The sequence below is a fragment of the Motacilla alba genome, chromosome 2, assembly GCF_015832195.1.
Source record: "Motacilla alba alba isolate MOTALB_02 chromosome 2, Motacilla_alba_V1.0_pri, whole genome shotgun sequence".
NCBI classification, from domain to species: domain Eukaryota; kingdom Metazoa; phylum Chordata; class Aves; order Passeriformes; family Motacillidae; genus Motacilla; species Motacilla alba.
Genome location: NC_052017.1, coordinates 7,856,245 through 8,000,423, shown reverse-complemented (window position 1 = coordinate 8,000,423; position 144,179 = coordinate 7,856,245). Strand labels below are relative to the sequence as shown.

Genomic DNA, 144,179 nt, shown 5'->3' with positions numbered 1-144,179 from the left:
TTTTTTTTTTTTTTTAACTCAACACCTGTTTTCAAATTTCAACTGCAGAAAAGCTGTGTAAGCTGTGAGGAAGGTGCTATGGGGTTACTCCCAACATCGAGCTCCCCTAGTGGCTGCTTCCCTCCCTCCGTCCCCGTGGACAGAAACACCTCGGTTGGGATTTTCCCCATTCATGACCAGAAGGAAGTAACTGCAAAAGGGATGCGGATTACAATCCAAGAAGGAAAAAAGTTATACTCACTCCTACCTGGGACTTTTGGAATGAGAAACTGTTGGGTAATTCAAGGAGAAACTAAAAGAACTTAAAGAGAAATGTAAGGGTTTCTCTATAAACCTATAATCAGACACTACATATTGCCCCGATGAAGATATAAGGAAACCTGTGGGAAATTCTGCTTTAAAGTTTGGTTCAACAGCAAATACACAACAAAACCAAGATAACAATGTCTTATGAATCATTCTGCCTACAAAAATTTTTGCATGTATGATGAAAGGCTCTATTGACCATATCCAAGACAATGATTAGCATTAATTCACTAACAAATGGATATAAAAACTGCAAAATCAATGCACAGTTATTCTGGAAAGCAAAGATTTTCTACTTCTCCATACACACAAAATGCTTTTTTCTTGTTGCAGAAATGCTCACGTACTAATGCCAGACTAAGGGCGCAGCAAAGCAATACCAGGTTTCATCTGCATGGCTCCCTGAATTTTACTGTCCAAGCAAAATGTGTGGAAAACTACAAGCTTAATTTTTCTTGTTGGTGCCAGGGTTTGGAGGTGTTTGGAAGAAAACGCCAAAGAACAAGACTTGTTCTTCTTGTCATTATATAGTTGCCAGCTAGCCAGTAATTCTGAACTGAATTTTCTAAGTTGATTTTCAAAATAGGTATTGCAATACCAGGAGGGTGGGCAACAGGGATGTGCACCAATTCCTTTAATGAAGAAGGGTTAGCACTGCCATGAAGGAGGGTGGGGTATATAAAAGAATCAAACAAAACTTCAGGTGAAAATCCTGCCTGAGTGTCCTTCTATTTACACCAGTTTTACTCCAGTGTATCCTCTGTTTTCACTGCGGTTATTCATGATCTACTTCTCTGGCAATGATTGCTGTGATCCCAAATCTCTTGGAGAGTGCCACAGGTGCAAGGAGGCTACAAGAATGAAGTTTTCATGCTCTAAAAATGGATAATTTACTTTAAAAATTATATATTAAGCAAGAGGACAAATGTTGGCCATTAAGGATGATAAATAGCTAAGATCCAGTTAAAGGTGACACAGCATTTGCATGTGTAGTTTTCTGTACTTTGAGATTCATCAACTGAAATATATCAGTGCAAGGAACATCTGGAAACTTCAAACAGCCAATGAGCAACCTCTCTTGCACAGTCTGAACCCTTCCTTAGCTTTATGCAGAGCATGCAGCCACCAGCAAATCCAGATTTCATAAAAAATGAAGGTAAATAATGTCTGATTCTCCAAGAGCTTCTCTGGGGATTGGGTGCATCCATCACTGCTCCTCTGCAGCCCAGGCTGGATGGGGATGGTCCAGGACAGTGCTGGCAATGGCCCCATCCATGCCACCACAGTGGGAGCTTCCAGAGGGTTTGGCCAAGCCGCTGGAAGAGCCTGCGTGTCAGCAAGGAGTGCCGGGCCATGGGGCTGTGCTGGCTACTTGCACTGCGACTCAGTGGGGTCCGCAGTGGATGCTCCTGGGACTGGGGTGTGGATCAGGGTCTGGATGACCCAGGGACCCCAGTACTCCAGCAGGGCTTTGGGGGCTGCTGAGGAGCCTGGTGGCAGCTCCACAATGGACCTGGCGCTGTGGGCAGGGCAGCGGAGCGAGGCAGTTCCCCTCAGGGGCCTCGCTCAGGGGCCTCCCCGGCACCCTCACGCTGGGCAGCCCTGAGGGACCCCGGGGCCCGTGGGGATAGCAGCGGCTGTGGGCTCCGCACTCTCCAAAGAAGGCGTCGGTGCCAGCCGGGGGCTGCTGCTGCTTTGGGGCGTTTGCTGTGGCGGAGGTGTGGGGCGGGCAGGGCTCGGGGCTCCCCCGCAGCCCGGGGCCGGGGCTGGGCCGGCGGGCCGGGGGCAGGGGCGGGACCCCCGCCCCCCGTGCTGCTGGGAGCGCGGAGCGGGGACTCGGGGGCTGCTGTTTTCCCAGAAGCTGTGCCATTTAAATAATAATTAAAAAGAAAGGAGAAAAGCTGCTGGTGGGGAGGAGAGGCAGGGCGCATCCCGGAGGCTCGGCGGGGCGGGCGGGAGCGCCGGCCCGGTTCCCCCGGCTTCCCCCGGTGTCCCCCTCGCACCCCCGGCTCCCCCCGCCCGGCTCCCGGCGGGGCCGCCGCCAGCTCCAGCCTGCGCTGAAGCTGAGCAGAGCCTCCCCGCTCCCCCAGCTCTGCTTTCTTTCACATCTAATTTGATAGGAGGGGGATTTCGAGCTTCCCACAGTTACAACTTTTCTTGATTTCTCCCTTCCCCCCCCCCCCCCCCCCCCGCGCATTTATTACTTGCATTTAATTAATTCCTTCTTTGCGTTTCCTTCCCTGTTAATCTTTGGGTGACTGCTTTGTACATATGGCAATCTGATAATGAGGGAGTTTGTCCTTATTCTCTAGACTTCTTCACTGCGATGTCCACCCATCTAGTGCCTGGGATATCGATCTGCTTTCCATGGGGAGGGGGACAAGGTAAGAGGGGTGATAAAAGTTTTGCAGTATTCCACACCATTTAGAATAGCTTTTATTCCTTGGCGCTGTTTAATCAACTGTTATATCAAGTCATGCTGTTTAGGCAACCACATCAAAAGAACATACCCTCTTTTGTATAAATTATATATTCCTTGTATCTGTCTTCTCGCATGCACGCAGACGGGGAGATAAAACTTAAGTTTGTTTTTTAATAGCATGAAGCAGGTATTTAGCTGTTATACAACTTGTTTCTGCAACTAAGTTGGTTGATAACAACCTAGGAGCCAAGCTGCTGACTTTCTAACTTTTTACCCAATTCCAAGTCAAAACTCCCGAATTTAAAGGTCGGAAAGAGATATCGATGATTCACTGAAACTCCACGTAGAAAGATAAATAGCAGAAGAAAAGCATAGGCTAAAAAAGATGAAACAGCACCAGTTAGAGTCGGCATGAGACCACTTCGGACCACTTCTTTTGCCTATTTTCTAAGGTTTACCTGAAAAGACCACTTTGTCCCTTGAAAAGTCCGTGTGTCCTGTTTGTTGCAGTTTACGGATACACAACTTTTTTACCACTTAAAAACTGATTTTAAAATCCATTTTCAAGATTTAAGTTGATTACTACTCAGCTTAATGTCACAGACCGGAAAACTCCCATATAGTTGTTCACCCCAAAGAGCTCTTTTTATTTCTTTTTTTTCCCCTTTTTCTGTCTCTTTTTCTTTTTTAAACCCCACAACTTAAATAAAGTTTATTTTTTTGGATGTGTTTTGTTTTTCTGAGAAAGGGGACTTTTAATTACTTTAGCACACCGTCCTGGAATTTTTAAGAACTCCTAAAAAACTCCTGAAAGTTTCTAGATCCTAGACAAATTGTATTTTCTTAGGAGCAAAAGCAAATGAGCACTTTGCAGGCAGAGAAGTGTTTGTTCATATGGAGCTCTACTGTTCTGTCTAACCTGCTCTATCAGCCTCATCTCTGCAATTTTGCTCGTCTCTCAACACCTTTGTCTGATTAGTAGCTTTTGGAGATCGGGATAAAGACATCACTTGCCACGCTGCATGAGATAACAATTAATTTAACATTAAACTTATCCCCTTTCCATTCACTTTGCTTGGATCGATCTCTGTTAATTGTGTTTGCGGATGCTTTCAACACTATGCTTTTCTTAAAAACTTAATGACACCCTGCAAGGAGGTGTAAGAGTCTAAAACGCTCCTCTCCGACTTTGACCAAAGAAACAAAGAATATAGCCCCAGCGTGCTCAGGAGACCATCTATTTTTAATCAGTTGACTATTCGTGCACTTCCGAAGATACAGCGTTATTTTAAACTGGGTGATAGTCCTGATTTTATTAAAAATAAAAAAAAGTGCCACATTGCAGTTGTGTGATACGCAAGTCAGACACACTAACTTCATTTAACTGCCGCTTCGCATCAGACCTGTTTCTGCTGTTAAAGTGGTCATTTATCAGCTAAAAGGCGAGTGTGTTTAAAAATGTATGTCTTTGGGAGGGAGAGCAATCTCCCTTTTCAGGGGCAAGCAAACCTGTTACAAAGCCATTTAGGTGGGTGCTCTCTGAAATGGCATTATTCCCCCCCGGGGCGTTAATGTTACCCAAGTATGTTCCTATTTGCACAGCTCCCCGATAATTCGGCATTTTATTTAACCACAACTGCCCTTAGAAACTCGACTTGCACTGAAGCAGCCTTCTAATCTTAATTTTTTCCCCTCTTTCAGAGAGGCATCTGTTCCTCTTGCTGACAAATGTACCATTCTGCCAAGAAAGTTTTTGGAGGAAAAAAAAAAAAAAAAAAAAAAAAAAAAAACAGAAGAAGAAAAAAAAAAGAAAGAAAGAAAAAAAAAAAGAAAAAAAAAAAGAAAGCGTGTAATTGATGTTATCCCAAGAAAGCGCAATCTCCACCCCTCTCAGCTCCAAGCCCTTCAGGTAAAAGGAAAAAAAAAATCTTTCAAGAATTTGTTGCCTTCTTGAGGGTTAAACATCAGAAGACAAGCTTGTCTCCCCTTGGCCAATCAGCTCTCGGCCCTGGCAGCTATAATATAGAACTAAAGGCAGACTCCTCTCACAACCGTCTTGCTTTGCTACCATTAAAATCAGACCCTTTTTTTGTCTCTCGATTGCTGTCTCCCGACCAAACTCCGATGTGTTCCGTTATCAGCGACCTAAAGCCTGCCATTCCAGCACCTGTCTTGCTAGGGATCGGTGGATAGTATACGATTCAGAAAGCAGACAAGGACATAGGAGGAGAGAGAGCTCTAGAGAGACAGCCAGGGATAGGCACAGAGAGCTTTGAAGTAATTGGATTCAATGGACGAAATGCTGCTGTTGACAAGAATTCTCTTGGTGGGCTTCATCTGCGCTCTTTTAGTCTCCTCTGGGCTGACTTGTGGACCAGGCAGGGGCATTGGAAAAAGGAGACACCCCAAAAAGCTGACCCCTTTAGCCTATAAGCAGTTTATTCCCAATGTGGCAGAGAAGACCCTAGGGGCCAGTGGAAGATATGAAGGGAAGATCACAAGAAACTCCGAGAGATTTAAAGAACTAACCCCAAATTACAACCCTGACATTATTTTTAAGGATGAAGAGAACACGGGAGCTGACAGACTGATGACTCAGGTAGAGCCACAGAGATACCTGTATTTGTGTTTGTTAACCTCTCTGAGCAATCCTAAAGGACGCATCTGTCTTAGTATTTTTGAAAGCCCCCCCCTTTCCCTCTCCCCCTCCTCCCCCCCGCCCCTCCAAACTCGACTAGTTTCCCCATTGAATGTAAATACCATCTATCCGGCCAAGTTAGCCGGGGCTGGAGCTGGAGCTGTTTGGATATTTGGTGGGGGAATCTGTGTGATACTTACAGTCATTACCGTGCCATGGCGTTCCCTGTAACTTGGTTAGAGATTGCTGTTTGCATTTGTCCCCAAGGATGCACTTTGATCAAACGAATTGCATACAGCTCAGAGGACCCCAAGTGTATAGTGACCGCCAGGCCACCCACTCATTATTATAAACGTAGTCCGCGGTTGCTGCGCCTGCTGACTTGATTTTTTTCTCTATATATTTTATTTAATTTCTCTTTTTTTTCCATTTTCCTTTCATTTAACCTTCATTATTATTATTGTTCTCCTCGCGAGCATATTCTAAATTTAGTAGGCATGCAGTCGTGCACTCACAAAAGGCAGCTGAAGCCGGATCGACCATTCCTCGTCTGATTCCGTATTATATAGCTCGTATTGCAATACCATCATTTGCAATTGTGCCCATCAGAGCGTAAATATATTGATATTTCTTTAAGGATGCTCGCCGCCAATGCTCTGGTACTTCCATAGGGGAGGGACTTGCAACTTATCGGCATTGCATCACCTTCTGTTTTAAAAAATCTGATGGCACAAGGTTTACAACTGGGTAAATATTGGATTTCGGGTGGAATCGGATCGCGGAACTATTTTATGAACAAAAAGAAAGAAAGGGGGAAAAAGATAAAGGTGAGAGAGAGAGAGAAAGAGAACTGCTCCGAGTCACCTCGTAATTATAATTCATGCTCAACAGAGAGCTCGGTGAAGTCAATTGCTCTTCCAATCCCGGAGTTTCAGAAACTACATGCAATCTAGACACTGGAAATGGGTTTCCTCCAAATATAGGTCAACAGCGCTTTTTTAATATTAATACATTTAAGCCCCACCTTCAGTGCTAGAGCAGGACTCGCTTGGAAGGACTAGGCGGGGAGTGGACGCGGGGAAGGGGGGGTGGGGGGTGGAATTTCCCAAACTCTCCCCGTTCCTCGGCCTGATTTTCCGCACGTTGCCGGGTCTCCCGGGGCGAGGGACCGGCGGCCGCCACCATCTCCTCCCGACCACCTTAAATCGCACCGCACCTCGGAGCGCGGCGGCGCCTCCGCCCGCCGCCGCCGCCGCCCCGCGCAGGGGTGCGGAGCGGAGCGGAGCGGAGCGGCGGCCGGTCCCCGCTCGGGCGCGGCCCGCGCCCCTCCGCGCACCCGCGGTCCTCCGCCCCCGCTGCCTCCGGAGCCGCATCTCTCGCATTTTCAGCTCCACTTACTCCCCTCGCGTATCGATCGCGGCGGCTCGGGTTTCACCCTTCCCTCCGCAGCCCGGCGGCAGCGGCGGCGGCGGCGGCTCCGCGGGAGACGGGCTCCCGCCGGGGCTCGGCGCATCCCTCCCTGCGCGGCTGCGCCGGTGCGTGTGCGCGGCGGAGCGGAGCGGAGCGGAGCGGGGCGGCGGGCGCGGGGGGAGCCGGGCACGGTCGGGAGCGGCGGGCTGCGGGCCGGGGGCGGACTGCGGGCTGACCCCGGCCCCGCGGCTCTCCCGGGGCACGCCGCGCCGGCTACGCGGCTGGCCGCTCCCGCTGCATTAGCTGGCAGCGTCTGAACTCCTGACCTTCTGTCAACTTCCCTCAGACGAACGAAATGAAAACAAATACTTTCCCCCCCCCGCCTCCTTCAGCGCTTGTTCCCGTGCCTTAGACACAAAGGGGGGAGGTGGGCTGAGAGCGGCGGGGCCGGGGAGGCCGCAGGGCCGGGTACCCGGCGGCAAAGAGGGGAGCGAGGTCGGGGAGCGAGCGGGGCTCCGGCACCCCTGGGCCAGGCAGGGAGCGGGGAAGCGGAGCGGGGCCGGGCAGCGAGCGGACCGCTTGCCCTCGCACGGCCGGGACCTCGGCGACCCGGGGTGAGGTCCTGCCGCTGGCCTCCCTGCCTTGCTTTCCTCTCCTTCCCTGTCTCGTTCGGCCAGCAACCTCTCGTTAAATCCCAGCCTTTAAACGCTGGCTTCGGGAGCCCTTCAACCATGGAGAGATCTTTCATGGACAGAATCGTTAAACTTGCAGAGTGGTTGCCGCATGCATTAGTCGCCAGTTAATATTAACTCCAGAAGGGTGGGGGGGAACGCAAACAGAGGTAGGTAAGTCAGGTTCTCAACTTTGCAGGTGACACCAGCAGTTTGCTAAGGGCTCCCCCCTTCCTCCCTTTCCTCCCCCCCTCCCCACCCCCCCAACCCCGGCCATTGGCTGGATGGGGGAGAGAGATAAGGAGGCCAGGTCAGTATGATAAAGCTGGAATTTGTATGAAATAAAATAGCAATCTCGTGTAATGCAGGCACACAACCAGTGCGTGATGCGAGGAATTTAGAGATCAACTTGGCATTTAGGAAGCCCACCAGGTTGTTTACACTGACAGGTACCTGTTAAGTGTTTCCTTCAAGCAATTCATTTGTGAAGAGATTAGGAGCTGGCAGGAGAGGGCTTGTTGAACAACTTTGCCTCCACACAAAGCGTTAGTGGAGGCAGCCCTGCTGAGCTTCACGGTGGCTGAACAGAATTGGGCTTGATTTGTGGCACACGACCCGATGAATTAATAAATAGTCTGGGCTTCACGGCTTTTGACTCTGACAATCCAGCTCAGGGAGTATAAAAGGGAGAAAAGTTCTTTAGGAGGCCGTTTCTTCTTCTTTCTTTTGCCGGGAGCCGGGAAGTGGCGCTGGCAGGGCCGGAGCGGCCGGAGCCCCTCGGCGCTGCCCGCACCGGTGCCCGCATCCCTGCCCGCGCCCGCTCCTCCCGTGCGGGGCAAGGCATCGCTGTGTCGCGCAGGGCTGTCGCCTTATCAGCAGCTGAGACGTTTGATCTTTCTCCCCCTTTCCCCTGTAAATCAGTGATGGAGCGTATCTATCCCCTCAGGTGTGAGAGGGAGAGAGGGGAAAAAATAAAATAAATCAAACTCAACTTCCTTGTACTACTGCACTTTGCTGCCGGGAACGGTGCCGAAACCCAAACACCCGTCTCTCTCCATAAAACGGTAGGCCAGAGAGTCCAAAGTGAGCTCATGACGGAATTTTATATCTCTCGGGGACTTTTATATCTCTTTATATCAACCTGTGTGTTGCTGGAATCACTTTTATGGCTGTTGGTGAACACATGAGAACTTCCTTGCTAAGCAGCCTTGTCACGTCCCTAAAAGAAGCGTCGGAGTAATGGAGGGGCTTTGCGTTCCTGGGGGCTGTGAAAGGGGGACTTTGTGGTCTGTTATTGGCTGTGCTGCGAGCACACTGGGCAAAATGGTCCTGCAGAAGGCCAAGCATACCAGTCAGGCCAGCAAAAGTGTGGGAAGAGCATCTTACTGCATCCCGCCGTGGCTTCCAGCCACATCGGTATTTGCACCAAGAGATTAACGTCGGGTATATCCACGAGTTGTTTTCCTCTCAAAAAGGAGGAAGAAAGCTGGCAACGTGTGTGTTTCTAACTCTGTACCTTTAGTCAAGTGCTTTTCAATGCTTTCGGTGCTGATTTCCTGTTTCTGCCGGGCTGAGAGTCCTTTCCCTCTGTCGCCACTGTGTCTATTTCCCCCCCTGGCTAAGATGGGAATCTCCCCAAAACTGTCAGGGTTTCAGCTCACCTCTTTTCCTCACTTTCCCACATCCTGTGTCCCTCATTACTCGATCCCTACGTGCTCCCGGTGCTGCTGGGCCCAGTTCAGCCCAGGGAAGGCTGGTGGCTCTGGAGGGTCAATGAAAAGCCCTGCAGTACTTTCTCCACGGAGCTGGAAGGGTTTCACTCCACACAAAGGGGCTCCTAGCTTGCATAGCATCCCTGCTCCGCTTAACTTCCCTCCTTGGCCCTGCCTTGCTTTTCATCTTCCCACTAAGAGCTATATTATTGTATGGATTTGCTCGGCTTTGTAGGCGAGCGCCGATGTATGTTTGAAGCAGAGTGAATGCTCCCAGCCCATGCAGCTTTGAGGGCTCTAATGAGTGATGGGCGAAGGGAGAGAAGAAAAAAAAACACCCCTCCCTCCAGCACATAAAGGCTGTTAACATGTATTGATACCCTTTTCAACACAGAATTAAGCTGAAAAGACCCGCAGAGACATTCCGGGGGGGAATCCGTGACTTTGAGGTATATGGCGAGTGTTTGTTCTGGGCAGAAACTTTGCTCTCGGGAAGGGACAGGGCACTTAGCGGCAGGAATTTGCTCCGTGCAGGTGGCTTTGAATCGCCACGCTCACACCCCAGCGCCGGCAGAGGGGGGTCCCCCTGTCCCCGCAGCAGGTGCCAGGGCAGGGAAATGGTCCGGCCCTGTGGGTCTTCGTGGTGTTAGATCCTCTGTTCATCCCGTACTCCCAGGTTTCCCTCTCCCCCTCCTCAGCTACCTCTCCTTCCCTCCCTGGCAGCGGGGGAGAAGATGCTCGGCTCTGGCTGAGCCCATCCCGGGGCGCGTTTGGCGGGGAGGGCAGGAATGCCGCCTCTTTGGCGGGAGAGGGAGGCAGGATGCGGCCCAAGGGGGTATCGATAACGAAGGGGTTGTGTTCCCCGGGCTGCAGCACCCCCACACTGACCCTTTCCTGTCTGCCCGTATCCCCGCAGCGCTGCAAGGACAAGCTGAACGCTCTGGCGATCTCGGTGATGAACCAGTGGCCCGGGGTGAAGCTGCGGGTAACCGAGGGCTGGGACGAGGACGGCCACCACTCCGAGGAGTCCCTGCACTACGAGGGCCGCGCCGTGGACATCACCACCTCGGACCGGGACCGCAGCAAGTACGGCATGCTGGCCCGCCTGGCCGTCGAGGCTGGCTTCGACTGGGTCTACTACGAGTCCAAGGCACACATCCACTGCTCCGTCAAAGCAGGTAAGGCGGGCAGCCTGCTCAGGGACGTGTCGAGGTGGGGAGACACCCCCGGGGCCGCGACTCAGCGCCCTAGAGCCTTCTGTGACCTGTGTCTGCCGCCGGGCTCCCTCCTCTCGTCCCTGCAGGGTCCCCATCGCCCGGCCTGCCCCGTCGGGGCTCCCGCGGGGATGGGAGCAGAGCCCCGAGGGCGCAGCCTGCCTTCCCCCCGCCTCTTAGCGACCGCGTCGGAGCAGAGGTGGGGGAAAGGAAAGAGTGAGGGGGAAGGAAAAAACAAAACCCAGCCAGCTGCAGCAGTTTTTCACAGCACTTTTATTTGGGTGATTTGCTCGGCCAGGCTTCCCACGAGAGCTGCGTCGCAGCCACACACCCTTCTCCTCCCCCCGTGGGGTCTGATGCTTTCCCCATCCAGGGAGCATGATCAACACAAACACTCGTGGCCGTCTCCAGACGCCCCGCTGGCTGCGCCCCTTACTCGCGAGCGCTAATCTCCGAGTGGGAGCCGGCCAGAAAAATAAGTAAGTAACGTGGTCCCCAGCCTCCTTCAGCGGTAGCCACTAGGAAATTCCCAGATAGGGATACACATACACATAATTTTTTTTCCTCCCCTCCCCTGTGCTTACAACGCCACTCGCTGTCTCAACCCGGGAACAGCTCGCAAGAAATCCCCGACTCGCAGAGTTTCTTTTCTTGACACTTGACACGTTTTTTGGTGGAGCAAATCTGTCAGCGAGTGACAGTCCCCAGCTCCACCGCCTCCCTCCATCCAGCTGTATGACATAGAAAGCTCTTTTTAAGAGCATACTCTAGCCCAGCAACCTGCTGGATGTGTCAGGAGACACTTGGTTGCAAAACAAAATAATGGGCTTTCTTTAAATATAGCCGTTTGCTTCGAACCCAGCAGCCCCACGGCAGGGAAACAGCCCGGCCCTGCCATGCCCACCTGCAGGAGGGGTTCACATCCCCCACTCCGGCCTGGAGCTCCCCAGGGGCTGAGCACCTCTCCTGTCCCATGTGGGCTTTGTCCTGAGAGCCTGCTACTGCTTTTGTTCAGCTCCTGGGCTCTTTCTAGCCGAAAAGAGGCCCTGCAAAGCCGTCAGCTGTGTGGAGGTCTGAAACACCCCTTTCAATAGCCAAGATGGGCTTTGTAGCTCAAGGTGTCTGATTGTGGCGCGCGGTGACCTTAGCCCAGGAGCACCTCCTAATCCACCCCAGGGGTGTTTCACAGGAGAGGAGCCACCCCAAGCTGCTCATTGAGATTCGGCACACAGGGGACTCAGGGGCAATATTTGGAGGGTGTCAGGCAGGGTCGTGTGACTATATGAGGCAGGCTGAAGGGAGCAGGCTTGAATTCCACTCTCTCAGCCTGATCTTAAACTGTCCAAACCTCATTTCATGAGAGAGCATCTCATGAGAAGATTAAATCCCATAATGCCAGCAGGAAGATTCTTTATCTAGATCTCTGTTTGCAAAAAGTATGATCCAGGAGACTGGAATGCAAAGAAGAGTTCCCCCAAGGCCTGAATTATTGTCACCAGAACAGAGGAGGGAGAGGCAGGGGTGGTAAAAGGGACATTGATAATGCGCTACAGCAAGTATTTAGAGCAAGCTTCTACATTTAAAATTCAAATACAGATCTTGAGTGCCTTGGAAAAGTGGCTCTGCTGTGCAAATAGTGCTTGGAAGGTCCTGGGTTTTTGGAGAGTATGTGTGTGAATTGGCACATAGGGTTTCTGCACCTGAACAAATAGGGAGGGGGAGTAAAGGGGGGGAAGAAGCTGGGAAAAAAATGAAAGTGTCCTCTCTTCCAAGAGTGTCTGCATTTATTACATGAATCAGAATGACAATGCTGATCCTTTATTGGATTTTAATTAGAGAACCCAAACAAGCACTGCTCAAAGAAGCAGATTTTCACACCTCTGCCAATTCACTGGCATGTTTGTAGAGCTGCTACACTACTACATCTATTCATCAAGTCCCTGAATATGCAAACAAAGCTCTAGCCAGACCTTTACTGCCAGCTTGTAGGAAGGTGTAGTTTACTAGCAGAGGCCTCCACATAAAGCACATAGCTTGTTTGTTGCCATGTCCTCCCTGAAGAGGGAGGCCTTGGAGATCTTGCTGCTTCATTTCTGAAGGAGAAGTGATAAAGTCATTAGCAAATCAATAACGGTCTAATTTTCACCCTTCCTGTCCTTCCTGAGAAAGTCATTAGGAGACACTCCAAGGATTTGTTTAAATCATGGGAATTTCAGTAGCAGCTGCAGAGGCAAAATGTAAAATCTGTCCATCTTTAGGAGCTAAATCACCAGGTCTCTTGACTGGTATAGGGAGTAACTGGGAGAAAGCAGGGAAAGGCAAGAGAGGGATGGGGAATCTCAACACTTGCTACTGTGACATCTTATGGGGTATTACCCAATATTTAAGAAACCAGAGCAGTCAGGAACACTGCAAGTCCCTCTGTTAAGACAGAGATCAGCCCGGAGCACAGCAGACTTTTTTTCCCATCACCCCACAGGTGGCTGAGCTTCCAAAAAGTGATTTGCAAGAGAGACAGAGTGTCATTGCTGCTTTTGCTTTCTTTAAAAGAGATTGTTCCTCTCAGTAGCACAGGAAAGCAGCAACAACTGCTCTAAACTCTCAGTAACTCCCAAGAGCTGGAGGAGGTGGAGGAGGCATTTGTGAGCCTGGCACAGGTGTTGGGCTGCTCTGGGACCACACGCTCTGAGACAGGGAAGACAGGGTGCTGGATATGCTTCTGCAGGGGGGAGGGAGAGGTTTCTTTCTTTTTTGAGAGAGAATTGAAGCAGAGTGCTGGAGATGCCAGGCAGGGGTGCTGTGAGTGTGGGACGTGCCCCAGTAGCCACCATGCTGAGCAGCAAGCCTGGAGGCAGCGTGGGGGCTTGTGCAGCACGATGCAGGGGGATTTGGGAAATTTGGGTTGTTGCTTTGCAGTGGCAAAATTTGTGTGCACCCTGGGGCAAAGTCTCCTCCTGTTCTCTGCTGTTTGATACCCTAGATGTGCTCCTTGAGTAAGAGTGGAGTGGGAATCCCAAACATCGGGAGCACAGGCTTAGAGAAGAAACTTTATGCCAGCAAAACCATTCAGCTTTGAAAGCCTGCAAGTTATCTGGCATCAGGTGTCAGTGCAGGGTAAACAGTAGCCAAATGGGAAGTTCTTCCAGAAGAGATTTTGTTCTGGAACAGTTTTCTCAGTGGAAGTATTTTGGCTCATTTCCTTTATGAGACAAATCACTCTTGTTACTCCTAACTCAGAGGAGATTTTGCACAGGCTCAAATCTGGCAGGAAGGGGATTCTCACTTGACCTACTGAGTGCAAACGGGGCGTGCTCATAGACGAGGATGGAGGAATTTCAGAGGGGAGTCTGGCTGTGTTCTGTGCTTTCTTGGTGGGTTGGGGTGGCTGGGGAAGTGACAAATTCCTGCATGCCCCCATGCCCCGGCCTGGCATGTGCCTCCTCTAACCCCGCTCTGCCTCTCTTCTTGCACAGAAAACTCAGTGGCAGCCAAATCTGGGGGTTGCTTCCCTGGCTCGGCCACGGTGCACCTGGAGAAAGGTGGGACCAAGCTGGTGAAAGACCTGAGGCCTGGAGACAGGGTGCTGGTGGCGGACACGGAAGGCCGTCTGCTCTACAGCGACTTCCTCACCTTCCTCGACCGCGAGGACGGCTCCCACAAGCTCTTCTACGTCATCGAGACTCGGCAGCCCCGGGCCCGGCTGCTGCTGACGGCCGCCCACCTCCTCTTCGTGGCCCCCCAGCAGAACCAGTCTGAGGCGGGGACGGCCAGCAGCCGGGCGCTGTTCGCCAGCCGCGTGCGGCCGGGCCAGCGCGTCTTCGTGCTGGGCGAGGGCGGGCAGCAGCTGCTGCCGGCCGCCGTGCACCGCGTGTCGCTGCGGGAGGAGGCGTCGGGCGCCTACGCGCCGCTCACCGCCCAGGGCACCATCCTCATCGACCGCGTGCTGGCCTCGTGCTACGCCGTCATCGAGGAGCACAGCTGGGCGCACTGGGCCTTCGCTCCCTTCCGGCTGCTCCAGGCCGTGCTGGCTGCCCTCTGTCCCTCCGGGGCGGGGTCCCCGATGGGAGACCCCACGGCCCCCGGCATCCACTGGTACTCTCGGCTCCTCTACCGCATCGGCAGCTGGGTGCTGGATAGTGACTCTCTGCACCCGCTGGGCATGATGGTGTCATCCAGCTGAGGGGACCCCGCGCCATCCCGGGCACCCACCAGGCTCCAACGGAGAGACAGAGACACGGAGGTGGAGAGAGAGAGAAAGAGAGAGAGAGAGAGAGAGAGGGAAAGAAGTAAAAAAAAAAAAAAAATAGGAAAAAAAAAGGAAAGAAAACACTAAAAGAAAAAAAAAGAAAAAATTACATATTTTTAAAAGAGCACGGATTAAGACTTAAAAATAATAATAAAATAATAATAATTAAGTAGGACAGTCCAAAGTAGACTTAAAGGGAAACAAAGACCCCTGGAAGTTCTGTTCTGTTTAGTTTATAAATATATATATATTTTTATTTGTCCTTTTGTTTTGTTTGTTGGTTGTTGTTTTTGGTTTTTTTTTTCCTCCTCTCCTGGATATTTATTTCTTTGGTATTTTGAATAGATGTTTTAAATGATATGAACCGGACCTTCAAGAGCCTTAAATAGTTTCTTTGATAATTTATTATCATGTGAACTGTACTCACAGAGGAAAAAATTATTTTGTGAGGCCAAGCAAAACTGTGCAGAGTCTATTTTTCTACATGTCACGTGTGTCCTGACTTTCAGAAAGCAAAATTCTGTACTTTCCCATCTCTCCATTACATTGCTCCTTCATTTCAGCAAGTCTAAAAAACAAGCAAACAAACAAACAAACACACACAAAAAAGACAAACTTCATGGGGGTCCGTAAATTATATTTTTATACACAGAATTGTAAATTAGATTTTTTTGAGAGATCAATACTTAACTGAATCACATTTCGTTTTTTGAAATAGTGTAAAATATGAGAATATATTATTTTAATTTAAATAGTTGCAAATGTAACATCATTTCCTGTATTGTTTTCCATGTTTTGCTTTGTAAAAACATCATTTGGCCACGTTCATGGAAGTTCATGGAAGTCAAGACTGTTACACAAACTTTTTATTTGCAAAAACCGTAAGAAACTTTGTTATTTTTAACTTCAGAAAAAATTTATTAGAAAATAATATTTTTTAAAAAGCGCACATGGCGGCAATTCTGTGACGATGGAGATGGTAGTTTGTACAGAGGGGGGAAAAGGATGTTTTGCATTAATAAATTGAGAAATAACTGCTGTAAATTTACTAAAATGTATTTTTGAATATTTTGTAATAGTTTTAATAGTTTTATAGAAATAAAATGTGCCATGCACAGTTTGGTTAGTATATAATAATTAAGAGTTCCTGGTGCATCCCATTTTCTTTTCCTTTTTTTGCTTGTTGGTTTAGGAAACATGATACCTAAATGAGTGCCCGTTATTTTATTTAGATGTGTTGCTTATAACATTTAATTTTGGTACTTTAACTAAGGAAATGAATCCATCACATCTGTGCATAACCTGGAATCTCTTGTACTGACAGTAGAACCTCACTTATTTGCACGAGCAGACGGGTTTCCCTTTGCCAGAGCCCTGGCTCCCCACCCCTGCTCAGGCAATGCTCCTCTCTTCCAGCTCCAGCCCTGACTCCATGTCCACTTCCCATTCTGGAATGGAGACTGCAGATGGCTCTTAAAATTGATTTCTGAGGATGCTAAATCAAGTTTTCCCTTTGAAGTGCATTAGTGCGAAGGCAGATAGCTGCCTTCGCCTTGTGGCAACCCTGGGATTTCAGTGGGCTCCAATTTGGGTGCCCAGAAGATGGAAATCTGAGGGAGAGACATTGGCTTTGGTGAGTTAGAGGGATTCACGTGGCTGATGCTGGAAGAAGGACATGGCCACCAGATTTCCCTGGGTGCTTTGAGTAACGGCACAGAGCTTGGGGCCACTGGGAACAGAGCAAAACACCCTTTGCAAAACAAACAAAAGGATGAAGATTTGTTCATTTATCCTGAGAGACATTCCTTAGCTGTAACACAGGACTCCGTCCCGAGCCACCCGTGGGTGAATGTGCTGGAGATGTGTTTTAGGAGCTGAGTGGTGGGGCCAGCACTGCATCCCCTGCCTGGTCCCAGCCCCAGACCACCCTGAGGGGATCATCGTTGACAGGTGCTGATCAGTGAGGTTCTGCTGCACCGTGTGCTCCTCCATGGAGGGTTTCCAGGATCCCTTTAAAAACTTTGCAAAACATTGTGTGTGCATGTGTGTGCACGTCTGCGACGGGACCGTGCCGGAAGGGAGCTTGCCTTGAATGTCTTCTCACCTTTTCTTTGGTTTCCATTACTTGCCAGTCTAGGATGTTCATCCACCAGGCCTTTTGCTCCAGAGACACAGCCATGTTCTCTGCTGGGAAGGATGGCGGCTCCACAGCCTCCCAGAACGTCCCTGCCTGGGGCCATCTCCAGAGAGTGTCGACCACGCTGAAATCCCAGGAGCTTCTGGAGCGCAGTCAGGAGCTGGTGGCCTAGTTCCACGCAAAAGCACTGCTGTGTGAAGCCCTGACAGATGGATGTGGTTTCTCCTTCCTGTCAACCTCTAGTCCATCCCCACTTCCAACCTCCAAAGCTTGGACATGGCCAAGGTGATGAGATTTTGGAGTGACCACAGTGTGCTGCAGCACCAGGAGAGGAACCAAGCCACCCTCGTGTCTACCCAACGAGAGGCATCACGGGAGACTGTGGACTGCCTGGTGGGTGCTCAGGACCTGCTGCCCACCCTAGCTTGGACTCTGCCGCCTCCCTGTCTTTGGGGTGTGCTGAGGGCTGCAAACCCAGATTATTTGGGGCATGTGAGAATGTGATCGTGGAACAAATGAGTCTCTGCTGTAAGTCTGGCCTCAGTTTGGCAGCGTCTGGGTGTCTGAGCTCTCTTACCCTGTCTCTGAGAGGTGGTTGCCATTTTTTAAGGCCTCTACATTCAAAGAAACAACCGTGTTGGAAGGAAGGTGCCTTCTCCAGAGGTTGGGTGGTGGAGGTGTTTAGGGATGTCAATGATCAAACTTAAAGCCACTGGCTGGAGGGCTTCAATCTAAATTGCAACTGAGATGTTAAAGAGCCATCAGACCAGAGCCCACACTTGTGTCAGGGCAGGGCACATGCCTGGATGGGACCACACCAGACATTGCCTCATGTAATCTTCACCCAAAGGCTGAGATGAGCTCAGATCTTTGTGGTGTGAGAGAAGCTTAGATGCTCTCACACCAGGATCACCCTGTTTCACTGAGCAGAGAAATGCTGTGCCATGTTCTCCGTTGCACTTGTTCCAAGCAGCTTTATGTCTTCCTCTCACCGTGTCTGAATTCCACCTCTCCCTCTGGCGCCTCTCATCAGGATCATCCCTCCGTGGTGTGTTAGAAGTGTTTCCTTAGATGGGCCAATCCAACCCACAGCTACAGCTCTTGTATGAAGGATGTACTGTCATAACCTTGTGCAAAACATCTAGGAGATGTCACTGTCTATTTTCAGGGTCCGAGTACGGCAATAGTTTGTATAAAATGTACACATAGTGGTGGCTACAGAATAGTTTATGACTAAATACATATCTATTACTGTCAAAATAATGTATAAGAATGTACTTGAAGCTATTATCCTTGTGCTCTGTTGTCTGAATAATTAAAGAAATTACAGAGACTTCCTGAAATGTCTGATATGTGATGGCATTCCTATCGCACACCTCTGAGGATTTTACCCTGATGACATTGAAACGCAGAGTGGGGATCCTGTGGGATTTGGTACTGGACTATTCAAACACCCCAGGAACTGTGCTGGTGGGGCTTCATGTGGTGGCCACAACCTCCTTCTCCTCCCACCTACAGCCACGTAGACAGTCTGTCATTTACCTGTGAAATATTGCGTGGCTCTGCAAAGCCAACTCATTTGGAAGGGTTCTGTGGGGTGGCAGAGGTGCCCTGAAGGGCAGCCCACCAGCTGCCTGTCCTCTCCACCTCCCCCACTCAAGCCAATGTGAGAAATGACCCTAATGAGACTGGGACTAGTTTTTGTTTCTTTGACCAATAGCTCCAGCAGTGTCCTGGTGCTCAGACACCAGGTAAACCCTCCAAAGGGAAGCTGGGATGTGCCAGTAAAAGAGGATCGCATCCACAGTGCAACTAAAATCCCAGCCAAGACTGGGGCTAACCAGGTGTTCCCAGCCAGGGAGCTGTGCCGTGCCTCAGCCAGCAGCTCTTTGTGCCCTCGCATGGGAAAGTTTGCCTAGCTGGATTTGTAGACATATATGCACATATATGTTTACATAGATAATATTATTATCCTGATATTCGGAGCTCAGCACATCCCACCAGGATATAAATATGTTTACACTGGTCCTCCTGAGCATTTCCCACCATGCTGAGGCTGAGCAGGAGATGTAAATCAGCCCGGCTGGGTGATAATTGGGCAGCAGTTTTGCAGCCCCAGTACAGCATCTATTTCAATTACAGGGGGAAGGAAACCAGAAAGAGCATTTTATCTTACTCATTACTGCAAGCCATAAGGGACCACGAGATTTCTTAAGCTTTTGAAATTCTCTCTTCAGCAGTTTCTGCCTTAAAACTAGTTCAAACTTAACTGAAAAAAGGTCAATTTTCCGTGTACAGAGCCCTTCGGAGCTTTCAAAGGAGCAGTGTAAATGTGATCCTTGGCCCAGGAGGGCTGAAAGGGAAAAAAATCATCTTTAAAAAAAAGCATCTTTACAAGAAATGGAATTGCCTCTGATTTGATAGGGGCCCCACAGCCACTGTTTGGGCCAAGATTGTTAAATATAATTTTTAATGCTTTGCACTCGGGGTGTTTGGACTTACATATTTAAATAATTTTGGTTTTCAGGGATGAAAAGGAGTGAACAAATGCAGGAAATATGAGTTTAATGATCTTGTCCTGCTTCCAGTGAAATCAAGAGTGGCATCCAGAGGTGATTTGGGTGCACAAGCAATTGTGCACCTTAAAGCTGAGTGCAGGACCCTCTACAACTTTTTTCCTTTAATTTTTAAGGGAGAGCAAGACATCTCTTCGGACAAATATTACTGCAAATCAGGAATGAAGCCACAAGGTCAGGAAATCTGTTTGGGGTAAAAATATTTGTTTTGATGTCCTGTGACCTAAATGTGAAATAAATATTAGATTTGCTCAGTTTGGTGTGAACAAATGTCCGTTTGTATTACTGGGGAGGAGAGGTGACAAGGGATGCTCTGCAGGGTGTGACTGTGGAGGGCTCCTTGGCCACCAAACTCACATGTGGCTGCTGCCCGAGGGCAGGACAGGGGAGCAGGGATGGACAGGGAGCAGGGATGCTCTGAGAACACCATGTGCTTCATGCAGCTCTGCCCAGCTCACTGGACTCTGGGAAAGGCACAGGCACCCCTTCTTCCTCAGCCCATCTCTGGGGCTAAGCTTGCCTGGACCAGACCTCTGGGACATCAGGATGTCTCCCTTGGAAAGGGGATGCGCTCACAAGGAAACCATACTAGAGAATGCTGTATCATTCCAAGTTTTGAGACTTTTGATGGCATTCTCTGCAAGGGAGTGGATGATACATCTGTGCACAATTACAGCAGCTTCCTTTTGGTCTCATGACAGACAGACACTGTGTCACCTTTCACTGAGTGGAGGAAACTTATTTATAAGCAGGATACGGATCAGGCTTTGGCTAGTTTGAAGCCTTAAAGCATTTCATGGGCTTTTTTTTTTTTTTTTTTTTGAGCAGCTTAGGCTGTAAGCAGCCCCTGGTGGTCCCAGGTCTCACCTCAGCCCATACTGGGCCCGCTTAGAACAGTCTGCTGGAGGCCACCCTCTGTCAGGTTCCACATGTCTGCAAGGATGGAGGGGCTCCATCCCTCTGAGCAGCTGGCATTGTTAAACAAGCTAACAGGTTTCCTAAATACAGCAGCCTTGCATCCCATCTACCAAGAATCTTCCTTTATAGTCTCCTTGCATTCATTCTGTGAGGAAGGAGACCAAAGAGTTAAAACAAGATTAGTTGTAAGAAATCCCAGACTCAGAATCTGGGACATTCAGAGCTCTGTCAAGCTCTGCTGCTGCTCCTGCAGCCTGCCCTGAGCACAGAGCTGAAACCTCACTCACCCAGCTCACCTCTTCCTGGTAAGTCAGCCCCATCCTGTTTTCTAGAGCAGTAAAAGCTGGTTTTAATTATTAGACAGCAATGAATGCAAATAAATATTAGTCTCAGGATTGCTCATGAACAATTCTCTTGGAATAGTCACTGGTTGGGTGTAAGCTTTGTTGGCTTTGCCAAATGATGCCCTTTCTACTCAGCAAAGTTCTTCTGGAAACAGGAGTGTAATAAATGGACAGTATCAAACAAGTCTGTTCTGGCAGAGTATTTCTGTGAATAACTATTTTGTGTGAACACCAATGGAAGCTAAGGGGTTCACAGGCGTCAGAAAGCCCAACTGCCATTCAAATATTTGCAAATAATGAGTATGTGATCCCACAAATAACAACAAACCAACCTGCTTGCTTTCATTGAAGAAAATGATTATGAATCACTGTGTACTGTGGGCTCAATCCAACAACCACCAGCGTCAAAAGAAGATTTTCCACAACTTCAAACAAGCAGGGAGCTGAGCTGTGTTTGCTCAGCTTTACCTGGTGCATCCAACACTCTCAGAGTGCGCCATCAAATAATAGAATTTATCAGGCGAGTAAGAATTTCCTGGAGCAGCCAAGAGTGGGCACATTTCACCTCCTGACTGCATATGTGCAGCTCCCACTGATGTCAGCAAGGTTATGTATGGGCAAAATGAGGTCAGACTGTGTTGTCCTACTTTACGTGCCCTGTGGTATTACACTCAATTAAGTTTTGTCTCCCAGGACACAGCCTCTCTCCCACTTAAGTCACCAGGAACATTGTCACTGCACAACAGTGCAGGAGGAGGCACGAAATACCAGTCTTTGATCCAGAGTGCAATGAGCTTTAACCCATGTATTCAGGAGCTTTCAGGTGCACTTTGAAAAGGGTAGGTTAAATTCAGTAAAAAACAAATATATCCATGAAAATCCAACATGGGACATCTTCAGGAGAAGGTTACAGCTTTGCAAACTCACCCACAGCCTTGCAGAGTGTAGAAGACTCAGCAAGAGCTTCTTCCCAAGGCAGCAGGGCATCTTTCCAGCCCTCTGCCAAAAGCTCCCCACTGATCCTTGCAGAAAGATCCTGAATATCATGGGCAACACCTCTTAGGCAGCGCAGCAGAATCAGTCACATCTTCTGTGTGGGTGACCACGTGCTTTACTACTTTGAACATATTAACCACTGGTTATGAACTGAAACTATAAATAGCTGTAGGAAGGAGAAAACATTAAAAAAAAAATTCCTCATTGCAGACAAACAAGTTGCCAGAACAATGCTGGGCTTTGAGTGAGCCAGGTTTGGTCCTTGCCCCTTTGATAGGGTTTCTTCTCATTTCGAGCAAGTAGCTTGTTATCCTCCTGCCTTTACCAGAGATGGGCAGAAAAACATCTCTGAGGATACTTTCCCACAGGGTATGGGGTCAACATGATGAGAAACACAGTGAATCAGACATCACCTACTGCCCATGTGCCACTCCGAGGGATCTCCTCTGTGGGCACAAGGTGACATGCAGGGACTATCCAAAACCTTACACATAGTCAGACTATCTGAAAGCCCTCTTAATTTATACATTGGTAAAAAAATAATTTAATTTTTAGATGTCTCACAGCTGCCAGTGTTAGGCATCCTGATATATAAAATAAACGTGCTTCCTGCTGGATTTTTAATTCCATTCTACATACCTTTGGAAAAGAGGACAGATGGCTTTTTGCAGGATGTTAGGCTCTGCATTACACACGTACATCACAAGGAGGACCCACAAGGCTTCAGCCAGATCAAGGCTAAGAAATTATTTTGGCTTCTGGTTGTGTCTCCACCATGGAGAGGAGATCCCTGCTGGCTGGAGAGTCTGGCTGGACAAGATCTCTATGGACTAATGAGTGAGCTGAGCCACCAAGAGCTCACAGAGACAGCTGCAAATATCTGAATGTAGGTGTCCTAACCTTACTTCTGAGTTCTGCCTAAAATATCATGTCAGCCTTCTGCAGTGGTACCCCATGAAGTCCCAGGCTACTCTGGGAGCATCTCTGTCTCATCCAGTGGTCCTTGTGTGGGGTGCATATGGACTTTCCTGAGCTCTGCAGAGTGACCAAGCTCTGGGCCCAGACACTCGCCCCTCTCTCTGATCTGTGCCGGGGTAAGCCCATTGTAGTACAAACCCAGAGCTTTCTCTGGAGCTGGTTCTGCACTGAGGGATTAGAACTTCAGAGAGTCCACAAACCTCAGTGCCTCTCTTTCCAAGAGCAAGGCACGCTTGTTCAGCCTTGCCTGCGTAGGTATAAACACTGCGCACATACAGCCTAGTTAATTAAAACTATTCCCACTCAATTTTCCCCTGGGGGAAGGAAGGGAGAAGATAGATGCTCATGGGAGGGGTGCTCATCACATTGCTTAATGTGATCTAGAGTGGGACATGCAGTGCTGTGGGGATAAAAAGCTGTGGGGGGCAGAGGGAGCACCATGGAGAGCTGTCCCTGGAAAGAAATTTCCCTTAATGTGCGCAATGTGGAAGGGAAGGAGTGATGTGTTTCCAGGACACAGAGCAGGAGACCAAGACCTGCTCCCCAAGGCAAGGAGGCGTGGATGGAGGCTCGCCCTGATACTCACCCAGCGTAGGATTCTTGCTTGGGACTTTTGGGGATCTTGGGAACCTCCCACCTTCCAAAGCCCAGTTTTTGGGCAGCTCATGGAAAGGACAGCAGAAGTTCCCAGGGCCTGGGCACAACACAGCCTGGTCTGTGCTCAGGTGCTCGGTGTGAGTGACTCAGCACTGCCACCAGGAGCTGTCCTGGGCATCAGACACAGAACAGCCACAGCTCTCCCAGCCTCTGCTCCGAGTCACTCATGGACACACCAGGAGTCACTGGGGACACACCAGGAGTCACTCACAGACACACCAGGAGTCCCTGGGAACACACCAGGAGTCCCTGGGGCCTGCCTTAGTGGTGTGTGGATGTGCAAGGGTTCACAGGCAGCAAGTGGCCCAGTCTCTCTGTGACACGCAGTGTCATGGGTGCTGTCCTTGCCTCCTTGGCTCCCAAGCACAAGTACAGACACCCTCTGCACTGAGCACAGGATATTGGGCCACGCCCTCCTGAAGCATTTTAATTTCAAATCAGCTCTGGCTTTTGTCAGTGCTGAGCAGCATGGTGCTGAGCTGGTGGTGCCACCGTGGAAGGATGCAGCTGGTACCCACCAGGGCATGGGCTGATGCAGATGCCTCAGGTGCTCTGGTGCCTTCCAGCAGGTGCTGAACAACACCAGGTGCAGAAGAAAAGCTGTAGCTTTGTGGGGTCTGCTGGTTGCTGCCAAAGCTGACCGATGTGCACCACCAAGATTCTGGGCATGCCAAGTGTTCATGCCTTTCCCAAAACAGAATTAAACCAACTGCATTTAGAAACAGGCAGGATGCTGCCACTCAGGGGCAGGGGGATGTCTCTGTGCAGCCCCTGCCCCAACAGGGACTCATCACACCGACATCTGGAGAGCAGTGGTGCCATTCCTGAGGGAGATGTGCCATGGGTTCCTCACCTGGGGCTCAGGCTCTTGTGATCCTGTGACCAAAGAAGCTTGCAGGGTAGGACCAAAGTGTCCCACATGTTCAAAATGAGAGAAAAGTCAGATTTCATCCTATAGGTCCCCAAGGAGGGACTAAATTATTTCTTTACAAATGTAAAAAAAGGCCAAGTTAGGACTCCCCTTGGAGTTGCTCTTTGCACTTTGCCTGATCACAGGGTGTTCCTTTCTAGGGGTGTTTTTTTCTCTTAGCAAGGAAATGCCTGTACTTTGTTTATCAACTGAAGCAAGGAATGAAATACACCTAAATGTTTCTCCTCATTTGGGTGTAACTGAATATGCAGGAAAATTGGAATGTCTTCTTGTAGATTATACATCAGAGCTATTTTTTCCCTATTTATATGGATCTTGACAGAACAGAACTATTTATTGAGAGTTAAATCATGACATCTGCTATCAGGAATATCAAATCCAGTAGAAGATGTTTCGTATTAAAATAGAAACTCATGGCCAAATTTCCTCTTGATGAATGCAGACACAGCTTTATAAACTTCTTCAAAGTTTCATTCTTTACACCAGAATAAAATTCGGCTCAAGGAGGTTCTATTAACACTTATCCACATGTGCAAAAAGAGTCTGCTTTTAAAAGCGTCTCACAACAACAACAAAAAAAGGCAGAAACAAACCCTCAGACCTTTCAGGCTTTGTTGCATTAGGTGGAATCAAAGTGACCTCTAGTGATTCCCTGTTAACCTTGCAGCTTGGCAGCTGCCTGCACTGAGCTCAAGGGGTGAGAGGGGATGTGCGCTGCTCTCTCAGCTGGTAAAAATGCCATCGATACCTGATTGATGCAAAATCAAGGCAATTAACAGCCTTTACAATAGCAATTCCTACAATTCAAGTGTAGAATATTTTCCCAATCTCTACCGTTTCTTTTCATGCAAGCTGTGCATTGTTAAAAGGAGTGTCTTTATCAGCCTGTTAAAAATCAGCAACACAATGAATTTATTAGTGACTTATCGTCCATGTGTCTTCTGGCACTGCTGACGTGCTGTTCTTTAGGAATAGACAGGATAGGAAGTGCACTAGATTTGTGATTTAACTCATTTGTTCCTAGTTTTTGGACCAGTCACAGGCTGATCACAAAATTATTACCAGTTGTGTAGGGAGTGTGGAGCGTTGCTGTGGGGCTAAGCCATACCCATCCCCAGGTTCAACCAGAGAGATTAGCACCTCTGCAAGGTCATCTTTCCTCTCCCAGACTATTAAGGGTTTTTTTTTAAAGAGTATAGAGAGAGAGGATGTTGCAATTCATCAGCAGTGGGGGAAATGAAAATTGTGTATCAGCCAAATTATGTCGGTTTACCATGAAAATCAATACCAAAGGGGGTTGGAAATGGGATGTCATCATTCAGAGGCAATGCAGGAGAAGATCTGTCAGCAGCAAGATGGTTTTGTGCTCCGTCCCTGTATTCCCCAGGGATATTGAAGGGTTGGGGAAGGCAGAAAAAAATCATTGATTCCTCTGGCACAGGCGATTGGGATGGGCACAAAGGAGATGTTCAGGAGATGCTGAGCTCTGCTGGGACTCAGAATGTAGATATTTAAAAAACAGGCCTTTCATAGGTTAGATGTGTCAGTCTCTGAATCAGAGCTGGGTGCAAACCAGGACCCTATTCCTAACAGAAAAAATCCCACCCAGCTGCTTTGGTTTCCTTCATGTTTCAAAGAATTAATCTCTGACCTCGGATTCTTTCCTGTCCTTTCTCTATGTCCATTAAAGATCATGGGGTGTGACATCTGCAGGAGGAAGGATAGGAACATTACTTCTGTCTTGCTCTCTCTCCCTGCTGTCAGCTCTCCACGATGGCCATGCTGAGAGCAAAATGCTTTTAAAATCATTTCCAGGGCTGATTTTGCATTCCCTGTAATTTTCACGGGGGCTGTGCCACAGCCACTGCAATGGAATGAGCTCCCTTGTTGTGGTCAGTGCCAGGCTGATCACCCACTTACAATAAAGATCCTTTTTCCCCCTGGATTTGTCAGCACCTTCCACTCCCACCAGCCAGTACTATTTGGGACATTCCTCAGCCACACTTCGGAAGGACTTCACATGGAAATGAGGAGTTCTGCAATGGGTGTTGGTGTTTCCCAGCTCTCTGTCTCAGCCTGACCCTCTGCCTGCCCCACCAGCCCTGTCAGGGATGCTGGGGACCCTCCTGCCTCTCTGGGGCATCCATGGTGTAAAACCAGGCTCTGTTCCTAAGAACCTTCTGCTTTCTACCCCCAAAATGCAAGGTTGGAGCTGAGTGTTGGGTTATTGTCAGAGCATGATTTCACCTGCCACTGCTCAGGAGCATCTTCTGAGGTCAGCCTCCTCCATCCTGAGGCATGAAGCCACTTGAAGGAGTAAAATGATGCATGTGTTTGTCCAGGGCTAGAAATCAGCCAGAGAAAACCTATTTGTCTTCCTAAAATGAATCCAGCCACCAGAGAGTCACAGCCCGGGCTCTGCTCTGCCTGGGTAAACCTTCTGCAGAGCCATGACTGGGGGCCAAGCAACAGGTCCCATCCACATTTCTGTGTGAAGTCAAATATGGCTCAATCTCTGTTTGCTCTTAAGGCTTAGAGACTGCAGGGAAACATTTTTATTTGTTGTGAGCAGCAAAACCAACAAAAACAGGTGGATGAGAAAAAGCAGGAGGCTCAGCACTGGATGATCTGGTGCTAACTCTGAATTAGCTTTTAGGCCGAGGCATCTTTATTGGTGTTAAACCAAAACAGAATCCTTCTGTGCATCAGTTAATTTCTTTCATAAAGAAACATGCACATTTTATTAACCTCCTTATAAATTTCATTTTCATTTTGGATTAAATGATATAATTTTAATGAAAGGCAGCATCTAGAAAAATGCATTTTGTCTTGAAAGAATCACTTTCTGGTAAAGAACCATTTCCTATTTTTGAAAGCCAGGACTGTGATAATCCAAATACTTGCATAGCCTTTGGTTACCAACCCTGAAAGCTGTAAAAATATGATTTATTTTACACATGCATGCTGTGGGTTTATTTTTCCAGCTAAGGAATGAGAATACAGAAGCTAGTTTCACTTCTGTGGTCTAATAGGTCAGTGCAGATTTACCATTTTAAACATGTGCAGCCATAAATACAAAACAAAACAAATTGTTGCTGCTGCTGTGATCCAAACCCCAAATTAAAAACAAATACAAATTAGAAATCCCCCTTAGAAATCTCATCTGTCTAAAGCTGCTGAAATATTGTCTTGATGACAGAACTTCTCACATAACAACACTGCATAATAGGTTGACCATTTAGAGTATTTTCACTAAACCTTTGTTTGTTTTGAATATCCTCAGAGGCATTTTAAAATTTGACTCTGTCAGCATGTGTTTGCATGTCAATTCCAGATTGTGCTGGCTTTTTCAAGTTATCTTCCAGCCTTCATTGTCTGCAACAAAAATGTTAAACATGTGAACCTGAAATGTTAAAAATAAATTAAATAAGGAAATTTAAATAAAACTTGCTCTTCAATTTATCTCATGGTAAAGTTTGCACAGTTGAAATTGGGATCAGGAGATGATGCAGAAGTAGCTGAGTGGAACATTTAAATTCTTTGATGCTGGAAACCATAGAAAAGTGTAAACCAGCCAGCAGGGTACCAGCCCACCCAGCTCAGCCTGTCCACAGGAGAGTCTCACCCCAGTCCTCCATGGGCACTTGCCTGAAGAAGGAGAAACATAGTGGTGTTGAATATTTTACAGAAGGTTCACTGCAGCCTGAAGGAATGTTTTCCCAAGGGAAGGAGCTTTACAATCTGTTCCTTAGAAAATATCTTGCTGAATTCATTGGGACTGGAAGCAATGGTGGGGTGCAGGAACAGAGACTGCCCAGACAGCCTGGAGAAACCAGAGCTGCACAATGTGCTCCTGCAGATTCCTCACAACCCTCTCTGGAGATCTGGGGTTTCTGCCTTGGTACCCAAGAGTGGATTTACAGTAATTTTCCTTGTGATTTTCCATAAAGATTGGCTTCTTTGCTACTCAGGGCCTTGCCAGCTGCTCTCCAGGGTCTGCCTGCAGTCATGTGTCAGGTTCTGCCCTGTGCAAGGGTGCCTGAAGAGGACCAGCAATGAATTTTCAACACGACAAGAAATGTCAAGGAAGAAGCAGGAGAGAGGGGCAAGCCCTGGGCTGAGTCCCTTCAGCTCCTCCCCAGCATCTCCTGCAGGGGTTTCCAGATGGAGCCAACCTCCAGACTTCCCTCATGCCAGAGGCCAGTGAGTCAAAATATTATACCTACACAAGGTTCCCTGGTCCTGGTGGGTCTGCACAAGCTGCCAGGCACATTTTGGGTCCTAAAGCAAAAAAAAAAAAAAAAAAAAAAAAAAAAAAAAAAAAAAAAAAAAAAAAGAAAAAGTGTTTACCAAGAAAATCTCACAGTAATGGAAAGGACAATGCCTGAAAGCACAGTGAAGCCATTTGAAGGTGTTGAGATTAATGGCTCTTCTTGCTGTCTCTTCCTGGGCTGTATCTGTGGCTCAGCCAATTTTGTGATACCTGTAAAGTGTTGAAAATTCATTGCTGGTCCTCTTCAGGCACCCTTGCACAGGGCAGAACCTGACACATGACTGCAGGCAGACCCTGGAGAGCAGCTGGCAAGGCCCTGAGTAGCAAAGAAGCCAATCTTTATGGAAAATCACAAGGAAAATTCATGTAAACCAGGTTTTGTAACTTGACTTTGTATAGGAATAACCTAAAGACAGTTGAAATGTCCAAGTAAAGATGAAGCTGTGCAGGGAGAGCTTCATTCACCCTGCAGGGAGGAGCAAGTCAAAGATGACTGAAGTGCAGCTTGAAAAGCACTTTGCTGTGGTTTTTAGGAAAATGCTGGTACTGGAGATGGGAGGAAGAGAGAAATGGCTCATGGATACATATGGAAAATTACTGGATCCACCACAGAAATTCAGTTTGTTCCTTTAAGCCCTTAACCAAGAAACCTTGCTGCTCTGCACCCAGCACTTGAGATGACACATCCAGAGAGGATGATGTTACACAGGTCCATCAAATCAGCGTGTTGGCAGGGCAACTGTGAAAGCAGAAACTCTAATTTGTGGTAGGGAGCAGAGAGCAAGCACAAGCCAAATGTCTTGACCCTGGTATTGTACAAAAAACCAGAGCAGGTTTTAGATGAAAAAAGGATCAAAGTTTGAGAGCCAAACAGAGAATGGGATTTATAGTACCAGACTGGGTCAGTTAATGTAGAACTGTTCTTTGATAAAGTCAGCAATTTTATTTTATTTTTAGAGAGAACAATTGATCTAAGGAGAATCTGCAGTGATGTTACATTAGTATGTGCTGCCTCAGCCCGAGAGGATGGAAATAAGCAGGGCTGATGTGCAGGCTGAAGGCTTGGCAGTGAGGGGCTCTGAAGAGCTCCCAGTGAAAATGGAAGGAAGAGACAAATGGATTTCCTCACACATTGATTGTTTCACTTATCTGCTCTAATGTCCTGGCAGAAATTTAGGAGTGTGTGATGGTGGGTGACAAGAGCTGACACAGTCAATAAATGTGACCAAAATACTCACCAGGAAGCCAGAGACAACCTTGACCAAATAATAGAAATGATGAGAAAATGATAATCAGAGGTGCTCCTTGTGAGTAAAACCATAATTCCTGTTATAAATGGAAGGCAAGAAGGGAGACCAGAGTCCCTCAGGCATTGACCACATCCATGTAACCATCAGGAATGTAGCATGCCTGTGCAAAAATCCAGCATGATGCTAGGAGCTATCAGCTGAGGCATTTCCACCAGAGCTGGGGGGAAAACTTTGGGAAGAAGCACCTAGGGACAGCAAAAAAGGGGTTTTGAAGCTGAATTGTTTTGCTTAGAATTCAAGTGAGTCTGATGATGATGGAGATACAGGAAGAAAGTCAGGGGGTCGTGTGGTCTGAAAGAAGAAGGACTAGAGACCTGTGCTGGAAGATTGCTCATCCTTTATGTGCATTTACACTGGTCAGTCACACCACCCATGGAAAAACAAACATTCAGCAACACATCACATCTCTCCAGGAATTTCAACAGGTTTCACACGTATCTCTATAGCTAATTACTTGTGAATTAAAGCAGTGTTTAACTTGCACTTCTATGTCAGGAGAGGTTTCCAGGGCTGACCAGCCTGACCTGTGGGTGTTGGAGCAGCAGTCAGGAGATGGGCAGAGGACAGGGTGACACTGAAACACCCATCCCAACCCAGGCTCTGGTAAATCAGGCATATCCAGCCTGGGGGACACGGGTTTGGCAGGAAAGAGCTCCAGGACAGATGTGCACACCTGGGTGGGATGTCCGGGTGAGGGGCCTGGCAGCGCTCACTCTTGGCTGGGGCTATTTTTGGTGTTGGAGCTGGTGTGATGTGGGCAGGAAGTGAAGCTGTGACCTCAGCCAGTGTGGGCTGCTGAGACCAGCCTCAGGCAGCTCAGCTCCTGCCCAGGAGCATCACCCCAGCACCAAAGGGTGCACGGAGCAGCCCTGGGTGTAGGGTCCAATTTTGGGTGGTTCCTGCATGGACAAGAAAGAGTGCACAGCTCAGAGCCAGAGCCCACTTTCCTTCCCAGTATGGTAGAGGGACTTTTGCCTGGCCAAATTTGAAGCCCACACTGCCACCCTTGTCCACTTTGGTGCCCAATTCACTATTTCTCACAGCAAGTTTCCTTTGGTTCAAGAATCTGCTCTTTAATATATCCACAGTCATTACTGAACTAAAACCTTCCCTTTTCCAGCTTCATTCCAGGTAAGGAAACTGACAACTTACCTGATTCGGTTGTGAGTTGATTCACTTAATCTCCAGGCGCCCTTCATCTTGAAATTAATACCCTAAAACATGGCTTAGTAGCATTCAACCTTCTTCCTTTAATGATGTGTATAATGAAGCTCATTTAGAGAGCAGCCAGCAGTATGGAGACCACATTGCAGATATTGCCCCTCTTTCCTATCACAATCCAAATCCCCTTTTCCAGGTTAGTATGACAGTCAGGACTTCACTCAGCACCAGCTGACAACACTGGTCCTAAAATGTCTCACATGGCACAAGGACCTGGTAATTTTTGGTTCTGTGAAATATGAAGAAGAATCAGTCCCAGTGGACCCAGCTGGTGGGGTGTTATGGGTTTTGCTGCCCTCTGACTGCAGGTAAAGAAGTTTCAGTGGCAGCAGTCTCCTCCTGCTCCTCCCACCTCTCCCTGCAATAATCTTCTGCTCTCCCACCGAGGACCCTGGCATCCCTCAAGCGCTGCAACTGAGCAAGAAACTTGAGTTGAACTATTGTTTTCTACCTGATCTCCTGAATCTGGAGGAAAGGAGGCTCAGGACAAGGCTCAGGAGGCTCAGCTCTCTACAACCACCTGAAAGGAGGTCACAGCCAGGTGAGAGTCAGTCTTCTCCCAAGGAACGAGTGGTAGGACAAGGGGAAGTGGCCTCCAGTTCCACCAGAGGAGGTTTACATTGGATTTTAAGAAATAACTGCTTCACAGACAGGGCTGTCAAGCACTGGAACAGGCTGCCCATGGCAGTGGTGAAATCCCTGGAGGTATTTATAAGACATGTAGATGTGGCACTTGGGAACATGGTTTAGTGGTGGGCTTGGCAGTGCTGGGTTAACACCTGGACTCAGCAGCTTGGGGGTCTTTTCCAACCTGAGCCATTCTGAGGTTCCATGACACTTTGATTTACCCCCAGGAGGAGGGCTGGCATGGAACATGAGCGTGGCAGGAGTTGTGTCCTGCAAGGGGTGCCCTTCCCAGCAGCCCAGACTGCAGCAGGCTGCCTTTCCAGAGCTGCTCGTTGCCTGGCCTGTTCATTCTGCTCCCGTCTAAAGACTGTTGGGGATGCCAGCGGGGAAAAAAAAATAAAAAACCCTACCCAAACCACGGGTAATTAGTTCCTGTAAATGGGTTTCAGTCTGGTTGTGTCTCTGGCTCAGTCTGATGTAAGATTTTTTCATGCCCTTTCCAAAATCACATGTTAAAACTGGTTCTCTGAGAATATTCTGGGACATTTGGTGTAAACAATTCTGATGTAAAAAGTGCAACAACGTGTTCTTTGGGTTGTTTTTTTGTTTTTTTTTTTTTTTTTTTTTTTTTTTTTGTGTTTCCTTAGGGTGTTTCAAATCATGGCACAAGGACCATATTCCTGTGGGAAACACGATCTTGCTCTCCCGACCCTCTGCTCCCCTGGGAAGCTGGGCAGAGCCCAGCTGGGCAGCTCATGCACCACTACACACCTCCCAGCACACCAGGCACCTCTCCTGGCACTTCTGGGCTTGGCATGAGCAGCCAAAACCCCAGCACAACCAACACCTTGTTCAGCATCACTCCTCCTCAGTGCTTGTGCCCACCCCACTGCCCCGTGTGGGTCCATGTCCCTCCATCATCAAATCTTACTGCAGACAGGAGGGGGAAGGGGAAGGTAAGCACTACAAATGGATCTCTGACCCATAAAAGGGATTCGAGGTGAGCACAGGCTCCTCCTGGGATGGAGGGTTCCCTTCTGAGGTGGGGCAAGGCTCCCCCATGCCAATGGCTGTGCTGGAAGAGGCAGCACAGGTCAGGTAGAGGGTCAGGGAGGGGAGGTCCTGGGGGAAGAATTTCTCAGGGAATTGCATCATGGATTGCTGGCCTGGGGATGGGCAAAGGTGTGGCTGAAGGACGTGCACCAGACTTACTTAATTTTATGAGGCTGAGAAAGAAGAAAAGCCCTTGTACCTTCATGCCCAGCTTGAGTTCTGGTAACCAGGGCCGAAAATATCACAGATCTGGCAACACTTGCTCGCTGTCTGTCACACTGGCTCATCCTCCTTAAGATTCGCTCACCAACACAAGGCAACCTAAAAAAATCTGAGGACGCCTGTGACACTTGGCTTTCATGTATCTTGTCATGGGTAACCTCCACTCAGGAAGAAACCCCAATGTTTTGTAAATCAACACCACCTTAGTGGAGAAGGTTCCCATCCATCATGTGGCCCTCTCTGCACCTTTAAATCAAACCCAGGAGATTTCACTAGAACGTGCCAGCATTTTTTAAATTTGTTTTGATGTTTCTGATGTTTCAAAAATGCTTGCCTTCAATACCTTGACCCCATGGCCTGCAAGGCCTCCTCACCCTCTCTCAGGTCTCCTTCTGATCTTTGGGGTGACCATCACCTTCAGCTGAGGCCTCCCTCACCCTCCTGCCAAGCCCCTGTGGATGGAGATCCAGGCTCTGGTTTGTCTCTCCAAGGATCAGCTGCAGCAGCTGAATGCTCCCCAGTCCATGGGACCTGCTGGGATTCATCCTGGAGTTCTGAAGGAGCTGCCAGATGTTATGGCAGGACCCTTCACCTGCCAAAAGTCCTGGAAGTCTCTCCTGATGGGAGCTACTCAGATGTGTGAGGGAGGGGTGTGAGGGAGGACCCAGGGAGCTCCAGACTCTGAGTTCAACATCAGTTCCTGGAAAAGTTATGGGGAAGATTATACTGAATACTACTGGAAGGCTTTTAGGGAATGATACAATCCAGGCACCATCCCTGTGGGCTCACGTGGGCAAAGTCCTGTCCTCAGTGTTCATGTTTTAGCAGACACGCGAAGCTGGGAGAGCTGCTGGACCACGCTGGTGACCAGGAGCTTGTGAGGGACTGGTGGTGGGTAGGGAGACAGAGGCCTTTCCTGGCTGGGTATTTTCATTTGATGGGTGGGCTGGGTTTGCTTGCAGGATTTTTGGGTTCTTTAAGGGTATTTTTAGGCTTTTGGGGTATTTATGGATACTATTTTGATAAGACAAGTACTTCTGTGCTCAGTAAATCCCCTGCTTCACTTAAGTGCCGTGAGAGGAGGGGAAAGCGAGGATGCAGCAGCTGCCGGGTATGAGATGCTCAGAGGATGCTGCCTCTGGGGCTCAGCATCTCTTACAGGCTGCCTTGTGTGCCCACCCCATCTCCCTCTGAGGCCAAACCGAGGGGGAGAAGTCAAGAAGGCAGCACCTCTCAGCAGGAGGAGGCCAAACTGGTGACACCTTGCACTCACTGTTACAACCCACAGGACGTCGGGCACTACACGGGGTAAACTCTCATCTCAGAAGGCAGAGTCTCACCAGCAACAGCCACACGACAGAGCAGCAATGAAACAGAGACTGATGCAGAGCCTCACCGAGCTGCTCCCTCACTGCTGAGGCTCCAGCAAGCCCTGCTTGCACCACGGTGGCTCACGGCAGCCATCTGGTGACCACAGCCATCACCTTCTACCGACACAGGTGAGGGATGGCAATGACAGGGACAGGGCTGTCAAGCTGCCAACAGAGCCTCCTCCCACCCTCCTGAGCTGCCCTGAGATGGTACCTGCTTCCCTCGGGCAGCACAGCACAAACCTGGATGGGCTCTGGCACAATAACAATTAATTAGATTTCAGATACATCATTTTCAATGTATGCGAAGTGTTTGCATTGTCACCAAATCAGTGACAGAGCTAATGAAGCCAGGGAAATGCAGAGGCATTCAAGCCGTAGCCATCATACTTTTGTATTTGGCTTCATGTTTCTTGCATACTCAGAATATTTTGGATTTGGTTTGTGTGTGTGTGTTATTTTAACGCTCCAGCATGATCTGTGAGGATGCAGGTTTACAACTGGAGCACCACAAGTATTTCCCCCTTCCTTTTTCCTTTCCTTTCCTTTTTCCTTTCCTTTCCCTTTTTCCTTTTTCCTTTCCTTTCCTTTCCTTTCCTTTCCTTTCCTTTCCTTTCCTTTCCTTTCCTTTCCTTTCCTTTCCTTTCCTTTCCTTTCCTTTCCTTTCCTTTCCTTTCCCCCTCTCCAGCTTTCCAACAAATGCACTCATCGTATTTGTTCCTTGCAATTGATTGGACAAGAAAAAAAGCCAGGTGCTTTCAGATCTTAATGCACATCTCTGCAATAAGAAACACGAGGGCTCTTGCTTTGAAATAAAACCGGCTAAGAGACACTTGATCAATAATGCAGGGAATATCTTTGCTCTGGACTCATCCCTGCAAGAAGTTGTGTCAGAGTTCTGAACCTGGGAGCAGAAGGGCAGGAGGGATGTGCTGAGTCACTGAAGGGCATCACCCTGAGCAAGAAGAACCCTGTGCCAACATCCTGCCCCGGGGTTAAGCTGCCAAGATGTGCCACAAAAACTGTCAAGAAAGGATCCTGCCTGCTCCGGGACGGCCCCTTCATCAGCAGCATTCACAGTGTGAGGACCCATTTCACCTCCCTGAGAGGGGGTAATTATTTCTTGTCAGTTAGACTCAATCACTGAGCTCCACAGCTGGTGGCAGAGAACCATTTAGCCTCATTTACCACCCTGATAGCCTTTTAGCTCTTCCACATTTCACAGGGCTCTGCCATTTCGCCCATAAATTCTTCTTAAAAAAAAAAAATCATAAAAATTTATGAGGGGGGAAAAAAAGGGCATAAAATGGAGGCAGCTAAGAGAAAAGGTACTAAAATTTTCAAATGAAGATGAGGTTATGTACCCCCAGCTGTTTCAAGTGCAGTGATTGAGGGGCTGGCTGATGAGGGCTGATTAGATTCCTCCTGCCCCTCACCCCCATTAAAAGCAATGTGCATCCTCCCTCTGGATAGGGCTGATTAACAGGAGCACAGGGAAGACTCGGAAACAACCACATCTTCCCTGTTTTGATGCAACCCTTGAATTTTTCTGAACGCAAGCCCTCCGCAATAAGCCAGCACCTTTAAACAGTCTGAAAGGTTTAAAGCAGGAGGAGCTGTGGGTATCACTTGGCAGAGAGACCCTTCTGTGGCTGTATTTAAGATGGAAAATATACAGAGAAATTATCTTCTCATCAGTTAATTGGGATTTGGCTTCCAGGACTGGTTTTGCCACACAAAAGTCCAGGCTAGCAACAGAAAAGGACATATTTACAATGCCAGGGTTCTCAAACTGTATCCAGTCCCCATGACTCAGATTTTGCACCCAGCTACTCTTTGCAGAAGTGCCAGTTTCAATAATAATGTTAATAATGATAGCAATAATAATTTTTTTTTTAATAAGCAAATTATAAAAAGGCATGAAGAATTGACTGAGGGCTGAAAGAGCAGCCAGGCATCCCAAACCCCTGAACGTCTTTTGAGTCTTATCAAAATAAATGAAAGAGCTGCCTTCCACTTTTCTCCTTTGAAGTTTTTAGCTATTTCCCCATTTCTCAGGTCCTGCAGTGGGATCCATGGTGATGAAGGCTGTGGAAGGCACCTGACTGACTGCACAGACAAACACAGGAAAAAGTCTCCCAACCTCCCTCCCTCTCCTCTTACTGGCTTTGCTGCAAGTAAAGATTGCTGTAAATTGAAGTAAAGTGTGCTGCTGTAACAGGAACACCACACTTACAGAAGGCACAGCCTAATTTGAGACCCTAGGAAACAGGATTGGAAAAAGCTGTGGGGCTATTCAGTCCATCCTCACGCTGTCTAAAAATCTTTCTTATGAAAGGAGAATCCTCTCATCAGTATTTTAATGAAAAGATTGTTAATTAGGTAACAACCAGCGGCATACAGGACTAGAATTGGAAGAAACTGAAATGCTTAACTCCCATGTTCTCCCCACAGCATCCCCAAGGCCAACAGCATCTCCACAGAACAGTTTTCCTGGCCAGCATCTTTAATTTTTCACCAGTTGAAGGCACACATTCCCCTGGGATCTTTTCAGAACAGCACAGATGGGTGAAAATATTTAATGTATATTCAGCAGTTACCAGAATTGACATCTGAAACCAAGGAGCAGTGGCACCGTGTGACCAGTCAATTCTCATTGAACCCAACTAAGGATGTTTTCCTTAGCTTAAGCCCTGCTCTTTGAAAGGCTGAATGTGTAGAGCAAAAGCAGAGTAGAGCAAAAAATCTTTGATAGATGAACCATTCAAAAAAATCTTCCCAAAATAAATATTCACAGGGTGTTACTACTTAGGGCAGGAGGGAGGTGGTTGATGGGGTTGCAATTTTTGAAGTCCAGCACTAAATCTTCATACCACACATCCTCATGCTGATAACTCAATTCTGGAAGTGCCTGATGCATCCAGCCTCAAAAGGCAGGAGTCTTTTTCCTCATAGATCACCCCATCTATAGATCAGATACCTGCAATTAATTCACTGCTCTTCCTCTTTTCCTAGTGACTCTTACAGCAAAAATCCTTATTTATTAATACCAGAGTGCATAGCTTTGCACTTTGCAAGATTAAATTTAATCTCACCTCTATTATTCTAATTCTCCAGCTCATCCAATTCCTTTAAGATCCTCTGATCCTCCTCCTCAGCTGAGCCCTCCCTCATCTGTCTCCCAACACGCTTGTTGAGCACGCTCCAGCTCATCCTGCCCAAATCATTAAAATTAATTAAGGTCAATCAAGACCAATTTTTGAAGCACACAACTAGGCAGCTCAAGATTTGATTTTAAAGGTTTGTTCGCATCTCCCTTGGTCATTCCCTTTTCATCCCCTCAGTAACCATTTTTTAGCCACATTGACTTCATCCCTCTCTCCCTGGCTGTCAGCCTTCCAGCTCCCAAAGCACATCCCTGCATGAATCCTGCAATCCTACAAAATTACAAGTTCATCAGCAGGACATCTTAACTTCTAAAGACCAACAGACTTCTATGCCCAATCCTCACCTGCCCCCTTGTAAAGGGAGCTTGTTCCTCCCCTGTGCTGTGCAATGTTCAATGCACTCAGTTTAGGGCAGGAGTGGACTGGAGCCAATGCTCGGTGGTGCTTCAACTTCACTAAAACACAAATTCCTGCCCCAAGGCTACAGACTGCTAGGGGCAGGGAAAGGTGGTCCAAGGAAGTGAGGAGATAGGACTCATTGAGTTTGGGTTTTGAGGGATTTTGGTGAGGTTTACTTTGGTTTGGAGCCTTGTCCAAAGGAGATGTGGAAGAGGTGATGCTGCAGTCAGATATTTACAGTGTTCCTCTACTGTTAATACATGACAAAATCACAGGCTGAAAACAAAGCTGTAACTTTGCTCACAAAGATGGCTATTCTTATCTATTTATTCTGAATTCCCTATTTAAATCACTGAATCAGAGGCAATGTTTTAACCCTGATGAGCCTTCTGAGGGCACTGTGCTGCTGGCTGCTGTGTGCCCTCCATCAGGCTAACTTGGGGTGTCATTAGCCTGCCCACATAACGAGGTTCTCCTGAGATGCACCCCGGTGATTGTGTGGCAAGCTAGCAGTGCTTCCCTGGAAAGGTTTACACTGCATCACAGGTGTCACTTGCAGTGATGCCAGGATTTTTGCATTTCACTTTGTGAATAACGTTAACAGACTACTAAAAACCCCTATGAAGTGCAAGACAGCTGATTGTGACCTCTTCTCTTGATCTACAGCAGACCAGTGGAATTAGCCTCCATTTATGCTGATATAATTGTGTTCAGGAAGTAACTGATGGTTACCAAACTCAGCTTGCCAAGAGCTCCTCTTTATGGCATGAATTAAGCTAAGCAATATTTGAAAGTAGAGATCTTTCATTCGACATGTCAGTATGGCTAAAAAGCACCAGAAAAGCTTTAACACTCACAGGCTTTCCCCCTGTATGTATGTTATCTCTTTAAAAAGAGACCCCTCTTATCTTCCAGACCCTTTGAACCAGCCACACAAGCACAAGTTCTTTTTACCCTCAGCCACTTCTGTTTCCATCTGGGGCACCTTTGCACAGCTGGCAAAGAACCCAGGCTAGGCTGCTGATGTAAAAGTAAGCCCAGAGATGAGACCATAATAACAAAGGTAAAACAATCCAGTGTGTGAAGCCTTTTTTGACAAGTGTGAAGTTGTACATCAAGCAACAACAAGCAGGAAATTATAAAGATCAGGTTTTATTGACATATTTTAGGTACAATAAATATATTTACACGTTCACATTTCAAACATGGAAATACATGTAAAAAAATCTTGTACACGAGATCATCTTTGCGTTTCCATTTTTACATTCACCCACATAGGTACGAGACAAAGATCTCTTATGCACGTGGAGGATTTGGTATAGTCCAGTATTACACTCAAGCAATCAGCAGTGCACACCTGGTGCAGATGATGCTGCAGGAAACATGAGGCAGATGCACTCCCAGTGCAGTCAGTACGATACAGTTGGCTGCTGAATTTATATCCTCAACTGCCAATAAACAAACTCTGCAATCCAGATTAGAGCAGTACATTTGAAATGATTCTCAAAACACCCAGATACAGATAAATATGTATATATATATATATACATACACACTGCTTGGGACTTTACAGGTTAGGAAGGATCACATTCAGTAATAGTAATAGGAGGCAGAATCGTGTCGACAGTGTTGGTATTTCTAGGTGGCAATAACAAAAAGTGCTATTACTATCACTGAATTCAAGAACAGAGCTCCTGAAAAAGTGAAAAGGATAAAATAGTTGTTAATCCTGTTTAGCCTGGCTAAATGCTCAAGCATGTAAAGGAAATGTCTACATTCCCCAGCATGGGTAAAACTGCAAAGCAAAAGTGTTAAGTGATGCTTCTCCAGTGCTCTGGGACGGGCAGCATGGCCTAAGGGTGACACCTGTACCAAAACAACCTCAACTTCAGGGACCAGAGTCTGCAAAGGAAAGTATGGTAGGGTGGATTTCAGGACAGGACATCTAGGGTTCAAGTACCCTCAAAAGAGCTGGAAGAACAGGAAACAGAGCAAAAGATTGAATGCAACGCACTCAGGAAAAAAAGCAGAGACACGAAAGGGCAGGAACATAAAAAAAGATACAAATGGAAATGGAAAAATGGGGGCAAATGAGATGAAAATGAGAAAAAGCATAGCAGAGAGGCAAAGGGTACCACAGGAAAAAAGAAAGTTGACTTAATCCAAGGGCTCCTTTATAAATAAAATTACATGCAATGGTACAGAAGATCAGCTGTGAATAAATAAGGGTTAGCATCTGGTCTCTGCTGGATCTGTAAGTAAAAATGGCTGTTAATTAGAAGTTAACTGCTGAAAGAAGTTTCATCATCTGAAAAAGAAAACCTGCAAACAAATGGTTTTGTTATTCTCAAAATAGAGATAAAACTGTAAGGTTCCAATCTCAGCCTGACAGACACTAGGAAAAAAAATACCATGCATATTAAAATCCATTAGATGCACACAAAGAAAATCCTGAACAAACACAACATCAATACAGCAGTGTTTGAAACTGATCTTCCACGAGACTACACACAATATTGCAATACAGCTACATTTAACTGTACACAGGCTCTTTTACAAAAGTATTTTTAATCTGCAATACTGTTTAAAGTTTAGATGGCAAAAACCACTGAACACAAGTGCTGTTACATAAAATAAAGCCAGTGTAACCTGTTGAAAAAGTGTATCTATAAAGCCCATTTCCAGTTAGTTAGAAAAATCAGTGAACCAAGAAAGCAGAGAGCAACACAGGCACCTAAAAGACCCCGTGAGATCAACTTTCCCCTCGAGGTTTTCTTTAGTGCAGTAAGGACCACACTTTCCACCAAAGCACAGAAGTAGAAAAGGGAGTTTGTTTGTTTTTGAAATTAAAAAACCCAACCCTGCCAAAAGCAGCGTTATAAAGAACCAAATGATCCTTCCCAACCATATGACACCAGAAGCTGGCATACGCAAGGATCCAATATGAATCTGGTTTTGTACACAAGCCCCTGTGCTCATGTAAGTTATCTCCATGTTTAAAAATCAGGTTACAAAAAAACCTTACAGAAAATCCTTAGGATTTGATACTAATTTAAGATAAAATACTTTCAAGTATTATGGTTATGAATTAATTAGAGGACAAGGCATGATTTAAGGTAACATTGAAACAAAAGCTCTATGTTACCCTAAATGACCTTTATAATACACCTAACTTTCTGCAATCTGTTCAGGATTTGTTTCCTTCACATTTAATTTCTCATCTATCATGATGCTAAAAAAAAAACAAAAAAAAGCACAAAAAATGCATTAAAAAAAAGGTTTATGTCCCTCTGAACAAAAAATGCCTTTTTGACAGTGAACAGGTGACACAGATTTCTACCTTCAAGTACCTTGACTCGCATCACAGACAGTACTAAACAAAGGACAGGAAAAGAACAATACTATGGCAGAGAACAAGCCCTGGGTATCTCCCAAGCAGACCAAAAAAAACCAAAAACCAAAAAAAAACCCCAAAAACAACAACAACAACAAAAAAAAAAACAGGCCAAAAAAAAACTCTCAAAAGAACCCCAGAGCCTCCCACACCCCTCTCACCTCTCAGGTACAAGGGTGACACACCCACACACACATACAGCCACGCAGTTAATGAGTGCAAAAGGCAGGAAGTTCCTGCAGCAGCTTCCAGGGAAACTGCATCATTTCAAGCTACACAGATAAAAAATACTATGTTTTAAAAATATTAAAAATATAGCACCAAGTAAAAGGTTTTTTCTTATCCCCAGTAGCTGACGTTAAAAAAAAACCAAAACTTTGAGGACCTCCAAGGTTATTCTGAAATAACCTTCAGTTTTACCCTCATCTGTGTCCTTGCAGAGGAAACCTAACATTAGTGAATTAAAATGCTCAGTCTGCTTGGCATTTTAAAGGCTAGGAGGACTTTACAGAAAATCAGAAACCTGAAGCAAATCTTCAGATTGAAATGGGGGGGGGATAAACTAGATATCCAAGGATACCATGCAGAGGGGATGCCTGTATCCACTCCTCCTTCCCAAAGTCACATGGGGTATGTGTGGGCTGAGGACAGCATCCCTTGGGCTATGGAAATGCTACAGACCTGTCCTGGTCCCCCTGCCTGCACCCTGAGCGTGCCCAGCACCACACCACAGGCTGGTGTGGCACTGATAAGGTGTGGCACTGATAACACTGGGATGCACCACGTGCCACCAACCTGCCCGACGTGTGAAACCCAAACTGTGAAACCAAAACAGCCCCAGCTTTTGAGGACAGCATTACACCACAGACCTAATTTGTACCTGCAAACAGCACAATGGAACAAACCCAGAGAGACCCCGTGCCTTGGTCTGACAGTGTTTCCCCTCAGAAGTTAAAGGACAGAGTTGTTTTAGGGTTTTTTTTTAATTAAAAAAAAAAAGAAAAAAGTAGAACATTCAACTAAAATACCACAGATCATATAGGTACTTCAATATTTTAGTCAAGGCAAAATATGAATAGTTATAAAGTGAGTTTTCCAGTGGTACAAGATGGAAATGAAATAATTTGAAAAAAAAAGAAAGCTGACTTCATATAACCACCTACTGGAGTTGCCTATTTAAATAATTATAAAATTATGCTAATAAAAACTGAACAAATAATACACAGATCAGGATATATGTATTGACTTACTAGCATCTTTATAAAAATTTGAAGATATACACAAAAACACATCAACATTTATGGAACCATATCCATTTAAATTTAGATAAGACAACACAAAAAACTAACAAATAGCTAAGATGTGGTTGACTGTAAGCACTCTGAGTAGCATTTTAATTTTAAAAGGTCAATATTTACATACTACATTAAATGCCTTCTCTTTTTTTTTCCATTTTGCATCGTATTGTGAATTCACTACAAAGAAAGAACAAGATAATGGTTGCAACAGATCTTCCAAGAAAATTAACTTAAAATGCTCAGATTTAACTCTGTGCTGGAAGAGAACACATCAAGAACACGTCTGTCTAGCTCTACCTCTATTTCCTTTGGGTGTTTTTGGGAGGAGACAGCAAATGGACCTAAAGGAGCTGTATCACCCAAACCAATCAATGCCAAGAGATCCACTTTTAAGTTATGATTTGAGAAGTAGGAGAACACAAACATTTTAAAAATGACTCACCTAATTGCTACTTTTGCTACTGAGCTTTTTAGGACATTAGAGAGATATGGTGACAACACAGGGTGTATGTATGTATGTGTATAATAAAATAAATATAGACATACATACATATGGTAGGTTTACATGGAGGAAGGTACCCAGGTACTGCAGTAAGCAGCTGAATTAATCCCCAGCAATCCACCCATACCCTGTCTATGCACAAGCATAAATCTCCTGCAACTGCTGTTAAAGAGGATGCATCTACTCGTTAAACAGGCATTGCTCACGTCACTCCTTCATTTAAATAGATATGAGGCCATTCTGTGTCTTTATTCCAAAGCCACACATTTGTCTCAAAAAAAAAAGTGCATATTAAAAAACCCAACTGAATAAAAATTTTTAAAACTTAAGTTGGCTGAACCTCAGGCTCTTTGGGATGGATTCAAAACCCAAAGCAGGAGCGTTTCTACAAACTTCTTTGACTTTTGAATCAAACCCATATTCTTAGGCTCCAAGAAACCCTCTAACCCCAATAATGTTTGCTTCTGACAGGACAGCTGATCAACTGCAGATGTTCCTACTGCTGAACTCAGCTGCTGGCCTGTCTGGAGTTTGCATCTATCCCAGATTTCCAGACACGCACTACTGTAACTCCGCTCCGAGATGTCTCCTTGTCCTGCTCGCTGCAGAGAAGCTGCTCCCTAACAGTGGGATCAGCAACTGTTTAATGCCTTGCTTTAAAGATCAGCAGTTATTTCTTAAAAATAAAAGTGACATAACCTGAGGAGGCAGTGTAGGGGTCCCAGAGCTAATGGTGTGAGGAGTTAAACAGCCTGGGGCTGATCACTCTGCAGGTCTTTGGGGTTGGTCCCACTGGGCACTTCCTACCTGCAGCTCTGTCCTGGGCTTGGCTCTACCCTGAAGCACTAACAGCACTTCATGTACAGCAACTGTGGCTGCCATTAAAGATTATTCATGAATTATACAGGTGGGAGTAAACCCTGCCTCCATGAAAAGATTCTCATTCTGTTACTGTGTCTTGTCACTAAGTTTTAAATAGATTTAAAGAATATTTTATAAGCAGCATGTTATTCTACATTATTTCAATGAACAGAGAAAAGGTCTACCTAGAAGACTTTTAAACAGTACTTATTCCCTCATTATTTTTGGTAACTTTTACTTAATTGAAAATCTGGACCAAAAGTGGAAGAAAGCCAATTAGGTATCTGTGCCATTAAATCATCAAAAAAAGAAGATACTATTAAAAAAAGTACTATAAATTTGCTTAGCTGATCCCTTCTAGCTTGGCATGCCTATTTTGGACCCCATTTGCTCTTTTATTTCATACCCATAGTGTTCTTCTGCAGTCACTCAGGTAACAAACCTACATTTCTGCAAGTCCCCCCCTTCAAAAAGTAGGTGGAGTGCTTAAGAGTATTCCTAAAATAAAGCATGAAGCAAAACATCATGGTCTGAAAACTAAGGAAATGTTCATAAAAACTGGAATCCAATATAAAGATGACATTTTAATAAGTTTATTCAGAAGTAACTGAAAAAATTGCTACTTTGGCAACCCCGCCTGGATGGCTCTAACCAAAAGGAAATATTATGAATTTTACTTTGAATAAAATATAAGGCTCCTTAATGTTTTCATGGCATTTTTGGGAACTGACACATTTATCAGGAGATTCACAATGTCCTTATAGTCCTTTATGTACCAGGAACACCACATCAAAAGAAGTCCCTTCAGTTACGGGTTCAGCATTAACCACAAAATAAATCTCAAAGCAAAAAACCTGATCAAAATAACGCATGAGGCAACCATGAAACACTAGGCCAGAAGAACTATCAGGAATGCACCACTCTTCCTGCATAACATTTTTGAAGTGACCCACCAAATACTTCTTTTTCCTTGCATCTGGTAGAGTTATTTAAAACAACCTAATTACAACTCGGAGTTCACTACCCCACGATGCTACTGAAGGGCGAAGATCCTTGTTTTTAAAAACCAAGGGAAAATACAGCAGTGTTATTCCTTCTACACAGGGTTTTATGGAATTAAGTGGAGTTGGAAAGAGAAAATGGAAGTCTATGTTGGAATAGAAAAATGCACAGACTTATTTACAAAGATCAAAACTACAATTTTCCAGTGTCACCTCCAAAGCTTCTCAGCAAACTGCTATTCAGCGAAGCAGACCATGTTCAAATCTATGCAAGAATACCTTCTGTGCTCTCAGGTATACAATGCAACTAATTTGTTTAGAAAAATGAGTTTTCATTCAAATACCTTGCACTGAAGATAAGAGCAACCATTATCAAATATTCTTTGCTATTCTTTGAAAGTTTTTCAAATGTTTCGCTGTAACTGTTCTCTCTCAAGTCACTGTGGTCACACAGTAGGATCCTGGAGAACAGTGTCTACATGCATCAAAAGCATTTTGGAAAAAAAAAACCCTCTATAGTTCCATGTGGTTACAACAGAATGTGAAGAAACTGAACAGAAATTCCACCTTTGCAGATCCTCTCGAATTCACCTCTCCTATAGGTCACCTTGGTGCTTTCTGGAGTTCAACAGAGCAGTTACAGACTGAGCTGACAGGGTTCCCAACCCGATGGATTTTCCTCTGTGAGTCTGTAGCTCCACAGTACACTGAGGCTGGTGCAGGGGCTTCTCTGCAGACATCACTCCACAATCAGTGCCACGTTGATGTGGGACAGATCTATCATGTGCCTGTTAAAAGTTAAAATAAAGTTAAATGTGGTGCTCAGACTGATCTGGCATGGAGCTTCCATGAAGGTCACTAATCAACAGATGCTTGATTGCACTAAAGAAACACTGAGCCAGAGGAGACTGATTTTATCTCCTGAAAGTAGAGAAGGCACCATGGTGGCAGCAGTGCTTAATTATTTACCTGTGGAATTTCTGTTGAAATGCTAAAGCATGTGCTGGCTCCTTGAACTTTGCTATGGCTTTCCGTTGCTGAGGAAGCATCTGTAAACTCTGCAGAGACAAAAAGCCAAAACATCTTTTTAATATTCAAGTCAAGAACCACTTCACAACAGCCCCTTATTTTGCACGAAACTGAAAGAAATTTTGCTGTATTTTTTTATTCAGAAACATATTTCTGTTTTCTTTTTTTGTGCAATAAAAGAATAGACTGGAAAGAGACTTCTGAGACTGCAGTCAGGGTCCCAGCTGATGGTGTTTGAGTTGGTGCTTTAAGAACTGTACCACCTGGAAAACCCAGACTATCACTTGTTAAGCAAAGGTGACAATTCTTCACTTCAATCCATGCAGATGAGCCAAACTCCACAGCCAAAATCCCACCAAGTAAGAAGCATTCAACTGGTCAGGGCTCAGCTGCCCACACAAGCACCTGGAGTAATTTACCCATGTACATTAAGGGATCAGGGCTTTCCACAGGTTAAGCAGGGCAGAAACAGAAAAAAAAAGTAAGTTCTCTCAACTGCATTTCTTCACACTGGTTTTATAAAACAAGTGACCAGCTTTTGGCAGACACCACCACAAAACTCCACTGAGATGGGTGAGGTCACCACATTGAAGTCCTCCACACAACACACATCTATCCCCAGCCAAATCCATCTGACACGTGCCTCCCATACCAGAAGAGCAGCAGTTCACAAAACTTCAGCTATGACAAACCCCCTACACAGTACTGAGCTCTCCAAAAACTACAGCACACCTCAGGCAGGGAGGGCTCTGGAGAACTCATGTCCTTATTCCCTGCCTGCAGCAGGTCAGGCTGATCCCAGAGAGCAGTCCTGTGGCCTTGGTTAAGAGGTGTTATCACACTTATGAAGATTAAAGTTTATGCTTTGAGTCACCCCTTCACTTATAATAGAGTAATTTTCCAAAAGACACTTGAGAAATTCAAGAAGATGAAGCTTTACACATTAAATAGCTACATATCCAACAATCGGTGAGAACATCCAGCAAGTATTCAGCATCACAGAATACTCAGGATGGAAATATGATCCTGAAATCCTGCTGCTTGAGAACATAGGCCAGAGATTTCAGAGCAATGAGGTTAAAACAGATCTGAAAGCTTGAATCAAAATTTCACAGTATCACAGTAATTCCAACATCTCACAGAAAGTTCTGGATGTTTAATAGCCTATGATGCAGCACAATAAAGGCAGAATTGTTCTGATTCAGCTTCCAGTTGTTCTTACGGCTTTGGATGCAGAATAAAGAACTATTAACATTCTACTTTTCGCTGAGGTTCTACATAAAGGCAGTGCAGTTTTATACTGAGATTGATATATATATATATATATACACACACACACACAGACAAATGCATGTATATGGACACCTTAAAACTATTCTAGATTATGACCTCCTGATGGATAAGTATAACCAGAATTCTTTGCTCTTGCATTTTGCCTAGAACTCAGCTGCATCCCCCACACTTGGAGGATTCCAGCCCTCTGATGGTCAGTCTTCAGGATTTTAAACTTTACCACCAAAAATTCTGTATCACCATCAAAACTGTTAAAAAAGTACCACGGATCTTTGGAGAAAGCAAGGATTCCTTGGGAAACAACATACAAACCCACTCAATACATTTTGAGGGTGACACACTTTGGTATCTCTTAGTGAAAGAATTTTTAATCCCACTAATCTGTTCTTTGTTCATTCAATCTATTGGAGCATTTTAAGCAAGTTGTCATATGCCTAGATGAAATTTATTATTAAAATTGTCTACTTCTATCTTTTTTGAACACATAAGACTGTCTAGGTAAATGTGTATTTAACAAGAGCCATGGCACCTGATAAGTCATATTTCTTTGTATCTAAGCCTGACAATTCAGCTTTGCCACTTTCTGTAACTCACCTATCTGTAATTTTGAAGCAACTAATTTTGCACCTGTTTCTAACTGACAGGAAACTTTCCTCTCTCCAGGAAAATCATAGATGTTTAGTATTTCCACCAGCCTGTGATTTCAAAGTGAAAGCTGAGTAAAAGTTAAAGGATTCAGCAAATCTGATAAGCATCAGCAGGTTAATTTGCATTTTATAGTTTCTGGAAAGCTGCTATGATGAAAAGGTATAGCTAAGTCACTGCAACTTCTCCATTTCTGAGCTGGAAGAAATAGGATTTAGCTTAAAAAAAAAAAAACCACTCAGAGGATGATCTTTATTTCTTTTTAAATCAGAATGCTCTTGCCACAGTTAAGCACATTTTACCAACAAGAATGCAGTCATGCTGCAAAAAGCAGCGTTGAAAGACCCTGGATAAAGCTCAATTCACCTGCAGGTTTATCTGCAGAAGTAAGTGACAGAGATGCTGAAGTCTGTGCTCTCCTCCCTTACTGATCTCACTTTTTTATGATTTGTAGAACTTGCTCTTAAAACACATTTTCTTGACACCACTTTTCTTGCTAAAAAAAAAAAAGAAAGAACTATGAACTAACTAAGTCCTATCACTGAGGACTATGCTTTGAAGACTAAAAATTAAACACAGCCTTCAAATAAGATTTGGAAAGGAAAAACTTTAAGAGTTGCCAACAAAAGTATCTCTGAACTACAACTAAAAACAAACCAAAAATCTTTCCTGTTCAAAGAAGTTAACACTCTGAATAAGAGAAAAACCTGTTTGAATCACTGAAAGGATGAATATTTCAGTGAACAGTTCACCACGAGGAGCTGTACAAGAACCTAGGGATGCATCCTTCCAGCTGCACCCTGCATGTCCTGCTGCCAAGTGATCCTCCCCACAATGTCAGGTCTCACTCAATGACCACAGCAGATTTTCCCAATGCTTCATGCTCCAGACCCCTGTTGTGATCAACTGAAGAAGAGACTTTTCTGAAGAAGAGACTAAAACTGCTTTTGGTGTCTTTTCCCACAAGAACCGAGATATTGTTGCATTAATATTCTGGAGAGGCGCAAAAGTAAAATTTGATTTTGCAGTTTATACAAGCATGATGATGAATTATTAACAAGTTTCTCAATAATTAGCTTGTAAAAAATCGACCAAAGAAAGACATTCCAGTGTAACACACAGACTTATTAACAAAATTAGGCAAAGCATCTAAATATTATTATAGATAACTTATTTATACTTTCTTATGAATTAATAAGCTTATTAACTGACTAGTTTGGGTAATGTGTTCTTACACTGTATTACTGCTTTATTTTCCAAAGCAAAAAAAAAATCCCCAAAAGCAATCAAAACACTAAATGCATTTTAATACTCAACTGCTTTGGCAACAAGACATCAGTTCTTGGGTAATTTTACTGAAAAGCATCTTTATCAGATTTAATTTTACTGGTCAATACAACTATGGAAACAAAAAAACACCCATCTGGTCCTTCACTGAACTGCCTAAACATAGCCCATCCCCCAGCCTGGGGTAAGGCAGCATCTTCTGAATTGCTGCAGTTACACAAGCCTAGATTTAAGACTGAGAATTAAGGACTGCAAAACAAAGGATAAACTAATGTTGCACAAACAATACTGCTCCAGTTGGAAACTGTCTGAAAAAAAATTAATTTAATGGGTTTAATTCAAATTCTCAGCCTCTGCTGCACTCAGACTATGTCAGCAAAGATGATGCATAATCACTTCATGTTTGTTAAGGTACATGAGGTATGTACACCTTCCTTGGGTATAGATAAAAAACCCTTCTGATTCTGTTTTAACAAGAGACAATTACTAAGTTAACTTTGAAGATGTGACCACAGATTGAAACGCCATCATCTTTGCTGTGTTTTCAAACAAATCCTCATCTATCATGCCTTGCAAGTGTGAACATCATGCATCCAAATAACAAAGATTTATTTATGTTCTGAATTTGAGACAATACCTTCTTACTCACTAAATTACCTGAGCCCTGAGCTTTATGTTTTAAGAACATTGATGATAAGGCACACAACACATTTACCATAGGTGCAGGGCCTGAGCTGCTGCCATCCCATCCTGAGCAGACAGGCTGTGGGCTGGGTAGAGAAATTAAGAGTTTCACTTCATGAGAAACCTGAAGTAAAATTACTGCATTCTCATCCTACTGGATTATTTCTGTCTTTTTAAATTTGGGGTGATTTGTAGTTCAGAGCTGATCCTACATTTGGATGATGTTAACAGCTACAGTCAGAAGAAAACATTCCTTGTGTACCCTGTGGTATTTTATTATCCCAAAATATTCAAGGCATTATCTCAAAGACTTACTCCATCAGCTTCTGCTTTTGTTGATTCCAAACAAACAAGCTAGGAAAATACATCCAAAAATTAATTCATTTTGCAAATCTTAATCACATTTACCTTGCTAGTTTAACACACTTAAACTTCTTCATCCTTTTTGAATAATTTGGCAGCTGTCTTTTCTTTTTTTCAGTGATAACATTCAATAGCCCCTTTCCCCTTCTGAAAACACATTATTATTTGAAAACACAGAGGCACAAACACCACTGCTGATGGGCTCAGCCTCAGCCAATGGTGGGTCCATCCTGGAGTTGGTTGGCATTGGCTCAATCAGACACAGGGGAAGCTTCAGGCAGCTTCTCACAGAAGCCACTCCTGTAGCTCCCCAGTACAGTAACACAGCCATGCAAATCCAATCTACATTTCTCAAGAAGTAATTCAGTGTGTGGTTCTTAGACCTGAGGCAGCACCACACACTAATGCCAGCTGCTCTCTCCTTTTCTAAGAACAAACATTCCTACAGCAATCTTTGGTCTTATGATCGCCATTGTAAGGACAAACATGGTTCTATGTTTCCCAAAGCATATTTTTCCTATTTTTCCTCAATAGAATTTTGATCAGAGTTTGGTATTATTCTGTAACCTACAGATTTTGAAATGCCAGTGGTGGGAGGCAGGGGAGGATCACTTGATGTAATGGGGGGGCCCCCACTCTTCCTCCACAGGAGACTTCCCCACTGCCAACTGTGCAACACCAGACCCTCCTATCATGAGCCCCTAGACTGAAACACCACAATCCTCCCAAACGTCACAGCTCTGAGAAAACAACTTCATTCACATCTTCTCTTTAAGTTGACCTAGTCAGATGTTCACCAGAGGATGAAAACCTCTTCTGGGACCCACTCAGGTGGAAAGGATTGACAATACACACAATAACTTCCAAGGGATTTCAAATGACTGGTTACTTCACAGATTTGGCTGTACAGATCTACTGTGCAGCAGTTCCTGATAGCAGCCTGAGGTCACAGGTATTCTGAGCATGTTTGACTCTGGAGAACAGAGATTACATTCTGACATATCTCTAGCATTAAAAATAAAAAGCTAGTTTAGAGTGAGGAAGAGTATTTTACATGGAAGGGATTTAGGAAGCACAGAGCTCATACTGATCTTGACTGTTTTCTTTTTTTGCTTAGGAACTGCCATGGAAAGATGCAGATCTTAGGCTGAATGGAAAATTCAAGAAGCCCAGTGTTTCATAATCATACTTCTGATTGAGAGTTTGCTTACAAGCTGTTTTAAAACATACTATTTAACTTAAAAACTTAAAAAATAATCAGCAGCTCTGGATTTTTCTGCAACTGAACTACTACCAGTGACTAAAGCATGAATATCATAAAAGGACCATTCCCTCTGAAGATATTTCCTTAGGCCTGAAGATCTACACTGCCCTCAAATTTCTCCTCCATCCAAGCTCTGTAATTAAATTTGCACTTATTTGTACAGCACTGAAATAGCCAGCATGATCAGAGCAGCACATTCATCTCTAGTAAAGCTCCACTGCAAAACCAAGGGCCTTGAGACAAACAGGAGGACATCCTCATTCTGTAAGAGGCTGCAGAATGCAAACACCTTGGACACCAAAGCTCTCAGAGCTACACAGAGAGTAAGAAGCTGAAAGGGAGATAAGGGAGCACTGGGAGATGGAAACCAAGCAGGTAGGAATGAGACTGGAGCAAGCACTCGTTTCAACTACAGGAGACACACGGGAAATGAAAGTTTCCTCCTTTACTTAATTTCTCTCACTGAGGTAAATGTACTGCCCAGCAGACCACACATTCAGTTCACCAGTGGGTTTGGGATTAGGGGTGCCAGTTCATAGAAAGCTGCTAAAAAACAAATCTATGCAAAAAGAAAGCAAACTTCCCCAACCAACATCATCCCTAGTGTGTGATCCAAGCTGTTCTGCAACAAGTCAAACAGCAGCACAGCAGGCACTTTCTGAACAGAATGACCAGATTCTATTTTTTCTCCCCTCCCATCAATAAATGCAGACATGTTTTTATTGTCCTCACAGTCTCCTGATACCTGAAGCATCTTTGCTGGCAGTGACACTTCCCAGCCACTACCAGCAGGCACAGAGGCTGGGGCAATGTATTTATTTCACCCTCAGCTGTTGCAATTGATCTCTTCCACCTTCTGTTCCTCCTTTCTGCTTTTCTGACACCTTTGACTTCTTATTATTTGCCCTTAAAAGTACTCAGCTTTCTTTTTCCATATGCAAGGTGTCATGAAGGGAAAGGCTGTTCTGTCCCTGAGCTAGGCATAGCAAGGTTGAACTGGACAGGCTCATGATGGAGCTGCTTTTCCTTTCCCCCAGCCCCAAGGATGGAGCAGGACTAGCCACATCTCTCCCATAGCTTCTGCAACAGCTGAAAATGTTTTCACAAGCAGAAAGACCACAGTGGTCCCCTGGTCAGCCTGAGCACCTTATGTCAGAGCAGAACCCCCCTGCTGACCTGCAAGAGCACCCAGGTTCTGGGTGTGCACACCCATGGCATTTCCACCATGGAAATGTGGCTCTGTGAGCTCAGAGAAATGCAGGGAATGCACGCAGGGCAGGGGCTGGCTGGGGCTGCCTTTACAGCAGCCCAGCACTAGGTAGCACTGTCACTCCAAGAAAGCAAAGCCAAGCACATCAGTGTTGGAATTGCTTTTCCAGACCAGAAATGACAGTGTTAGCAGAGCAAAACCCTTATTTGTAGAACTACTCAAAGTACACCTACAACCCCAACGTTCTCCTCGCCTCTGATATACACAGTGTGTCTTCCCATTTAGTCCTTTTTTAAGCATCAGAAATTATAATCTTAAATCTTCACAAATACTGAGATTTTGCACTGATTCTTTAGGTTTGCTTCTATTTGATGTAAGAAACCATCATTAAAGATGATGATAGAATACCTCCATAGAACAATCCCCTAAGTACTCAAATTAGCTGGAGATCTAGAAAACAGTTTACTCTACTTGCCACCATCCCATAAAACCTCATTTCATTTGAGGGTGGCAATAACTAGCTGAACACAAATCTCTTTAGACAGCATAAACATTAAACCTGGACTCAAGAGCAAAAAAAGGAAAAAACCCAACAAGTGCTGTTTCTCTTGACCTTTGCAACTTATTAGTAATCTACTTTATCAAGTGCTTCTAGATGGATGTGCATTGAATGTCATTGCTCCACTGCTCAGGAGGCTTTAGTTTGGTGATGTGCACAGAAATCTCCTGTACTTTCCAACACTTTGGAATGCATAATTTTATTTATAACACATAATTATTTTAGAATCAGCAATGAGATTTTACTGCAGGTATGTTTTTTGCTTCTGAAAGCCCATCCTCTCCAGAAAGAGTATGACAGCAAAGTATGTGCTGGAAGGAAACACTGCTGCTAATTTCATCATGTTTGAGTTGTAAAAGGCAGCTGTAACAAAGGGGATGCTCCTGGAGCCCCAAAGATTTTCTTATATTCAATGTCTTGAGAATCTTAATGGTACTTTTTCCCCTATGTTAATAACAGAGCACCTTTAGTGAAGAGGGGATGAGAATGAAAGTTTTCAGTGATTAGGCAACAGAAGATATTTCACAAGTTATATGTGGGAAAAGATAATTTTCTCCATTTCTAGGGAATGGGAAAGGAAAAATGCCAAATTTCCATCTTCAACTCTAAGTTTCCCCATCCTGTCTTATGCATGCTCAGTTATTCCCAAACTGTGACTCACTGAGACCTCAATGGAAGCTGATGGCAAAGCTGGGAGCATTGAACATCATAACCTGAGGGAAGTTTTTAACTTCCCTTCCCAAGGTTTGTGCAAGATACTCGTACCTTGAGAATGATACTGACAAGAAAAAGCTAAAAATAAAACTCCAAGCCTTTTGGACCCAGAAAAGCAAAGCAATCTCTTCCTCCATGTTAACTCCATTGATAGATTACAGACTTTTTCCACAACTTAAAACTGTTATGCCAGCAAAGATTCACTTTCTGAGGAAACACACACAGGATGATCACACTGTAACAAATTCAGGATATTTGGAACTGAGAGCTGGTGTGGGATCAGCTGCTTTACAGATGCCCTAGCATGGAAGGTGAAGATGAAGCAGAGGTCCTCTACCAGGCGGGACAAGTGCTTATGGTCTATTCTTCTTGTAGAAGAGCAAGGACACCCTTGGAAGTATTTTCGCCTCCTCTCTGGGAGCTCTGTCTCAGCCACTCCCACCTTCAAATCTTGACTGCAGCAGAAACTGATACATGAGATAGTTGGATTTCTGAGCTGTGTCTGCATGCTGCTTCAAAGCAAGGTGCTTGTTTAACATCAGAGGGGCTTGTTTAACTATGTCCCACAGTTTGTGAATCCTTGAAATGATTTAACCTTTAACCAGGCATTTGGGGGGTGGATATGTGTCATTTCAAGACACTATCCAGGCATGAAGAGAACTCCCTAAGTTTTGATTAAAATTTAAATTTCCTTTACAATTGCAAAAAATAAGCTTGAGTTCAACAGACTTACTTCCCCCGGAGACAAATAAAATGAAAAATCTTCATATCAGAATAGTTCAGTTCCTTAAGAAAAATTTTGGTGAATACAGTCAACAGCTGAAGACAGGATATTCTGCACCTTAAAGACTGAGTCAGATAGAACTGACTCTCCTTTCCCTTCCCTTACTATTTTTTTCAGTTCCATCAGAAACCAGCTAAAAACCTGGGCACCTTGGCCTAATTTCAAAAGAAGCAGCTAGAATTTCACACCTTGCTATTTTCTCACAACTGCCATCTCCCCAAATCCCTCCTATTTCAGTCCATCAAGCTGCAACACTTCATCTTAGAGGACCAGAGTTCTGCATTACCCAAGATCTGTTTGTCCATGCCTCCCACAAACACTATCCTCACACAGGAACCCCCAAAACTGCATGGGAAGAGCCCTTCCAGCCACTGCTGGGCTCTCCTTCAGCATTCCTCCCTGCAATGTCCCTTACATGAAACACATATTAAAGGAAGAATGAGGAAATAATTGAGTCTCCCTCTGCTATCAGAGCCTCCTGACCCTCCCAGCTGCAGGGGATTTTGTGCAGCACTGAGCACAAACAAGAGTTAAAATACTAATTTACAGCCAGGAGAAAATCCACTTCTGTAATTCAGGATATTGACCTCTTTGACAATCTAGCACCACCTGTATAAAACTAATTGCTGTGGACAGCAACAATGCAGATTTTCAAACAGTCTGTTTTCCATTCTTGTCCTCCAAGTCACTTAAAACTGTTACTGCATCTTCCTCATTTGGTGCATTAGCACTTCTGTGGTGCCACTTCTCAGGGTACCACTAAAATACAAAATCAAAAAGCTAAGTATTACAGATGCTGGAAGCAGTCTCATATTCTTCCTACAAAAGCATCACTTTTTTCCTGCATATCTCACCATTCATAGTTGTGAAACATCATTTAGTCTCAAACAAGCCAGGAAATTTCTAGCCTTCTACAAGTCAGGCTTGAAATTCAGTGCAGAATTAGCACAAGAGCATTCTGCATCATTAGCTCAATTCAAGCATCTTGTTCAAGCACTGCTTCTAGATTTCCTGTAAGGAAAATGGATGATGATTCAGAAAGCATAATTTCCATAATTTCCAGCAGCAGTGCTTCCTTCCTTCCATGATAGAGGTGCAGTTGATGTTGCTGCAAGAATACAAGTTCTGGAGGGCACAGATATGCATCAAATCCCACTAGAAAATTAGTCATTGTTTTTTCTCCTGTAAGTACCTCCTTCTAAATTGGTCTGTGACATTGAATTGAGAGACCAGGGTTTGGAGTCTGCTATGAAACAGCAAGTACTGAATAAATTTTTTAGCACATTCTCAATAACTTCTCTCAATTGTGAGATTTCATTGCAGGGTTTCTATTAATCTCCTTCTAATATTCTCATGCAAGATTTAGCAAGTAAACACTGAATAAATGTGCTTTGGAACTGTATGAATAATTTCCTAGAGTACTACAGAACACAAAGGCACAAAGTATTTTGTGAGGGTAGTTTTGCTTTCCCAAACAAATTAAACCTCTCTGAATTGATGACGTAAATAATTCAGCATTATTCCATTTATTAAATTAGGAACAAGTGAGGCAGAGTGTTCATTTTTAGGAGAGCAGTGTGTTTTGCAACAGAGAGATGATCCTAGTAATAAAGAATTCTCACAGAACATCTCCAATTCATGCATTGCATTTGTCTGAAGATGTTGTTCTTGTCAAAAGGAAAAAAATTTCTCACCTGTATTTTTCATTATTCATTGACTGGTATTTTTAAATGCAGTAACAATAAGTCAGAGGGGACCTCCTAAGCTTTTCACTGCTTTGAAAACCTCCTGCTTTCCTCAAGTCATTTAACTGACACATCAGTTCCAGGAGGCAGTTTGTGAACAGAAGCTGCACAGCAGATACAAGTGTGTGCATGTCATAACCTTGCCCACAGGCCCCTACCGAAAAGAACCTTCTAAAAAATTAAGGATCAATAAAATCCCCCAAAGAAGACTGAAAAAGTAGAGGATGCTACACAGTAAAAAATGTCCTCTGGGTCATTAGGCACTTGCACCCCAGCACTGCAGTGACAGAAAAAGGTAAATGTCAAAAAGGAGAGTAGGTGCAAGTCAACAATAAACAAGGACAGCACCCAAAATACATTTGCTCTGATATGACCATCTGGCTTTAACAACCTCACAGAATGGACAGGCTTGTACTGCCTACAAAAATAACGGAGATAGCACAGGAACTCCAAAATGTAGGGGAATTTTGCAGCAGGAATGTGATGGTTAGCAAAATCCTACCGTGCCTCCTGTGCTGCAATATCATCACATGCTTGCCTTTGCTACCAGGTGTAGCCTGTGTGGGTGGGGGTGCCTTCAAACATAAATTACCAATAAACACGCACTGTATTTAGTGTCAGGGAATTAACTGAGCTTTCTGGAATGAAAGCCTTTTGGCACAAAAATGATAAACTAAGGTTGACCTACCTGAATGGGTCCCACTGACATCAGCAGGTTTTTCAGTTGGACATCAGTAGTTGATGAAGAAAGCCCTTCAACTGACACAATACAGGGCTGAGGTTTGCACTCCACCACTCGCAGGTTCTGTTTATTTGGCATCAAGCGTCCTCGGCCCATCTGGCCTGCTACTCCTCTGCCTCTGCCGTGCATAATGACCTGCCAACAACAAAAGTAACAGTATTTTGATTTACTTACCCACTGACTCTGTGTGCTGCACTTGACAGAGGATATAAAAGTTGGCTATTTACTTGAAGACTTGATTAAAGTCTTGATTTAAAACAGCTTGTTGCTGTTTGCCACTTTGGAAGGCCACTTACTAACATATTCATCCACTGCTTATGCAAACCTTTTTTAGCAGGATTACAAGTTTTATATTGAGTTATATATACTGCATTCATCCTAGAAGCCTCAGCTCTAGCACAGATTGATCATTCAAGCAGTGGAGGACCTCAGACAAAAATATATAACCTAGCTTTCAACACATCAGCAGCATGTGTTCAGCTCCCACATTTTGAGTATAGACAGAAAAACCCAACAGGTGATCCCTCTCCTTCTATTCTTAACCCATAGTTAAATTTAATGTACTACAAGATCAGCAAAGTGTTTCAAGCACCTTCAATCTCTACTGCTACCAACTCTCGGTTTTATTCCCATAAGGCTAAATAACTTTAAAATAACTTTTTTCAAAGTTCCTCTCCCCTGTACTCTGGAGCAGGAAATGCATGGATTTAATTCTTGCAAATTAAATGTTGGACATTTAAGAGAGAGTGGAAAAATAACAGTGAAACAGAGTAACAAACATTAAACAGAGTTAACACTTAACACTGAGTCAACATTCAACAGAGTTTCTTGAATCCTACTTGGAAAGCCTATGATGGGTAATAACTTTTCATACCCTTTAACATCCGCAACAAAACTTTATTCTTCTATGAAGCAGGAGATTATGGCAAACAGTTCAAAACCAAGAACTAACTTAAAAGCCAAAATGCCAGCTACATTCAAGGAGTGTGCCAACTTGCAAATGCAGAGAAGGCACACACTGCTGCCACCCTGACCCTTCCCTGCCTCCTACCAGTGCATGATCAGGGCAAAAATCGAGTTACAAGATCACCAACTGTTTCGAGTGATACCAACTTTGAGGATCCAGAAAAGAGCATCCTGAAACAGTTACTGTGTGCTCCTACATAAGCAGGAAACTGCCAAAATAAAATCTTAAGCGCAACTTCAAAAACCCACTTGATTTTAAAGTGGTTACCATCTCCTCCAGTAGCTGTCTCGGGACACATGCACTTCCCCAGGGAGTGCTGAGCTGGCCAGAACATCAGCAGATGAGCAACCTGCAGGCACTGCCAGTCTGTGCTGGGCACAAACAAGTCTCTCTAGATTAAAAAGCTTTATATGCAATTATGCATCTCCTGGGTCACGCAGCCCTGCACTAGCAATTGACAAACAGAATGCCGGTTATTAATAGAGCAACACAGCTAGACAGTGAAACTTCTAGCACCAATATGCATCTAAAAATCACCTTTTTAGGCTGATGGATTCCCTGGATGTTTTTGACTCCTTGAGGAGCTGGTGAATGGATCTGTGCCTGCTGCTGCTGTTGGAGCTGCTGCATTCCCTTTGTCAATGTGACCTTCCGCACTGGCTGCTGTTTCGGCTCCGGGGGTTGCTGAGGCCGCTGGGGTTGGCCCTCTGGGTGAAAAAAGCCAGCATCCTCTCCCCCCTGCTGAAATCAACAACACAACAGCGGCTCAGTGTCCAGGCACTGCACACCCTTGCCCTGAGCAGACTCCTGCCACATTCAGCTCCTTCAGAGAGTGTCCAGGGCTTTGCCTGCTAAAGCAAACTGGTGGCTGTGGCAGGCACGTGCAAAGGCTCAGCCTGGAAATTGCACTTCAGCCTAAAATAAATCCATGCTAGCTGAAGAATAGTTTACTTTGTTCCGGCTTTATAATAATTACAAAGGTCAATTGTGTCTTTTCATACACAAAGCAACAAGATGTTTTCATTTCTCTTTCCAGATCATTCTTCCTTCCAAGCTACATGTGAACTATGAAGTGTGTTATACTTTTATTACTTTTTTTTTTTTTTTTCAATATAATGAGAGACATACACGTTGCAGAAGGAGGAGCAAAGAACTGTGGAGGCTGGCAGACTCAGGAAAATGCTCTGCTCATCTTTAAGCTTCCAACCTCTCTTAAGTTAAAAAACTGGTACTTATTTTGAAGTGCATACTCCTTCTCCAACTTCTATACCAGCAGCTTTTTAAGCAGTCCCTTTCCTTGGACACTGTCTGTACTTGGAAAAGTTCCTCAAGGTGTTTTTTTGCTTGCCTTACAAAGCTCTTGTATTTGTAATCATAAACGCAGTGAAACACCATCCCAGTGTCTCTCTCATCCAAGGTAGCTCTTGCCAAAACATCTCTTGGTGCAATCAGGCACAGCAAAACCATGAGCTTAAAGCACTGAAATTATTCTCTTCCACTGCCTCTATCCAGTTTGTTTTTTTCCTAGAAACAGGTGATTCTTGAATTTGTGTCTGCCTGTCCAGATTAGAACAATCACTGAAAATTCCATGGAGCATGAACCAGCAGAGTCTGACAAAAGATCAGGTACTTTTGCATCCATGACCTGCATTGTATTATTGCATGGTTTCAACAGCAGTATCTATACCTTGACAGGACTTCAACTGTAAACCTCAAATACCAGTGAACATTTTATCTGCAGGGGGAAGTCTTTGACTAACTCCCTAACCAACCTCTGGTAACCCTATGAAAGCGCTCAAATAGAATGCATGTCTAAGGGAAAAAAGTAAAATGTTATGAAAGCACCTTTATTTACACAGGATTTTCTTTTCCCCTTCCCTCAAATATTCAGAAAACTCCTTTTGCACTGGTACACATCCCAAACCAGAGGGTTTCACGCTAACTGGCACATTTCATGTGGATAAGGAGACAAAACACAAGGGTGCAGAAGGAACAGACTTATGGTCTAATAGCAAGATAATTTTCATTAAGAATACAAATTAATACCTCTCTCCATTAAAGAAAAGCAAAAGAAATACCTAGTGAGGACTGGTTACTAAGCCTCAGATAAGAATTGATAAGAAATCGTCTGTGGTGTGTGGGCCAGTCTCATGTCTGATAGTTCAGTAGTTCAGAACTTACACCTCAAAATCAAGGCCTCTGCATTATAAAGTATATGCAGGCTACAACTTCTCAAAAACTCAAGTACTTAAATCCCAGATAAATGAGCTTCAAACCTCCTTGCACTACAACTCAAAAGCACAATCTGCCACAGGGAAAATCCTAAAGCTCATCATGGCATTTGTCCACAGTGTCCAAAACAAGAAAGCAACAGAAATGTGCATCTGTCTTTTCCACCTCTAATCATAAACAGATTTGGCATCAAGTCTTCATGGAAAGTTTGGTATATAAACTTTTGAGAGCACCAATTAGTGAGAAATTACAAAGCTTTCCTTTCAGTTTGTCATCAACTTGTATTCAAAAATACAAAAGCAAGAGCAGTCCTGAAAAACCCAAACATAGGCACAAAACCGTACCAGCATTAAATCCTTATTTTAATATTAGTTCTGATATCAACATCACCATAAGCTCTATGCCATGATCAGATAATTTCTTTTATTCAACCCTACAGCAGCTGGATGATGAAACTAAAAGGAACAAAAAAATTCTAGGAGGAATTTAAATGCAATAACTGGGAGTTAAAATCTAATCTCTGCTAAATGCCTGCTGGGAGAACCATAAATATTTGCAACCATTTCTTTCCAAACCAAAAAATGATCCCAGCACATCGGAAGAGCATCTGAGAGCAAAGCCCTCAGGTACAAAGCACATCCAACATGCTCATTACTGAAACTTCAAAAGCAAACAATCATTTCACATGAAAGTCTAGGATGGCCAACAACCACCCAATATTTAACTACCAAGCTCAATTATCACCAAATAAAACTGTATAAACTGAGCAGAGTCAAAGGCATTAGCACACCACATTGGTTTCCACTGATGAAAAATCTGATGGGGTTTGCTCCCTGCTGGGGTCTCAAATGCCACCACTGGTCTTTGCTGCTACCAAGATGCTTCTTTGAGTCTGAAAAGGTGGAAAGCTCTGGACTTTTTAATGACTTGATCCATTTCAGAAATAAGAAAACCTACAGAACACAATAAGGAAAAGGGATGGAACAAGTTTTGCTTGTTCCTGCAAAAAGAATGAAAGGGAAGGCAACTGGATCAACCAATCCTTTTTCTGACATTACTGCTATGAACGTCTACTGATTTTGAGACAACTTGAAGAGGGGAAGCAGAGACAAAACAGCAGCACTGCTTCTCAAGAGAGGTCTGTGAGTCAGACATGGTGCCCCAGGTCTAACAGAGCTGAGCAAGTCAGCAAGACATTAATTCCTGTTCCAGGCAGCCTGGCTTCAACTGAAGATAAAAACCTGGTGGTTTTCTTAAGAAATAAAAACCAAACATGACTGCTAAGTGACATGTGCCAACAAGGAAAACGACCCAGAAGAAGCATTTCAGCAGTAATTTCTTTTTCAGTGGTTAAAGACACGACGGTGCAAGGACAAACACTGTCCCAGTCAAAATGAATAACCATGTAGTGGTGAATTACTCTCACCACCACCACCATTCTTTAAACTTCCATTAAGAAGACAACAAGTGGCTTTTCCAGGTACAACAATGAAGAACCAAGTCAGCAAAACACCTGAAAAGAGCTTTTTAACTTCTGGACTTAGAGCTACAAAACCTCAGAACATTACAGACAGGTCACATGCTCACAGGAGTACACTGACATTTTGGAGGAAAGGACACACAGCTGTAAACATGACTGTACATATGATGACTCCTGGTGTTCCCTCATGGGCTGTACAACAAGCTGGCACCAAAACACACAACAAATTACAGGCAAGCAGGTAAGTCCACTAAAGCTGTATTGCAGTAGCTACCCCAAATGACATCTAAATCACAGAAATTAAATTGCTAACATCTCTTCTACTTAAAATGTCTCAGGTCTAGCTCATCTTAAATCAATTTTCGCTTTTCCTAAAGATAATTTCTGTATTGTTATTTTTCATCAGCTTACATCGCTGCCTTCCCCAGATTTAAATATGCAGCAACAGAGGGAGGTATTAAAGTTATAAGCCTCCTCATGTCAAAATACATTTTCTTTCCTGGAGTATTTCACAATGTACAGGGCCGCTCTGAATTTTTCAGAGATGCATCTATTCATGATCATGGCCTGTCTCACACAATTTGATGTACAAAATGCTGACTGCAGGTAGAACACCTTAGTCAACCACAGAGACCTGGGACTGATTGATACAAGCTCTGGTTTTATACTTGAAATTTCCTCTAAAGTCCTGAGCAGAAAATGAATTTTCATTCTTTGTCTGCAAATCAGTGATGGAAGAATGATTTCCTCTTATTGTTTACTCCTTAATTTCTAGATTATAAATCATCCAGAGTTTCAAGCTCCAAATTTTGAAGTTTTACAAAGAGTCTGCCTTCCTAGGATCTGGCCAGGAAAGAGTTGTCTTCAATGACAAAGAAACTTTTCTATTATTCAATTAAAGCCGGAGTAATGAAAACTCATTTTTAAGTTGCAGGAGTTCTGTTCAGGGGAAAGTATAAAAAGTATCTTTCAAATTCCAAGTACTGAAAGATTGTGAGCAGTGCCAAAACAAGTTAATTTCAAATACTGCGTGTATATAAACAAAGGTCAAAAGATTGAGGTGAAAGGATTTGATTTATGTGATGAATGTTTTCCAAATCTCTGCTCTGTAAAAATCTGCAGTTTGACCTGAAACTAGACTAACAAAAAGAACTGATGCCATTCAATAGCCATGACTTTTACAACCAATCCACTGATACCTATCAAGGCTGTTTTTCATCAGACTCTCATTATACAGATCTATATATAGTCAGTGTTGTGTTTTGAGCAACTTAGAAAGAATTCTGTCAAATGTGAGATGACAAATTCTAAAAGCAGAATTCTATGAAGGACTGCTTGAATTTAGCAAGCTGGAGCCTCTGTCATAATCATTATGACAGTTTTATGATGAAGATGAAGTTTATTTGCCACCAACATTAGCAGGACAAATTTATTTATAACAAATGCTTTAAAATGTACTGATAAAAATGCCTATTGATACTGTCAGAGCTGCTTGCAATTTGACAGATCAAATCTTATTTTCATTCTTAAACCCCATGAAGGAATGGTATCACCAACTTGCATTCTGTAGTGAGCAAATTGATTAATCCCCCTCTATAGAAATCTCAACTCTTGATTACACCTATCAGACGTTAAGCAGCATTATTCTAGAGTGACAACACTTGACAAATTCCCAAACCATTTTTCTCAGCCTTTGTGGCCCTGCTAGCTTGTATTAACCCTGATGAAAAATTAATTTTCCTTATCTTCTGCTAAACCCCAAAATCCAAATCCGCCAAACTGGCAACTCTTTCTGTAAAGGTATTATGAAAACCTCTAAAAGATTAATTGCATGTCTTCAGGTGACATTAAATTAATTTCTGTACTCGTGACAGACATTTGATACTCCGTACTGAGAGGACAGATAACATTGTCAGGATACACAGAAGGACAGTGGTGCAGCGTCCCAGGGCAGCCTCTTATGAATTCTCCTTTCGATAAGGCCATACTTCACTGTCATTGGCACTGTTAGTGATCTTGCAGCCCACAGACCTCACTGCACAGGTTTCTATTAACCACCACAATGCTGGCTCTATCCATGTAATCTTTGTAAAGCTAATTCAAAATCGTCCAATAGCAAAGGGATGTGCATGCTGGATAAGGGAATAAATAAACTCTGGTTGATTTGTGTAAAAATAACACAGAGAAGCAAAATGTTGTCAGCTTTTCTGAGATGCATTACAACTCAAATTCTCTGTAGCACGATGAAGACTTAAAATCTTGTATGGAAATCTCTGTCCAAAACTGTACTGTGATTGATTTCTTGTAAGAAAGGAGAAACCCCCCATCTGTTACCAGTTTAAGTCAATATTTCTAGAAATTAGTACCTTCAAAGTATCACAGTAGTTGGGGGGAGGAAAACATCCTTTTTGTCATTAAATTCATCTTTACTTTCAGGAGAAGAGAAATTACTATTCCTGAGCTATACAGGTTTGCATAGGTAAACCTGTACTTTACTGATACTGCAACTGACTGTAGTAAAACATACATCTACAAAGACAGCCGTGATCCCCACATATCAGAGAGAAAGAAATGTAAAGCAAAACCACCACGGAACAACAGTGACTTTCATCTAATATATACGAGTACTTTTTCACTATAATTATCAGGAACACATATTAGAAGCAAACCCCTAATAATGAGCTATTTCTCTTTGCCTGGTGCTCCAAATGCTTTACCACTTTGATACAGCTGGCTGACAGACTGGGGACCTGGGAATAGGAAGCCTAATCACTTGCCAAATATCCCACAACCGAGTGACATGACCAAGCACTGTTTCTGAACAGTTGACGATCTGTTTTCACTCTGTCAAATGCCAATGAGAAACACCTGGAGACCTTTTTTTTTTTTTTTCCCAGGCATTCTAAGACCTTTAAAAGGTTCTTTTTTTTTTAAGAACAGCAGTAGTTAAGAAAACTGCTCTCCCACCAGGCTAGAAAATGCCACTCTATCAATAGACAATTCATCATTAACAACTGGTTTAAGACACATTAATGGGCTAGTTTTGACTCAAAGTACACACAGCAATAAGCTACATGAGACTACAAAAGTGATGAAAGAGCCAAATCATTCCCAGTTCACACCAGAGAAAAAGACACTTCTGATGCTGGTCAGTGATTCAGTTCTTTTTCCCAGCCTAAAATTTTTGTATAGGCCGAACTTGACTCAAGCAAGAGCACCAAGACTGAGCAATAAATAAATATAATGCAGAAATAGTTCCCTTCCTGTGATAAAAAGACACTGCTCCAGTGAGCCACGATGTGACAAGCATCTTCTGTGCCTAATGGTGTATGAAAAGCCAGAACAGGAAAAAGAAAACATCTTGCAGGAAAAGCAGCTAATTCCATTTAATCCCATGTACTAGCACAATTCTTAAGTGAAGTAGCTCCTCATCCACCTGAAAGGAGAACTAAGGCATGGAGAAGGACTGGCCAAAGAGAGTCCCAGCCATACCCATGCTGCATGAAGTTTCACTGGGAGTAACAAAAGCACAGCTTGAATCATGTCAAATGAGTGTTGAATCACAACTACATGGTTTTTAGTTAAAGCACTCACCTGCTCATTATGAAAAAAAAATAAAACCTGTATGTCAAACCTACAGCAAAATCAAGGATCTGGAATGGACATATCTAATACTCTCAGAAATACCTTCATTTTTATGTGTCTGCAAGATATATAATATAGATAAACAATGTTTTAAGCAATGTTTCCTGGTTTCCTTTTCAGCTGCCAGTCTGAGAGGTTTTTGTACAGGGAATTTTAGCAAAGACTGGACATGCAGAGAAAGACCAAGAGAAAAACCAAGAGAAAAAGCCCCTGCTGGAAAATATCAGCAATACAAAACTTGTGATGGCCCAAAGCTCCAAGAGGAGCACTTCCCAGCTGGGACACCAGCTATGGCACAGAAAGCCTATCAGAAACCTGTACAACTAGAACTTCCCTTCTTGCGCCATGTCTGGCCTTTGTAGTTCATGTTCCTTGAAGCTTGAAACTACTGGCAAGTCAAATTCCTCTTGTATCCTGCCTGAAGCTCCTGGTAAGTCTTAATAAAGACAACCCACTCCCACCCCAAACGCTCCCAAACTCAAGAGGCAAATCTCTGCCCTAAAGGCCTATTCCAAGTGGTCCAACTTCTCAACAGAGGGATGTGACTTCTCAAAATATTAAACTCTACAACACTGCAAGCTTGCCTCCCAAGTTATGAGACTGCACTTTCGTATGAAATCTGACTTTCTCTTGTAAAGCATTTTAGTGGTGTCACAGCCACCTCCATCAGGAAACTGGGCTCCAAGATACTCTGTAACACCAAGATCTCTGTAACACAGACACAAATTCTGCACTGTAACATTTACCATGGCAGAGAAACTCTCCTTTGAGACTTAACAAGAGTGACAAGCAACAAAGCTCTGCTTTCTGGGTGTTCAGGAGCAAGCTGCACTCTTCTTCAACATACAATTTAAAAGACTCCTGAGGAAAAGAAGAAACCTGTTCTGCAGTCTACAATAGAAAATACTTTACTGCACCTTAGATCCATGTTATCCATAGCAAAGTCAGAATCAATTTAGGTAAATATCTCTTCCCTCTTTCACACATTTTATGAGAAGCCCATAAAATGTATTATGTGTGTCTGGTTTGGCTGTCACCTTAATTCTCACTTTCTAAGTGTGCCCACGCATGTCCCTTTATTTCCTTTTCCCAGTGATTGAGTATGTCTTAAAGAGTACAGCACAGCCCACCTCCTGACCCCAATGCATGAAATAAGAGGCTGTCTCTACAGGGACCATCTTCACTGGAGGTCTGGGAGGACACAGTTTATTACTCATTTTCAAATGTTCCTGCCATGGTCAGGGACACCTTCCACTAGACCAGGTTGCTAAAAGCCCTGTCCAATCTGGCCTTCAGCACTTCTAGGATGGGGCATCAACAGCTTCTCTGGGCACCCTGTTCCAGTTCCTCACCACACTCACAGGAAAAAATTTCTTCCTAATATCCAACAGAAATCACACCTTCAGTGTGAAATCATTGCCCTTGTCCTGTCACTCCATGCTCTTGTAACAAGTCCCTCTTCAGCTCTCTTGTAGGCTCTTTAGGAAGGCTCTGTAAGGTCTCCTTGGAGCCTTCTCCAGGCAGAACAGCCCCATCTTTCTCAGCCTGTCTTCAGAGGGGAGGTGCTCCAGTCCCCTTATCAACTTTGTGGCCTCCTCTGGACACATTACAACAGTTTCCTACAACCAAGAAATTAATGTCCACTTGTGAGACATTTCCAGAGTGAAATCTTGGAGGTTATGGCAGGCAGAGTCCTTATTCAGCAGCATGGACATTAATGCTGCTTCAGAGGTCTTGCTCATTTTGCCATGGTACCTGGGCACTCAGATATGGCTCCTGCAGCTCCCCAGCCCACTCCTAGGTGGGCACTATCCATGCCTCTTTCAAACTCTGGGATACAAACGAACACCAAAGTCATTCTCCCGTTTCTTAAAAAGTTACAGGGCCATACAGGGCAGGAGTTCCTTTGTCAAGGGTTGGGGAAAGGGCTTCGTGAACTTCCCATACAAATGTCACAATTCTTAGTGTTTGCAATTCCTGACATATTTACATGAAAGGCGCTAAAAAAAGCTTTCAAGTCAAATATTTTTAATTAAACTTGAACATATACATGCAAGTAGAAACAAGTACAAACATTAAGCAAAGTTGGTTGATAAGGTTACATTATCAAACAACAATCATCTCAATAGTATTTTTTTTCCATATTTAGAACTCCATATTTATCTCACACTTCCCAGTTGCTTGAAATACAGCTGAAGTTGTCTGTCTTCCATTTCCATCTTGTTTTTGCAATCCAAGGACATTTTTTTGTGATGGGCTTTTCAAACAGAAGAACTTGCCAGCTCTTTTTCCAAGCTTTTCATACGAAGCATTTCAGGTTTTCAGGAATTAGGATCACTTACAAGATACTGCTTGTAATGCAACAGGGAACACCAAGATTTTTATGTATTTTTATCTATATATGTATTTATGAAAAACCCTCATTGTGCAGCCTTCCACAGAGACAAAGATTGGTGTGCTCTTGGTGCAGCATAAGAACCAGCATTTTCAGGCCTTTGGGACAGACACACAGCTCTCTGAGCATGGCAGGACATTTTCTGGCTAAGAAAAAAATCATCCAACAACAACATAAGATGACAATAATACAGAGATTTTAAGATATTGTAATTTACCACAGAACCTCCAACTAAAAAGAAAACATGTTCAGCATGTACTTCATATGATCCTTAGACATCTAACGTTATAGCTGGTACAAACCTGTTCTTCCAGGACTAAAACAACTCTGAATATATTAACTTAAGCAATTCAATTACATTTGGTACTAGAACTCTTAACAGACAGATTGATGACAGAGAGCCCAAAGAGTATCACAAACAGCCAAGGTGTTAAAAAACATGACTCATCAAGAGAGAAAGAAAGATATTAGAGCTCAGAAACAGTTGAGATATCTTTAAAAGGAGAGAGAAATTCTTCCCCATCTCTCTTCAAGTGCAACACAAACAGTCAGAAATCCAAAATTATAGCAAGAAAATGTGATTTGGTCACTAAGAAAATTCTTCTAAATATACACATTTGATAACGGAATAGATGACCTGGGAAATCTGCAATAATGAGACCTCAGAAAAAGGCTGGACAAATCTCTGAGGAATACTACAGAGTTCATCCCCCCACTTTCAAGACAAATTAGCTCAACAGTCTTTTCACCCTTATTTTATACAATTTTATGATCACATTTTGAAGTGATTTATTAGGGTGTTTCTTTCCGATACTCTCATTGACTTTATACTTACAAGTAACTTTAGGATTGACTTCAGGCTCCTCAGCAAGCCCAGCAAGTCTCAGATGTTTATTAGTAAAATTTACAAGTATGAATACTCAGTGAATACACTGAGCGCTTGTATCTGAAAAGGACAACTCTGAGGAAACGCCACAAAAAAAAAAGCACACTGATTCATTGAAAGATAGCTGGGCCTCCTTGGAAAAAATAAAACCAAGAACAAAACCAAAACCAAAGCAACAAAAAAAAAACCCAAATCCCCAAAACTCACTACCCTTCCCCCCCCACAAAAAAACCCTAACCCAAAACCAAGCCAGCAACAAAAAAATTTGAAGTCCATTTGCTGAATACTACCTAATTTTCCAGGAACATAACATTTAAAGGAGTAATTAAAATGGAAAACTATTCACTTTACTGCCATTCCTGCATAAATTATATGTATATTAGAAAGGGATGGGCAAAGTATTGGGGAGGAGGTGAAGGGTGGGATTTATTTAAAAAATAAAAAAGCATCAACAGACAAAATCATTACTGGCAGAACCTAAAGTGTCACCTTGATACACAGACCTAGTCTGACATACTGGAAATGCTGAATAATTTTCTACTTTCATTTTACTGAAGAAGAGTAAGTCATAAATTAAGGCATCTTATGTATCAGGAAAACTGAACAAGTTAAAATATTCTTGGAATTTACATGGTAATTCTTAAAATTCTGAAAGTAAAATCTCACAAAAGAATACTGTGGAAACAGATCAAAGACCATTTTGTTTTTTAAGGACCCAAGGGATATTTCTACCTGCAGGTCAGAGATCTTCAGTAGCACTGCTGTGCCCAGCAACACAAACAGACAAAAGCTCAGCCTGGTAAAGACACTGCCCTCAGGAAAAGAAGCCATTCTCTTCTGACAGTGTCTGTCCTCCACAGTTCTCACCAACACACCACACTGCTTAAATGTTACACAAAAAACAGCAGCAGCAGCACCAAACCACTGAATCCTGGTTCTACAGATGATCCTACTGAATTAATAACAGTCCTTGTTACCAGCCTCTGGTTTAGGCCAGCTGGGTCTAGAGAGAGTGAGTACAGCTCTGGGCTGGAGCAGCCCCTTCACCTGAGAGCTCCCCAGTGGCGCTGTGCAACAGGAGAGACTTGCCAGGTCTTCACTTGAACCCAGGAAGCTCCAAAAGAGAACCTGCAATTTGTCTGATCATGAGCCATCTCACTTGAACAAATGTATTCAAAACACCTGTGCACACAAGAGCCCAGGCAAGGAGAAGAGTACAAGGAATTACACAGAGAGCAAGGCCAGGGATCCATAGCTGCAGGATAGAGCCAGTGCACACAGATAAGAGATACCAGCAACCCTTTGGCCAAAGGCAAGGAGTAAGAGGAAGCACTATTACAGGCTAAGGACAATGGCTAGGGAAAATGAGATTTGGCTTTTGCTTTATATCTAGTGCTCAGGCAAAAGTTGTGAAAACAAATTAAGCATGTGGCAGGACTAAAGCAATGGAAACTATGATCACCAATCATGGTAGTATTTGCAGCCCAAGCACCTTTTAACTCTATTTTAAATCCTGTCAAAAATGGACTAGAAGATTGTCTGCCCTGCTACTCAATTTGTATTTTTTTCCTTGTGTGATCAAAGAAATAAAGTCACCGATTCAGTCTGTCACTAACTGATTAAAAATTAATCAATTATATTGATCAGTGTTAACAGCTAATTGCAATGGTTGCTTTCACTCTCCCACAGCTGGAAGGAAACTTAAGAAGTCCATGGCAACATGAAAACAGTGACAAAGGCTACATGTAAAGAACCAGCTCCACCTTGATGAAACCTCAGTATCTGAAAGTTGAGGACAGAGTAAATCTGCTTCTGTACACAATTAAAGAGGAGTTACACATGCATTTAATTAAGCTAATTGCTCTTGCTTACCATGACACTTATCTGAAACAAATCATTAATGGTCTTCTGAAATAGAGCACGTGATAAAAACCAATTTCATTGTGAATGCTGCTGTGGGCACTGATAACTATTTGTTACGAGGAGCTGTATACAGTTGTGACTGGCATTGTTTTGTTTCATCACATAATAAAAAGTTGTGCATGACTGCTTTATTCAATTATGCATGAATCACAAACCTGTCATACCTCTTGCAGGCCACTGGGATTCCTGCAGACATACTTATATTTATATATTTTTAGCTCAACAGAATTAATTTCTTTCTGTTTCCTGTACTTTATTCTTCTGTACTTAAGTTACCATGTCTGAGGAATTAGAAGTGACAACAACCTGACATGCAGGATGTCTATGTAGTCAATAATGCCCTGTATGTTAATATTTGGAAAGACTATACAGTCATTAGGCAATTCACAACTCTGAGTGCAATTAAGTTTTATGAACTGTAGAAAAACATTCATAAAAAGTAGTTAAGACTGGCATTTCAACTTCCTTCCCATTTCTACAGAGTAAAGCCTCGCTTCCAAGGCCTTGTTCAGTCCCTGTTACACACGGTTTTGTCTTCCCTATAAAATTCTCCAAACAATTTAAAAGCATTCTTCCTGAAAAACACCTCCAATGTGCTGCTACATCACATCATTCTTTCCTCCTCAGCATAAACCCAATGACACACGACAAACACTGACAACATGATCTCCATGTCCCCTCATCTTAGTTTCTTTAGAGCCCTAATAAATTACCTTGTCTTTTAATTAAGACAGAAGAAATTTGGTAGAGAGACTTTCTCACCAAAACCCCAGATTTTAAATAAGCACATTGTCCCCAAGACCATCATTGTGAGTCCTCCACACCAGTGCTCAAGGGACACACTGCAGATAAAAGACCCCTCATCAAGAGATAAAGAAATCTCATTTAGATGCAGAAGTGAAATGGTAACGTTTAAAACTCAGCTTGTAACAGAAAACACCTCCCTCCAACACACAGCTTAAAACAGTTTCATAACACGCTTTCTAAGAAAATAAAAACCATCTTCCACTGAGGAGAAACCATACTAAGACCAACACTGCACCCAACTAAATCAGGTGGCCTCACTTACAAAATAAGCAGGCTCTTTTTGACCAAACCTTAACTAAATAATTAATAATTAAGTCACCTAAATTCTTTTCTCTGAGCAATTATCAGACCTATCAACCTTAAGCAAAAGGAGCTCAACTGAGCAGTCTTTGAGATTTCAGACTCCAAGTTACAACTTAAAAGAGAGGAGTATTTCAATATGATTTCACTGGTAATTGCCTGGGAGTAAAGCATTACAGGAAACACTAATTGTTTAATAACTTCCAATAAATTACAGTTCTGAAAATATAATATATAGACTATCAGGTATGCTAAACCTGTTACTTCCCTCACCAGCTCAGGCCCATCTTTTATTTTGGGATTACACAGAGTCGAACACACAGAAACAAACCACGAGGAGACACAGAGATGAGATGAGCCTTGTACACTTACCCCTCCTGACAACTTAATCACCCTGACTTTGCTGCCGCCATGGGGCCCATCACTAGCACTGTTTGTGCGCTGCATCACAGTCCTTTTCACCCCCGCCTTCTGCTCCTGGGGCCTGGCGGGGACCGAGGCCACTCGCGCCGCCTGCGCCGTGGGCAGCGCCGCCGCAGCTTTGCTCTGTAACACTTTCTGGGCTGCCTGAGGCTGACTCGCAGGGATCGTTCTAGTTTGCCTCAGCTGCTTCACTGGCTTCATCTGCTGTCCTTGGTACTGCCCGTCCCCCGCGCCCTGGGGGAAATCTGTGGGTTTGGGGTGGATGTTTGTGGCTACCGCGTCTTGCTTTCTAACAAGGAGTCTGCTTTTCACGTTGTGCCGGGTCTGCAAGCCGGAGTGGGGGATGTAGGGGCTGCCGTTGGTGGGGAACTCGGAGGAGTCCTCGTCGTGCTGCATGTAGGACTGCTGGGAGCAAGGCTGCTGCTGCTGCTGCTGGGCAAGTCTCTCCAGCAACTCTCTCTTCCTGGCCCCAGCCTGCTGCTGCCGTCTCAGCTCCTTCTGCTTCAGGATCTCCTCTCTCAGGCGCTTCTGCTCTTCTATCTTCAAACGGTACAACCGAGTTTCTTCATCTTCCTCTGGGTACTACAAAGGAAAAAACAAATGAATTTATAAAATTCTAAACAGATGCCCAGCTCGGTCAAAACAACATGAAATTGTTTCAGATGTAGAGCTTTTTAAATTTTCCCTGCAAGGCTATTAGTGGAGTCTATCTGCTGCTAAGGTTTATTTGCTATTCATTACAGACAAACAGCTTAAATCTGGTTTAGGACTTAGATATACTACTTCCTAGACAGAAAAGCTTTAATACCACTAGAGAAATCTGATCAGAATACTAAAAAAATAATAATAATAAAAAAGTTTGACAAATTGGAATTAATTTAAAAGTTTCCAAAACCAATTAAACTATTAATATAATTCAAGATATCAAAATATGTTTCAAATAGAAGGTAACAATACAGAGGCAACCCACTGTCACACAGGTTTTATCTTGCTCTTTTCTGACAAAGTAACAAAAGGTAGGGTGGTAAATGACCTGAAAGGCCCTGATTAGAACTATTGATTTTTCTCACAGAATTTTAAGCCTGATCTCAAACTCATTTGTCACACAATAATTGGTTATAATGAACAGCACAAGTCAATCTCTCTGACCTTGAACTCATGCACTCTCTTCAGAATCAAAATGTTGCCAAATGCAGTGTTGGAATATTAATGGTATATAGAGAATGCCTTTAATATTCCAGCCCTGGGCCTCTCTGAAAGTACTACACACCATCAAATAACCTTCCTAAAGATTCTTCAACTCTGGCAGAACGGGTTCTTATGAAAAGCTGTATAAAAATGGACAAGAGTCAAGGAAATGCAGATTCTCATCACCCTGGAAAAGAAATCAAATGGCTCTCGCAATAAAATCACATATATTTTTCAAAATAAGGAAGCATACTTTTTATTATATTAATTCTTTCTTTTTAACCATTTGAAATATTAAGTTAGACTTATAGAGAATGCTTACAAATGGTAATGAGCACAACATTCTACTCAAGATGTATCAATCGCTCCTAACAACAGCCTCTCCAAGAAATGATACTTTGCATACTGGTGAATTAATGCACGAAGAGTGCTAAAATATTTCTCAAAAATTGGCAATCTGTGACAAACCTTTACGTATCTTGCAGCAACTGGGTGCAAACTGTTTTCAAAACAACTGTCATTTTTTGAACATATGTGACCCAAATGTGTGACTTGAAGGTTTGGGGCTTTTTAAGAGCTTTTAATCCCAGTGCACCCTAGAATCCTTCCCAACCCAAGAGAAAACCCAGCAGAATAGATTCAGCCATAATCTTGGTTCATGGATGTGAAAGCCCAACAAAGTCAGATTTGCACTCACAGCACCCAGATGCACAAATCCTGAATGCCTGTTTCCTTCAGCTGTAGCTGCATCTTCCCTGAGCAGGTATTGACAGGGATTATTCTCACAGTTACTAAAACCAGCTCATTGTCTCAAATTAGAAGTCCAATTACAGGCATCTAATTAGCAGACTAATTAGAAGCCAAAACAGTGGCTAAACAAGACTAACCAAATTGCATTTTTAAAATTTGTATGAATTTTTTAAGTATAGGTTGTAGTTCAGGGATGGGATCTAACACAGTTCTTTGCATGAGAATGCTACATCCACCCCAAAGTTCTTATCTTTATCTATACTTTGTAGAACATGATGGGGGTGATTAATAATCACTGTGACAACTAAATTAGAGATCTGTGTTGACAGATAATACAGAAACATGTTTCTACAGGAGGAAACCCAGATATTTCATCTTGTATTGACTACTGGAGATGCTGGATTGCAGCAAAAAAAAAAAAGAATCTTACCCTTATGAAATACAGGGAAAGATTAGGACCCTTAAGAATACTTTGCAAAGGATGAGAAAACACGTAAGCTCCACCTAGGAGAAGGATGTGCTGTTATGCAGATCCTGATGCAATTAATAAAATTTTCAGTCATTTTCAGAGACACAAAGCATCACAATTACCACAACTGCTCAGAGGGAAAACTTGTTTTGCTCAACTTAATGAATCAGTTTATTCACCTGCTTTGGTTTGGATCGTAATATTTTACAATTTATCTAAACAAGCCTGATGGATGCCATGAGCCAATACCAAATTTACTTTTGGAGGCAGTCCTGTAATTTTTTTCCCCTTCTGTTCAATTGGAACACTGCAGCATGAGTCTTCAGGAGACCACCACTTCTACCAGTGCCCTTTATTATGAGGGATTTGCCTGCTCACTTTATCACCTAACAAGTTCTGAAGGCCTTGGGAGACAGAGATCACAATGTGGCAGGCTCAGAACACCAACTCAAAGGTTGCACATAGCACAGAGATGTGTGCTTTGCAGCACACTCAAAGGAGTCATGCCAGCAGACAAGGAACAAACATCCCAAGGGACTCTGACTAATACATCCCTGCAACAGCCCTTGGACAGATACACTGATTCCAACGATGCCAGAATTCAACACAGAGAGATGACTGACATAAACTAGACATAAACCCTATTACCAACACACATGCAGTTCAAAGAATGCTTAGTAGAATATTCAGGCAATTTGATCTCAAATATAATCCGAAACTTTCCTTTCTGGAACTAGACTCAGGAAATTAGTAATGATCCTAGGAAGTCAATCCCTTCTTAAAAGTTAAAACCAAGCATCAAGAGCCCTGAGGTTATATGACAACTGCAGATCAGTTTATTAACAGGCTAGAGGTAGACCTAAATCCTTCAAAATCAAGCTATTACTACTACTACTGTTAAATTCTAAACAAAATACCCCCACAGCTGGAGGAAAATATAAAGACCTTGTGATGATTAACAAAATATCTCCATTAGAAGTCAGCTTAAACTCAATTTAGTTGTACAATGGCCCAATAGTATAGATTGAGAAGGACAGCAAACTCCTTATCAGGATGAAAACAGGGGCAGTTAAATCCCCTTCTCCTCAGCTCTTATACAAGAGCACCTTGTACACACCATCCTAGAGAGTGGGGGTATATATGTGATGTATAGTACATACAAATGACCTAGAGTATGTAATAAGGACATTCAGCATATGGAACAGGCAAGACAGGGTCAGGATGAACACAGGACACAATGCCTATTGCTAATGACTTCCATCCCATTAGTTTAGTAAGCCCAGTATAGATTTCTCCAACAAGCAACAGCACTGCCAAGGAAAAAAAGAAAAAGGCAAGGAAAGCAAGCATTTTGCCTACAGAACCGAATGGGAGAAAGTATACATCCTTCAGGGAGAAAGTATACATGCTTCAAAGTTCAAACCACTGTAATTTTCACATCCTGTGTCTGGAAGCAACATTATCTGTAGGTAAAAAAGAAGAAAGGCATGGAGCAGCCTTTTCCCTAGACAAATTATTAAGCTTCATGTATCTTGGGTAGAAAACACCCCAACATGAAGAAATGGTACACTGTACATGTATATGGCTCCTCCTTTTACAGGAGGCTGCAGAGTACAAAAGGCCAGACAGGCACTTGGTTGTGTGGGGGTGGCTTTTTTTTCTGCCAGGTTTTGAGTTTGTTTTCTTTTTTTTTTTTCTTTTTTTTAAGTGGAAATTCTCATCCATCTTTGAACAGCTTTAACACAATGCATTTCACTGAGATTTGAAGGAAGACTGAGCCTTAGCTGCAGATTTTTCTTCTCCCTTAAGAACCAAGGCAGTTTTGATGGGAAGCACCAAAAGAAAACATTACAGGCTGCTTTCCTGAATCTAGCTGAAGAGCACCAGAAGAGTGAGAAGAAAGAGAAGCAGCAGTCCCACATCCTTCTTCTGGGGATCCTAGAATGGCACTGTTGACTTAGGAAAAGACAGCAAGGACACACTCTAAATCAAGGGATTAAACTTTCTACTGAAATTTAAGTCCTAGTACCAGTAGCTTGCTTTTCATGTAGTGAATTAAAAAGAAATAAACCTATACCTTTTCAGAAGTCTGCAGGATTAATTGCCAATTAATACAACTGAATGCTGAGTCATAAGAACCAGAAACTGTTAATGTTCTGGTTGGCTCCCAAGGAACAAAAAAGGAATCATGCAACCAGGATCACTTATGTGTCTCAGTAAAATGGGTGCAAGAACAGAGCAATCAAAACGGTTTGATCTGTGGCATAAACACAAACCTACTTTAAAACAGGCTTGTCTTTATTTTTTTAAGCTGTAACATTAAAAGCATAAGAGACTAGAATAATTTGTCTAAAAACTCATGCCAATTGTTTGCAAAAGGCACAGTTAGATCCAAATTTCATCATTTGGCTGCTTGTGGTCAAACTCACAAAATATCTGCATTAAAGGGTACCTACATATACACACTGTACATTTCACAGTGCTGATAATATCAGCTCCTGAACCTGAGGAAGGTATGAGACACCCTACAAAGCACAGGTGCTTGGACAAACAGGAAGAGAGTGAAGAACAAGGTTACAAGTTACTCCAAGAAGCACTCTGCCCTCTTGCTAATTTCCAACTGGAAACAAAAACTGCGATAAGACTCTTACAAGCAGAAGACACGAGGCACACTACAAAAATCTGGAAGAGAAGTTATTTAAACTGGAGAAAATTCTACAATTTTTCAGGAAGTTCATAACCAAAAATATTAAAATATTCAGATACATTTGATCTAGTAATTTAGTGCAGCAACTCTTTTCCACATTGCAAGCCTTGTTAGAAAAGACAGCAATGTAAAATCCAGCATAATTCACAATTCACTGGATTTGGAAGAATGGAATACAAAGGTTTTCTTTCAGTACATCAAGGACATGATCCCCAGTGTAAGTACTAACATCAATGCACTGATGACTACACAGTGCTCTACTAATTTCCCTCCTGTTCTGAGCTCCAATATCCATTTCTCCTAAAGACACATCACCTTTCTCCATTCTCCCTCTTTTTTAAACTCAAAAATGCTTAATACTGCCTTAATTCCTCTAATCCTAAGCTGACTTGAACAGGAGCAGAATTAGGCCCACATCATCCAGACTTTCCTATTTCAATGACAAAATGATGTTTCAGGCTAAGGATATACAATTTAAATCCTGGGGAGTAAAAGCTATTCTGAACAGACATTTAAGGTCAGTATTTTGCAGCCTCACAGGAACAGCAACACAAGCATTCCATTAATATACAGTTTTTAATCTCCTATTCACTCACATTGCAAACCTTTCAAATATCTATATTTAGGGTGAGCAAAACCTCTAACAGCTAATATTGTGGTTTTTTTGGTGCTTCCTGAATGATAGGCCACTCATAAATACAGCCACTGACTCTTTAGGAAGAAAGATGCAAAGAAAAGTCTTAATTTTCCAGTTGAAGACACTTGCAAAATAACCTGCCCAATTCAGTTATGTGCCATACAGCTAGAAAAGGTGACAGAACTTAACTCTTTCTCACCATCATCAAAAGCAAAAGAACAGGATGAAGTCAGCTGATTACAAGAAAAACACACAAAAAAACCTGCAAAACATTACAATCTGCCTAAGGAGAGATGTGTAATGACCTACATTACAAAAACAGTGAAGAAAAATGATTAAATGCTGATAAATGAACACTTTTTGTGCAGCATTCCCATCTGTAAGAGTGACAATAAGCAGCAGCAGTGAACAAGACCACTGCAGTGGCACAGTAGAAATGGGACAACAGCTACTACACTGTTTGCAGCACCAGGCTCTGCTCCAGGTGTGCTTTGGAAGGACAAGGTTCTATGAGCACACAGCCACACTCTCCTAATGCCTGCCAAATATAACTAGAAGGGCTTTACTAGGAGACTTCACTGGTTCCAAGACAACCCTGGTTTTTTTTATCCTGCTTTGCAAAAATTTGCATAAAACAGGTATCAGAATGTTATCAATGACAGTTTTGACAGAGAAATAAAAAGCAAGTTTTATTTGTAATACACCAAGAATTCACACAGGTAAGATTAGTTGTTTGATAACCACAGGCTAAAGTATGTTTAAAATGCAAAGTGGAGACAACAAGATGACTGCTTTGGGGGTTGTTTGTTTAGTTTTCTATTCAATTAAAAGAAATTTTTTAAGTTCTTATATTTTTTTCTAAAGACTGCCAGAGATATTTTGGAACTAATGTCTTAATTTTCATATGACTACACTACAGAATAACTTCAAGATGCTTTAGATGGGGAGGTCTGTGGCTGATTTTTCAAGACTTACCTTACTAATGGCCTGAAAGACAAGGCTTCCCTATGAAGCACTGCATTTTGCATTTTCTGTGACTGAGACTATTCCAAGAGACTGAATTGAGGGGAAAGAGATGACTTAAATATTTTTTTCCAAAAAAGGTGAAAATTAAAAGCTAAAAAAGGATTTTTTTTTCATTTCCATTGAAAAGCAAGTGCACAAGAGGTCAAACACTGATAGCTTTAGGTTTCTTTTGTGCCTCATTTATGGAAATTAGTTATGACCATCCCTAATTCAAGAACAAGATGAAAAGCTAATCATGAGCAGCTTAAAAGGAAGACAGCATTATCACAATTAAAGCTTTCAATGGCTGTTGAAGAAAACCTGGTTCTTGAGACAAGATTCATGGTTAACTATAACTGTGAAGATTTACAGTTCTTCACAGAATAGTCTGACAAAGCACACAGGGTGCATTTAGCCATAATGCTCGGGATATAAAGAGCACCATCAGTCCAATCCTACCCACTCTCTCAAAGTAACAGAGCTCATGGAGAGTCTTCTCTAGCTTCCAGGAGATCTGTGCAGGGAAATGGTCATCTGTTCACATGACACGATCCAGTGGAGCTGAAAACACTGGCATCTGATTTTTTCAATTGTGCAGAATACCAGCAGAGCAAACAGCATCACTTTCTCCAAAATGGAAAACTTAAAAGCATCCCCTTTTTTCCCTTACATGAAAAGGTTTCATAAAAAAGAGATTTTCTTTTTCAAGAGCAAGAAGCTCCACGGACAGCAGAGCTATGATCTCTGGCATGAATGCTCAAAGCCTAGTAGAGACTGAACAGCCTAAAGGAAAACAGCATGAGGAAGACAGCTCTCCAAATAGCCTTCTTTTTTCCTTTGAGCCACACAGCATCATACAAAACCAGAGAGAAGAGGTTTTCAGACTCAGAAGAATATGATCACCTGGAAATAAATTATAATTCACAATGATAAAAATGGGCAAAATGAGTATTTCAGAGACTTGTGTCACTGATCACCTTCACTCAAATTCTGCATTTTCCTAGCAGAAATGACTCCTACTCCTGCAAAAAAAATTCACCACAGCCTTGCCAACCTTCCAGACCTTTTATGTCAATGGACACTATTTCTGCTGTTACAATAAAAAATAAAAGTGCAATTTAGAAGGGAGGCCTCTAGTGGCACCTAAAATATTTGGTGGATAATACATTAAGAGTGCTTTCAATTCATAAATCAGACTAGAAAAGTCTTTAAAGGTGGAAGCTTTGTGGTGGGAGCTTTTTTCTTGTTGTTTGGTTTTTGATCTCTTGTTTAAGCAAAAAGAAATCCCTTACCTCTGGTTCACATTTTCCTTCTGACTTTGCCTGGCCCGCTGGAGTGACAGCTTTAGCTTTCATCTCAGGCCTTCCCTGGGAGTTGGCAGCAGCAGCAGCGCCAGGCTTGGTGGCAGGCAGGGCGCTGGAGAGGGGTTTGACCTGCGCGGCCGGGGCGGAGCTGCGGCGGGCGCTGCCCATGCCCGTGTCCATGGCGTGCGACGGCGCGATCGGCAGCTCACGCAGGTTGCTGTTCCTGGGAGCGGCCGGCTGCAGCTGCTGACTGGAACGCTTGACAATATTCTGTGATGGGGTACTCTGGAAAGAACGAAGGAAAAGAATTGCTGACTTCCACCAGAAACCAAGCTGAAGTGATTTTGGTTTCACATTTTCCTGATTTAGTTCAGTTTGGGAAAATAAGCTTTGTGAAGAGGCACAATATTTTTAATGTCAGGGAAAAAATACAGAAATGAAAATATTTGAATAACTTTTCTTTTTAATTAAAACTTAATCTCACTTGTTTAACACCATTCTCAGAAACTAGATTCGCTGTGTGATTTCCTTTCCTAATCAATGCTAACTATAGTTATATTGTCCTGAGCACTGCTCCAGGCTGTTGTCCTACCCAGCCTACCAAGCAGCAGAATATGCTGCATTGGAGGAAACTCACAAGACAGGAGAGGCATTATCTGAACCAGAAAACTGATCAGCAGTGGTACAGAGAGGCCTTCAAACCAAAAGAGTGTCACAGAACTGGGCTTCCACACAACCACAGACTACCAGCAGCTGTAAAACCTTATAAAGCAAACCTCTCCTTCACCACCCCTTCATTACTAGTTCTTGGGCATCTGCAACATCTCCTATTGAACCCAAATCAAAAACAACACTGAAGACCAGAGGAGAAAAGAAAGATACACATGGTATTTTTTAATGTAGATCATAAAACGATCAAGGCAGGAAATGAGCAAGAAATTGTAAAAGGATGAGAAAGAGCAGGAAAGGAATAAATAGAATGGAAAACCCACGGTGCTGAGTTTTAAAACCTGTGCTTACATGCCTGCTACTCATGCAGAACACTGTTGTATGTGGTACTTACATGCCTTGGCTTCATTGGACCCTGTCGTGGTTGACACTGCATCCTGTTGTTATTTGGCTGCTGCTGTGTGGCTTGCATGTGAGGCCTGAACTGTGGCTGGTTCATGGGCATCAAGGGCTGTGGAGGCCCTTGGAGATGGTGATGCTGCTGCTGCTGCTGGTGATGGTGCTGCTGTTGCTGCTGGTGATGCTGCTGATGAGGCTGAGGTTGTGGCTGAGGCTGTAATGGAGGATGCATGGGACCCTTCACATGAAAAAAAAGTATTTTAGTTTCAAGGTTATAAACTCCAGAAAAGCAGCTCCAGCCTCCTGAGTCCTTAGAACTGAAAGCAGCTACGAACCAGGTTACACTAAAATCATACAGAGGAAAGAACAGACCAACCGAAGAGGTGTAAGGTTGTTCTACTCTTAAACCTGTGTAAGGCAACAGCTCAAGTAAAAAGACGAATTCAAGGGCTCCTGGTCCTTTCCCCGCTTTCTAATGAGGTTTTTATCCTGACCCCCTGCACATCCCCGAAGCGCTGCCGCTTCCGCGGCCCCGCTGCCGGCAGAGGGCGCTGCCGCCCCGCGCTGCCCCGCGCGAGAGCGGGAGCCGGCAGCGCGGAGACGATCCCGAGGATCCATCACTGCCCAGGCACAGCAGCGACCGCGCTGCAGGGCCGTCCCCCTCGGAGCTGCGACGCTTCGGCTCCCTTCCTCCCCCAGCCCTGTACCTGCATGCTGGGCTGCGTGTGCGGGGACAGGAAGGGCTGTCCCGGCGCCTGCAGGAACTGCTGCCGCGGGGGGATGAAGGGCCGCGGGGTGGCGGAGCCCGGCTGGTTGAAGTGCAGGATCCCCACCGGGCCCTGCGGCTGCATGCCGGGCCGCACCGGCCGCTCCCGGGGATACACCGGCTGCTGTCCCTGCTGGTTAAAGGCGGGCCCGGGCGGGCTGAACGGCATCGGGCTCTGCGTAGGAACGGGATGGGCGCTGTTCAGAAGCGGGGGAGGCGGTGGCGGTGGGGGACTGCGCTGCTCAAACAAGGGATGACCCGGGAACCTCGGATCTGCGGGAATGAGAGAAGCGATTCAATTACAATCTTCCCGGGACACAAACACATTTCGGAAACATAGAGCTCTAGTCTGTTTCGGAAAGTAACCTGAAATTTGCAGAATGCAAAACTCTACGGGATGTTTTAATTATAAGAGCTACCCTCAAGGTTATGTTTCTCTTGTTCCTGTCATTTGTGTATAAAAGGAATTGATCCTTGAAAGACCAGCACAACTGGTACTCTGCTGGAATCAGCAATACCTTTTAGAAATTCTACTTAAATAAAATCAATGAAGGATTCCAGTGGTTACAGTTTAAACCACAGAACTCATAAAGCACTGACACCATTTGCTGATCAGGTATTTAGCACATTTTTACATATTGTACACGTGTAAAATATTTGCAAAATATTGTATATATATATATATATATATATATATATATATATATATATATATATATATATATATATATATATATATATATATACACATATACATTACATATATGTGGTATAAATATAAACATGCACTTACCCTCTCTTCTTTTGTTAGCTAGGCTGTGTCGTTTTATCTAACCTTAACAAGTTTCTCACACTACACACACAGCCCAGGCAGTTTAACAAGTTACAAGAAACCCAAGCGTACAGAGAATACTTGTTATCCAAATTATAATGAAATGCAACAACTTCATTGCAACAATCACATAGATATTGATGATTTTTGTGTCTATATAAATATCTGGATTCAGGCAGTTACAGGTGAAGACATATTTTTAAAAAGTAAAAATTCACATCAAAAGAAGTAAAAATATTCTAGACAACCAGAATTTCTGGCATGGTCCAGCCTGACTGCATCAAATGGGATCTTCCAGCCTTCAGGTTCCTCTGAACACTTCATGTGTGGGATATGCAGTCACAATGCAGTCCCTTTACAATAGGTGGGTGTTAATGGGATTGAAAATGCTCACCTGCTAAGAAGAAAGGATCTCTGTCCTGAGGAGGTGGAGGAGGGAGTGGTGGAGGTGGTGGGGGTGGCCCTCTCCACTGGTCCTGGATTGGCAGCCTTGGGGCTTGGGAGAAGTTGGTAGGAACTGGTCCAGGTGTATGCTGCTGGAAGTCTGGAGGGCCCTATTTAATAAGGCAGAATTAAAATTAAGGCTACCATCCAGAAATTTATGTATTGTCTGCTGTAACTTTTTTCTCTCAAAAATACAATTGCTGTATGAATTATCTCCTATCACCTGCACAAATTGACAGCCCTTACTGAGTCATTCCTTCACAATGGAAGAGATATTAAACCCAAGGACAGTATCTTGAAATGAATTCACAATGTTTTAATAATCACTAGCACCACAGGAATGCCATTTCTTCTCAAGCTTATTGAAATCCATGCAATTATTGACCTTCTTTCCCATTAATCCAAAAAAATCTGAATGTCTACTTTAGAAGACATTCCTGACATTTATCTTCATAAACCATACTATTCTTCATCATCCATTTAGCACAATGTAAGCTACAGAGGGGAGCAGCTTTACTTAAAAAAAAAAAGGGGGGGGTGGGAAGGACAATTTATGACATCCAGAAAATTAAAGAAATCATCTTTCTAAAAGAATTAAGAGGAGAGTAACATTTCTGGCTATTCAGAGTTTAGCATCTGAAGCATTTTAAGAAAGAGTACAAAATTTTCTTTCTTCCAGTAAGGCATTGGATTTTTTTCTTTTTTTTTAATGCCTTTGCATATTGCAGGAAGCAATATGTTAATACAAAACCAGAACTCTGCATAAGACACATTTGAGTAATTCACACTAGATTTTTCTTTGCTTTTATATCAAAAGTTGACAAAATAACCTCTGATATACAGAGTAAGCTTTGCTACACATAAATTATATTCTCAACCATTTCCTTATTATGTGAGTAAATCAAGTAATGAAAATAATCTGTGAACATCCCTGCTTTCTATAAAGATTCTGAAATCAGTGGTGGGATCTGTTCTGTCTACATGTGATGCTTGCCTTGACACTTCAAACTTGCATTGCTGAAGACAAGCTTTTCAAAACAAGATTCCAGACCAAAAGCTCCCTGCTAGACTGAAGTATTGTCATCAGAAAGGACCAAACAACTGAGCTGCAGTAGCTTATCTTTAACTCTTGAGTTGCCCTCACCAAGGGTATGCACAGTCTCACCCTATCATATTAGTACTGCACAAAGACCAGAATTTTAGGAGAAGAATTTCTCACACAGCAACAATGGCCCTGGAGCATACTCACTATCAAAGCAGCACAAGACAGAGATGCTTTACAGCCTTCTACCAGCACAATACAACTGGGATTGGCAAGGCCCAAATAAGCAGATGAGAAGCACCAAGGATCAGATCCATTATTAAATCTGTGGCCTTCCTGAAGCACCTGAATGGGGATATGCGAGATACTAAAACCTCTTATTTGGGACCAAGACTGTGACTACTTATGTCATTATACAGCCATCAACTGTAAATACATTATCATTTCTAGAGATTATAGGGTCTATATCCCCTTGCCAGTGCTTCCAGTCAGCCAGTCTCCTGTGGGTATTTCATTTAGTGAAAAGACATTATATTACACTCAAGCATGACAGTCCTCATAACACACACACACTGTTTGTAGGAGGAGCTCTACACTTCTGCAAGTGAACAGTCACAACACACAATATTCCTGCCACCTTGGAACTGACTACTGCCTTTGAATTTCACAGGCTGTCTGCAAACAACAGCAGTTGGAGCAAGATGGAGCTGTTCGGGATGGAAAAAATGACATGTATTTGTTCCATAAAAACCTTTTCAGGTTTAGCTGAACAAGGATGCTGAACTGCCTTGCCCTTCCCTCATGTTGAGCAGGACAGCACTGGCTGCCTGCCAAAGGATCAACTGAACACAAACCTTGAGGATCCTGACCCTTTGCTCCCAAACCACACCTCCAGCACCACTGCACACAGGAGCTGCCAGAGCTACTTTCAAAATAAGGCTGGATGCATTCCCTCATCTCAGAAGCTTTGGTGACAAAAGCCTATTTCTCCAAGTATTGCTCTTACAGCAATCCCAGGGAATACACAGCCCTTCCACATGCTGCACATCCTTGAGGGAGGCACCCAGCAGACCCACTCATTTTTAGCTGTTTAGTTATTAGTTTACCAGTGGATAATGCATAAGGTCATTGCAACAGGAGCATGGGAGAACCCGGTTCAACAGGGCACTTGCACACAAGATGGTTTTAACCTTGCATCTGATTTACAGCACATAGTCACACGCTCATCTTGCACCTCAGGACAGAGCATGGTGTTTGCAACCTTTTCTCCCCATTTTCAGAGAGCTTGACTCAGAAGCTCTCAAATTCCTCATAGTTTTCCCAAGACATATGCCTACACATATCTTAGTCATTTGTAAAATAGCCAGCAAAAAACAAATTACGTGGAAACTTACTGAAACCTGGGCTAATAAATCTTAAGTGTCACATATCTGCCACCCGAGCTGAAGAACTGGCAGCAGCAATGATCTGTCTGGGCTTGGTTCCAAGAAACAAATGGCAGTGCAGTGATCACGGTCTCCTCTACCTGCTTCTCCCCAACTCGATGTGTTCTGCCCTGGTTGAGGTAACAGATCCTTATACTCTCTCCTCTCACTCCCAGACTTCAGTTCAAGTGCTAGGCTGAAAGGCAGCAGGCTTAGGCTACAAACTAAGCAGCCATCTCTGCTTCTCAACCACATTTGTAACTTGGTCTCAAGTATCTTCCTCAATATTAAGTCCTTGCCCAATGTGCCTTTTTGCTCTCCTGGTCCTGCTCGCTCCTTAGATACATTCTCTCATCCCCATCATGTCTTTCACTCTGGCCACTGGTTCCTAATCCCAGCATGGATCCAGATCCCAGCTTCCAGACTCCAAGCTGGTGGTCTTGGGCTGTGGCAGCTGGTCAAGAGCTCCTACTCAGCCCACTCAGCCCCTAATTTCCTTGTCTGTACACTTACACCAGGCCATCTCCCCTCTTTTTCCTGCCAGGGAAGCAGCAGGCACAGGTTGAAAAAAATCCAGTATGTTTATTTTATATAAACAATTCTTTTACCAGCCTTCCCTCTCCTGCCAACCTGTACCCTCATTATTATGCCCAGATTTGTCTCCTCCTAAGGCAGCCCTGAATTGCAAATGCATGGGAAGTCCTGTTGAATTTCACACAGCCCTTATGTACTGAAACATCCTCAGTGCAGCCAAACTCAATTTTCTTCCTTGGAAAACGAGCAATAGTAAAACATTTCTAAGTAACTCACTTGGGCATAAAAGTATTTTTCCACCATTTCAGTTTTAGAATGCAAGCATACTTGGAAAATTTCAACCAAAAGGATTCAAAATGCAACTAGCACAACACCTTGGTTTAGGCCACCGAAGTCTGTTAGTACTACACACCCTGACAGCAGCTTTATATTTCCCATCATAAAGAAACAAGCCTTTATGAAATAAGCTTTAGGTCAACAAGGTCATTTTAAGTCTAAGAAAGCTCACACTTTTAAAAAAAATATTGTAGTTCATTTCCAAAAAAGAAAAAAAAATTAACCAATTAAAAAAAAAAAGAATATGAACCAATAACCAGCAAGACATTTTACTATTAAAAATAGTAGCAATGCTGATTTCAAGTTCCCCGTGATCTTCAGTACCAAAAGTGTCCACCCATCTTAAGACGCAAAACATTTAGTATCCTCTAAATATCTGCATTGATTTAACACAAAGAACAGGTATCCAACTGTTATCCAAAAGCTGGTGTCAAAAAAATCTCAACAAATGCTCACCAAGATACATTAAGCATTTTTTTCCTCTATTTAGCAGTATATGTCATGTAAGTACATGCCACAACACAAGTTTGGGTCAAAATAACTCTTTAAACAGTCCAAGGAAATACCTGAAGTTTGGAACTCTTCCTATTGGCCTCTCTTTTTTTCTGTCCCTAGCAGTGAAGAACTCAGGGGTTTTTCCACTTTTTAAGATTCCAGATTCCCTAACAAATATCTACTTATTTGGTTGCTGAGCAGATTTTAACTTTGTGTTTTACATTTTGAAAAACTACTAAATTATGACTGATCACATTTCTTGGCAGACAACCAAAGGCCAATCATGCAAAATTAATTGCAAAGACATTTGTTATTTGCTGAAAAACGAATTACTAATGTTTGCTTCAAAAGAAGAAATTAGATTGATTCTTTCCCTTCTTAATAGTCATGATACACTGACCTCCACTTCTTTCCTAAACCAGCTTTGCTTCTATATCCCTAAAGATAAAAACTTCAGTCCTAAATAACAGTATAAACAGGGAGGGGGATGCTTGTATTTTCATATCTTACATTGCTGAGATTTTTCTTCTGACAAAGTTCCCAGGACAATTCCAATAGGAATTCATTGTGCAATTGATTCATATCACACACTCCATGTGAAAACTCTAACATTCAACTACTTCTAGACACAGATTACTCTTTTTAAAAAAGAAAATACATTAACTATGATGGGTGTTTTTCTAATTATGAGGTCTTTGTCTATTATTCTCAAATGGCATTACTTTTTTTTCCAATTCAATAGAAATACAACAGTACTACCACTTCAACTTTTACTTATGTCAAATTCTAATTGTTCTAAAATTAGTACAAAGTAATCTAACAGTTCCCCATCACTTCAAGCTTTTGAGGGTGGGCTTGTTTTTTTGGGGTTTTTTTTTGTTTGTTTTGTTTTGTTTTTTTGTGTGTGTTTAACAGTAGTTAAACTACAATTTTAGTAGTGGATTATTTTACCATTAATGTTAAACTCTACATTCAGCAAGTATTTGTTGCTAATAACCCCCAAGTGCCCTCTGGTATTTGGTGGAAAAGACCACTCAGAGCTATTTAACTTCAAAAATTAATGAAGAGCAGGTGCAAAAGCCAGGTTTCATAATGGTCTATTTTTGATAAAATAAGCATACTGTAACATAGATGCATAATAAATCTTTATATGCACAGTAGTTACTCCCATTTTTCATGGTTTTGCTATCTGGACAGTTTCAAATTACACCCAAGTATTCAGTACACACATCAGCTAGGAGTCCCTGCAAAAAACATTTTAACTATTACTTCACCATTATTAAATCTCTCAGGAAACTTCCTTACTCAGTGTTCAGAACACCTATTTTTAAGCAAACAGGTTCACACTTAAAAAATTGCAAATTCACACGACCAGCCACGGCTCCAAGGTTCTACATCCCAGTCCAACATTGGGGCCAACTCTAACACTGAGGGAAAGGACAAAAATTTATGTGCCTTCCCAGTGAGATCCCACAAGGCTGGTTCACATTCATGCAGAAATGGTTACCATGACAGCTACCAAATCTTCCTAAGAATGACCCAGCAGACAACTGTATCTTTTCCTGTTTTTAAGGAAAGCTCTGAACTCCACAATTTAATTTACCCTTGAACAATTTTATTTGGAAAATTCAGGAAGAAAAAAAGGTGGTGCTTAAGAATACAAGACCTAAGGTCTAGAAAGAAATTACACTGGAAATAGGATTCTGTATAAATTTCTTGAGAACACCATCACAGACATTTCAGAAATACTTCAAAAGAGAAGATAACACCACAGTGAAGTGCTACTGACAGGTATTTTGTCTTAAATCTTTGATTTGGTGATGTTTACTCTCACCAAAAAATGTACCCACTCTTCCTCCCACACACACTCTAATTTACTGCACTTCAGACTGACATTTTTATACTATTCTGAATAACTACATGTTGTACAATTTCCCCTTTTACTAATTTCAATTATTCAGTATAGCTAAGGCATAACCTACACCTTATCAATCACTTTTGGAAAAAAAAAAAGCAATGCAAACTTGTGTCTACAATTCATTAGAGTTGTGAATAGCTCATTGAACATGACTTTCACACACTCATCAATCCCACCTTCTGAAAGAACACGAGATAAGGTTACTTTAATCCTTTCAAAGAACTGCACTATTTTGCCTTCCTTTTATCCCTTTAAATATCCTTCCTAGTTAAGAAATTAACATTTTCTCTCATACAATTCTTACACAAATTGTACTTTTACTTTTCTGCATCTCTTGTTAATTACATGATGTTATCTCCAATAATCTATTCATGAAGCACAGATAACTTTGGTTACCAATAAAAGGGAAAACTTAGCATAAATTGCTTAGCACAAAGTTAATCTTATAAAGCAAGGAATAAAGAGGATCTAACAGCTATTATATGATTTATCAGCTTCTCTAAAAGGGTCACTCCACTTTCTTCATGAGACTAATTAAATACCTTAACAATGTCATTGAAACATCATGAATCTTTCAATAAAATACACCCTGCCTGTACAACATGTTTTCATTTATTAATCTCACTTAAAATGCAAAGAACTAGGAGAACCCCATTGACAGTTAAGCAGGGCCACACAGTTAATTCTTCTTATATGGTTTAAATGCAAAGAATAATGACCACTATAACCTATGACAATTAAAACTATAGCCATCTGTCACAAGATGTTAATCCTCTTATTTCAGCAGCCCCTAGACTTTTTCAAAAGCTTTCCTAAACTGCCTACCTTCTGTGAAAGAAACTGACTTTTCATCCCCTTGTGTAGGAAACCCTGCTCATATATCTTGGATACGGTTCAAAAATTTCCAAGCAGAAATATGTATCTGTATCTTCCATGAAATATGGGTCTTCAAATTTCACAGTATCTTCTTTTAGTTTGCACAGTGTACAGAAAGGAATGACTCATGGAAATTTTTTATCATAAAATTAATTTTAATACTTTTTAAAAACAGTTTCAATGATTCAGTATCATTCTTCTGATGTCTGTGACAATCATCTAAGTCTACCAAGGTGAAATAAAACCTAACAAGCACCATGGTTTTCTCAAAAGATTGAGGAAAAGATCACCTAATATAAAAGACACACCTTGAATTCATGCCAATCATGGACAAAAAAGTTCAGAGTGCCCATAAAAGTCCAGACAACAGTTTTATGCTACCCATATATGAGTCTTCAAAGTTTCTGGAATATGTTTTCTATGGGGAAAACATATAGAGATAGCCAAGCACTGGTTCAAAGCTGTGGACTGCACTGATCCTGGCACTACAGGCAGACAGTCACAGAGAATAGGTTGGTATTTTCAACTGAGCAGGAAGTAATTTTTAATATTAAAATGTACCACACAACTTGGATAAGCTCCTCTCTGACACTACACAACTCCAAGAGATAAGAAAGAGTGTTGGACAGCTTAGGCAGAAGTCCAGGTCATCCGTAAGAAAAATCACCAATGTCCTATTTAAGTGTTTAGTGTCTCAAAGTAGAATTCAGCCAACATGGTAAACCAGTACAAGCAAGGAGAGAAAGGCATGGAATCCCCTGTTATTTAAGCCAAATCATGATCAAATAGCTAAAATAACTAACACAGACAATGCAGAGATGGGTATTCCCAGCAGACTGACAATCCCTAACAGTTCAGGAGACTAAACCTAAAAATTGGAACTATTGTATATTAAAAGTGTCCCTTTTCAGCAAGTTTCAGGGCATCCCCACAATACATCCAGCAGGAGGAGATTCATGTTGCAAATGGAGACAAAAGCACTCCCAACTTCAGTGTGTTTCTAAGAGAAGCACCAGAGTAGATGGGCCCATAAGCAACCACTTCTCCACAGGAGAACTTCTGCTTCAGAGTCCTTAATAAAATACAGACATAGAAAATGTACTGGTAACAAGATCTCAGCTCTAGATTTAAATTCCTAATTTAAAGTGCTGATATGCAAAAAACCCACACTCCCATCCATCTATCTGGTATGAATGAAGAACAGTGCTCCCAGCAGAGACAGGCCATAATGAGAAACAGTGACAGACAAGCTGTTGCAACCTGCACAGACTGAAGGGCAGAGTAAACCCAAACCTCTCAAACCACAAACCTAAGGAAGTTCTTTAACACTAAATTCTTAAACTAGTTCATCTGGAAGATTCAGTTTCACTTAAGTTTGTAATGCTCTGCAGGAGTGGGGTGTAGAAGAGTGCATAATCATTTTTGTTTGGTGCCCTCTAACTTTTAGGGTTAAGTATAACACAAACAAATTGGGGAAAGAGTGTAAGAGACATTAATGTCATTTAGAACAATGAACCCTCCCTTGAAAGATGAGGATCCCATAACCATTTAGTAAAAGACAGTAAAATCCTTCTGCATACATTTTGTGCTGACAGCTAACAGTTTTATAGATGTGTAAAAAATTGGGAACCCCTCCTGTTGTCAAAACTAATGAGATAAGATCTTTGCCTTGGACTTTGCAGAAAGTACTCCACAGAAATATTAGCATGGTGTTTACGTGTATCTTGGTGGCCTGCAAGTCACTAACAATTAGAAACAACTTGAGGCTACAACTAAACTGGATCATGGATATCAAATTCAAGATTTCTACATTACACTCCAAGCTTGAAGTTGCAGTTATAATTTATTTTAAAACAATCTCAGAACCTCAATGGGACCTGGGGATGATGCTTCTCTCTTTAACAAGAAATGGTCAGGTTGCTACAAAAAAGAAGCAGTCAGCTTTATAGTAAACAAAAATGAGAATTACTGCTACCCTGGACATTGAAAAGGACTTGATTACTTAGTAATCAAATTACTGGACTGATGATTTTTAGTTCTGTTAGGAAATCTCATTTTTGAGATGTTCTGCACATCTCTGACCTCACAAACACATTGATGCAAGAACTTTACATACTCAGAGTTCCCAATATGCCTGCAAGTACTATTCATACACTGGGTAAGAAGGCCTGAACATTGTCATCATTTTTGGGTATCCTACAGTCATCCCGTAATAGCTCTCTAAATTACCTTATTTTATTGTAACAGTAGTGACTTACTGCTTTATAATAAAATTAAGCATTTTCACTCTCACATTCTAAAGAATTAGCAAGAAATGAAGGCACAGAAGGTGAACAGATACCAGTTTACAGATTTACCCTTTTTCATATTGTGATGACACAAATGTACTGAGTAATTTAAAAGGACATTTACTCATCTCAGTGAAATAGCTTAACTCAACTCTACTGTCATCTAATACTCTCCAGTATTATAACAGATACATTTTAGTTCTCTATTCAGTGTTTAAGCTCTAGATTACTCTTACTGTATTGTACTCAGCAGACTGTATATTTTAATTGGATTTCTTTATAAGTCTTGATTTCTGCAAAGTAACTCTTTAACAGTGCCTAATTAATGACAAAATAGCACATGCATAATACTTTTCCTTCTTTGCACTGACAGCAGTTTATGCTCTGCTTACAATAGGTTTTCTTTTTTTCTTTTAAGCTTCACATTTCATTCACAGAAATATACAAAAACCCAAGTACAACCTATATATCTAGATAAACAAAAACTTTTTTACTGCAAGGGTGCCTGAGCACTTCACCATCCTTGGAGATATACAAAAGCCATCCACACATGGTCCTGGGCAACTGGCTTCAGGTTTCCCTGCTTGAGCAGAGGGATGGACCAGGTGACCTCCAGAGATCCCTGTCAACCTCAGCCAGTCTGCGATTCTGTGTTTAGCAGGTACTAAAACTGAGATTGAAGAAAATCTACCATCATTAACACAGGGGGGAAAAAAAATCAACAACACTGTTTTTTCTGGGCTGTGCTAAACAGCAATCGCCTTACAGAAAGGTAAATGACAGTAAAATATAAATGCCCAAGTTTTCTGCTCCATTTTGCTGTCTACAGAGCACGTGCATTCTGGAGCCAACATGACAAGTTAAAGGGTTACTGCATTTAGAAACCAGCTATTTCTCTCTTATTTAATAGCTGTTACCATCATGTTTAGCTGCTGCTGCTCCTCCTGCAGATGGGAATTCATTGATATGATTAAATTTGATGGTATGATAATGTATGGTAATCGTGATTAATCAGAAGCCCACTAGCAAATGGAGGATGTTGGGTATTATGTCACCTGCATTTTAAACCGCTTTCCCTCTATGGCAGCCTGACAATGCTTGACAGCTGGAGCGATCTCATGCTGCATTTGCTTGCTACTACTTATAGATCTGATAAGAGAAGGTGCCCATCATTCCTTCACTATCTTAAGTGCTGTAATTACAGAGCTTTGCAGTCAAGTTGTGAAAACTGTACCTGTTAAAAACCAAAGCCTTTTGCTAGCTGCTGAACAAGCTCTGTCTCACATCTGCAAGGGCTATAATCTGAAAGAAATGTAATTTGATGCAGCAGTCTCATTCAAACATGATTTGCATGAAATGCTGTGTAAAGCAGTATCCAAGAAATGTCAATCAACACCACCTGATACCATGTGTTCTGTTAAATGGAAACAAAATGCTTTCTACACTACCTGTGATCTGCCACTACTACACAGCCATAGAGGGAAAATTTCATTTACTGTTACTCATTATAGTGAAGCCATAGCTAAAGCAAAATAATTGTGAGGAAGTAAGAGAATCATTTTCACAAGCGGCTTTTTATTTCCATTAGCAGTTTGTCTCCTAAACACGTACGGCTGCAAACATGTACAGGTTACTAAATATCAGTTTTAAATGACTGCCTGTGGTCAGATGCAGGACTCTTAATTTGTCCTTCTACGAATCCATGTTAATAACAATTGCTAAAAAACTCTTACCCACTTGTAACAACTCATGATTGAATTTGAAAAAATGGGTAAAAAATTTCATCCCTATTTGCATTTCCCACAACACACAACAAACACTTTTGCAAGGAGTTTTGTTTTCAAAAGCACTGCAAATTTCTGCCTCTACATCCTGTAAGAGGTGGTGTAGCCACAGACCCAGGCTCACTGTAATACCATTAAGCCAACCTATGTTTTCTAAAATGATGGTGGGGTGATCCATGTCAGTCCAAGGATCACCTGGGAAAAAAAAATTAGGCTGTATTCTAAAGTATGTTTTATAATTAATTTGTATGACATTAACATATTGCTTTTTTAAAAGAAATGTTTCAAACAACTGACCATGAAGGACAGCAACTTCTGCTTTGAGCAATGTCTAGTCACTTGTTTAAAAACCCCTCACAGATGAAATCAATCAAGAAGTGTTTAAAAACAGTGTCTGGAACACAAACAATACTTGAAAACTCAGAAATCAAACTACTGATTCCAGAAATGATGGAAAAATTAACCAAAACTGATCAACTACCCTTCACAGCATCCATTTGAGACACCACCTGATGTGCTGGAGATCAAGTGGAAGCATGTTGAATGAGAACATGAAAAAAGTTTACTAAGGTTTTTGCTGTTTAAAGAAAATAAATGTATTCTTTGAGATAAAGACTATTAAAAAAAAGTTCTAAGTTCCAAAAGCAAATAATGTCAAAACCACTAGGAATAAAAAAGACATACAACACTGGCTATTCACAAGGGCCTGAGGGTAAGTGACCCTGATAAAGTCTTAACAATACTAAATAAAACATTATTTATGTTTTACAATTCAGCTTCTTCAGACATGAATCCAAGAGTTATCTGAAAGACATCCACCCAGTGCTCTATGGTGTCCTATCAAAAGAGAAAAGCTTTGTGCATTAAAAAATATCAAGGCCTTCCTGGCACAAATTAGTCAGGTAGCACAGGATGCCACTTCATCTTGTGCTTGGTGCCACTTCAGACTGTTCCCAACTCCAGCTCTGAAACTCAAGTTGACCCAAGTCTGTGGGCTGGGCACCTGCCCAGCTCACACCACACCCAGGGTGACAGCTTAAGGACAACAGCTACATGAGAATTCATCCCAAGGTCCTGAAAGCTTTCCTGGCCAAAGGCACACAGCTTCATGAACAGGCTCTGCTCTCTCTGCAGCAGCTGCAGAGGAGGATCCAGGTCGTGGGGAATGGCCTCAGACCTGAGGAATCCCTCTCTTCTGCCTGTAGCAGTGGGAGGCAGGGTCTCCCCAGCTCCCTCTTCTCTCTAAATGCCCCACACTCCAGCCACAAACCTGGATGCTAGGGATACTTCACAATTTCTGGCTGAAGAACACTGACACCCTCCCTCTGCCACATTCCATCCCGAAGTGGGCATGACAACACTTCTCTGTATGTCCATAAAACACTGCACATATGACTCATATAGTACTATTACTTCGGTGTTCATAGGTCAAATAAATGATGTTTGAAGCCAAAAGCTTCTATAGATTTTTCTTCAGGCAAACACTGAAATATTTCAGACACGGAATGTGCTGGTGGATTCAGATAAGCTGATGGTCCAGATTTCTTCATCCCTTAACTTCCAGCTTCACAGTCACTAATGCTCTGGCCTCTGTAATAGTCAGTCAGCAGCAGCCTTTATATAATAAAAAGTGTTTTGAAATACCTCTTCCATTTTATTTAATCACCTCTTCCCTTGTTTTACCCCATCTTTCTTCACAGAACACAGGAATTGAAAGAGAAATTAGCCAAGATAACAAACACTGGATGAAGGACAGAAATCACAGTGGTCCCTCTTGTAATATAAAACCTCCCAGCTCCTTCCCCTGCACTGGGACATCCGCAAGAATTAGTAAATTGGTCAGAAAACACATGAAAAGTTCAAAAGAGCCATATGAGCAGTCTGTGAATAAAATCTTCTGTGACCTTCCTGTAAATGGATCAGTCCGCAAAGTAGACTGCTATTTGTGAGATACCAACTGTGACACTGGGACAGGAACTCTGGAAAAGGCCTCTTAAACACTTCAAAGCAAAGGCAGATGATAAAGCCAGACCTTCAGAAGGACTCTGCCAGTTATTTAATCTATTCTTTAAACTGTTTAAAGAAAATATACAGTTAGCACTTGCACAGGTCCAAGTTAATTCAAACCATGCTTTCAGACTGGATTACTATGAACTACAGCCACAAGGACTGTGCAATTCAGACAAACAGAACTCACATCCTTAACTCCCAGATCCCACAGTGCACCATGCTTCTCAGCTGTAACACACCTCAGATCCACCATTTATTCAGTCCTTGTCAGTTGCACAAAGCTCTCAAACACCATTCACACCAAATCATCTCAAATGCTTAGAGAGTAACAGGTAAGACAACCTGATTGCTTGATTCAAGATTACTCTAAGTGTTAAAATAACTCTGTGTACACAATATAGATTCATTCCCTTGTATCTTTTCCAGTATTCCCTTTCTAAACATTCCAGGAGTTGAGTTTTAAGAAAGAAATACCTGAACAATGAGCTCTACCTTGAAATACTAAAATTGAGATTCCAGATTAAGGGAACTCTAAGCAGGTTCAGTCCTGATCAACACCAGCCTGACATAGCACTACATTATTTCCTATTACAACTCAGCTCATTACAACTTTGTTCAACCCTTCAAGTACATCCTTCTGCAGAAGGTTGTAAGAATTAACCATTACATGGTTACAAAGTCATTTCATCAGCCCTAAATTAACAACACCTGGTTTCCAATAGATTTAGGACAGGCAATTGATTAGTTCTGATTGAGGTTCTGCTCATATTTGGAGCACACAGGCTCTCTACACCGAGAGGTTTCTGTCCTAGATATGACAGAAACTCAGAGACAAATTTTTCCTTCAGTTATGGCATTGCCCACTTCTGGTCTCTTCTTGCAAGAATTTAATTACTCTTCATGTTTTCACCTCTGTCACATTCAATCAAAAGAAACCATCCAGTTCAGAGTTCAAGGGGAAAGCAGACTGCAAATATTTAATTCTAACCCCACTATCTTTTAGAAGTAAAGCAATCAGAAAAATCAGTTAACTATTATCCTTTGATTATGCAATCTTAAAAACAAGAGCAAATTCAAGTTATTACATATCCAGAGATTCTTTATACAATGAAGAAAAGGCTGAATGAACTGTACATAGTCTGGAGTAAGTCTTTGATCTTTTTCAAATGGCTTGTCAAAATTGTCTAACCACTGCTGCATTGCTTTAAGTCAACATTTATACATAAACAAGTGAATTATAATAGCACAAAGGCATCTGACATGTAACAGCAAAAAAGGTAGTTCTGCAAGATAAAACGTTAGTCAGAAAGTAAATTTGTCTTCAGCTCAAGAGCTAACATACTACATTTAATAAAACAAACATGAGATATGTACACAGTGACACTTAATTCCTAATCCTAATATGACTGATAACCCATGCAAAATTTATAAAGTACTTCATAGGGGACGTCCACTTTATAACTCAGTGAGCCACGGAAAGATGAAGCAACTTTCTCAGGGTCATGCAGCACGTTACTGCTGAAGTAGGAAAAAACAGTCAGGGCAACCAAACGACAGTGCCAGACCCTCCTAGTTAAGTCAGCCTCCCTCCTCCTTATGAAAATTTAATTATACTGACTCTTTTCTGGTGCACTGCTTATGTAGACAAAAAGACAGCAAGCAGTCAAGTTCTTCCTGCAGGTTAAAGGAGCAAGAGTCCGACCAACAAATGTTCAGTTTACTTTATTCCCTTTTAAAAACTGCTGCATATAGATCAGTTAGGTTTGCAATACTTCTCAACTTGCAGCCCCAAAAGTGAACAGAACTAAAATCTAATTTCACACTCAATTTAAATAAAAATTAATTTCCAATTTTTCTACACTGATGTAAACACACTTCAAAGATGCCAATTACAATGCCTTTACAGATACTCCTTATCCTCAATTTCTTTTCCATCCCAAATTGTGTTTACTGGCAAATCAACTTAGTATCAAAGAAAAACAAATGCAAGACACTTGTTTTCATAAAAAATAACAATTAAAACTACTTTCAAAATGTAAATAAGGTCTACCCATAATACTAAAGACTGCTGAAGAAACTATTTCCTCTGAAAACCGCAATATTTTCAATTTTAAAAAAGCTCAAAAATATTTTCTTGAAGATGTAACATGAATTTACTTAATGAAACTGTGGGTTTACAACTTAATTTTTTAAGACTTCACAGAAGAAATGCAGCAATGTAAAGACTGTTTCTCTGCAAAATACAGATATCACAATTCCTCAGCCCTAAGTCCTGTATGAAAAATATTCTGCATTAAAAACAACCAGGTCTGCACTGGGCAATCAAAAGTCACAGAAGGTTTCTGAAATTTGCTTCCTTCCAGCACATCTGATCTCTATACCAGAGATACTACACAGATGTTCAGACATCTATTTTTCTCCTTCAGCACTGCACACACCAACACATTTTTTGTGTGTTTTATACATTTAGGAAGTATAATATACAGGTGTTTAGTTGAAAATACTTTGGTAATATTGCAACCTAGGTCTTTTACATTTAGGAAGTATAATATACAGGTTTTTAGTTGAAAATACTTTGGTAATATTGCAACCTAGGTCTTTTGCTTATTTTGGTATCCTGCTAACCATTTCAACTAGAAATTCAGTATAACAAAACTGAAATGATGAGAAAAGTTCTAGAAGCATATACTCTATTCATAGAGTTTAAAAAAAATAAGTGAAATTAGCCTAGTGAAGCAGCTAAGTGTCTGGTTTGTTTTCAAAATTAGAAACATAAAAGAAAGCAAGGTCATGCAATGCCAGTTCTACTTTTTCTATAAAAAACCTGAGGACATTGAAATACCTTTAGTAATGGTAAAAATGATTGCTGCATTTTACAATAAATACATATTACTGCTTTTTAAGCTTAGGGATTATTTCAAATAGCCTTTTATTATATCAAATAAAATAAGGATTCTATTTATACAGAAAGAGTCGAGTAATAAAATGAAGCCCATATTCCTTAAGACAAGATGCATTCATGCCTTTCCCACTGGAGAGACTGGTTCAACAATTTTACAGTTAAACAGAATTAATTCTACTCTCAAAAATCCATTGACCTTAAGCTTTTAACAAACATTTTCAACTGCAGAGTGTATTGTCAATATTTACAAATCCTTAAAATTATATTTCACTAGAACAGCTTTTATTTGCTATATTAATATTTCCTTGCAAATGTATGCTTATCCATATCAGAGAAGAAGAAACAGCTGCTACTCACAGGAAATCTCTGGGGTCCCACAGCAGGTCTTGGCTGGGCGGGAACTGGCAGCAAGGGCACTGAAACAAGAAGCACCTTTTAACACCATTTGTTTTACCTAACAGTTGTTGTAGTTATTTCCAAAAGCATTTGCAATAAAAAGCCATGATTAAAATCTGCTACTTTTACTCTCACTTGTCACAGTTCCTACAATTAACTTTAACCAACCGTTCCCTCCCCTACAACATGCAACAGGGCAATTAGGATTCTCCTAGTTAATTTACATAATTTAGTTCTGCTTTTTCCAGAATTAAATTGCTCCTTGTTGCAGGAAGGCACACTAGAATAGTTATTCAGCCAAAGACATCCCTTAGACAAAGCTGACAGAGACACTAACAATAATTTCATGTTTCAAATAGAAGGATACATGATTAATTTGCCTTCTCAACTTCATGCCACTCAACATTTCCAAGGCATCTCCCAGTCTCACCACCAAACTACCACGAGAAGCATGGACATGAGAGACACTAACTGGTAAAAATCACTGCTCATGAGGGTAAAATGAGGCAGGCAGCTGCAATTAACAGCACACAAAAACTGCTTGGTCTGTCTGGCCTTGCCACCACAGTGGTGTGTGCAACTGTGATCACAGAACTGCTGATCTCAGATGAAAGACAGTGATTGCATAGAGATAGCAAGAATAATCAGGAGACCTTTTCCTGAAAAAATAACCTTTAAAACTACTATTTCAGGGGGATTAACATAGATGATTTGTCCTTACCACTGCACTTTGAAATGCTAGTCACAAAAAGCTACTTCCCAAAACATTCACTTAATGTTATGGCAAAATGCACAAAGTGCTCCAGCTGGATCACCTTGGGAACTGAACCTCCACTCAAATCTCGAACACAAAGCGTAATGACAGCTTCCCTATTTTCCAGAGCACTTTTTATTTCCTCTCACAGTTGTCTAAGTGGTTAAAAATACAAACATTTCCATGTTAAATGAAAGTCCTAGAGAAGTTCAATAAAGCATTTCCAACCACACAATGTGTTTGCTCATTTACTAAAAGCTTTTAGTAAGATTCTTCTGCAGTTTGTTTTTAGTACTTAAAGTGAAAGGGAAACATTTCCCAGGCAGGGTTAAACACTGACTTTGCAGACAGCTACTGTGTTACACTTCAGAGCAGGAAAGATACTCAGAAATGCTTCTAGTTCCAGAGAAAGTTGGGTGCATTTCCCAACAGAAGTTGGCTAAGATGCCTCAAAAATCCCTTTTCCCTTGGTAACCAAGGCACGAGAACTAATGCATTAGTGGTTTTTTTTTTTCCAGTTCATGTCCATGTCTGGCTTCTATCCACTTTCATTAAGTACTTGTGGTTTGCTGGTTCAGAGACTGATGGGGTAAACTAATTGCAGCAGTCTTTCAGCACGGGAGGACTGTGTGCAAGCTTTGTATCACATTACACCAGAAAATGACTGGAATAGTTTCATCCTGGCTTCTAATGAACATCTGTCGGTATCAAACAGCCATGGCCACACAAAAAAAAAAAAATTGGTAAGATGCTCTTGACAGACCTAGTCCTAAAACAGTTCAGGTATTACAGGTCAAAGAGGCACTGAGAAAAATAGCATAAGGTGGGAAATGTAGAAAAATGTCAACTGAACTAGAGTCTATTTCAGTATCCTGCCTCCAGCAGTAGCACATAAATTCATATATTTATATATTTTCAACAAATTAATTTAATACTCATGAAAGATAGTAGTTCAAACTCTGTGCCCTTTCAATCCTTGGACACTTGCTTAAGCAGCAAAGAAGTCTCAAGCCCTCATTTTCTTGATGTCAAATATTCCATAGGTGTGAAAAGTATGCTTCAAAAATAATACACAGCATGTTGTAAGGCACTATTTTAAGAAGATTAAATTGCTTCTTGCTATAAATTCCAACGCGATACTGGAAAAGATGAGGAAGCAATTCCCACACTGATTATTCAGGAGAATTACAACGTGATTTTTCCCAAGACACCAAACAGTTTTCAAAAGGTAAATGGCAGAGTGAGCTGCCATGAACTGCTCATTAGTTCGTGTCAATTTTGGCAGCGCCACAGGATCCCTGAAATTGTTACTTGTGGTATAAACATTTAAGGGGGAAAATGCAACACCTATTATCACAGATTAAATCAGTACTTCACAGTACATCTAGGTACAGTTCTCCAGCACTAACAGATCGATCATACTCAAGTTTGGACATAAGATACAGCAAAAATTACCACCTACAACTCAAAAGTCATTTGCAGAATAGGACGCAAAGAAAAGACAAAACTATGAGACAAGCTAAAAGATATGGGATTCAAATGCCACAGGAGGCACAGCTGAACACCAACTGCACAGTACCTGCAGCAGGTATCCACAGAGACTCATCTTTTAGGGGTTTGATAGACCAAGTCCTTAATAATTTATGAAGCTTCAAAGACTAAAAATAGCACCAATCTATTTGAAACAAAACTGACTTGAAAGTAACTATTTTTTTTCGAATCAGGATTCAAGGCTGGGCAGGGAGATGGTGGCCACTGTAAAGAGATCTGCCTTTGAAACATCAAAGGAATAAGCCTATGATAGGATTCTTCAACAGTGTTTCTACTCCTTTCCAGGCTGAAAAGGAGCTGTCTACTCAGAGCTCTTATACATGGTATTTTATCCACATGAAAATTTTGTAACAATTTACAGGAGGTTTGAGTCTATTTTTGAAAATACTGATACAGTCCACGCATTTCAAGACTAACTCAAACCAAAAAGATGTTTAAAAAGTGTATTTCTATGATCTGCAGTTAGGAAGAGTGTCCCTGGTGCTGACAATTAGAAGTATGTGAGCTTTATCCTGCCATAAAATTAGAGAGGAAAAAATGCCAGTCTACACTAAAACATGACAGCACACCATTAAAATTACCAGAACCTAAGTGTGCATATCATGCACTTCCAGACATGGCATTTTTAGCTTCCAGGCATCACATCTTCAACAACAGAATCCCAATAAACTTTCCACCTATCTGACTGTATTCTCCAATGTGTAAAGCCCCCCATGTATCTGGAAATATGTTCAGCCAAGAAGGGGCAGGATATCATCAAGAACACAAAGTCAATCTGATCTTTCATCCTTCCCGTTACCCTGAAAGAAATGACACCCTTTTGTTGCCAACCACCAGCCTCTGCCTACCGGGGCTTCAAGAAGATGGATTAAAGAAAGACTTCTGAAGAGGAAGTTTGGAACAGCACTTCCTACACTGGAATTTCTATCTACCATTTGCCTGCAGTGACTGCTTTAAAATTCATCTTAATATGCAAATACCATTGAAAATTTTAGAATTATGCTAATTTATCTACAGAAAGCTCCTAATTTCCAACACATTTTCACATTTTCCTTAGGAGTGCAAGTGTTTACTTTCATGTGACATAACTGTACTGCTACAGATTAAGACTGAGATAGATGGCCACTACTCTCAGTCACTGCAGGAGACTCAGCTTCCAGTACATAATACCTGCTTTCTAATCAAGAAGAAATTTCTGCAGTGACTTAAAAGATCATATTTAGTAGTATGCTGCACACCTATTAGCAGAAAAATTCAGTAGTCTTGCCAAGGACTCTTTCAGTAAAATGAATGGCACAAAGGGATTTCATACAAAGCAGCTGCCATCAACACACAGAGCAAAGAATGTCCGTGCTGAATGCAGGTTTTAACACCATTCAACAATCTCAAGTCACTCTCCAGGGCTGCTCAGTCTATGAGAACACCTGAACTTTTACAAGTCAAGAAATGAATGTGCACATAAGTCAGCAGATATGAGATCTAAAAAAACCCAAGAACAACACCCTCCCCTTTAAAAATCCAATGCTGAAGATCTCCTAACCTGCAGGAGGTACACAACTTTCCGGAAATGAGGATGTGCATGAAGACTGAAAAACAGACTGTGAACAAGATCAACCAAGAGACCTGCAACAGCTACAGTGCCACAGACATAGTGGTAAAGCTGAGAAGAGCCTGAAGTTGCCCAGTAATGTGAAAAAAGACTCCTCAGACAGAAGGAAGAAAATACACTGGGATACTTCTGACATTAGGCAACAGCACAAACCCTGAGTAACCATTCCCAGGATTATGATCACATTATTGCTTACCTAGATAGAAAAGATCTGGTACTGTTTCACAGAGACAGAGAAAAGGCATTTAGAACAGTCTAAAAGCAATTTTTGCTTCTCATTAAACAGTAACTTACTTTGGTAGTGCTGGAAAAATGCACAGAAGGTACAAATCCACAAGTAAAGATTCTTTTGGAGTGTTTCCAGATAATCTGTCCTGATGCATAATTTTGTGGGAAGCACCACAGGGAAAAGCAAAATAAAATTCTCTGACAAAGCCATATGTGAGCAGCAAAACAGACCTCCATACACTGGCAACATTCTACCCTGCCAAATTCCAGCTTTTCATTGGTCAAATCAATGAAGCAAAGATAGCACTGGCCTGGAGTTCTGCTGATGTGAAGGGGGGGAAAATACAGAAAACCTAATGGCAATTATGTATAAATATTTATGTATTTCTTTAGTCTGTCTTGTCCCAACATAATCAGAAATCAGAGCTATGCAGGTATCTTTTTTTAACCCTCTTTGGGATTAAACACTTCCTAAATAAGCAGCAGCACGAACAGCTTTGCTGAGAGCTACCCTAAGAAGCACAAGCCCAAATGTTTTTGTTAACTTAGAGAAAACATGTATTTGCAAATCAAAACAATTACAGATGTGCTTCTGTGAAAGGAGAATTGAGGGCATGTATCTCATCAAGAAGGAACAGCAACTACTGTCTTTCAAAGAGCAACTACATTGCAAGGAGTGCCTCAGTGCCCTCTCCCCAAAACAGGTTGATGGCCCTCGGAAATTTACAAATTGTAGTACTTTCCTAGTTTTGAAAACTGACATTTATTGTTTTTTGAAAAGCAAATTCTCTTTTCAGTTTCCATTTTTCCTGCTCTTCTCAGGCTTTACAATAGAATAGCAAACATGGTAAAAGCTGAAAAGGCTTTGCTTGTTCAGTTGGCCACAGTCCAACAACATTATGTCTTACTTCAGGCAAAACATTTGTTTCAAGCTTCAAGAAAAAAACCAGCAGCCTGAAGCACATTTCCATGAAGTGATAAACAAACAAATTGTTCCATCTCTGGCAAAGAACGAGATGAGTCACTCTTGCATGACTGGCAAGGTGTTCAGAAAGCTCACCTTGTACAGGCGTCACTACCGTCCCCTTGAAATGCGGGTTGATGTGGATGTTCTTCGGCTGCTGAGGGGTCACTGGAGGGGGAGTCATCATTATTCGAGGTGTTTCTATCTGAGGGGGCATATGTAGCCCTGGAGGAGGAGAAGAATGATGCTGATGCTGTAAAGGAAGCAGAAATTGTAACTGTTGCTGCTGCTGCTGTTGTTGCTGCTGCAGTTGCTGCTGTTGTTGTTGTTGCTGCTGCTGTTGCTGCTGGAACAGACTCATAACAGGTTGCTGGTGTGTTGGAATTAACCTCTGTGAGTGAGTCTAAAGTCAGACAAAAGAACAGAGTCACTAGGCTTTAAAGTTAAAATATCCTGACATAAATGAGCACAAAACCAAGACATCTCTGGAGAACAATTAAGGCCAATTATGAACAGAGAAACTTCTTTTCCCTATAATCAACTGGATCCACTAAAAACCATCAGCACAGGAAAGCAAAGAAGCAATCAAAAATATTCACGTGAAGGAGAAGGCAACAAAGAGCAAAGAAACACATGGAATGCAGATACATTCACTCATTTTTAACAGTGAAACTGTCTGGTTTCATATCAAGTCAGGGCTCTGCATATGTCAGTGTTATTAACTCCAATTAGGCTTATGTGGAGATCACTAGAAATCTGAGTCCTAGCACCAAAACAAATCCACTACCTTTTGCCTCATGTATACAAAAGCCTCTCTTAGATAACAGACGTAGCACTAGCAACAAAAGTCAAAATACAAATTCAGATATCAGTGCAGCACAAATTCAAATACTCTTGAACATCAGTGCAGCACACCTATCCATACTGCTTGAAGAAAAAACTCATTTGAAGATATCTTTCAAAGGTATCCTTCCAAACACAGAAGAAAGTCTCTTGCTGCTCAACTCTCAAAAACAAATGGCCAAAATCAGTGCTAATAAAAAAAGTGTCTCTTTTCAGAGACATTCTTCTGCCTCTTAAGTCACTGTTACTAGTTCTCAGTCCTAGACCAGCAACTTCAAAGTGGCAGCGCAAGAAGAGACCCAAAGAGGCAACCTTTTAGCAACAAAGGTGTGACAGACTGTTTCTTGTTTCAGTATACATAAAGCAAAGCAGCTACATAGTATGCACAAGAATACACCGCGATGAGCACAAAAATATTTACATTTAAAATCAAAATAGCCTGCGATGACTGCTGCAAAACAGAAAAGAAAATTTCAACCTTCACTGCTTAAAAAGCACGAAATTTACTACTGCAGGGCTCTCAAGCACTGAGATACCCACGGACTCCTGCCAGTGACTAGCACCTACTTACTGCTGTTGGAAAAAATCACCTTTGTTTAACACAGATGACCTTGTCCTGCAAAGATATACAAAGACTTCGTTCTACAATCTCAGCTTCCAGTATATTTTATGACAGTGAACAAAAATAAGTGCTGACCTCTTGATCACTTGCTGGAGATGGTTTTGGTTTTTGTAAGGTTTTTTTGATGGAAAAAGTGAAGTCTTAATATTGTGATACAACGCACAGCAGAGAAATAGAAAGAAGAAAGCAAGCTAAGTTTCATTTGAAATTCCAAAATAATAACTTATCTAGTAGTAAAATGCTGATTACTGTCCTAGGGTTTTCTTTACCTCCAAAAGTAGCATAGCTTATATGCAAACAGATTTTTTAAAGAAGTATCAGCAAAAATATTACCTTGACACAACCCAAGAAGTATTTTAGAGAATTGTATTTTTTAAACTATATTATACTGACTGAACATGCTTCCATGTTGCACGTAAACTTCTCAGAGGAATTCAGTTTTTCCTCCATCCTCATGCAAACCAGCAGGTAAGTCTGACTGTGATTCATCAGTCAAAATGCACTTTTCATTTGAAGGTCTTGAGATTGCTCAAGGTGAAGGCAGTAACAGGACTAAGCACATACTTTACAATCATCACGTCACACGAAGCCCATACTGCCTAACAGTGCCCTGAAAGGGCAAAGGCCTACTCTGGAATATATATCCCATCTTTGCAAAGATTCATAACTTAAAATGCATTTCTCCACAGCTTCCTGCAAGGATGCTCAAAGAATACTAAGGATTGAAAGGTACCATTGATGGCTGGTTTGGCAGCAGTGCAGGCCTGTGATCCTTCATTCTTCCCCTATCATTATTGTCTCTCCTTTGTTCTCCCATTCCATGGCACATAATGGAGCCTCCTCTTCTGCCTCCTCTCCTGGAGCCGTATCGCCCCTGCTTAAGCTGCCTTTCCCTCTCTTCAAATTCCCGTAGTGCTGCTTGGGCTTCTGCAGAAAGCTCTGTCGAGAGAGAAATGGGGAAAATTATTTTAGCTTTGTGCTGAAAAGGTGGAAAACACAATGACAAATAAAACACTGCCAGAACTACAGAAGAATCCCTCCAACTAACATAAAATTTGCAGGCACTTTGATCTCCTTTAGGTGGCATGTTAACATTTTGTTAAAGACATCTTTAAAAGGAAAAAGCACAGATACTTCTGTCTTCTGCATAGGCAAAAAGCAGCAGATAAATGAAACAAACATGCACAAAAATGTTAGGTTGTTTTCTTTATCAAGATGGTATTGAAGTCTGCCTTCTGCTCTAAGAGGAGGCTGTGCCTCCTCTCAAAGTTTTGTTATCTTTAACATCTCACTTATCTGCGCATGTCAGGCAAGACAATGAATCTGCAGTAAACTTTACAGTAAAAGATCTGTTGAGTCTTCCATATAAACAGATTTTATGCACCAGACTCTTCTGCACATTGGCCTATTCCAAAGAAGGACATTCTGCTTGCTGAAGTGTTTCTAGTACATAACTACTTAATTTTTGTTTTACTGTATGTGGTTTAAGAACCAACTGTACTTCACAAGTGGTAATTCCACTGAAGAGAGAGCACACATTAAGATCTGTGCTCAGCTCAAGTCAAACACGTGGCTGCTCATAATACCCACCCAACTCACATCACAGGTAAACACCAGAAAACACACGGTACTCAGCAAAGATGACAAATTTGTGCAAATTTGCTTGGACAATGCTGACAACATTAAGCAATAAATGATGCCATAAAAGACCCAGGTAATTAAATCACTTAAAAATACAGAAAAGGTCTACAACAGATTTCAGAAAACACACCATAAAGTATAAGCAGAACCAGTCACCAGGTTTCAGTCACTTACAAGGGGTAATAAAGTTTAACTCAAACATGCAGCTGAATCTTTTGCCGTATGCTAGTCTGATCCTTTGTTATTCTAATATTGATTTCTGCCTCTAACAAAGAAAAATTAAACTACTAAAAACAAACACACTCGTGACAAATAAAAGCTTGTTTTGAATTAATATGGTATTTACTTGTCAATACTACACACAGTGGCCGGAATATTGGAATTAAAGTAATTAGTATCTGGCAGGAGACATTACTACTATGTCTCCACACCACGAGATATCCTCTCCCAAGAATACATAACTAAATCAATTAGAAAACTCCAACAATTTCTTGTGAGTCTAAAGGCCAAAGCTACTTAAACCACCATCATCTTTAACATCTTCATAAGTAATCTCTATGAGTCTTTGAAGTCGAGGATTGACAGAAGGGCAGAAAAGGGTGAGCACTGAGCATTCCCTCTGCGGCAGTTGTTCTTACTTGCCTACAAAAACTACTCTGCATGACCGAGCTGCAGAGATGTAAATTTGCATGTCCCAGTTTTCAGAAGTATTCAGCACTTCCACAAAGCAGGAGCTTTTCAATTTTGAAAAGTTCTGAACTTGCTGATGGCCTGTACGAACCCAGCAAACACGACAGACTTCTAAAAGCCCAGGACCTGCCCAGGTTTCCTATTTCATTTCTGCACGTTGGTGATGAGACAAGTTTCTCTACCTCCACTCTGACACCATGACTGAATGGCATAAAGCCTTGACAAATACTCTTACGAAATGCTACCTTTGCCCTCAAGGCACAGCAGAGCCCAAGACCATCAGGCTTTATCAGGAAAATCTTACAGAATGCTTAGAATGAGGGAAGGAATCACAGTCCCTCAAGTCTTAGGTATGAAATGTGCATTTCTGACAAAAATTAGGAGAAACGTACTCTTGCCCAAAGCAATTAAAAGCATTAGATGCAAGAAAAACAACTGCCATAGCCATCTTTGGCTGCCAGGGATCAAAAATGCTGGTTAGATGGGAAAAAACATCTAGTTCTTATTTCAAGTTTTGTTCCTCTCCACACCTGAAGCAAGTTGTGTTGCTTCAGAAACCCACAAACATTGAAGGGCAAATGTGGGCTTTGACCTGACCTGCCTGAAAGACAGACCCCTACTCCCCATACATCCAAGGGGGAAAACAGTGCCACTATGTTGCAAAAGAGTAACTCTCTATCCCTTATCCAGAAATGATCCAAGTCCTGCAGGGCATCCTGGGCGTTCTGCTGCTTGGACAATTGTTTTGTTTTCCCAGGAACAGGACAGGCAGGGCAATTTCTCTGACACCTTCCACACTACAACCCTGAACTCAGCAAGGCTGTAGTCTGGAAAATAAAGTTCAGTCATTGCAACAAGTACCTACCACTGATGGTCGAGCAAGATAAGAAGCAAGTTCCTATTAAATAGCTTAGAAATCACATGCAAGGAAAGCAATTTTTAATGAACCTGGGAACAGAGCTAGGCTTCCTAAAAAGCAAGACTATGGCCAAGTCTCTCAGCCTCTCGAGCACACATTGAAGGACACTTAATAGAAACAACTCTGGAAGAAAGGATGGGCTGCTTCAAACAAAATTACTTCAGAGCACTGTGCTGATTAAGCTCCGGGAAGTGATGACAGCATCCAAGCAAAGTCACATCTGTCACTCTTGGATGTGCAGAGTCACTCTTTAAAACACATAAATTTTTTTCCTCCTTGCTTTACTCAAAATTTCTCAAATTTTTAAGGCCATGTCCTTAAAGGCACAGTCCACATGCTCAGTTTTTCAGCCAGAGTAGGGACCAACTTTGGAAAAAAATCCCAAACAAAACCACACACACATTCATACTACGTCTATGGCCACAGAAGTACAATATAACCACTGGATTTTAAAAATAAGAAGATTACATCAACATCAAGTATACTTCCTCCACAACATGCCATTGAGGGCAACTGTCCAACCTGTGAAGAACTTTGCTTAGACACATAAGTGCAGGTTCAGAACCCTCTTGAAGAAGTTAAGACTGATGCCATGAGCACCTCAAGTGCTGCATATAGCTACATATCACCACACAGCAAAATATAGTCAGCTGTACTATGAGAAGGCTGCATACTGAATTTGAGAGCACTGTGTCCCACACACGGAGATCAAGCAGAGCAGAAGGCATGGAAGATGGTTTTGCAAGGAGGGAAGCAACAGAAACAGTCCCGGTTCTCTGCTTCTCTGAAAGCAACCTCAGACTGCTCAAGAAAAGAGGTGATAAGCAGAGGAAGAAGAGATTCTCTTTCCTTCCCTGGGCTCTTCCAAGCACAGCCAAGGATTCATTTACATGAATACAGCTCCTCCCTGGCTAAGAACTCCTGCACAACTACAAACACACATTCATTTACACCTATATGCAGTATGTTGTCATTTCTCCTCATCATCCAGATCTGCAAACTGATTACACTCTGTGCTTCTGGACACACAGCAACTGGACAAATTTGGAATACTCACTTTAACTTCCCAGCCCTGCCTGAAATCTCAGACATGAGGCATCACAGCGAACATAAGCCAACTAAGCAAGGCATAACAAGAAGTACTGCCACATCCAAATGACCTTTGCTAGCACTTTGCAATTGGTTCTGCGTCAGTCTAAGGGTTTGAGTTGTCTATTTTTGATTAGATAGAAAGGGAACACTTCGGTTTGGTAATACCAAAGACATTTTTCCTCGTCTCGTTCTTAAAGATGTAACTACATCCAGAGAATAATGACAATTCCCACTCTGAGAAGGCTTCACCTACAGGCACTGAAAGAAGATATGTACTTCTTATCAAAGCTGACAAACTTGGTATTGCTAGAAATCAATTGCAGAGCTGTCCTACAATACCCCTCTTCTGAACTTGGAAAATCCATTCTTTACGTTACCTTGGATGAAGAAATGTTTAGGAAAGATCTTAGCTACATTACTGAGAACACTGTATTTTTATGTCTTTTTTACCAGCACACACTTGGTCTCATCTTGACTGTACAGTTCTCACACACACAGTTAATGCAGTGAATCAGCAATTATTTTTCTAGTGTCTCTAAGTGTCAAGATTAATTTCACTATTGCTGGTAATAAAATGGTTTCAAATGACATCTTTAATCAGTAAGTAAGAATGCACTCCTCCAATAGAGACAAGCTGTCACAAAAGGTCACCAAAATGTGACAGGATGGAAATTACGTTTGTAACTTCAACTGAAATGTTAATTCCTCTTTAAGTGTTTTCTGAACTATGTTCATATTTTAGAGTAAGGAGATGTAGGTCTGCAATGAAATTTCATTTTTAAACCATAGCAGCTGTAAAAATTTGCTTTATAATATTAAAAGTAAGCAGATATTTATATATGCAAACAGAATTTTTTGTGGTTTAACCTTCTACCACATGGCCAGTTACCTGGTCTCTATCAACAAATTATTAAGAAAAGCTAGCATGAATAGAAATCATTTCACAGCAGCAATATTGTGGTTTTGCCAAACATTAGTTTAAAAACCTCTTTATAGAATCATCCACATGGGCACTCATCTTTTCCTTGTATCTCAGAGCTACATCCCAGATCACTTAGAATTACACTTAAAAGTCTAATTCAAATCACTGTTCCTTTAACAGTCAAGCTCCACTATAAGGTTTTCTCCTTATTGGCTGCTCTTGTTTTTATATTAAACTAAAGAATAAATCCACAGATACATGAAAACAAATGCAATTGTCCTTTACCTTGCAATTACGTGCAGAAATTTAGTTATTTCAGTACACTCCTGTTTTTAAAATATTCTGTTTTGTCAAGCCACCAACACCTTTTGTACAAATGAGATACAGTCTCTATGTGGTTTGTAGAAATATGGTCTCATGGGTGCAAACCCATTTGGAATGCAGCTCAGCTAAAACACCCTTTACTACCATTCATTACAGCTCTGCAAAACAATCATTGCCACAAAGCCTCACCCAAAGTTTCTGGAATGTTTCTCCTTTCTCTTGTCACATCTGAGAGCCTGATGATCGTTCCTTCTTTCCTTTCGGTTTTGAAACGTAATCGTCCAGACTCTTCATCATCATCCTCCTCCTCATCAGACTCTTCTTTTGTTTCTTCTTGAAGTTCCAGAGACCCAATAGCTGCCTAAAACACAAAAACCAGAGGACATGTAGCCTCAAAAAACCAAATCTCTTGTAAACAGTATCAAAAGCAAAGCTGTCTTTAGAAGACCCCTTCTACAAATTTTGCTGGCATTATAGATTGTGCTCATATATAATTCAGTGAACATTAAAGAGCTGGTGATTTTTTTTTTTTAATAAAAAGATATGTACTACATAATAAACAATAAAGTCAAATATACTTAGAAAATAAATTTGCTGTAATATTTACGGGATTATTGAAAGTCCAGTTAGAACCTCCATCTGATTAGTAGGTACTTCTGCACACAGATTTTTATCACTGAATTGACTACGATGCAAACTTTGGTTACTACCAGATTCAAATAACAGGAACAGTAAAATCCTAAATTTTTTTTCATTTTTAACAACTGTCAGTACCATGCTGTTAAAAAAACCCAACCAACAACAAAGATAACCTTGCATCTCAATCCCATTCTTCTAGGTATGTATGCCTTTACTTTGCTCCTCAAATACTTCCCAGTTTCAACTCAGTAAGTGATGGGGAGAATAAGAATATGATTGGATAAATCTGAAAATACTAAATTTGCATTCTGGATGCTACTGGAATGCTTCTGGAATTTACTTTCCAGTTCTCTCTAAAACAGAGAACATTTATTTAAATAAAACAATGTTCCAAATGAAAATGGATCCCTCTCCTTCAAATGAATAGAAATGAAAAAAAATTCATTTTCACAAGTAGGCCTCATGAAAATGGCAAGAGTGTTACACAAGTTATACTGGATTTCTACAGCATTAGAAGTGTTCTAATATCATGTGATTCTCCATAAAAAATTTTGGTTACTATGTATTTTATTATTTCTTGTACAAGCCTACTTGTTCATTTCTTAGAGCCTGTTAAATTAAAATTCACATGCTTTTTAATTCAATGCAAAGCCACTGAATACATCATAAATTTAATGCTGCTTGAGGACAGTTAAAAAATGAGCCAAATCTAACATGCAAAAACGGTTTAATCTTCTAATTAACCAGATCAGTGCAGAAATTTATATGAGAAAGGCACAGCAAGTGTGACAGTCAGGTGGACAGATATTAAATCACAAATCAAGAAAGAATTAATAGCATAATTGTGCAAGAGATTGCAAATTTCCCTATCCAGCAGCCTAACTCCATCCATAACCAATATAAAAATGTGTGAAGCAAGATCAGAGACAGGGTGACCTGGCAAAACAGTTTCTGCTTTAAAAGACAGCAAACCTTATCAACTCAAGCTCAAATCGACTCCAGCTTTGGTCTGGTGAATAAATGATCTGTATACTTCGTTACAGAACTTTAATGGGCTACTGATCCCAAGTTGTGTTTTATCCATTCCAGACAAACTTTTAAGCACTCCATTTCCTGACCTCACAAAACTGCTTGAAGATACACAGCGAAGAGAACAGTCAAATTTTACAAAAGGCTTTAAGGCTTTCGTGTTACAAATATATTTATTTTGGTATAACAACTTTATCATATTAAAAAAGCAGGTAAAGACAACAGGGAAAGCAGGAGAAAAAAACCACATTCAAGACTGAAAGGAATCCAAACCTCAAAAGCAAACCTAAACTGAGCACAAATGGTCTAATTAACATATCCACATATAATCAAAACACCTTTGAGAGCAAGCATTTGATAGTCGTGAACAGAGGAGGGATGTTAGCAAGGAAAGAGATGCTAACATGGTCTAATGAAAACAAACAACACCGAGAGAAAGACAGGGTTGGCATTTTACTTGAAAAGAGGGACTCCCAAAAGAGCAAAGAGTAGCAATATCTCTATTATATCTGTTTTCATAAATATCACAAACCCCATAATTCTACTGTCTCACCACTTCTTTTCAGAAACTTTTCCTTCAGGATCAGGATTTTGAAGTCAGAACTGGAGCAGCTGTTTTGCAAAACATGCTTACTCTACACTGAGCCTCCGGCTTACTCTAAAGCACAAGGCCCACACACATCCAGGGCCCTTGAAAGCTACATTGGAATTCTGGTTTTTATTAATCAAAGACTGGTCCCAGTCATGTAGTCTCATCTGTGAGTGCTAAACTTAACCATGCAAGGCTCTATGTGTAGCTTAAACTTCCGAATCAGGACTAGAAAGGGTAATGAAGTCTACACAGTCCTGAAAATATCTGCTATGTTTTAATAAAATGCTATTTTAAAAATCCTGAAACTCTGTTGCATTTTGGCAATTATTCATTATGGAAAAAAAAAGAATTTATTCTAAGAAGAAAACATCCCAGACTCATAAGACAACTACTTACCTACAGAACAATAAAAAAAAAATCCAAAGTCTCTAGACTAAAAATCCAAACTTTTCTAGACTAGCATTATTCTACTCTTACCCATTTACAATTCTGAAGTCTTGGTCTGACTCACTTTATTCATCAGTATAATGCTCACGCCACCCATTAACCAGCAACAGCCATACAAGCCTTAAATATCAAAGACAAAAAAAATATCAAAGGAGCCAATGAAAAAGCAGGCACCAAGGCAAGGCAGTGCTGGAGAATGGTAACTGACCCATGTACAAATTTGATTACATCTTTTATTGAGGGATTTATGCAATGGAGACACAAACATGTCGGACAGCCCACCTATATGTTCTCTCCACACCACTCCAGAAAAGGCTGGCTGAGCAGGGTAGGAGCACACACCCTTCCCCTGCAGTTTGTTCTGCAGTTGTAAAGTGCAAGATTCCTACATGATCTTTTCCATCTTCCAGCTGAACAGAAGCAGCTGTTTTGCCAAGATTACAGCATGAATGGATTCTATGTTTCAAAAAGACAATTCTAAGCCATACTATTACTTATAGGATTGGCTTTAATACCTGCTAATCATGAATATCTCTGCATAGATATTAACTGTCCTTGAATGGCCACTTGAGGTCACTGGACTGGACTCACCAGCCCAGGCTTCCCAAAGGGAGCTTTACATTTCCCACTATGACACCTTGCACAAAGCTAACACAGAGCTTTGCTGACCCTTACATAGAAACAGAATGACCTTTCTTCTGCCACGAGGCCAGAGGCTCCTGCCATCCTCATTCAATAACTATGGCCTAAATCCCAGGGACTGAGCAGGACTCCTCACACTGGGTTGTGATTTGCTGTGGAGAAGGGCTGAGTGCTCTTGCCCTGAGCAGCTTACAGGCAGCTGCAGGGATGGTAACAGACACAGCCCAAGGGATGCTGCAGAAACACTGACAGCATGATCCTCCCAAAATGTTCAGAAGAACTCTGTGCCATACATTCATAAGATGTGCAAAACAAACTAAATTAAAGGTGAAACAAAGAACTTCTACTAACAAGCCGTAAAAAAAAGGAAGTGGAGGCATTTCCTACAGGTTAACACTGAAGAAGATGCAATTGTTCAATCCTAGGGGATCAAGAAACAGCAGGGCAGAAAAGAGGATATTGTACCTATTTTCCAAGGGCACCTCGATTCCACGGATGAAAAATGGAACAAAAAAACAAACCTAAGTGCCTTAAAATATGTTATAAAATTGGCTGTTTTGATTTGCACTCTTTTCACCACTTTCCTCCAGGATGGCAGGTAGTGTTTTCAAACTTTAACAACAAAACTAAAGTACAGAAGTTTTGGCTAAACACAGAAGGAACAAATCAGACAGACACATTGGCCTTTTCTTCCCAAGCCTTTATTCTATCAAAAGAAAAGTAGTATGCAGCACTTCTTCATGAAATGCTTTCTTGATTAAAGTACTCTTCACTGCATGTCATCAATGTTTTGAATGAAACAAATTTAATTCTGAATGAGACAAATTTAGACAATGTGATTATTAGAGAATTCTCACTCAGGAGTTCATGCTCCCAAAATGAAGCTGTGCTTTTTTACAGCAATGAGTTTAGAATTGAGCCCCAGCTACGCATTTAATTTTACAGGATGTGCATTGCGTCCATCATCTCAGACTGTGGCTGCAGATACCACAAATGCATCAGTTCACCTCCAAAACACCAAAACAAAAGTGTGTATCATCAATCCAGTGAAGGAATAAAAAGTGTTCAAGGATTTCACAGCTCTTTTGAAGGGCAGGTTTAACACTTGGGAAGTAGGAAATTAGTGACATCAATGTGTATTTGGTACAAGATGCTACGCTTGCAGCAGTGGAGGCTGAAGGATGCAGGTGGTCCCTTTCAATGCAAATCTCCACCTCCCAAAAATGTTGTTTTACCAGGATAGGTTTGATACTACTGGAGCATCACAGCACACCCAGTTGTGAGAACTTCACACAGTAATGCTGCTGTGTCTTTGAGGAATTAATTTCCTGATGAGTTAAAGCTCCAAAGAGGAAATACGCTCTGACTACACTTCTCAGCAGGTAATCCATTCAATCCTATTTAATTAAGAACTGGAATAAAAGTAATATTAAAGCAGATTCCTGGTGGGGAAAGGAAAAAAATACTACATCAAAAACTTGCTGCAAATTAAAAATGGTTGTGATACTCTTGCCTAATAACAAAAGGAAAAACCTTGCAACACAGTTGAAGATAAAAAAGGCAATTCTTTTATGAAACCTTGCAGGTGCACAAAATATGACATTGCACATGCATGATACAGGATTTCTAGAATTTTTATAAGGTCAATTAATCAGTTTATCCAGCCAGTGCATCCAATAGGAAATCAGTTATGTCAGTAACCCAGCCCTGGCTCAGTTGGTCAAGGGGCTTCTTTCCCTTTTTTCTTGTTATCTCTCTTAGGTTTTGGTAGAACATAAGCTGTCCTTGTCAGGAATTCTCAAGAATAAAGAGAATTTCAAGAATGTAGAGTAAAGGTTTGTTAAACTTTGTGAGAGGGCAGGAAAAATACTAGAAGCTACACAAATATGTATTAAAAATGTACAAGGCTGTAGATATATGAAAAATATATAAAAAGCTAAAAAACCTTTAGGCATCACTACCAGGCTATAATTAGTGAATGCATACTTGGCAGACTTTAGCATAAGCTTTCTTATTGCAAATGAAGGAACTCGTCCATTTTCCTCACTGAAGAAGATAAATCTCACAGGAATTTCAGTCTCAACACAACGTTCAAAATAACCATCTTTTGCCTGTCTAAAATACCAAACCTTCCATGCTGACACTCCTCCTCAAAGGGTGATACCCAAGAACTGTGTGTGCATCCCAACAGTACCAATGACCCATCTGGAAAGGGAAGCACCATAGCTCTTGGAGATTGAACAGACTGTGCAGTATTACTGTCGTTTCCTACCCAAATGAACCCCAGACATTTCTAATGTTGAAGCCAAAACTACATAAGCACATTTTGGGCTTTCCCTTATGATTCTAATCTCAAGAGGGAGAGAGGATCTGATGTATTTGACAGTACAGATGCTATCACAACCTACTTTATACACAGACTACTACCACCAACAATTCAACACTGGCAAAGCCGCATCAATTCTTCCCCAGCACAATTCTACGTATAATTCTATGTACAAATCTACAAAATCAAATTCTTACAGAACTAGTTATTTTAAGTTTCCATTAAATTCATGACATACCTCTTCTGATTCATTAGCTATTGCCTGGGACTCTCCCAGCTCCTCATCAGCTGCATACTCTCCTTGTTCTTCCATTGCTTGCTCATTATATGATTGCATGTAATCTTCATCCTAAAGCAGTAAACAGGAAGGTGAAAAGACACAAGGCTAAGAATAGGTGGGGTCTGACTACATTGCTGCAGCTTCCAGAGAGGAAAGAAGTATTGCATCTCTGGGAACAGCCAACTGTAAGTGATATGGCACACATACAGCATAATTAGCAGGGCTTTTAACTAGACAGTGATTTCAATATTATCAAAACCAAAACAGTTTCCATTCATATCCCAGCAATGTCATCATAAAGATCCCATTTAATATTGTTTGTCCCAACTACTTCTATACATCTGCATCCACGGATTACAAATTCATGTAGCAAACACTGCAGGACTTTCTGGCTGTAGCACATATACATTAACATCAGATTTCACTCCATCAAATATAAACATTCTTAAAGCATTCTGCAAGGGCTTACATATGAGTGGGTTCAACTCTGAAAAATTATGAACATAAAACAAAAGCAAAATCTTGCTTAAGTTTGCTTGCATTTTCAAACACCTCACTGATCACATACAGTTTTAATTAAGATTAAATCATTTCATTAACAATTAAAGTCAATGCATGTTCTCTAATATGCTGCTTAAATTATATTGAATTATGCAGGTGACATTTTCTGAACTAACCTCCAATCTCTTTATTCAGGTTAAGACAGCTCTCAGTTACAAAAAGGATGAACAAGCAGGACATCAATCACTTTGGGATATTAGCACCTTAAAGATGTCTTTAGCAGGTCAATAATCTTTTCACCTTGGAAGGACTTTATCAGATCTTGTCTAAAGCCTGGATAAAAGCTTTTGCATTAAGTACTTCTAACAATTGGCAGTGTATCTCCACCACACAAAGCAGTTTTCTTCCTTAAGGATACAACCCTCAAGGTCATGATTCTCAACTGCTTTCCAGCATGACAAAGGAGCATTACCTACCGCCAAACAAGCTGTCAACACAAACTTTGTCACAGCCTAGATAAAGAAACTGGCAGACAGTGATAATAGGTCTAATTTCCCCTCCTCCCCAGGGAGGTAAACAGATTTTAAATCAGCCTAAAACCCTATGCACGTGAAGCAATGTTATCTTTGAAGATACAATAGAAGGAAACTCACTGGAAATTCATCTAGGGGTTCATTGATTTCAAGGTCTAGCACTTCATCTTCTTCTCCAGGCTCTTCCCCATATTCTATCTGGTCTTCTGTCAGTTCAGGATCATTGCCTTCATAATGTCCTTCCTCTGCATACTCTGAGGCATATTCTTCAGGTGCTTCAGATTTGTCATAACCAATTTCATCTTCCCCTTGGTCATACTCAGACTCATGTTCCAGCGAGGGATCGTTGATGGACTCGGAGAGCTCGTACGACGTCAGGATGCCAGATGTGGCATTGAGGCTCACTGTGACACCTGGAGAGCTGTGGGATAGGGGGACAATTCAGAGGCGTAAGTCTAACCGGCAACTACTCACAAAGATTCAGCAAAACAAAGCCAACAAACATAAAATCTCCAAGTTGGTGGATAGAATTATACCCCATATACTATTTGACTCCATGCCATGTTCTCATAATGCATACTAAAATGCAGCTTATCACCAGCTGCAGGCTATTTGACCAGGGGAATCAAACCAACCAGATGGTTTAGCAGGTCAAACTGGCAAAAGTCCTGCTTGGTAACCAAAGCAGACCAGATTCAATTTTAATTCCAAGACTAACAAAAAAAAATACACAAAATTACTATAACTGCATCTGTTTTCCCAATCTCTCAGAATACACCAGCATAATACTTTTTACTAAATGTATTAACACTGTTCATTCTTGATTATCTTGAATTCAAACTTGCATTTTTATGATCGACTTAATGTTCTACTTAATATAAAACAAATAGTCAAGAACTGTAATGTAAATGATTAAGACATTCTTAACTAACACAGACACTGAAAAAAAAAATCAATACAAAAACTGGCAAGTTTATAATCAGCAGGCAGGCAAGCAAAGCTCAGGGTTTACTGTTTAAAAAAAACAGTGCCATCAACACAAAAAAAGCAACTAACCAATAGCAGACTAGTTCTTGATTTGAGAGTTCTGTGTATAAGGAACACAAGGAATTTTTTTTTTAAATAACATTCCTATTATTCTCCATTTTCCTAAGTTTGGGGGAACAAGACCCAGGCAGCTTTGAGCTATTTGCATCTCCAAGAGAGAAAAGATTTAACACAGAAGTGAAGACATTATGCAGGATTATCATTATCCTCCCAACTACAGAAACATGACGTTGACTGGAAACATAAGGGGAAGGGAAAGGCTCTCTCTGGCAAGAAAACTGCAAAAAAATGCAGAACTTGTCTACAGAAACCTGCTCCCAGTGAGCAATATTATCACATTTGAGATGTTATATCACCACTGTGTTTGGTCACACAGCCATTCCTGCTACCCAGGGGTCTCAGGAAGGACATACAGCAAAAGAACAGCCAAGAACTGTAACTGGGATTCCCCTTCTTGAAGGGAACAGCCCCACCCTCACTCTTGCAGGGAGGAAAACGGCATCCAATGAAGAGACTGATGGTGGAGCATTTTATCACATCCTCAACAGTCCAACATAAGGACAGGAGTCCTTATCCTAACTACAGCTAATACAGGAGATCTCAGAGATGGAGCTACACCTATGTATGTTATACATAGGTGTACATACACATTTATAGCCCTTCAGACGACATGCCCTGCACAGCGTGCAATAAAGGAAAGCTGGAAAAACAGGCCAGTAAAAGCAGCAATGGCACTGCATCACTTTGGCATTACAAGCATCTTCTTTCCTACTTCACTCCAGCTTGAAAAGTAAAAACAACAAGACACTCATTTTGACTTGTAACGCCCATAATTCAGCTGAGAAACTGCATTACCACCAGGTATTCACAGGGCAGGATCCTCAGTAAACTCCCGTGGAAATATCTGCTCCAGCCTATTAAGTCCGTTCAAAATTTTCTGCTATGTAATTGTGCACAAATATTAAAGTCACAAATTCCTCTCCTCAGAGTCTTAGGAGGTAAGATAGATTTTTAAAAGAAAGATGGCAGAAAAGGACTATATAGGAGTGATGCCTTTCCCTTGGTCCTAAAAATTAAGAGCCAGACACAGTTAAGGGATAAAGGGTTTTTACCTTGATATTTAATAAGGATCCTTATGGTGCACCACTTCACCAAGGTGGAATGTACCAAAATGCACACAACACACAATAGATCCCATACACAAGTTTTAGACCTCACAAATTAGCATATCTAACAAGGATGCCCCAATGAGAGGCTTGAATGAATAGTGTGATATCTTCCCATGCCAAGGAATTCCCCCCAGCTCGGCCAAATCTCCAATTTACGGGATGGATTCTAGAGAGGACCTTGGCTTCCCAAGATAGTGTAGGGCTTTCCAGCCTCCTGGTGGATGAGGCCTTTAGGATGTTTGGTCTCCTGGCCTAACAGAATACTAGGACTATGATAAATTATCAGACTTAAGGAACTACAAGGATGCATGCTAAGAGTACTGAGGATACATAAAAGTGATATGATGTAGAAAAGAAAAGGCAAAAAATCATCTGCATCAGGAGAAGGAAGCTTACCACAGTAAGCAATACTGAAGCAGTAAAGAAAGCTCTGTAAGTGCTTATAATTAATTCTATATGCACAGCAGATGACACTATTTCTTTTTATAAACTTTTCAGAGATTTGAATAAATTTATTATATCAAAATTAACAAGAAATAATTTTGCTGAAATGTTAACAATGCTACTGAGTACATTATATATACATCACTAAGTAGCTGGCTAGGTAAAAAGCAAAACTATTTTAAATATATACCAATAACTTTAGTTTAGTAGTTATTACTAATAGGAGTCATTCACAGCTTTGAGTTATCCAAAATAAGATTCAAAAAAGAAATACCGAAATTCTTGTTCCTCTTCATTGTCACTTTGCAGAAGATCATCATTCAGCTCTTCATCTGACAAGTCTGACTGATTCTAGGTTTCAAAAAAAGTCAATCATCAACACAAAAGATATAAACTTTCAGCTAAGTACTGAAGGCTAAATATTTTTCATTAAGAATACATCCCAAATTAAGACCATATCTTCAAAGAAATTACCTAATTCAATGAGAAAAAACAACACAAGAACACAAATCTTAAAATACATCTTTGACAATGCTAAGGAAATTTACAGAACTCAAATTTGCCTATCAACACTCCTTTTTCATTGATGCATTCTCAAATACAGCCAAAGATGACACCTCACTTAAGACAGGCTAGGAAGGAAGAAAGGTTAGCTCTTGTACACAGGCTTGTGACCTTGATGCATTAGACAAGTCAAGAAAACACATGAATTGCAATTTCTAGAGAGAAGAGATAGGAGACTGGAGGAAAGGCTGTGATAAAGAAAACTGAAAAATCATTATTACTTTGTAAGAGAAGAAAAAAACATAAGAAAATACTGTGTCACCTCCTAATTTGTCTGTCAAATTAAGCAATTTCCAGTTGTTTCTTCTTTTTTTTTTTTTTAATAATTACCCCCTAGGGAGAGATAACTGCAGTTCTGCTGAGCAACATTTCCAACCTCTAATGTAACAGGGCCAGAAAGGTTACACAAAGATAGATTTATCTCAAAGTACTGGGATGAGATTAGGTAGAGGGAAGTTTAGCCTAAATAACTCAGGGAAAACTTTCTGAGAAATCCATTATTACCCCATCACATGAGTCCACACCCACAGATACTGCTCTGTAACATGGCAAATGAAAAAGAAGAATAGAAAAAACACAAAAAAACATAATACACTGGAGAATCAAGTACTGGTTAGTATTCATATACATAATTTTTAAAGATAAGTAAGTAGCTTTATCACCTCCATTCAATGTTAACTGCTTCTGGTTTTGGTAACTGTGTAACAAACACCTGCAATCATTATCCTCCTGGAATTTTATTCTCTTTAAACCAGCACATGAGAATAAGAAACTTTCTATCTTGAATAGGAAATGCTTAGATAAGCTAAAACAATTTCAAGAAGCTAACTTCCAACACTTAAAAGATGGTTATAAAAAACTACAACAAAAAAACCTCAACTTTTAATAGTGCTAGGTTTCTTAACAATCTGTTGATCTCCAGCTAAAACTTCAAAAACTACTTTCAAAATTAGTTCATTTAGAAGATAAAATATACAAAGAGGTGATCTGTCAATTTGATTTCTCAAACATCAGTCCTGTCTTCTCCTACTGATACCTGGCAAGTCCAAAGATGCATTTAGCTGCTTTCACAGAGTTCAATCCTTGAAATAGGTACCAGCAGGAAGAGTCTATCACAGACGTGGGGAAACTTGTTTATGTTCCCCAGTTTTAGCTGCTGCCATATTTTTCCCCTCACTTTAAAACAGAAAATCCTCTGCTCACTCATCAGACAACGAGGTAGTAGATTGTGCACACTGAGTGTGAACTTTCAAAGACAACAATGATTGCTTTTTTTATTTCCTCTCTGGTAAATACTGCTGGTATTTTGACAAGTGATTTTTAATAGCCAGGAAACTGGCACTTGGATTAAATTCTCTATCATGCTAATCAGCATTCAGGAGAACTAACTGGATTGAAAACAAATTTTTTTCTTTAAGTTTTATTTTAAAAAGCCATACTTGGAGGTACTTCACAAAAGGAAACAAAGCCCTGGGTGCTCTGGGATGCTCTGGCAGTAAGGCAGACCTCAGGTACCTGTGGCTCTGCTTTGGGGAGGTGACTGTAAAATACATGAAGTCAAACCAAACACCTGAACTGCCTAAGCTGAACAACATTCACATTTTAATATCTGCAACAATTCACTTCAATGCACATCTCTTACCTTTTTTCCAGTTAGCAAATCCTCTCCAAGCAAGTCATCATCAAGTTCACTGTAAAACAGTAACAAATTCAAGAAGCTGAACTTTACAAAACAAAACCAAAAAACCTTACAGGGCATATGCCTTAAACTGCCTCAAGGAGAACTGCTGCCAAGCCAGCACAGAGCCCATTTTAGCAAAGCATTCAGGGAATAAAAGGTTTTTACTTTTCAGTGAAACAACAAATCATACCTATTAAGTAAGTCTGCTACTGCACAGTCATTTCATTTCTATATGCTCTCCCTTCCATATCCCCTCAACTAAACACAACATAGGAACCTAGCCAAGCACAGCCAGCCAAAACACAGCCATCCTAGATCCTTCACTCCAAGGCCATTTGGATACATTGTCCAAATTCCAAAATGCAGTTTTCCAGCTCCCCAGGGAGGACATGAGACAGCAATGTCCTGTGGGCAAGACACAGTCTCCAGGTCCCCATGTGGCCCAAGGGGCACCTCAACAAGGAGCTGGGAGGCTGGGAAGCTGGCTGGCTTGGAAGCCTGGACCTGTCCTGAGGGTCAGGCTTAAGCCTTGATCTTTTATAAATACTTTATTTCCTCCTCCTCAAGTTGAGGGTAAGGTCAAACACACATTTGTAGGGTTACAAAACCAAATGCATGTTTCATCAGTTCTGTATTTGTGCCCCAGAATTCAGGAAGCACAGAAATATTGGCTTACAACACTTCTGCCACCACAGTGCAACTGCCCCATAAATACAATTCAGTGCAAGGAACTACATCCAAGCTGAGCTAAACTTCAGAAAAACTGCTTAATTTCATTCTTCCTTCCTTAATTTCATTCATCCTTCAGTGAAAGAATTATCTAGTGAGATGACCAGATTCCCTTTCAAAAATAAACACTTGTTACATGTATTAGAATATGCATATCAATACTAAAATGAGATGCCAGTGATTTGAAATACGAGCTGTACTTTCAGAGGAGACCATTTCTACCTGCACACCTTAAAAAAACAGAGACACAAAAACCACCATGCTTTAGGTACTACATAAAAACCAAATCATCCCAAGTGAGAACAGCCTATATGAACTGAAAAGGAATTTGTGTAAGGACTACATGGCAAACACTTGAAAATGGGGAGACAATCCCAAAATGTAAATCAGTTGGTTTTCAGATGGATCAATCTCTCTCAGAGCAAATTACTGTACAGATAACATAGGAGGGAAGGGAGAGTGAGGGTTGTAAAAATCTTGTGGGCTAGGAAAGAACAAATGACACACCAAGTAAGCCCAAAATAGGACATTATCATCAGCATTCAGAATTTATCCACTGTTACTGATCACAAATAGTTCCAGGAATGACTGAACATTAACAAATAGCAATTGTTTTGTGCTAAATGTAATATTAAACAAAAACTGGGAGATAAGACATATCACACATTCCAAAGAGCAAATTGACTACAATTTCAGCCTTTTATTTCAGAGACAGGAGACTCTATGGAACAGAAATGGCTGCAGAAGAATTTCCTACTTCAATTTTGTCTCTTAAAAAAAAAACCACCACCACTAATCTGTCCAACTGTCAGTTATCTGACAAATGCACCAAAATATTTGAAAATATTTCCAGCACTATGGCCCACCACTGACAGATTTTAACAAAGCTGCACTAGAGGAATTCCAAGAGATGGCAAGAGCATATGTCGCAGCAGCATTCAAAGATAAAAGCCATGTTTGGTAGCAAGAAATTCAGATGAAAGAAAGGAATGCAAAAGAAAGTGAAAGATTAATTTCATTATCTAAACATACCTAGGCCTATTTACCACATTATTAAAAAGCATCCTTGATATGATTGTTCCGGAAAAAAACTAACATTTGATATCTAGAATTACCTGCAAACATATTCTAGATTTTCAGAAACTCTCACCTATTGCTTGACAGTCAAAAAAATTAACACTAGGATATAAATGAAGTTTGTATCAGAAGCAAAAGGTAGTTCAGGGTGCCCTTCAAAACCTAATAAAATGTTCAACATCATTCAGTATTTTCATTGATAAATTAGAAGAAAAATGACCATGAGTAACTTTTTGAGTAAACAAAGTAACAGTGAAAAACCTGCACAGTAAAGGGGAACTGTCTCAAGCTCCTTTATAAATAGCCAAATCTCAAGCTGTCCATGGAAAAAAGAGGGACCACAAGGACTAAACCTGACCATTAATAAACAAAGCAAACAAACAAAAGAACCACCAAGAAAACAAACAGAAAACCCTCTGACATTAACAGATCTTAGGCTAGCTGAGAGAAACAGACAAAAATGAATGAATGGTTGCAATTTGGTATCACACAAATCCACATAAAATAAACTGGAACAAAAGTACACACCTGTGCTAGTTCCAAAGGCATCTCACCCATGCTGTCATCAAGACACAAAAGTCTTTCCAAAACCACAATACTAGGAAATTTTTGGTTAACATAATTTTGAGTTTGCTGCTCTCACAAGAAAGAGACAGATTTTCCTCCCTTTCTTCAAGTCCCAATACCCAGCATAAATAAATTTAGCCTTCTCAAATAAGAAAAAAATAAAAAAACAACAACAAACAAAACAAAAGCAGACAAAAAGTGCAAAATTTTCAGCCAGCATAGAGAAATCATTAATCCCAAAGAAGGGTCTGAACAAGTGAATTTTAGCAAAAACCAGCTACTAAATCTGCTCTGACAGCACCAGAAATGCAGGTTTTTCCCAAACCCAAGCTTTGGGCTACTTAATGAGATAAATGTACAAATTAATGTGATAAAGACGTCAGACTGGCCCTTTTAAGTCTCCAATTTCATGAGCATGCCTCATTAAACATGAGCAGTAGCAAGGACATGAATGTTTCAGGAAAAGAACTTGGAAAAAATGGGGAAAATTTTAAAAGAACAATGTTACATTTGTACTCCCAAAAACTGGGGCCTTCCAGCTCTCAGTTAACACCCTTCAGGGTTTGAGAAAGGACAGAGAACTGAAAATTCAACATTTAATTATACTACTAATAAGTATATTACTTCTATATTCAAATTTTTATTATTTATTTTAATTATTTAAATGACTCAGGGATGGGACTCAGTCAAGCAACAGTAGGAGCTGATGGTTGATGAGGATGTGTGACTTTCAGAACTCCTTCATCTCCCCCTCCCAAATGATGCTTCAGTTGAAAACAACACATGAAGGATTAAAACACCAAGATTACTGTGTTCATCCAGCCTTTTTTCCATCTTGGAGAAACTATGTCCTACAATGAATTAGGCCAGCAGGTAAAACCCCCAAGCAATTACAGTAGGCAATATATCCATGTACAGCATTTCTAATTACAAAGACAACCACAGAATTCAACACCTACAAAGAGAGCTTTGCAATTCGAAGAGAATAATATTAACCAAAAAATATGACAACACATGCAAATATTTTATTAGATAGTAAAATATAATTTCTGAAATGATCAGCATGATGAAACTTTAAAATCTTCTGCTCTGCAAGTGAAACCACTTCCCTCACAATTTCACTACTGAATTTTTGATCATCTCTCCTTAATTAGATACAGCTAATAATAAACACATAAATTAAAACTTTTTTCTAAAACTAAATCCTTGTATATTTCAAAATCTCAGCTCAGTGAAAATACTCTAAAACTACTGTCAAGCCCTATTAAAACCAGCTTTGTACAAGCAGTTTACCACTGGGCAAAAGCTTCCAACTTCTGATGCAACTGCTGCTTGACTCTTTCAAATCTTATCAAGTGATGAGGAGGGCAGCTACAACCAAATGTGACCAGTCAGCAGCTAAGAGCCCACCCTTTTATGCACCAAAGGCCAAAAGTTCAGAAAATATTCTAATACAAAACATTCGGCCTGCAATACTGATTTTAAGGTTTATGAACAGCCAATCCTGGGTACAGGAGGCAGCCCAGGAGAGACCCAGCCCGAGCAAGTTATTTTAACTACACTCTCAAAGCAGAGCAGCTCCTTGGTGCCCCTGAGCATCCAACCCTGACAGAGAGCAGACACTGCTCACCAGCAAACAGCAGAACACCCTGGATATACCAGAGCTACTGCCCAAATTCCTCAGTCACATACTCGCCTCCTGCAGCAATGAACACTACCCACTCAACCTAGCAGAACACCAAGGAAGAGGAAACTAATGCCTCTGGAATGACAATAAATGCAGAGCAGTTGATTTACTCCAAGGGCTCAGCTCAGTGGAAAACTACTTACAGTAAAATTTATTTACTACAAGCACTTGAGTGATTATTAGAGGAGACAGAAATCTACTTGGAATATTTTTTTCTCCCTTTTAGAGCGAAAACCACTGGCAAAGTCCAAACAAGTCTATTACTAAAATGAAATCATAGAAAAATAACAGAAATAAGGGGAATGTTTTCTTTCAGAAGAGCAGATCAGTGTAGCTAGCAGCTTGATTCCTGTCTCATAAAAGAACCCACATTATCCCCCAAAATAACTCAGAGCACACACATTTCTCTATCTTTAGAACAGTCATATTGTTGAAGAAGCCCATGCCTAAGCTCTCTCCTTCACCAATTTAAAACTGAAGTAGAGCTTTGAGGATAGGAATTTAAACATCAAATTAAAGTAAAAAATATTTTTAAAATTAAGTTGGGCAAATTCAAGTACTAGCAAATTCTATTTAACTCACCTAGGTCTACTAAGTATTTAAAAGCAAAACCAAAATATTAATTGCAAAATTACACACCACAAATACTTTGTATTTATCCAATTTTAAAAGGCATCTCTCCACAATGCTCTATATTCCTCAAGGCAAGTATGTTTGGCACAATCTAGCATTGGCTGACACATGCAAAACAACCAACATCTTCATTAGAATCTAAATGTGCACTGCTCTGAATGTTAGAGTACAAAATGCCAGAATGGGAAAACAGAACAATGCAATTCAGCATACAGAACTGAACATGAAAATATTCTACCCACCTGTCCCAGTCGTCATCTCCAGCTCTTCTTCTCCAAGACCTTTCTGCACCAGGCTTATCAAACTGATCAAAGTCATCATCTGCAAAAAAAAAAAAAAAGTGACTAGATTAAATAATCCTTACTCAAACTGAAGCACAGAATAGAACACTCCAGCTAGTTAAAGTTAGAAAGTGATGTGTTCATTGACAGCACTGGGCACACTTTGGGAGTAACCTCCCAAAGACGTGCAAAATTCACAGAGCTCTGGCTCTCCATTTATTCACAAAAGTCTTACTACATACTCCTATAATTACCCAATACACCTATACAAATGCATTACCTAACTCCCCCACCCCTGCTTCCTATTAAAATGTAGTAAAATGAGTCCAAAGTTCTTTTTTCGCCTATGCAGTCTCTTGGTTGAATTAAGTCAGGGGGCTTCCAAACGGGTCTGTGGTCTTCTGAGATCACAGTGACCTGTTACTTCTGCCCTGTTGGCAGGCTTTGGACCCCTTAGCTATAGCTCAAGTTTCAGGGCCCACGTGCAGGTCAGTTTCTTCATTTTCACAATAGCTCCAAATATTTATCCTGCTTCTTCAAACACAGTGAGACAAGTAAGTGATTTATATCTCAGCCTTAACTACTCTATCTGCTAATAATTAACTATTCCCCATTAAGAGGATATCAAGAAGAGTAGAAGTAATCATTCTAAATTGTTTATATTCGTCTAACAAAATCTAGTTAAATTCTTAATTCTTTCAGTTTCTTTAAACCTTTGATTCAAAATTAAAAGGTTGCCAAAGCAAAATCCCACAGATGGGATTTTCTGGATGGATGTGGGGTGTGGACGTTGTTTAGAAGATGCAAAAATACCTTTTTCTACTTTTCAATTAGCATGAAGAAAACAGACAAATACCAGAACAGAATTACAGAATCACTAAGGTTGGAAAAGACCTGTAAGATTGCCAAGTTCAACCACCAACCCAGCTCCACCACCATGTTCACCATTAAACCAAGTCCTCAAGTGCCATTTGCACATGTTTTTTGAACCCTTCTGAGGATGATGACTTCACTTCCCTGGGAAGCCTGTTCCAAAGCTTTACAATCCTTTCAAACATGCAATTTAAACCTCCCTTGACCCACCTGCCTACAGCCTCCTCTCAGAATGATAAGGTCCCCCTGAGCCTCCTTTTCTCCAGGCTGACTCCCCCAGCTGCTCCTTGTCAGACTTGTGCTCCAGACCCTGCACCAACTTCCCTGCCTTTCTCTGGACACACTCCAGCACCTCAGTGTCTTTCTCGTAGTGAGAGGCCCAAAACTGAATACAGGATTTAGGTGTGGCCTCACCACTTTCGAGTAAAAAGGGATGATCACAGCCTTTGCCTTGCTGGTCACACACACAAACCAAGATGGCCTTCTTGGCCACCTGGGCACACTTGCAGCTCACGGTCAGCCACTATCAACTGACATCTCCATGCTTCTACAGTAAAAAAAACCCAGAAAGTACTACACAGCTTTGCCTCTTCTCACTGCTGCAACAATGATCACTGAAGGATACAGAGCACGAGCTAAACCACTGGCAAAAAGCACCAGTGAAGGTCATTCCAGAAACAGCAGCTCCTCAGAAATGCATGGAACTGAGGTGCAGTGGAAGTGAAGGTAACATCAACTGCCTTGCTTGCCAAATCTTTGCTTGCCTTGGAGGCCACAAGCTCATCCACTAACACTGAGCCTGCAAAGGCACTTTGAAAATAGGAGTAAATGTCAGGACAGCACAGGGCAGGTCAGCACCAGCAACACAACACAGAAGAGAGAAGTCAGGTGGAAAAACCATCACTCATCTCAACTGGGGCAGTAAAACCACCAGAAGCCACTGAAGCAGATTACACTCTGTACCTGAACATGCACTTGCCTTCCAAGAAACAACTGCTGCTCCATATTTCCCTCAATAAATACCCTAATTTAGCCCACCACTTCCCCTTGCATAGCTTAGTTTGCAAATGACAATTTTGCTACCTAAAAATGTAAAAACTTCCATTTCTCTGCAAGAATATGCAAGCAAAGGTCATTTGCTCTGTTCAGACATCATATCTTGTCACCCAGAAACTGGAAGCACATACCCCCATATACACTCAACCTCCACTCTGCCCTTTTCTGACTACAGCCCAACAGAGAATGCACACCTGGACTCACTCTCTGTTCACACATTTTAACAACTTTGCTAAGAATCAAACAAGTGGACAAAAGTTATGCTCAACACAGAGGGAAACCTGCTGCAGTTTAATGGTCTGCAAAACACAGGAGGTCAAGCAATCCAGTCCTTGCAGTCTGACACTCTGAACTGGGATTGCTAAATGCCATAAATCCACTTACCCACCTGAGTATAGATGCATTTAACTCTTTGACCAAGTACACTGCCAAGAAACAACTGTTTTATTCAACTGTGTTTTTTGTTTGATTGGTTTCTTTAATAAACACCCAAAACAAAATCTGTCTTCAGCTCTTTAAACTCAGCCTAGTATCCTTAAGAGAGTATTTCCCATATGCAATGACAAACCTATTCACTTCTCACTTCATCTTAGCAAAGTATCAGTGTTAGCAACTGGTAGAAGTTTAAAAGAAGGTAAAAACATTAAAAAGAGAAAGTCCAGATCTTGCAACATCATTGTATCAAGAACATTCAAACCAAAAATTTCAATCATAAATAGCTATGAAAGAAAGAGTGTTCAGTATGAATTATGAGGCAACTTGAGAAAAGTGTGGCAACTCTTTTATTTTGAAACAGTAGCTAGAAATAATTCTCCTTGATGAAGTTTTCCCCTTTACTATCAACAGATGTCTATATTTTAACTTATCATAAGCTAAAACCATTGAACACAGTTGTTTGACATTTCTCTGCTCAAACATCTACATATCGTTAACTCCTATTCCAATTCCTATTTCACTCACAGAGAAAAAACACACAAATACACAAGTACTTCCCATCTTCCTCTTGAACACTAAATTAACTAATTCTGTGGTCTTTAGGGGAAAAGAAAAAAAGACCACATTGCTTTCTTTATGGTCACTCAAAGCCACGCTGCAGTTCCTGTCTTAGTGCGCTGACATTTTAAGGGCACGAATATCCTACACTGGATAGGATATCTATTCTTACAGCTGGATTACAGTAATCCACTCACTTGATGTAACCACCACCAAAGATTATTTTTTAAGGTAAAGTAACCGGTTTGGCAGAAATCCAAATAACAAGTGTCCAAATATTGCCTAACACAGCCTAAGAAAATGACCATCAGGAAGACTGTAAATTCTTTCTAAGCTATGCCTGCTTGCAAGATATATTTTTTCAGGCCAGGCACCCCTTCAGCACTAGAGTTGCATTATAAAGCAAGAGCACTTGAAGATCTGAGCTCTTAGAACACAGTTCTTCCAGAGATGGACCTTCACATCAGCCAGGTTTAAATCTAGACAACACAAAATTACACACCAAACTCTTCTTCTCTCCACATATAATCTCTCCACAGCACAGTGAAACACGTTTTGATAGAACTCACGGCTGACTTTTCCAACCCAGACATCAAAGTTTCACAGCCACAAAAATATTTTAACCTATTACTGCTGCTAGTGAAGAAATTATAGCAAAGGACAGTCCAGGTTCCTGCCAAGTTTCTGAACCTGGCAAGTGTGGACCTGAACTCTTACCACTCAGCCAACATCACAAACCTCCACACTCCAGCTCTTCCAACCCCTCCAAATTTCTCACATCTTATTCCTTATTTATAGCAACTTTTACCAAAATTTGGAGCTGAATCACATCCAGCAAAGCTCTTTTCCCAAGTGCCCTCTAGCAGGATGCACACAACATCCTCAAAAATGATTGGTCCATTTGCCTGTAGTGACCACACCTTGCAAGAACTGCCCCACACGTCCCCTTCACCTCCCTGTTCTCATCTCTTCTCTCCCCATCTCAATCACATGATATAAAGATCTTTGGGACAGAAGGAGACAGCTTATCCTTTTTATGCTATTTGTTCTGAGACAGCTGACAATGACAATGAGTGTTCCAAATTATGCCATTTTGACATTAGGGACTGTCAGAGCCCAGAGCAGGTTGTAGCTTTCCTTTAGAAAAGGAGGTCACAACAGTCACACATCTACAAACAGCATTATGTGCCAGCTTTATTGGTGAGACAGCAGCTCTGAAACGGACTCAGGCCTTGCACCTGCAGTGTGCTATGATACCTAACAGACCTCATGAGGCATCATTTTCTCTCCATTTTTGAAACCACACAGACATTTATTTTTCTTTGACCTGTCTAGGCAATAACATCGTACAATACCAGTAAATAACAATCAATGTAACATTTATAGCTGCTTCTCCTTGAGAAACTTGTAAGTCAATGTTTGCGTCACGGGTGGTTAAATGCCTGTAAAACATTAACTTGTACAGAAATAAAACCACTCAGCATCAGCAGGGTTCACAACCACTGAGAGCAACAGCCAACATTTCATTTTTTTAAAAATAATTCTTAGTATTACTGTGTGGAAGATAGTAGGGGAAAAAAAGGATGGTGGAAATCCATGAAAATAAAGTTTAAAGCATTCAAATGCCTGTGGCAGGGAAGAAGTTCTGCATCTCTTCCAGCAGTGGTACACAGCAACTGTTGCTAAGACACGCCAGGCACTGGCCACAGCTCCTCCTCCTGCAAAGCTCACCAAGATGATGTTTGTGCATCAGCTGGGTACCAACTGGAAGATGCTGAGAGGTGATGTCTAAACACATTAAGCCCCCTTTAATTTCCATGCAAAACTAGTAAGTAAAATAAAAAAAAACCCACAGCAAACCAATGGAGACCTACTGAACACCAAAACCAGCTGTAACTGAATAAGGAAGCAGAACAGGCCAGTTATAGAGGGAAAACCCAAATCAATCCACCACTTGGCTCTTCCTACAGTGGCAGGGAAGTTTCAGGATGCTGCAGATGCAGAGAAGGACTGGAACTGGCTGATTTGTCAGACCAGCCTGCTATGCAAGGCTCTGGCCAGCTGTGAAGCACAATAAACACAAACATACTTGAGCTCCACACTAAAAGATTGCTATTTTATTGATATTTACCCTGGTGCTGCACCAGCAGCGACACAAGTTGTTCCACACAGCTTATGTTCTGGTTTTATGATTTATGGCCAAAACTGGTATCTTTCTTCCTGTTCAATGAGAACAGATCATCCACACCAGAAATTCACAAAACACAAGCTTCATTTCTTCTCTGGCTGTGCTGATGGCAGTTTCTAACTCTGTGGACGTCCCTTCAATAAAATCCTCACTAATTTTTTTGTGTAAAATGGAAGTCTTAAGCTGCACAGTCAAGTCTCACAAGCGTAGGAGGTGAATCAGCAGAACACTGCAGAGCTCTTAACATCTTAAAATGATACTAAGAGCCTAAAAAGGTAGTCACACATAGCAACTGTTGCTACGATGGAGTATTTTACTGCAGCGACATGGCCAAGACTTCTGGAGTAAGGAAAACATATGACAACTGCATTTTTAGTCCTCCCAGACCTACACCTGAAAGCTTTCTGGAACACTAACAGGTATTGTCTCACAAACCTGAACACTACAAAATTCTGTGTTCTGGTTTGCTTCAGCATTACACTTTCATGAACACAAAGTTTATTACTGTGGTTTTAGGCACTGAAGATTTCTCTTGATCAAAAACAAGATGGAAATGCCACAATGATCCTATAATTCAATGGATAAAAATGTCCTACATACTCTTTACCCAACAGGTCTTTCAATGAAGTAACTAAAAACTCATTGCTTTGGGGCAAAATAAAAATAAACCTAATATGATTCTTTGATAGGTAAGGAAGCCAGTAAAAGAAAAAAAAAAAAAAGAAAATAACAGAAAATTAGAGGAGAAAAGGTTATTTACCACATGAAAAACACCATTTCTCTGTTCTTCAAATAATACTGAATATAACAAGCCCGTCTTGCTCTATCCCAATCAAAACACTAAACATGACAACTTGGCAGCATTTCTAAAGCAAGACTTCAGATTAAAATCATTTTACCAGATTGTCTTTATGTACTAACATATTTCTACAAAACATTTTTCTTCATATTTCATTGTTAAAGGTTACACAACACGTAAGAATTGTAAAAACTTGATTTTCTGCACCTGAATACACCATGTAAAAACAGCTAAACAGTGAACTGAATTTTGGTATCTCTTGCAATGCAACACAAAATAACAGGTTTCATGAGCAATGTCTGTGCCTGTAGCACAGGCTGGCAATGTAACTGTACTATTAACAGCAGTTTAACAAAAACTTCTGGTAACAAATCCTGACAGCATCTGGCAGGAAAAAAAACCCCATGAGGTTAACATGAATTTCTGAATCCAAGTCTGTACCATACACCCAACACTTCATGAAGCCCACTACAAATCCAGTCCCACTTACTACAAAATAACCAACCTTTCTACACCATTACAAGAATCACGTTCAGCCTTACTACCACATTATGCACAAATACAGCACACTCAAACAGAAACAGCTTAGTTTATCTGCTCAGGGACAGACACCAGACAGCCCTGATATTGGTAAACAATTACTCATAGAAGCCTTAAGTACTTGGTGACTAAGTATAACAACCTAACAACTGCCTAACACATTCCTCAATTAGTGTGTTTCATGATTTGTTTCCAAATTATTTCAGTAGACAAAGTTTAGTTTCCTCAAAGAAATAAAGCAAAAAAAGTAAGTTCTCCAGGAGAGAAATTATTTTTATCTTCTTAAAACCTTTTTTCTTAGAGTTTGTATGCAAAGCAAGTCACTAGCAATTTATGCAAGATCAGAACTAATTATGATATGCTGTCTGGAACTGACATTTTCTAATCAATGCTTGAAAGAAATAGGGCCTCTTCTTCCTTTTCTTTTTTTAATTAATAAACTACATTTAAACCCAAAACCACTAAGTCACCAAAAAATAAAATAAAATAAAAAAATAATTACTTTCAAAGTATGACTGAACTAGAAAATTTTTGCTTTGAAAATCTAGAAGTGCCATAGTCTTTTGTTTTACAAATGTTGAACACTGAAGGAAAGCTGAGAGTTTAAATGAAATCCACATGAGCTTGGTTCCTAAACGGGTTTGGACACTGATGAGAAACTGCAACTCTCCAGAAACTCTCCAGCATCCTTCAGAGCAACCAAAAGTTATAGTTAAAACTGAGGCTGCATTACAGCACAACATAACACAGGATGCATCATGTCACTTACTTGGAGGTTTTCTGGTCAAGCCTGTGACAGCCATCATCTTAAATTATTCTGACAACAAATTCTATGTGATCTAAAATCTGAGGTTTAGTATTTGATACAAAATAGTTTGGCCTGGCTTTTGTAAAAACAACTGATACTAAGGCAATGTTTATTTCAGATGATCTGAAAAAAAGACCTCCAGAAGAGTGAAACCTTGTAAAAAAAGAAGAGATTACAAATTGCTGTGTTTAAAGGACATCTCCCTGCCTCGAGCACACTGAAGTAGCACTGGGTTTTTTTTGGCACTAGTTCTCAGTAAAATACTACATACAACACAAGTGCACTGGTTCTTGGTACACCCTGAGCATATTATTTCATGAACTGTAAACTCTTCAGACCTCTAAGGCTTGGAGAAGTTTTAATGTGTACATCACCCAGGCACAAAGGCAGAATCTCTTTCCAGCCCCTGGAGGCCACTGCTGAATAGCCTGAAGCACAAGTTCAACTGAATTTGTCACCCTGGACAATTCCTACTGCATCCTTGGACAGTGATCCACAGCACACAGAATGTACCACACATGCTGTGCTAGCAGGATCAGCTTTGCTCCCCTTTTTATCAACTGCTTCACAAGAGGCTTTTAAAGCCCTGACACTGCTGAGAGTGCAACAGCAACTCTCAGACATGCTCAAACGAAATGAAGCTGCTGACAGCCTCAGAGGTAAAGAAATATCCATTCTGCTACTCTCCATGCAGGACTTCCAGCAGGAAGGGACACATCTGTCAATGGGACCCTCTCCAATTCCTCCTCCACCCCATCCTATGTCATGACTCACAACCCCACGACATCTCCACCCAAAGTCTTCCAGGCCACTGACGTTCATCACAAGTAAACTAATCTGAAAAGAAAATTTACAATAATTTTCCCTTACTGCAGTATGGCAGTCCATGAAAAGATTCTCCTTGCTCTGTTTTGAACATGGTTTGTTGTTTAACCTGTAAACATCTCTCCCTAAATGAGACCAATATCTAGCTGCACAGTGACTGCAGTAAATATCAAGAAAAAATGTCAGCATTTATACAAAATGGTTGTTACCTTACACCATCATTAAATCATGTAATAGTCCAGGTTTGAAGGGATCCTCCAACACCACCTGGTCTCCCATGAAAAAGGGAGCCTAGATGAGATAATTTATCTAGCACCGTCTCCAAATATACCCTGAAAGTCTCCAGTAATAGAGGTTCCATCATTTCCCTGAGGAAATTTTTCCAGTGACTGATTATCCTCCCTGTTAGAAGAGTCTTCCTTGTAGCAAGTGAAGCCTCTCCTGGTGCAATTTGTAGCCATTGTCCCTTGCCTGCTCCACATGGATCCTGGTGAAGAGAAAGCCTCCATTCTCTCTCTACTCACCTTTTAAGAGTATGTTAATCAATATTCAGTGATTCCTCTGGTTCTGTTTTTGTATGTAAAATTGGAACAAAGTTTGGGAACCACTGCCTTATCAATGAGCAACTATGAGCCCTCAAGGTCCCTCATCACTAGCACACCCACCTCGACTTTTCATGTTTCAACAAGCAGCCATTCTAGAATTTGAAGCAGGTTGAATCAGGCTGATTAGCTAAAGAATTTGCAAACGATTATGCAACTGTGAATTACTCCCAGAGACCTCACAGACCATCACTTCAAAATTCCCAGTTTGTGAAACCCAACACCAAAAGTGCCTTAACCTCCATCCTTAGAAAGCTTTGCTGCACCAACACATCTGGTCACAAAAGTACTTGTGAATGATTTATTCTAAAGAATCACACCAGTATTTCCCCAAAGCTTTAAAGACTATAAATGAGCAATGAGCCCATCCATGCTGTCCAACAGACACATCACCTTCCATCAAATACATTTAAATGTTCAGTCACTGCAGACATTTCACACTTCATTCTCAGTCCTGTAACATACCCTTACAGTGGACCCTAATCTGCATCCTCAAAGCCAAGACCATCTAATTTTGTCAGCTGTTATGCTACAATGTCACCAGATGAACTCTAATTTATATTCCCAATACCTATGTTGAACTATTTTACCAATCATTAGCCTTTTTTTTTAAGAAAACAGTGGGGTGCTGTTATGTCCCTATTTTAAAGCCTTCTCCTCGCCCCAAAAATTCCAAAATTAAATCCCAAACATTAATTTCTACAGTTAAAATTTTAAATGACAAAAATCACTTAGTTTGGAGCTTCTTTTGCATGCTACCACTACGGACCTTAGACAGCAGTCCCCTCCCAAAAACTGCTGCATATTCCATTTTTTTAAGTCTTAGGTTTTCTTGACTGGGCTTTAAAAGTGTATTTAACAACCTCAACCAGGGATTGTCCCTGAGTAGTCACACGGGTGTGTGTGACCTGTGGGTTCCTCCATTCAGCAAGTGTTGCACCAAGACTAAACAAACACTTCTGTATGGGGCAGGGATCAGATCTAAGTGGCCACCATTTACTGAGGAGCACAGCATGAACGCTGAACAAACAACTGCTTGTGCCCACTTAAAACAAAGGGATCCCAATTCACCCTTGGACACAAATGGAACTCCACAACAACAAAAATCAGCCTTGAAATGGCAGTTTCACCACTTTGTTGAAGGCTGTCTGCTGCAGCACACGGCCCTGTACATGAACGTATGTTCATTCAACTTGAAGCGGTTTTAAACACGAGAACCAAAATGCTTCAAAAGTGAAACTTTCCTTAAATTATCCTCACAATACCACAAAAACTTCCACCTAGTTTAAGAATGGCAACCTTACTTCCACATCACAAGTGGAACCACAGACCTGAACCACAGAAATTAGCAGAAAGACTTTTTAAAAGTAACTCCAATATTGCAGAATATTTAATACTATTATAACAACGCTCAAGGTATTAAACTATTTGCTGTTTTACCAGTAGTGCTGTCCTTCCTAGCCTTCTTTCCAAACTCAATTCCTAAATTTGGGAATTTCTTTGTAACATTTACCTTTATGTATGGCAAAACTTAGGATAGAAAAATAATTATGTTTATGTGCCTTGTTACCCATCAAACCAACCATGGAGTAGTCAGACCCCTCAACTGGGTGAGCACTGAACCAATGATCCTTCTCCTCCTAGACAACTTACAGAAACTAAATCACCAAAAACTTTTGTACAGACAAGGACAAATGGGTCCTGACTGACCACTCTGATCTGTCTATATCAAAAATTGCTACTGAAAGCAAGGACAGAAACACACAAATCCTCTTAACTGTATCTCTTCTGAAGACTCCAGAGAGACACCTGAAGGACTTTCGTTTAATCACCCAACCAAATATTCTCATTTTAAATTTTGCTTAATCACAACTACAGAGTTGTCTATTAAAATGCTGCCTGTAGAAGTATCCGTATTCATGCAGAAGCACAGTAGAACAAACACCTGAGAGTCTTGGAGTCAAACACTGACTTCATTCTACACTTTCTAAGTGAGATACTCTACTTCTAGATAGTCCATGAAATAAATTATAGCTACACCGCAGATTAAAGACGTGTTACTAACGCCACACACCTGTACCTGTAAAAACTATGTGAAAAAATACCAACCATCCCTAGAGGCGTTTAAAGACTGGACGTGGCGCTCAGTACCGTGGTTTAGTTGATACGGTGGTGTTCTGCCACAGGTCGGACTGGCTGGTCTCAGAGATGTTTTCCAACCTAACTGATCCTGTGATCCTGTGAATGTCTTTCAACAAAACCGACCCACGTCCCCCGAAGGCCCCGCACCGAGGCCGCTGTCCCTGCGGGCCCTGCCCCACCGAGCGGCCGCAGCACCTCCCTCCCATCGCCGCACCACGCCGAGCCCCGGCACCGGAGCGGCGCTCCGGGAACCCGCGCTGCCAGGGCCGCTCCCGCTCCCCCCAGCCCCGACCACGCGGGACGCGCCGCCCCCAGCCAGGCCCACGGCAGCGCCTCCGCCCTGGCGGGCCCCGCCGGACCCGCGGTGCCCGCCGCCCCGAGCCGCCCCGAGCCGGCCCCGCTGCCCCGGGCGCGGCCCCCGAGCACGCACCTGCGCCTCCTCCCAGCGCGGCAGCCATGGCTCTTCGCCCGGCCCAGGCGGCGGCGGGTCGCGGCAGCGCCGCGGTGCCGCCCGCCGGAGCGGCGGGTGCCGGTGCCGCGGCGAAGGACGCGGGCAAGGGGCCGGGAAGGGCTCGGATTCAGCGCCCGGCGGGCCCCGCTCCCGCCGCCGGAGAACAACAAACTAGCACGACATGGCGGCCGCCACCGCCGCCGCCGCGCTGCATCCTGGGACGGCGGCGGACCTCGGGCCCTCCCCCGCGGCGGGGGCGGGCGGGCGGCGCGCGCCGCTGGTTGGTCACACCGGCGCCCCCGGCGCGTGCGCGGGGCGGGAGGGCGGCGCGCGTGCGCGGCGGCGGGGCGGGCGGGGCGCGTGCGCGGGCGCGGCGTGAGGGCGGAATGGCGGCCGGGGCGGGGCTCGGCTCGCTGTCCCGGCTCGCCGTCCCGGCTGTATGCGGGGCGGCCCAGCCGGGGCTGGTGCAGGTTCCCGTGGCCGGGACGAACAGGGCGAATGGGAAGGAGAGACTCCCTGATGGGGGTCTGTACATGTCGCTTGTGGACGTGGGTGACTCCTCGTACCACCGCTGAAATGCGCGGCCCACACTGAATCACGGGCTCAGGTTGGGAAAGACCTCTGAGATCACCGAGGCCAACCCGTGACGGAACAGCAGCATGCCAGTTCCACCCCGGCACTAAGTGCCCCGTCCAGTCTTTCCTTAAACGCCTCCAGGAACGGTGACTCCTCCACCACCCTGGGCAGCCCATTCCAGTCTCCAATCACGCATTTTGTCCCACCTAAACTTCTCCTGGTGTAGCTCAATACTGTTTCCTCTTGTCGCAGATTGCTTTAGAAATGAAATCAACTCTCCGCTGGCTACACCCTCCTTTCACGTGCTTGTAAAGAGTGATAAGGTCTGAGTCTCCTCTCCAGGCTGAACGCCCCCAGCTCCCTCAGCTGCTCCTCATCAGTCTTGTGCTCCAGACCCTGCACCAGCTCCGTTTCCTTTCTGTGGAGCCGCTCCAGCAGGTCCAATGTCCTCCTGAATGGAAGGTCCCGGAGCTGCACACTTGGGGCTGTATTGAGGCTTCAAGGTCCAGCTTGAACCACCGAGTTCAGCTGCCTGTTGGGTGACAAAAAACCTCATGAGTTAATGAGTTAAATACACCATGAAGGGGATGGCTCAAGGTGTGTTAGGTAGATCTGTGGTCCCCCATCTTTCAAGGCTTGAGGATGCAGGGAAGTGAACCCATGTATTAATTGAACTGAAGAGGTTCAGATCATGTGGTTCTTGCTTCCCCACTCAAACCTCACCTGAGTTCTCCCTTTGCGGGTTCAGAGTTACGACGTGCTCAGTTTAGTTCGCTACAACCTGTGAATCCCTTCCTGCTGGCACTCCAAGCACTTCCCTCCTGGCTGCTTGGCTACTTGCTCCCCTCTCATTTTCAAAGGACCCAGTATGGCTGCTGAGTATATCAGTTTGGATCACTGATCAGAAAAGTAATTACCTAAAAGTTTTCCTTTCAACTTTCCTTCCTGACTTGTCCAAGTTTTAATAGGGAAATCCAGACTTTTGCGCGGGCCAGGTTAAGTGCAGTACAAAATTATGCCACAATTTAAAACAAACTTCTAGGTTATACTACTTGTAAGGAAACCAAATCTGACCTAAAACAATTTAATGGAGCCTACTATAACAAGACTAGTTCAAGTAAACGGCAAAACTTTCCCAGGTGGACAAGTCCTCATGGAAATAATTAACAATGTTAGTATTTAAATTATCAGCGTTATCTGATTAAACGCTCGCTATGAGAATAGGGAAGTTCTCATGTCACTTTGTTCTGTGCTCCCTGCAGACTTGTCTCTACATTGCATTTGATCTCATTTTTCAGGTTTGCCTCACGACCATACAGATCGAGGTTTATTCTTTATGTATTCCTACAAACTCACAGCCAAATTCTGCCTTAAATGTGGGAAACAAGCCATCAGTAGGTGATGCTTGCTGTGAGTTTAATGTGTAGTCCATCAGTCCAGCTCTGACTGCCTGACATGAGGGTGATGAGTGAATACAACAACTACCAATGGTAAAAATCCATGAGGACTTCGGTGCAGGGCCAGGAGTTCACCAATTGCTTCTTGGTATTGATCTCTCTTTCCTGAAGCTGGTTTGCAATACAAAAGGGTTTCCTGGCAAGGGAAGGAATTTCCTGGACCCTCTAAAGGCTATGTGGGGCAAAACTCAGGCAGGCTCAGCTGCAGCCTGTTACAATTCACAGCTCTCTCGTCAAAATGCTCTGTATATCTTTTGTTTGATGCTGGGAAATTGTTAAACATAAACAGTGTTCACAATGGGAAGCTTTGTGGAATTCAGAGATGCAGAAGAGTGCATTTTATGGATATTTTATACTCTATATTTTTGCTCATTTTAATAGCAAATGTTTTTGACTGACAGTCCAAACAGAAACCAGTTTACCATTTTCTTAACGGACCAGTCCAATATTAAAGAGGAATAACAGAACACTTAACTATTATTTTATTGATATACAAACACTTTAGCCACTTTGCACAGCTCTGGTACAAAAACGTGGCCGTTCCCAGGTGTCCGAACTTCAGCAGGTGTGAAACAGGGACCTAAATGGTAATGACAGAGACAGGTATGACAGGTATGATGAGTCTACTCACCTTCACTCAGAGCTTACTATGAATTTTCAAATTCCAGGAACTCTACTTGCTCGGATTCTGTATTAAAAGCTCCAACTTTTTCTCTGTATGGCCTACACCGTGCTATAAAAGCAAATGTGCTTGTGTCATTTTGGTAAGTTAGCATAAAGCTTCCGGAACCCATGAATTAAAATAATGGTATGTGAATTAATCGTCATCAGTTTAAAAAACACTTTTGGAAATTCTGCATAAATAACATATTTGCCTGTGCATCTTCCAAGCAAATCCTGTTGCAGTCAGGAATGCAACAGATTGTCTTGCAAGGGAAAGAAGTAAATGACAGAGAGAGAACTCAAGATCCAGTGATCCTGGTTCTGCATTCACTGCATTACTGGAGCAGGTTGCTTTGCATTTCCTGCCTCAGATTTCTTCTTTTAAACCTTTCAGTAAAAATTGTTGTGTCTTAACTTCTCTACATTAATCTATTTCCACAGTAATAGTCATTATCAGTTTTATTTACAGTGGGTTTGAATGTTAACATTTTATTTTCAAAATAATTTTTAACTTATTTCTGGAGCAGACATAATCTTCTTTAAAATCTGTTTTATACTTAAATCATTATTTATTTTTGCAATCTAGAATGGTTAAAAATCAGTCAGAAATCTGTTACAGCAACCTTCCAAGTTTAAGTCCATGAAACACTTGGAATTAATATGAGGGTGTTTAGCATAGTGTTATCAACAGCAAATGGTTCCTAATTCCATAGACAAAATGTACTTTTTACTTACTTTTGAACCACAGTTACCTCTTTGTGGGCTTGCTTTCTAGTCTGGACTAGAAAGCCCAGCCTGTTTTCACAGCGTGGTGGGCTGGGCCAGATGGGTTATCCAGTCTGGATTTGGCTCATAACCTCCTTGTGCTGAACCTCTCAGTGACACCTGACATCTTCCATCCAAGTTAAACCTGTCTGGGTGAAGTCCTCCAAACCAGACACTTAACAGTTCTTGGGTTATTTCAGCCATAGCCTGAGATGCAGCATGTTCTGTCACACCTGACAGGAAATTCTGGATTTAAAGTGTGCAAATGAGGGGTGTAAAAGCAAATTTGCTGTCTTGTAGGTGTCACTGGGCCTGATCTATGACCTGTTGGCAGTGACAGCAATCACAGGAGGCAGCAATACCTCTTGAAAGAGAGACACAGGTGAGAGGTGCTTTCCCTTTGAGCCAATCCCTGGAAGAGCAGAGGCAGATTAGGAAATTGCAAAGACTTAAAAACTAATAAATGTCTAACTTAAGGGAAGAGAGCAGTATGAGGATTAAAACAAAGTATATGAAAAACACTGGTGGTAAACCTTGAACAGAAACATTTCTGAGTGTGTTACAGTCCCATGACTAACTGTAGTTTCAGAGCTTGGGCAGCGTTCATGTGTATCCAATTTTGGTTTCACTGTAATTTTTCTTTCTGTTTCCTCCTACATTCTTGGTACATATTTATCCCCTTGTTGCAGCTTATCTGCCTTGTAGTCTGCAATCCGCTTGATGCATCTTATTTCAACTATAATTTCTTCAGAGCGACGTGACCCCTTAAGCAGCTGTGAGGGTGGAGAACGGGAGAGCTTGTGGGCTGAGAAATGGCCTGAGCAAGCAACGTGTCAGTTGTGGAGTCTCTGGAAAGCTGGTCAACCACCAAAGATCAAAATCTTAACAGAACAGATACCTAGTTGTAGTGTAAAATGTATACATTTTTACCAGCTCCAAGTGGCTGTAGGGAGGTTTGGGCTGTACTTTGGGTTCTGAACAGACAGCAGCACTCAGAAGCCTGGGTAG

At 41.9% G+C, this 144,179-nt stretch overlaps 2 protein-coding genes across 6 annotated transcripts; one reads left to right on the top strand and one right to left on the bottom strand.

Moving 5' to 3' along the window:
- Positions 1 to 4,558: 4,558 nt before the first annotated feature.
- Positions 4,559 to 18,651, top strand: SHH (sonic hedgehog signaling molecule). Its single transcript, XM_038129555.1, has 3 exons — positions 4,559 to 5,327; positions 10,076 to 10,337; positions 13,847 to 18,651. The coding sequence occupies exons 1-3, from the start codon at positions 5,019 to 5,021 to the stop codon at positions 14,551 to 14,553; spliced, it is 1,278 nt and encodes a 425-aa protein (XP_037985483.1). The 5' UTR covers positions 4,559 to 5,018; the 3' UTR covers positions 14,554 to 18,651.
- Positions 18,652 to 42,427: 23,776 nt separating this feature from the next.
- On the bottom strand, positions 42,428 to 139,955 carry RBM33 (RNA binding motif protein 33). 5 transcript variants are annotated; one of them, XM_038160279.1, is made up of 19 exons: positions 139,690 to 139,955; positions 128,395 to 128,473; positions 123,421 to 123,469; positions 121,489 to 121,565; positions 118,675 to 118,975; positions 117,479 to 117,589; positions 111,755 to 111,926; positions 106,711 to 106,916; positions 104,609 to 104,915; positions 99,368 to 99,426; positions 83,352 to 83,511; positions 82,067 to 82,398; positions 81,355 to 81,597; positions 80,280 to 80,576; positions 72,181 to 72,813; positions 58,678 to 58,881; positions 57,120 to 57,308; positions 45,824 to 45,912; positions 42,428 to 45,642 (listed from the first exon to the last, which is right to left on the bottom strand). In XM_038160279.1, the coding sequence occupies exons 1-19, from the start codon at positions 139,715 to 139,717 to the stop codon at positions 45,594 to 45,596; spliced, it is 3,585 nt and encodes a 1,194-aa protein (XP_038016207.1). In that variant the 5' UTR covers positions 139,718 to 139,955; the 3' UTR covers positions 42,428 to 45,593. The 5 variants fall into 5 exon arrangements, with proteins under 5 accessions (XP_038016207.1, XP_038016216.1, XP_038016226.1 ...); XM_038160288.1 differs by having other exon boundaries at positions 58,678 to 58,878; XM_038160298.1 differs by having other exon boundaries at positions 104,609 to 104,765; positions 139,690 to 139,953.
- Between the last annotated feature and the right edge of the window lie 4,224 nt (positions 139,956 to 144,179).

What these genes read in the sequence shown, in the direction of transcription:
- SHH (XM_038129555.1), top strand. Translation starts at nt 5,019, where the DNA reads ATGGACGAAATGCTGCTGTTGACAAGAATTCTCTTGGTGGGCTTCATC. An exon ending in CTGACAGACTGATGACTCAG is followed by an intron (nt 5,328 to 10,075) that starts GTAGAGCCACAG and finishes GTATCCCCGCAG; the next exon opens with CGCTGCAAGGACAAGCTGAA. An exon ending in CCACTGCTCCGTCAAAGCAG is followed by an intron (nt 10,338 to 13,846) that starts GTAAGGCGGGCA and finishes CTTCTTGCACAG; the next exon opens with AAAACTCAGTGGCAGCCAAA.
- RBM33 (XM_038160279.1), bottom strand. Translation starts at nt 139,717, where the DNA reads ATGGCTGCCGCGCTGGGAGGAGGCGCAG. An exon ending in ATTTGCTAACTGGAAAAAAG is followed by an intron (nt 121,566 to 123,420) that starts GTAAGAGATGTG and finishes TTTGAAACCTAG; the next exon opens with AATCAGTCAGACTTGTCAGA. An exon ending in AACCCCTAGATGAATTTCCA is followed by an intron (nt 117,590 to 118,674) that starts GTGAGTTTCCTT and finishes TTACTGCTTTAG; the next exon opens with GATGAAGATTACATGCAATC.